General features: G+C 43.1%; 7 protein-coding genes, 1 long non-coding RNA gene, 1 other non-coding gene and 1 pseudogene across 16 annotated transcripts in view; 6 read left to right on the top strand and 4 right to left on the bottom strand.

Annotated features, from left to right (window-relative positions):
• LOC129814357 (volume-regulated anion channel subunit LRRC8D-like) overlaps window positions 1–2835 on the top strand; it is a 6103-nt gene extending 3268 nt beyond the window's left edge. Inside the window, exon 2 of the mRNA XM_055867446.1 lies at window positions 1–2835. This exon is cut by the window's left edge and continues 1062 nt beyond it. Coding sequence (XP_055723421.1) covers window positions 1–1496 — 1496 coding nt within the window. The 3' untranslated portion in view covers window positions 1497–2835.
• Window positions 2836–24622: 21787 nt separating this feature from the next.
• On the bottom strand, window positions 24623–41129 carry LOC129814354 (zinc finger protein 644-like). The gene is made up of 7 exons (XM_055867443.1): window positions 40862–41129; window positions 40072–40173; window positions 30231–32826; window positions 26535–27104; window positions 26232–26357; window positions 25934–26039; window positions 24623–25663 (listed from the first exon to the last, which is right to left on the bottom strand). The coding sequence occupies exons 3-7, from the start codon at window positions 32809–32811 to the stop codon at window positions 25468–25470; spliced, it is 3579 nt and encodes a 1192-aa protein (XP_055723418.1). The 5' UTR covers window positions 32812–32826; window positions 40072–40173; window positions 40862–41129; the 3' UTR covers window positions 24623–25467.
• Window positions 41130–41235: 106 nt separating this feature from the next.
• On the top strand, window positions 41236–67446 carry LOC129813517 (probable ATP-dependent DNA helicase HFM1). The gene is made up of 29 exons (XM_055865809.1): window positions 41236–41673; window positions 43248–43361; window positions 43566–43670; window positions 43796–43908; window positions 44158–44443; window positions 44701–44969; window positions 45286–45327; window positions 45476–45546; window positions 45636–45768; window positions 46035–46186; window positions 46779–46856; window positions 46985–47013; window positions 47132–47168; window positions 54115–54315; window positions 54433–54521; window positions 54628–54671; window positions 54807–54908; window positions 56144–56289; window positions 56482–56576; window positions 60059–60192; window positions 60636–60683; window positions 60800–60880; window positions 61313–61404; window positions 61554–61660; window positions 61747–61794; window positions 62022–62119; window positions 62242–62376; window positions 67072–67155; window positions 67358–67446. Exons 3-28 carry the CDS (start codon window positions 43600–43602, stop codon window positions 67137–67139), a joined length of 2769 nt encoding a protein of 922 aa, XP_055721784.1. The 5' UTR covers window positions 41236–41673; window positions 43248–43361; window positions 43566–43599; the 3' UTR covers window positions 67140–67155; window positions 67358–67446.
• Window positions 67447–67711: 265 nt separating this feature from the next.
• On the top strand, window positions 67712–97854 carry LOC129814355 (putative RNA polymerase II subunit B1 CTD phosphatase rpap2). Of its 2 annotated transcripts, XM_055867444.1 has the most exons (17): window positions 67712–67934; window positions 68109–68318; window positions 68464–68526; window positions 71642–71766; window positions 71976–72043; window positions 72160–72266; window positions 87758–87806; window positions 91858–91972; window positions 92223–92321; window positions 92425–92490; window positions 92603–92691; window positions 92830–92865; window positions 93139–94243; window positions 94678–94763; window positions 94989–95069; window positions 95865–95933; window positions 97173–97854. In XM_055867444.1, the coding sequence occupies exons 1-17, from the start codon at window positions 67712–67714 to the stop codon at window positions 97354–97356; spliced, it is 2775 nt and encodes a 924-aa protein (XP_055723419.1). In that variant the 3' UTR covers window positions 97357–97854. The 2 variants fall into 2 exon arrangements, with proteins under 2 accessions (XP_055723419.1, XP_055723420.1); XM_055867445.1 differs by lacking the exons at window positions 67712–67934; window positions 68109–68318; window positions 68464–68526; ... (1 more) ...; window positions 71976–72043; window positions 72160–72266 and adding an exon at window positions 87423–87492.
• Window positions 72889–87003, bottom strand: LOC129814356 (uncharacterized). 2 transcript variants are annotated; one of them, XR_008753250.1, is made up of 5 exons: window positions 86819–87003; window positions 86249–86379; window positions 78860–79048; window positions 78695–78773; window positions 72889–73067 (listed from the first exon to the last, which is right to left on the bottom strand). It is a non-coding gene; the product is annotated as an uncharacterized LOC129814356 (long non-coding RNA). The 2 variants fall into 2 exon arrangements; XR_008753249.1 differs by having other exon boundaries at window positions 78695–79048.
• A 733-nt stretch (window positions 97855–98587) lies between the features above and the next one.
• LOC129813516 (zinc finger protein Gfi-1-like) lies at window positions 98588–100844 on the bottom strand (annotated as a pseudogene).
• Window positions 100845–125330: 24486 nt separating this feature from the next.
• On the top strand, window positions 125331–130370 carry LOC129814353 (60S ribosomal protein L5-like). 3 transcript variants are annotated; one of them, XM_055867440.1, is made up of 8 exons: window positions 125425–125514; window positions 126760–126829; window positions 127802–127917; window positions 128022–128156; window positions 128816–129018; window positions 129373–129550; window positions 129873–129961; window positions 130233–130370. In XM_055867440.1, exons 1-8 carry the CDS (start codon window positions 125512–125514, stop codon window positions 130333–130335), a joined length of 897 nt encoding a protein of 298 aa, XP_055723415.1. In that variant the 5' UTR covers window positions 125425–125511; the 3' UTR covers window positions 130336–130370. The 3 variants fall into 3 exon arrangements, with proteins under 3 accessions (XP_055723414.1, XP_055723415.1, XP_055723416.1); XM_055867439.1 differs by lacking the exon at window positions 126760–126829 and having other exon boundaries at window positions 125331–125514; XM_055867441.1 differs by lacking the exon at window positions 126760–126829 and having other exon boundaries at window positions 125462–125514; window positions 127768–127917.
• Window positions 129061–129184, top strand: LOC129814628 (small nucleolar RNA SNORA26). The gene has a single exon (XR_008753338.1). It is a non-coding gene; the product is annotated as a small nucleolar RNA SNORA26 (small nucleolar RNA).
• A 252-nt stretch (window positions 130371–130622) lies between the features above and the next one.
• dipk1aa (divergent protein kinase domain 1Aa) lies at window positions 130623–138949 on the bottom strand. Its single transcript, XM_055867438.1, has 5 exons — window positions 138594–138949; window positions 134114–134248; window positions 133644–133751; window positions 133109–133285; window positions 130623–132874 (listed from the first exon to the last, which is right to left on the bottom strand). Exons 1-5 carry the CDS (start codon window positions 138645–138647, stop codon window positions 132062–132064), a joined length of 1287 nt encoding a protein of 428 aa, XP_055723413.1. The 5' UTR covers window positions 138648–138949; the 3' UTR covers window positions 130623–132061.
• A 2491-nt stretch (window positions 138950–141440) lies between these two features.
• mtf2 (metal response element binding transcription factor 2) overlaps window positions 141441–143411 on the top strand; it is a 10254-nt gene continuing 8283 nt past the window's right edge. For 2 of the 4 annotated variants that reach the window (XM_055867433.1, XM_055867437.1), the window contains exons 1-2: window positions 141441–141664; window positions 143376–143411. The exon at window positions 143376–143411 is cut by the window's right edge and continues 178 nt beyond it. In XM_055867433.1, the coding sequence (XP_055723408.1) occupies window positions 141660–141664; window positions 143376–143411 (41 nt within the window). In that variant the 5' untranslated portion in view covers window positions 141441–141659. Of the gene's footprint in view, window positions 141665–143254; window positions 143268–143375 lie in introns of all 4 variants that reach the window. The other 2 variants (XM_055867435.1, XM_055867434.1) reach the window with 2 other exon arrangements.

Genomic DNA, 143411 nt, shown 5'->3' with positions numbered 1-143411 from the left:
TGCTGAGAAAGCTCCTCCTCAGCTACATGGCCCTCATATTGATCTATGGGATGGTGTGCTTGTATTCCCTCCACTGGCTTTTCAGGCGCCCCCTTAAAGAGTACTCATTTGAGAAAGTCAGAGAGGAGAGTAGCTTCAGTGACATTCCTGATGTGAAGAACGATTTTGCGTTCCTCCTGCACATGGTCGATCAGTACGACCAGCTGTATTCCAAACGATTTGGTGTATTCCTCTCAGAGGTCAGCGAGAACAAGCTGAGGGAGATCAGTCTGAACCACGAGTGGACATTTGAGAAGCTCAGACAGCTTGTGATCCGAAATGCCCAAGACCAGCAGGAGCTCCACCTCTTCATGCTCTCTGGTCTCCCCAATGCAGTGTTTGATCTCACCGACCTGGAAATACTTAAACTAGAACTAATTCCTGAGGTCAGGTTTTCGGCAAAGATTTCCCAAATGACCAGTATGCATGAGCTGCACCTCTGCCACTGCCCTGCCAAAGTTGAGCAGACAGCCTTTGTCTTTCTCCGTGACCACCTCCGCTGCCTTCACGTCAAGTTCACAGACGTCGCTGAGATCCCCACATGGGTTTATTTGTTGAGAAATTTGAGGGAGCTTAACTTGGTAGGGAATTTAAGCTCAGAACACAACAAAATGATAGGACTAGAGTCCATGCGAGATTTGAAACATCTAAAGACATTGTATCTGAAGAGCAACCTCACCAAGATGCCTTCAAGCCTAACTGAGCTGTCCCCACACCTGATCAAACTGGTGGTGCACAATGATGGTACTAAACTACTGGTACTGAACAGCCTTAAGAAGATGACAAACCTCACCGATCTGGAGTTGCACAACTGTGAGCTGGAGAGGATCCCCCATGCTATTTTCAGCTTAACCAACCTTCAAGAGCTGGACCTGAAATCCAACAACATTCGCACCATCGAGGAGATCATCAGCTTTCAGCACCTCAAGAGGTTGACCTGCCTCAAACTGTGGCACAACAAAATCATCACCATTCCAGCCTCCATAGGCCAGGTCAAGTGTTTGGAGTCACTTTACCTTTCGCACAACAAACTGGAGACGCTCCCGCCGGCGCTGTTCCACCTCCCCAAGCTGAGGCACCTGGACGTCAGTCAGAACTCCATCACAGTGATCCCGCCGGACGTGGGTCTCCTGCAGAACCTCCAGCACTTCGCCATCAATGCAAACAAGGTGGAGGTGCTGCCCAAGCAGCTGTTCAGGTGCACCAAGCTGAAGGTCCTGTGTCTGAGCAACAATGGCCTCACCAACCTGCCTGAGACAGTGGGTCAGTTGGTGCAGCTCGCTCAGCTGGAGCTGAGGGGGAACAGTCTGGACCGCCTTCCCTCGCTACTGGGGAACTGTCGCCTTCTACGTAAAAACTGCCTCATTGTCGAGGACCACCTTTTTGACACTTTACCCGTAGAAGTAAAGGAGAGCATCAGTCGGGAGACCAATGTGTCCTTTGCGAGTGGTTTATAGCTTATAATCTCTGATATCTTAAACCCTTACGGGACAGTGATTAACTGAAATGTATATTATAACACACTGAAGCAATACGCCATGAAATTAAGATGTTATTCACCAGGAAGTAGCCTTGTAGTTTTTTAACTTTTGGGCAAAAACGTGGCACAATGGTCTTCAAGCCAAATACTTCATAAAAGGCATCTGGCAGAAGTAAATTCATCGATAACATGAATATGATTTGGTGTACTTCTTAAAGGACCCTGTTTTTACGAATTTGATTATATAACTTCAAGCCCATTGAAAAGATATGGGGACATGACCCGGAAGTAAAGCGGAAGTGGTGGTTACTTTCACAGGGTATTGAACCACATTTTATTGATTATAAATTGCACTATATAGTTTGTTTCTTGACACTTTTAACTTAATAAAGTGAGAGAGAATGCTTCTCCTCAACGCAGACTGCAAAGCACTATAATCACGTAATGACATTTTTTGCATTTATCGTTTTAAAGTAGTATATTTTTCAAATATTTAAGACTGTTCAGGATAAAAAAACGCTTTCAGTTGCTTCCTAGGGTATTTATCGCATAATATTGTAAACGGAATTGAATTTTTGACTTATTAATATATATTGTATTAGCTACTCAGGTATAATGTTAACCATGGGCAATAGCTTTTCATCCTTAACTGCTGCTATTTCTCAGTGAGGGCTTTAATAAGAAAGGCCCAAACAGCATGTTTGTCTAAACATTCACTGTCATTATTCACATCACCATTCAATGAGAGAACAAATGCTCTCTTTTCCGTAGTAAATCACTTTTGTTTAAATAACGTTTCATTCATTTGCTTCAATGACGTCCTGCAGCCAAGACATGGTCTGTCAGCAGAGTGACAGTTGTTGTGTGTTGATAAGAGGGGGATCCTCACTCTACTGGGAACTGTTTAGAACCACTTCGTCACAGTCTTGCCTATGTGATGTCATACTAAGTTCACTGGGGGAATAGAAGATACAGTCTGAACTTTTACCCCCTCTTGGGGATTACGCTTGAAATTGGGAGTACTTTGCACAACCAATATTTGCTTTTCTCATAGATTGTTGAATGTTTTCTATGGACTACACTCGCCTATCACAGACCATACTAAACCTAATTTATTTTTGAAAGATGTGTGATTGAAAAGGGATGAGGTTTGACAAAAGGGAGAGAACAATGGGACAAAGATTGTTATTGCTTTTTTTTTTCTATGCATTTCTGTACTGTACATGAACTGTTCACATTTGACACCAGACCAAATTACTGATCATACGCTCAAAGTCCATTAATTTATGGCACAATAAAACTAGATTTTAGATAAACTTTTCCAATTCTTGTCACTCTCTGTTTCAATGCATTTCTCAATGGTAATTGGACATTATTTATGGCACCCAGGTCTCACAGCCCACCAACACAACCAACTTGAGAAGATCCAACGATGTGCAACCTGGCCTTGCAGTCCCTGGAGTCCTGCCATACCTACCTCTGCAGATCCTTTGCACAGAAGCTTGCAAAATCCCAGGATTACAACAAATGTCTGCCTCAGATGAGAGGCCATGTCAGTGGCATATCTACCCAATTCGTCTCGGACTGACAGATTCTACAACAGCCATATGCCTTACTTTGTGAGACTGCTTAATGCTGCTTAACTGTGAAATTGTACACCACTTCTAATATTTATATATATATATATATATATTAAATTAACTACATTTCCTTGATCAAGCAAAGGTACAATGTACACTACATCTTTAAGGATGATGCCAAAACAATAGGGAAATTTGAATAAAAAATAAGAATTAGCATCTTTTGAAATACAATCTGGAAGTTAATGCCTGTAACTCTGACAACAGGGCAGATGAGATCAATTCAGGCTTTGCAGAGAACACTATCTTGCCAGTACTTTGGTAATTCAATATCATAGTCAAGTTGAGTTTCGTGTGTGACTTTCTTTATCTCCTTTCAAGGATGATGGCAAAAATCCCTGCACTTTGTTGGACATTTGCTTGCTGCTGCCCCTGGTTACACTTTATTGTAGCTAATAATGGCATTAAAAGCAAGCCACAGATAGCCTGGCATATGGAGATCTCTTGTCATTTTAATTCATAGTCTACATACCTTTTACCAGGGCCATTGCGACTAACAAGTTGAATCATCAATAAAAAGCTGTTGTTTGGAAATTTGGAACTGGAATAGAAATCACTGGTTTCATTACAGAGTAGTCTAAATAGTCCAGCATGATAGGTGGCAGTAATCATTCATAGTTTAGAGCCTAGAAGCAGCATCTTCGTTGACTAGCTACTATCACGGAGTAGGAAAATGCTGCTCCCATCCACCCATAGAGACTGATAGAGGCCTCTAGTGGCCATAAGGCCATTTTAACATGTGCAGCACTATTGAGGGCTTCCACCATTTTAATGTAGTCAGCTGGGTGGGACTTCCAACTTCACTGGCTGATCCCTCCTGGTGACCCTGTTGGAGTCATGTCCAATTGGGTCATAAGGAGGGATCAGCCAATCGTGAAAAAGAAAATGGACTACTTTAAAATGGAGATTGCCTCAATTCGCTTAATTCACACGACGTGACACGTCACTTCCGGCTGAATGAAAATGAGGACCAGGGTGGGAAACAGAGGCCAGAAACCTAGGCAACATAGTCAAAAGTCATACTGCTGTGTCCCTGGATGTAACTCATACAAAAGGAGGGAGTCATGCAGATAATTAACTTTTCACAGTTTCCCCAAAGACTGGGCAATCTGACGCCAATGAGTGGTGAAAATAAGGAGAGTTGTCAGGCCACATTATAAGGTAGCTTAGCTAGTTAGCTAGCAATCTACTGGCCAGCCAGGCTAACAACACAGCCACCAGTTAGTTGAGAATAAATGCTAAATGCTAACATTGGTTAACTTAGATTTTTTTTTGCATCTCTAACCAATATAGCAAGTTATAATGCTTGACAACTAAACTGGATCAATATTTCCCTACAGAGTTAACTGACAACAACCAAAGTGTGTTCAAAACACTGTTGTGGACTACTAACTACTAGTTTATTAAACAACTTGTTAGGTAGAATCATTAATCAACTGTAATGTAATTTTCTGTGTTACAATGAGGTTGCCCGTCATGGAAAGGATGCACCTGCTGAGGAGCCAGATGAGTTAAGGTAGTTGTTTATTATTACATATGTATCTTTTCTGTAATTTTCAATAGTTCATAGCAGGTATATGTAACCGACTATTGTATCTACAGTGACTCACTGGATCAGGACCCTCAAGCTGAGAACATGGCTTGCCAAATAATGTTTAGGTATAGACTTGCTATCTGAACTTCAGTCACTTTAGTGTTTTTGTGAGTTTACAATATTTGGTTTAACCTCGGTCACTAGCTCCCATTTACAATCATTCACAATGAATACATCAGTATCTGCCCTTCTACTCTACATAAAGGCCATGCAAGTTAACTTTGAGTTGTTTTTCTGTAAGCGTTCTACTAACAGAAAAGGAACATGTATTAATTTGCATGGCCTGTATTTGGAATAGAAGATGTAGAGCTGATAGTATTCATTTTAAGAGCATGTAGTTGGGCTTTTAAAGCAGCTTGAAGAGGCACGCAACGAGGTCGCTCGTCAAGCCGAGGAAATTGTGAAGCTTCAGGCAAACCAGTTCCTCCTTCAATGCTTCCTGTGTGACAAGAATAACAACATGTTTTACATGGGATTTAGGGACTACAGTACTCTAAAAGGTGTTTTTCTGGCATTACAGCCAACAACAGAGACCATGGTTAGATGGAGTCAGGTACAGCGCTTAAACAAAACAGATGAACACACACTTAGAGTTGGCTTTAAAGGAATGAGAAGCTTCCTTATTTTCCCACCCTCGTTTTCGTTGTCGACGTCATTCAATATGGCTGCATTAAGCTAATGGCGCTGCCAGTGCTTTCACAGATGTTATAAATGGCAGAGATATAAACATGTGTTCTCTATCTGTCTCTATGCTGCTTAGACCTCTGGTCCACACTCCAGTCATGTTGGTGGCGGTAATGCACTTTAAAGTTGGTTGCCAACTGCCTTAAAAGTACACAGAAGAAGAAAAATAATCTCTATACTGCCACCTCCGTGCTCCTGCAGGGAGAAATTGAAAGTGGTGTTGTCTAATGTAGTTCATTTGTAGCATGAGGAAAGCTTGCTAGACTTTTAGCCACCTGCAGCCACGTAAACGAGACAGTAATAGAATAGAAATATGAATATCCGTAATGCTTCGGACCGCGACTAGGACGTTGAAGGGACATTGGTGTCACGACTTCCGCCTTGTTCGGGCGGTGTTCGGCGGTCGATGTCACCGGCGATCCACTTGTCATTTTCCATTTGTTTTGTCTTTGTTTTACACACCTGGTTTCAATCCCACAATTACTTGTTCATTATTTAACCCTATGTTCCCCCCTTTGGTTTTTGTGAGTGATTGTTTGTATGTATACGGTCTGTTATTGTGGGCTAGTTTATTTGTGTTGTATTTATTGATTCCTTGAGTAAATTACATTCCTTACTCATATCTGCTGTCCTGCGCCTGACTCCTCCACACCAGCTACACACAGGCTGATTACAATTGGGCACATAATATGTTGTTAGCTAGTTAATCAAAAATTCTTAAAAGCCATGTAGTTGATGATAAAGATGTCGATAGTTTTTTGTTTTTTTTTCGTTGAAAATGCAAATATGCCAGCAAAAATAATTCATGCAATAACATTAACTGTTAGCTAGCTAGTTATCCTGTTTGGGCTGCAAGCTGAATATTGAAAAAACTGGAAAATGTGTGCACATTTTCAAACGGCCTCCTAAGAAACTTTTTATTTTCCAATATGCATATATTTACTACTGTTGGATAGATAACAGTCTATAGTTTCTAAAAAGGTTTGAATTGTTTCTCTAAGTCGAACAGAAATATTTTTTACAGCCATTTTCCCAGCCGAATTGAGATTTCCAAAATGCGATGTGTCTCTTTAAGACCTTCTCTATAAAAGGCCCTTTGACTTGGGACCATAGGAACACGTCACACGCCTTCGTCAGGCTGTAATGCGGAAGTGAGAATTGAAAGGAGTCGAATATCTCGTCCATGGACTGAATAACACACCTTCTTGTGAGACCTGCGCAGTTAAAAAAAAATTCCGGGCGCGGAGCAGAATTTGGTCTCGGCTTCTGGAACAAGGTAGATAACGGTGAATATGATGTCTGACTACGATATTATTTGATACATGTCACAAAATCATCCTAAAGTATGTTTTTTCAATATACTTTAATTATATTATTGCAATTTATTCTGGACTTTAGATGTGATACGACGGAAGAATTTTTTGAAGAAACGCTGTGTAGCGCCGCAATGCTATTGTGCTTGCTAACCAAAGAGGGAAATAATTCGTTCTGGAACCCAACTAAAGACTCTACTGGACATTGGACCCCGTTACAACATTCTGATGGAATATCAACAAAGATAAGACCCAATTTGGGATGCTTTTTCATATATCTGTTGAGCTGTGCTGGGCTAACTGTGCTAGGCTAGCGCTTGACCAATGCTAGTGCTGACTTATGCTAGCTTATGTTGTTAGCTAATATAACGATATATTGTGTTTTCGCTGTAAAACACTTCAAAAATCTGAAATGTTGGCTTTATTCACACGATATCTGTCTTTCATTAGCTATCCACCATATGTTTTTCTGAAATGTTTTATGAGGTGTAATTAGTAGCCGACGTTGGTGTATGTATTTTCTCTGGCTACTCCCGTCTGGATTCAGACTCTAGCTATGTGTTAGCATTTTTGGGTAGCATCAATGTAAAACTGATTTATAGCTAAAATATGCACTTTTTATGAACAAAACATAGATTTATTGTGTAACATGTTATATGACTGTCATCTGAGGTAGTTTTTTCTGGGCTCTTTAGGTTGGTTTTAGTTTATTTCGGTTGGCTTGTGCATGCTACTTGAATCATAATTCATACTTCATAATCATATCCATACGTGTCTGTCCACTTTTGTATTTGGTGGTGAGCTTTCTGAGTTTTCTCTGTAAAACATTTAAAAAATCGGACATGTTGGCTGGATTGACAAGATGTTTATCTTTCAAATGCTGTATTGGACTTGTTAATGTGTAAAAGTTAAATATTTTTAAAAAATAGATTTTGAATTTCGCGCCCTGCAGCTGTTGTCATTTTCGTCCGATTTTGGGCTTGCAGCCCAAACAGGTTATTATTATGAATGGCCAGCTAGCTAACAAACTATAATCAGCACCGGCCTGTACCCATCTGCACTAAGCTCTCTCCTGGCCCCTTAAACTAAATCTGAATTTGTCCTGCTAGGTGACCTAAACTGGGACATGCTTAAACCACCTTAACAAGTCCTAAAGCAATGGGACTCAATCAATCTTTCTCAGATTATTACCAATCCCACAAGGTATGACCCCAAAACCCCAGAAAAGGCTACTCTCCTCGATGTTATCCTCACAAATAATCTTGATAGGTATCAGTCTGGTGTTTTCTGTAATGACCTTAGTGATCACTGTTTTACAGCCTGTGTTCGTAATGGCTCCTCAGTGAAACGACCTGTCCTGATTTGTCATAGACGCTTTCTAAAAAAACTTTAATGAGCAAGCCTTTCTTCATGACCTGGCTTCTGTAAGTTGGTATAGAATCAGTTTGATCCCCTCTGTCGAGGAGGCTTGCACCTTCTTTTTGATATTTTCAGTGATATTGTTAACAAACACACCCCCATAAAGAAAATGAGAATTAAAAACAGGTTCAGCCCCTGGTTCGACCATGGTCTTGCAGAGTTACTCCACCTCAAGAATTGCATTTGGCGAAAGGCTCGGCACACACATACTCAGGCTGACTGGCTCTCGTTCAGACAAATGACAAATAAGTGCACTCGGGCTATCCGGAAGGCCAAAGTTAGTTACTTTAAGGAGCAGTTCTCTCTCTGTGGGTCTAACTCCAAGAAGTTCTGGAAAACGGTTAAAGACCTGGAGAATAAACCCTCCTCACAGCTGCCCATGTCCCTTAAAGTTGATGATGTGGTTGTTACTGACAAGAAGCACATGGCTGAGCTTTATAATCACCACTTCATAAAGTCAGAATTCCTATTTGACTCAGCCATGCCTCCTTGCCGATCCAAAGTTTCCTCATCTTCCACCCCTTCTAATGCGACTAGCCCCGATGCTCCTCTCTCTTTTTCCCCCACTACAAAGTTTTCTCCCTGCAGGCGGTCATTGAGTCCGAAGTGCTAAAGGAGCTCCTTAAACTTGACACAAAAAAAACATCTGGATCAGATGGTTTAGACCCTTTCTTCTTTAAGGTTGCTGCCCCTCTAATCGCCAAGTCTATCTGTTTCTCCTCTTTGGGGAGGTTCCCATTGCTTGGAAGGCAGCCACGGTTTGTCCATTATTTAAAGGGGGAGATCAAGCTGATCCTAACTGTTATAGGCCTATTTCTATTTTGCCCTGTTTATCAAAAGTGTTGGAAAAACTGAATTAACTGACTGGCTTTCTTGATGTCTATAGTATTCTCTCTGGTATGCAATCTGGTTTCCGCTCAGCTTATGGATGTGTCACTGCAACCTTAAAGGTCCTAAATGATGTCACCATTGCCCTTGATTCTAAGCAATGTTGTGCTGCTATTTTTATGGACTTGGCCAAAGCTTTTGATACGGTAGACCATTCCATTCTTGTGAGTATTGGTGTCTCTGAGGGGTCTTTGAGTATTGGTGTCTCTGAGGGGTCTTTGGCCTGGTTTGCTAATTACCTTTCTCAAAGAGTGCAGTGTATAAAATCAGAACATCTGCTGTCTCAGCCACTGCCTGTCACCAAGGGTGTACCCCATGGCTCGATCCTAGGCCCCACGTTCTTCTCAATTTACATCAACAACCTATATCAGGTAGTAGAAGGCTCTCTCATCCATTTATGTGCAGATGATACAGTCTTATACTCAGCTGGCCTCTCTCCAGATTTTGTGTAAAATGCTCTACAACCAAGCTTTCTTAGTGTCCAACAAACTTTCTCTGCCCTTAATCTTGTTCTGAACACCTCCAAAACAGATGTCATGTGGTTTTGTAAGAAGAATGCCCCTCTCCCCACAGGTGTGATTACTACCGCTGAGGGTTTAGAGCTTGAGGTATTCACCTCATACAAGTACTTGGGAGTATGGCTAGATGGTCCTTCTGTCAGCACATATCAAAGCTGCAGGCTAACGTTAAATGTAGACTTGGTTTCCTCTGTCATAATCACTCCTTTTTCACCCCAGCTGCCAAACTAACCCTGATTCAGATGACCATCCTACCCATGCTAGATTACGGAGAAGTAATTTATAGATCGGCAGGTAAGGTTCCACTCGAGCGGCTAGATGTTCTTTACCATTCGGCCATCAGATTTTCCACCAATACTCCTTATAGGACATCACTGCACTCTATACTCCTCTGTAAACTGGTCATCTCTGTATACCCGTCGCAAGACCCACTGATTGATGCTTATTTATAAAACCCTCTTAGTCCTCACTCCCCCCTATCTGAGATATCTACTGCAGCCCTCATCCTCCACATACTACACCAGTTCTGCCAGTCACATTCTGTAAAAGGTCCCAAAAGCACAAGCAACCCTGTGTCACTCCTCTTTTCCGTTCGCTGCAGCTAGCGACAAACATACAAACGGGACAGTTTTATCTCAATCTCTTCATTCAAAGACTCAATCATGGACACTCTTACTGACAGTTGTGGCTGCTTTGCGTGATGTATTGTTGTCTCTACCTACTTGCCCTTTGTGCTGTTGTCTGTGCCCAAGAATGTTTGTACCCTGTTTTGTGCTGCTACCATGTTATGCTGCTGCAATGTTGTGTTGATACCATGTTGTTGTCATGTTGTGTTGCTACCATGCTGTGTTGTCATGTGTTGCTTCCATGCTATGTTGACCTCTTTATGTCGTGTTGTGTTGTCTCTCTTGTCGTGATGTGTGTTTTGTCCTATATTTTTATAAAGGTTAAATAAAAAAATGACGTGTTGTGTTTGAGAGGATTCACTTGGCTCATATTATTTCTTTATTCGAATACAGCATTACAACAACCCAGAAAAGTGGAAGTAGGCCTACCTAGCTTTGGTCCAATATTGGCAATACATTGACAATACCTGTCTGATATGGACAAGAAACCTGATTACTTAATGATTGACTACATTGTGTTATTGTTAATCTCTTCAATGAGCAAAGCGCATTTTACTCCACACAGAAACAACCCAAGGTTATACCCACCACACAAGACATTCGACTGTAAGCCCAGCATCTTACAACTCTCAGTAAACAAGCAACTCAGAAAAGTAAGATATTCACTTTTGCTTTGGATGTATCCATTCTGTATGTACCAAGCAGAGGATTTCCTGCAAAATGTGATTTAGACTTGTTTGGAAAATCACTTGGTATGTTAAATGGCTATTGAAGACACGGCCTAGTTCTAGGGTAAGGCCTCCTTAAAAGTGGTACCGTATACTGTAGAAATGTGAAGACCTGAAAATCGTGAAATACTTGTTTTCTCCATCGCTGAGCTCTATGACCTGTATGATCCTGGCTCATCATCAGACTCTGAAGTGGCTCCACTCCACTCCGTCATTGGACAGAGCAGCTGCCTGAGTACTGGATATCAAGGCTCTGCTTCAGTAGCTGGGCATCATGACGACCTCATCTGGGACTTGTCATACTCTTGTTTTGGCACCAGACATGAGCAGTCGATCCATGGCACCAGACATGAGCAGTTGATCCATGGCACCAGACATGAGCAGTTGATCCATGGCACCAGACATGAGCAGTCGAGCCATGGCACCAGACATGACCAGTCAAGCCATGACCACCCAGCCTGGCCGTTGCCCACAACAGAAACGACACTATTCCCCCTCAATGCATATGGGGTGCGGGAGAAAAATGGGAGAGAAATGTCCACAACCACAGTACCTGACAAAGAGGTAAGAGGTTCAGAGGTTCCCTGCAGTCAGGTTATTATTTGGGGAAAAGGATCAAAACATGTTGCTGAGGCTTGCGTCGGTGCTGCGTTGTGAGGTACAGTCAAAGTCGGAAGTTTACATACACCTTAGCCAAATACATTTAAACTCAGATTTTCACAATTTCTGACATTGAATCCAAGTAAAAATGACCTGTTTTAGGTCAGCTAGGATCACCACTTTATTTTAAGAATGTGAAATGTCAGAATAATATTAGAGAGAAGGATTTATTTCAGCTTTTATTTCTTTCATCACATTCCCAGTGGGTCAGAAGTTTGCATACACTCAATTAGTATTTGGTAGCATTGCCTTTAAATTGTTTAACTTGGGTCAAACGTTTTGGGTAGCCTTCCACAAGCTTCCCACAATAAGTTGGGTGAATTTTGGCCCATTCCTGTCACGGTGTAACGGTCCTGACCTGTTTTATGTTGTTTTTGTATGTGTTTAGGTCAGGGCATGTGTTTTGGGTGGGCAGTCTATGTTATCTGTTTCTATGTTGGTTTTGGTTGCCTGGTATGGCTCTTAATTAGAGGCAGGTGTTTTGCGTTCTCCTCTAATTAAGAGTCATATTTAGGTAGGGTGTTCTCACTGTTTGTTTGTGGGTGATTGTCTCCTGTGTCTGTGTCGATGTTACACCATACGGGATTGTTTCGGTTTGTTCGTGCGTTTTTGTAGTAAGTACTTGTTCGTTCGTTCTGCGTGTGTTATGTCAGTTCGTCGTACTAAGTCTGTCTATTTTCGTTTTGTTATTTTGTTAGTTTATTCAAGTATAGTTTGTTTCGTTTTTGTATTGTAAATAAAATTCATCATGTATTCTCAACCCGCTGCGCCTTGGCTCAATCACTACTCCTCCTCTTCTTATGAAGAGAGAGAGGAACGCCGTTACACACGGCCGTTGTAAGGTGGAGACCAAGGCGCAGCGTGGTAAGCGTACATTCTTCTATATTATAAGAACGAACAATGAACAAACGAACAAAATAACAAAATGAACCGTGAAGCTAATATGAGTATTGCATACAGGCAACTAAACATAGAACAAGAACCCACGAACACCAAAGGGAAAATGGCTACCTAAATATGATCCCCAATCAGAGACAACGATAAACAGCTGCCTCTGATTGGGAACCATATCAGGCCACCATAGACATACAAATCACCTAGACCTACAAAAACCCTAGTCATACAAAAAACCCTAGACAATACAAAAACTAACGTACCCACCCTAGTCACACCCTGACCTAACCAAAATATAAAGAAAACAGAGATAACTCAGGTCAGGGCGTGACAATTCCTCTTGACAGAGCTGGTGTAACTGAGTCAGGTTTGTAAGCCTCCATGCTCGAACACGCTTTTTCAGTTCTGCCCACACATTTTCTGTGGGATTGAGGTCAGGGCTTTGTGATGGCCACTCCAATACATAATTTTCCTCCCTCATGCCATCTATCTTGTGAAGTGCACCAGTCCCTCCTGCAGCAAAGCACCCCCACAACATGATGTTTGCCACCCCCGTGCTTCACATTTGGGATGGTGTTCTTTGGCTTGCAAGCCTCCCCCATTTTCCTCCAAACATAACGATAGTCATTATGGCCAAACAGTTCTATTTTTTTTTTCATCAGACCAGAGGACATTTCTCCAAAAAGTACGATCTTTGTCCCCATGTGCAGTTGCAAACCGTAGTCTGGCTTTTTTATGGCGGTTTTGAAGCAGTGGCTTCTTCCTTGCTGAGCGGCCTTTCAGGTTATGTCGATATAGGACTCGTTTTTACTGTGGATATAGATACTTTTGTACCTGTTTCCTGCAGCATCTTCACAAGGTCCTTTGCTGTTGTTCTGGGATTGATTTACACTTTTCGCACAAAAGTACGTTCATCTCTAGGAGACAGAACGCGTCTCCTTCCTGAGCGGTATGATGGCTGCGTGGTCCCATGGTGTTTATACTTGCATACTATTGTTTGTACAGATTGCTCCCAAGGATGAACCAGACTTGGGGAGGTCTACAATAATTTGTTTGAGGTCTTGGCTGATTTCTTGTGATTTTCCCATGATGTCAAGCAAAGAGGGCACTGAGTTTGAAGGTAGGCCTTGAAATACATCCACAGGTACACCTCCAATGGACTCAAATAATGTAAATTAGCCTATAAGAAGCTTCTAAATCCATGACATCATTTTCTGGAATTTATCAAGCTGTTTAAAGGCACAGTCAACTTAGTGTATGTAAACTTCTGACCCACTGGAATTGTGATACAGTGAGTTATAAGTGAAATAATCTGCCTGTAAACAATTGTTGGAAAAATGACTTGTGTCATGTACAAAGTAGACCTTCTAACCGACTTGCCAAAACTATAGTTTGTTAACAAAAAATGTGTGGAGTGGTTGAAAAATGAGTTTTAATGACTCCAACCTAAGTGTATGTAAACTTCCCACTTCAACTGTATCTGTCCTCAGCAGACAAGTAGTCCACCTGGTTGTATCCAGTCCAACTGGAATACCAACCCCAATCATCACCAATCAGAATCTAGTGGAAGAGGTAGAATTGTCAAGCATCTGTTATTTTGATAATGGTCTGAGCGAGTTGTGAAGGGATAGAGTGTATGTGTGTGATTGTTAGATGTTCCTTTTAGTAGGGGACCAAATCAAGTCTCCCCCAGAAGTCACAAAGAAGATAAGTAGAAGCCAAAATGAGGACTTAGCCAGGTAAAGAACAAACATGATTGGAGGAACCATCATTTGAATAATAGTGAAGACATCAAAACTATGAAATAACACATATGGAAGCATGTAGTAGCCAAAAAGGTGTTAAACAAATCTAAATATATTTTAACAGTCTTTAAGGAGTATGCTGAGCACTTGTTGGCTGCTTTTCCTTTACTCTGTGGTCCAACTCATCCCAAACTATCTCAATTGGGTTGAGGTCGGGTGATTGTGGAGGCCAGGTCATCTGATGCAGCACTCCATCACTCTCCTTCTTGGTCAAATAGCCCTTACACAGCTTGGAGGTGTGTTAGGTCATTGTCCTGTTGAAAAACAAATGATAGTCCCACTAAGCGGAAACCAGATTGGATGCTGTAGTAGCCATGCTGGTTAAGTGTGCCTTGAATTCTAAATAAAACCGACAGTGTCACCAGCAAAGCACCCCTACACCATCACACCTCCTCCTCCATGCTTCACGGTGGGAACCACACATGCGGAGATCATCCGTTCACCTACTCTGCGTCTCACAAAGACACGATGGTTGGAACCAAAAATCTCACATTTGGACTCATCAGACCCAAGGACAAGTTTCCACTGGTCTAATGTCCATTGCTTATGTTTCTTGGCCCAAGCTAGTCTCTTCTTCTTATTGGTGTCCTTTAGTAGTGGTTTCTTTGCAGCAATTCGACCATGAAGGCCTGATTTACGCAGTCTCCTCTGAACAGTTGATGTTGAGATGTGTCTGTGAAGCATTTATTTGGGCTGCAGACTGAGGTGCAGTTAATTGCCGATTTCTGAGGCTGGTAACTCTAATGAACTTATCCTCTGCAGCAGAGGTAACTCCGGGTCTTCCTTTCCTGTGGCGGTACTCATGAGAGCCAGTTTCATTATAGCGCTTGATGGTTTTTGCGACTCCACTTGAAGAAACTTTCAAAGTTCTTGAAATTTTCTAGATTGACTGACCATGTCTTAATGTAATGATGGACTGTCATTTCTCTTTGCTTATTTGAGCTGTTCTTGCCAGGATATGGACTTGGTCTTTTACCAAATAGGGCTATCTTCTGTATTACAACCCTACCTTGTCACAACACAACTACAAAGCCTGAAAGTATGACGCCGAAAGAGAGGCCATTCTCGCTTCTAGTCCTTAGGAAACTGCAGTATTTCGTTTCTTTCTGTATTGTTTCTTACATTGTTAGCCCTGAATATCTTAAGTGTTATTACTTACAGCCGGGAAGAACTATTGGATATCAGAGCGATGTCAACTTACCAGCACTACGACCAGGAATATGACTTTCCCGAAGCGGATCCTTTGTCTTAACTACCCAGGGCATTTTAACTGATTCCAGAAGCTGACCCAAAACAACGCCGCTGGAAAAGAGAAAGACAGAGGCGCGCATACCACCCACTGCTTCCGAGTATATTACTCACTAATGTCCAGTCTCTAGAGAACAAGGTCGACGAAATCAGGGCAAGGGTTGCTTTGCAGAGAGACATCAAGGATTGTAACATACTCTGTTTCACAGAAACATGACACTCTCAGGATATGCTTTCATAGTCGATACAGCCACCTGGTTTCTTTTTGCGTCTCGCCGACAGGAATAAACATATCTCCGGGAAGAAGAAGGGCGTTTTTTTTTTTTTCATGATTAACAACTCATGGTGTAATTGTAACAACATACAGGAACTGAAGTCCTTTTGCTCACCTGAACTAGAATTCCTCACAATCAAATGCCGGCCATATTATCTCCCAAGGGAATTCTCTTGGGTTATTGTCACTGCCGTGTATATCCCCCCTCAAGCCGATACCACGACTGGCCTCAAGGAACTTCATTGGACTTTATGCAAACTGGAAACCATATTGTCAGGACCCGGTGCGAGAAACAGTCACTAATAAATCGGCAGAACCCAGAAGATGAGGCAGACACAGCAATACTAGAGATGGTGGTTTAATTGAAGAACAAAATCTTCAGGCAAAGAATCTAAATCCACAATGTCCAAAATAAAGCAAAGCGGCAAAAAATGGATATCTTCCAAAATACAAAGAAAATCCACAAAGTGGTAAGAAACAGCAAGGGAAAAAACAAACCTCAAAAGACTAATCCAAAAAACACAAGAACAAAACCAGAGAACCTCTGGAAAATCCAACAAGAGAAAACATATATTCAGAACAAGGCTTGGGCTGGGGCTGGGTGCTAACATACAAACACTGAGCAAAGAACTGAGGAACACACAGGGTTTAAATACTAACAAGGGAACGACACACAGGTGCAAACACTAATTAGAGCAAGGAAAAAACAAAAGGTACAAAAAAGGTGCAATGGGGACATCTAGTGACCAAAACCTGAACAGTCCTGGCCAAAACCTGACAGAATCCCCCTCCTAGGAACGGCTCCTGATGTTCCTACCAGCCTTCTCAGGGTGGAGGGCCCTGAACTGACGAATGAGGTCAGGGTCCAGTATGTCCTTGGCAGGAACCCAGGAGCGCTCCTCGGGACCGTAGCCTTCCCAGTCCACCAGATACTGCCAGGACCGCTGCACCCGGCGGGAATCCAGTATCCGGTGGACGGTATAAGCCGACTGGCCTCCGATGACACGGGGCGGAGGGGGAGGTCTTCCTGCCGGGATAAGGGGAGAAAAAACAACAGGTTTTAATAAAGAAATGTGAAATGTTGGATTGATCTTAAGGGATCTGGGTAAGTGCAGGCGAAAAGTAACGGGATTGACTCTCCTGGCAATCTTAAAGGGACCGATGAATCTCTGGGACAGCTTGCGAGACTCCACCCGTAGCGTTAAGTTTTTTGTTGAGAGCCATACTCTCTGGCCGGGGTACAGGGTAGGACCGGGACGGCGACGTCTGTTGGCTTGTCGTTGGTACTGCTGTGAGGAACGCAGAAGATTAAGACGTGCCTTCTTCCACGTAAGCCGACAGCGTCTGATGAACCTCGAGGCTGAAGGCACTCTGACTTCTGCCTCCTGGTCCGGGAACAATAGAGGAGCATAGCCAAACTGACACTCGTGCGGGGATATACCAGTGGAGGAGGAGCACAAGGTGTTGTGCGCGTACTCGGCCCAAACAATGAAGGATGACCATGTGGACGGGTTGTTGGAAACCATACATCTGAGGGTGGTTTCCAGCTCCTGATTCATCCTCTCAGTTTGGCCGTTGGACTCCGGATGGTACCCTGAAGATAAACTGGCCGTGGCCCCTATGAGTTGGCAGAAGGCCTTCCAAAACCTTGAGGCGAACTGGGGACCTCTGTCGGAAACCATATCTTGCGGGATGCCAAAGACTCGGAACACATGGTTAAATCACCAACTCAGCTGTTTCCTTGGCAGAAGGTAATTTGGTCAAGGGAACAAACATGGCCGCCTTAGAAAACCTGTCGATGATGACTAGGATAGTAGTATTACCATGGGACGGAGGAAGGCCAGTAATAAAGTCCAACGAGATATGGGACCAGGGTCGGTGGGGAATAGATAAAGGGTGAAGGAGTCCTTGAGGGCGGAGGTGAGAAGATTTGCCCTGGCAGCACACGGAACAGGCCTTGACGAAAGTGGCAACGTCTTCTTTTATGGTGGGCCACCAGAACTTACGCTGGATGAACTCCAAGGTGCGACCTACGCCCGGGTGACAGGTGAGGCGAGAGGAGTGCCCCCACAGAAGGACTTGGGACCTTGCTGCCTTGGGAACAAACAACCGATTGGCAGGACCTCCTCCAGGGCCCGGTTCGATGGCTTGAGCTTGTTTCACGGTATCCTCCACTTGCCACGAGATCGGAGCCACGATCTTAGCGGCAGGAAGGACAGTCATGTCAGTATCTTCTCGAATGGCAGGAGAGTAGATTCGTGACAAGGCGTCCGGTTTGAGATTCTTCGACCCGGGTCTATAGGTGAGGATAAACTGGAATCGGCTGAAGAAAAGAGACCATCGAGCTTGTCTGGAGTTCAACCGCTTCGCCTGCTGGATATACTCCAGATTTTTGTGGCCCGTAAGCACTTGAAACGGTTGAGAAGCCCCCTCGAGCCAGTGTCTCCATTCCTTCAATGCCATCTTAACCGCTAGGAGTTCACGATCCCCCACATCGTAATTCCTCTCGGCCGGGGTAAGCCGGTGAGAGAAGAAGGCGCAAGGATGAAGCCTCTTGTCTTCACCCCTCTGAGACAGGACAGCTCCAACACCAACCTCTGATGCGTCTACCTCCACCACAAAAGGTTCATCCGCCGTCGGTAGTGTCAGGATGGGAGCAGAGAGGATGCGCTGCTTGAGTCCTTGGAAGGCCGTCTCAGCTTCTCTTCCCCACAGAAACCTTGTGTTGCCCCCCTTGGTTAAAGCTGAGAGAGGGGCTGCCACCGAGCTGAAGTTCTTGATGAACTTGCGGTAAAAGTTAGTGAAGCCCAGGAAACGCTGAACTTCCTTAACGGACTTGGGGGTGGGCCAATCCGCTACCGCCCCTACCTTTCTGGGATCCATCTGGACTCGACCAGGTTCCACTACAAATCCCAGGAATTGTACTCGAGAGGAGTGGAATTCACACTTTTCCGGCTTAACGTACAAATGGCTGTCTAGGAGGCGTTTGAGCACTTGTCTGACATGCTTAGTGTGTTCTTGAAGGGAGCTTGAAAAGATGAGGATGTCATCCAAGTAAACAAACACGAAAATGTTAAGCATATCCCTAAGCACATCGTTTATGAGCGCTTGGAACACAGCCGGGGCGTTGGTCAGGTTGGTCAGGGCATCACCGAGTATTCGTAGTGACCAGTAGGCGTGTTGAAAGCGGTCTTCCACTCGTCCCCGGGTTTGATCCGCACAAGATGGTATGCGTTCCGAAGGTCAAGCTTAGTGAAGACAACTGCTTCCTGGAGCAGCTCAAAGGCTGTGGCCATAAGGGGTAACGGGTAGCGGTTACGGACGGTTATGACATTGAGTCCCCGGTATTCGATGCAAGGTCGTAATCCACCGTCTTTCTTGGCCCCAAAGAAAAAACCTGCTCCCACCGGCGAGGTGGATGGACGCACGAGGCCTGCTGCCAGAGCGTCCTTGATGTAGGTATCCATAGCAGCTCGTTCGGTAGGAGAAAGGGAAAAGATCCGACCCCTGGGAGGGCAGGTCCCCGGAAACAGGTCGATGGTGCAATCGTAAGGTCTATGGGGTGGTAGTTTGGTGGCCCTCTGTTTGCTAAATACCGGTTTGAGGTCATGGTAACACTCGGGAACTCGGGACAGGTCGATGGATTCTAGAGACTCGGGAGGGGAACTTGGGGAACTCGGGAAGATACAAGTGGTTGATAGTGCCCACAGACCAGTCGATGTGAGGGTTATGGCTGTGAAGCCAGGGGTATCCAAGGACGAGAGGGAACTCGGAACAGGAGATCAGATGAAAGTTCATCACTTCCTGGTGTTGGGAAACTGAAAGTCGCAAGGGGGTAGTGGCACGAGTGACAAGTCCAGATCCCAAAGGACTTCTATCCAACGTAGTAACCCTTATGGGGTCACTTAGAGGTTCAGAGGGAACGCCATTCTCCTTCGCCCAGACCCCATCCATGAAGTTACCTGCGGCTCCAGAGTCTACCAAGGCTTGAAGAGGAAACTCGTGGTCGTCCCAGGAAAGGGTAACTGGAATGAGCAGGCGGGAGTTGGATGGATGGGAGGAGGTTATGTTTCCCGTTACAGTCCTCCCAGGCCTGCACGGGAGAGTGCGTTTCCCTGGAGCCCGGGACACGTGGAGCGGAAATGGCCCGGTTTGCCGCAATATAGACAGCATCGCTCCCTCATCCGGCGGTCTCTCTCAGCCTGGGAGATGCGTCCAACCTGCATGGGTTCTGGTGGAGCCAGCGAGGATAAAGGTGGAGACTCGGAGCTGGAACCGATAGGAGCTAGGGTGAGAGGTCTACGGTTGAGTTCTCTCTCTCTCAGACGCTGGTCTATGCGCGAAGCCAACTTGATAAGGGACTCGAGGTTGTCCGGTGGTTCCCGAGTGGCCAGTTCATCTTGGATGGTGTCGGAAAGACCCTTCAAATAACACACAGTGAGCGCCTCGTCGTTCCAGCCACTTGCTGCTGCCACAGTGCGAAACTGGATGGCATAGTCCGTCACGCTGCGCCGACCTTGGCGGAGAGTCAGGAGCTGTTTGGCTGAGTCAGGGCCATTGGTAGGACCTTGAAACACTCGCTTGAATTCTTCAGCAAAGGTAGAGTAGCTGGCACAGCAGGGACTTTGGGCATCCCACACAGCAGTAGCCCAGGCTAGGGCTTTTTCCGACAGCAGGGTCATGATATATGCTGTCTTGGACCGGTCGGTGGGAAACGACGATGGTTGCAGCTCGAAGGAGAGAGAACATTGGGTGAAAAACCCCTCACAAACACTCGGATCACCTGAGAACCGTTGGGGAGGCGGCAGACGAGGTTCAGCCAGGGGGTTAACTGCCAGGGGCACTTGAATCTGATGTACTGGAGCAGAAGCGGTTGCCGGAGAAAGTCGATCAGAAATCTGCTTTATGGAAGTCATCATCTCCGACAGAAGTTGAGAATGTCTAGCCATTAAGGCCTCTTGCTGAACGAGAGCAGCTTTGTGGCGTTGGACAGTCCCCTCGTGGTCGGACAGCATGGGAAAAAAATCCTGGGTACTGGCTGCCTCTGGGTTCATTATATTGGCTCAGTGTTTCTGTCAGGACCCGGTGCGAGAAACAGTCACTAATAAATCGGCAGAACCCAGAAGATGAGGCAGACACAGCAGTACTAGAGATGGTGGTTTAATTAAAGAACAAAATCTTCAGGCAAAGAATCTAAATCCACAATGTCCAAAATAAAGCAAAGAGGCAAAAAATGGATATCTTCCAAAATACAAAGAAAATCCACAAAGTGGTAAGAACAGCAAGGGAAAAAACAAACCTCAAAAGACTAATCCAAAAAACACAAGAACAAAACCAGAGAACCTCTGGAAAATCCAACAAGAGAAAACATATGTTCAGAACAAGGCTTGGACTGGGGCTGGGTGCTAACATACAAACACTGAGCAAAGAACTGAGGAACACACAGGGTTTAAATACTAACAAGGGAACGACACACAGGTGCAAACACTAATTAGAGCAAGGAAAAAACAAAAGGTACAAAAAAGGTGCAATGGGGACATCTAGTGACCAAAACCTGAACAGTCCTGGCCAAAACCTGACACATATATCCTGAGCCTGCATTTATTGTAGCTGTGGATTTTAACAAAGCAAATTTGAGAACAAGGTCATTGCTCTAAATTCTATCAGCATATTGACTGTAGCACTCGTGTTGGAAAAACACTGGATCACTGCTACTCTAACTTCCGCGATGCATACAAGGCTGCCCTCCTTTTGTAAAATCTGATCATGACTCAATTTTGCTCCTCCCTTCCTATAGGGAGAAACTCAAACAGGAAGTACCCGTGCTCAGGACTATTCAACGCTGGTATGACCAATCGGAATCCACGCTTCAAGATTGATTTGATCACACGGACCGAGATATGTTCCCGGTAGCCTCAGAGAATAATGTTGACGTATACGCTGATTCTGTGAGTGAATTTATAAGGAAGTGTATAGGAGATGTTGTACCCACTGTGACTATTAAAACCTACCCTAACCAGAAACTGTGGATAGATGGTGGCATTCGCGCAAAATTGAAAGCATGAACCACCGCATTTAACCATGGAAAGGTGACTGGGAATATGGCTGAATACAAACAGTGTAGTTATTCCCTCTGCAAGGCAATCAAACAAGCAAAATGTCCGTATAGAGACACAGTGGCGTCGTAATTCAACGACTCAGACACGAGACGTATGTGGCAGGGTCTACACACAATCACAGACTACAAAAGGAAAACCAGCCACGTCACGGACACCGACGTCTTGCTTGCTTTTCAATCTCTCCCTATCCCAGTCTGCTGTCTCCACATGCTTCAAGATGGCCACCATTGTTCCTGTACCCAAGAATGCAAATGTAACTGAACTAAATGTCTATCGCCCCGTAACACTCACTTCTGTCATCATGAAGTGCTAAGTGAGACTAGTCAAGGATCATATCACCTCCACCTTACCTGTCACTCTAGACCAGGGGTGTCAAACTCATTCCACGGAGGGCCTTGTGTCTGCAGGTTTTTGGTCTTTCCTTTCAATAAAGCCCTAGACAACCAGGTGTGGGGAGTTCCTAACTAATTAGTGATGTTAATTCATCAATCAAGTACAAGGGTGGAGCGAAAACCCGCAGACACTCGGCCCTCCGTGGAATGAGTTTGACACCTGTGCTCTAGACCTACTTCAATTTGTTTACCTCCCCAATAGGTCCACAGATGATGCAATCGCCATCACACTGCCCTATCCCATCTGGACAAGAGGAATACCTATGTAAGAATGCTGTTCATTGACTACAGCTCAGCATTCAATACCATCGTACCCTCCAAGCTTATCATTAAGCTTAATAAGTCCCTGGTCTCAACCCCGCCCTGTGCAATTGGGTCCTGGACTTCCTGACGGGCCTCCCCAGGTGGTGAAGGTAGGAAACAACATCTCCACTTCGCTTATCCTAAACTAATACAGAATACCTGTTTTACTTGAGTGTGAGAGATCCATTAGATATCAAGTAGTTGGGAACTTGTAGTCATTTTGTTATATGTGGAAAATTTCATGCATGAACACCCATATTTAACTGTGTACTTTTATTTTTCAGTTGGAAATGATTTCAATAGATATTATTGAATGCAGAGTAGCGCAAATCTTCAGCGCTACGGATTGAATCAAGCCCCTAGTTAATGGATGACAGCAATCTTTCCATCAATGGCTGCGTTTACACAGGCAGCGTAATACTGATCCTTTTGCCGCTAATTCAGGGTTTCCCTAACTCGGTCCTTGGTTTTTGCCCTAGCACTACACAGCTGATTCAAATAATCAACTAATCATCAAAATTTGATCCTTTCAATCAGCTGTGTAGTGTTAGGGCTAAAACCAAAACTTGTGCACCTTATGGTCCTGGGGACCGAGTTTGAGAGATGCTGCACTAATTGGTATTTTGACCAATCAGATAGTTATCCAATAATTGGGCAAAAGAATAGGGCTGCCAGTGTTAAATGTAGACAGCGAAATTGCCACGAGTAGCATCGCAGCTATTGAGATGATTGAGATGCAAGACTTCTGTGCATGGGACCAAAACAGCTGAGAAGTTGAGCCTCAACTCTCTTACCTGTTGCAGAAATCGACCCACTATGCTGTTTACTTTCTGCATCTATGTCATATAGCCAAGTCTACCTGTAACGCAGCCATAGACAAACTATACTGAACAAACATTTAAACGCAACATGCAACAATTTCAAAGATTTTGCTGAATTACAGTTCATATAGGGAAATCAGTCAATTTAAATAAATAAATTAGGCCCTAATCTATGGATTTCACATGACTGGGCAGGGGCGCAGCCATGGGTGAGCCTGGGAGGGCATAGGCCCACCCACTGGGGAGACGGGTCCAGCCAATCAGAAGGAGTTTTCCCAACAAAAGGGCTTTATTACAGACAGAAATAGTCCTCAGCACCCCCTGCCCCCTCAGACGATCCAGCAGGGGAAGAAGCCAGATGTGGAGGTCCTGGGCTGGCGTGGTTACACGTGGTCTGTGGTTGTGAGGCCGGTTGGACGTACTGTCAAATTCTCTAAAACAACATTGGAGGTGGCTTATGGTAGAGAAATTAACATTAAATTATCTGGCAACAGCTCTGGTGGACATTCCTGCAGTCAACATGCCAATTGCATTCTCCCTCAAAACTCGTGGCATTGTGTTGTGTTAAAAAACTGCAGTGGCCTTTTAGGTGCACCTGTATAATGATGTTTAATCAGGTGGATGGATTATCTTGACATAGGATAAAATGCTATGTCATTTGTCCATAATTTGAGAGAAAAAAACTTTTTTTGTGTATGGCAGTGGTGGAAAAAGTACCCAATTGTCATACTTCAGTTAAAGTAAAGATACCATAATAGAAAATGATTCAAGTGAAAGTCAACCAGTAAAATACAACTCCAGTAAAAGTCAAAGTATTGGGTTTTAAAAATACTTACAGTAAGTATCAAAAGTAAATGTAATTGCTAAAATATACTTAAGTACCAAAAGAAGTATAAATAATTTCACATTCTTTATATTAAGCAAACCGGACAGCACGATTTTCTTGTTTTATTCATTTACTTATAGCCAGAGGCACACTCCAATTTACAAACAAAGCATTTGTGTTTAGAGAGTCTGCTTAAGTAGTACTTTAAAGTAGTTTTACTTAAGCACTTTACACCACTGGTGTATGGAACATTTCTGGGGTCTTTTATTCAGCTCATGAAACATGGGACCAACACTTTACATGTTGCGTTTATATTTTTGTTCAGTACTAAAGAAAACACCAACAGGTCAATCCAGATGACAAAACCATAGTTTATTTAGAACATCAAAAAATTGTTTCAGCATAATATCCGTATGATATACATTTAAACAAATTATTTAAAAACATTAAATACATGTGACAGTTATTCATGAAAGGCAGCAACAATCCACGCTGTGACTGCATCATCGAGAACACAAACTGTGACTGATAAACCCTATTAATTTAGGAGTCTGAGTTCTTATGCAGATTACTGCCGTTTGTGACACTCTCTCACACCCCCCAAAAAATGTCATCCGTGTTTTGATCCTTAAATTCTGTGATTAACTCACACGCCATACTTACCAATATTGATAGTCATCAACTAATCCTCAGGCAGATTTCCTATCAAATTTTTTCCCCCAGAACCCCCTCCACGCATAAACAAATGGTAGCAACATGATCATGATTTTAATACAGAAGAAGATTGTATTTGTCCCATTTTCATGTGTAGCATAAATGTAAATATATTATTATACAGATAAAGGGTGCCCCCAAACTGGACCAAATGGACAGAGAATTGAGTAATCTGAGGTAAGAGTTGTCTCTATTGGAAATGGCTTCCACACAACATTACTGCATAAACACAATAAAACAGTCAGCCCACAGGGAATCATATTCCTAACATGGGACATTTAAAATGCTAATAAAATGTAACAATATACCAAAAATAAAAATGTGTTTTAAGAGATTAGGTAGTCAAACTCCTGAAATTGTGTGTTGTAATAGTGGCCATTTTTTTTTCTTCAATTATGACTGTATAAAACTGAAGGAACATCCGATGTACAAACACATACACTCAGGTGAACCAAAATATATACTTTTTAAAAAACCTTGGCTTAGGAGGCAGTGTGAGTTGCCAGTGATGGGGTCTGTCTGTCAGAGGTGGGGTAGGACGGGTCCCTGGGCAGTGAGGTGACCTCCCTCATGCCTGCTCCTGTGTGGGGGACACTGGCGTTCATAATGTGCCTTTGTAGATGCTTTATCCAGTCCTCCTGGACTGACAAGGGGCCCTGGAAGACCAGGTCACAGAATCTGCAGAGGATCCAAACAAAGTAAGACCCCCCCATTCAGAAGTGGGCCTCAAAGACAGTAGAAGCTTCAACCAACTCTTTGAAAGCAAATATCTTTGGTCAACTTAACATTCCTTTTAAAGCATCACTACAAATAATGCATTGAACAGAGCTTCGCCCCAACTTAAAATCTGAGTAGTAAAAATGTAAATGAATAATACAATAATTTACACCAATGACATAGACAGTATGGGGTCAAACTTTGTGGCATATAAGATGAGGTACAGAGTACCTGCAGGTTAGTCTATACATTTCCTCTGGTGCGTGTGGCATAGTGGGGGACATCTTCTTCTTGGAACCAGGCCTTGATCTCTGCCTCCTTTGTTTACAGTCATACGCTGAAACATTAAGAACAAGGCAAGAGCAATAGGCTCAGGTAAGTTCAGTCGTGACTGGTGACCATGTGTGCACTTAGGCAGGGAGTCTGTGTGAGGCAGTGACGTTAAGGAAATCATTGTGTTCGCATAAGAAATGTGCAGTAGTGATGTTACTTTGTGAACATGTGCCGCTGACGATGCGAAGGCACTTACTTGTTCCCTCCAGCAAGGCAGTGCTCTTTCGTTTTGCGTATGCCCGCAAGTGATTGGACAGACTAACACCGCTGTGGAAGGTTGCATTGCAATGGACACACACCTTCCTGTTGAATTCACCTTTCTCTGTGAAACAATATTGAATTATGAATGAATGAAAATCAGTCACATTTTTGACCACATCGGCAATGGTTTTACACGCAAACATAATCCATTTGGCATTCACATCTTTCATGCTAACATTTTGTCTTTGGTTAACTAACAGCCCTTTATCCCAAACAATACATTTAGCCTTGGTCTCACCTGATGTAGAGTTTGAGAGTGTTGAGTTGACTTGTGCTCCTCTACTGTACTCGCTGGCGGAGGAAACTGCCAGGGCGCTTCTTGCCGTTTGAGATGAAGTCCTCAACTTTGAGTCCTCCTGACACTTCCTCTTCTTCAGAATTCCTATCAAGGCACTCGAGAGTGAACCCTTTACCTCCAACTTCGTCTCTGCCTGTTTCTTATCCAATGTTTCCCCTGACAGAGAATACATGGGCACCAGTGGTTTGGCATTGTTGTAGAGGTTCTGAATGGGATTCCGTTTAGGGGGTGTCAGGTGATTAGAGGTGACCTGCTTTGAGGCGATTCTGGAATGGGAGGGGATCCGTTTCTTGCCCAGAATCTGCAGAGCTCTCTGGAACTCTCTCTTGTCACGCATCAGCTCCCGGAGCAACAACATTGGGGACTTGGACTTAGTGGCAATGGTTTTTCCAAGCCGTTTCAGATGGCCCCGAACATGGTTAGATAGCCCAGTCTTATTATCAAAAGAGTCCCCACATAGTGGACAGGAGTGCCCTCGGACAGGAGCGCCCTCAGACCCAAACTTGGGTTCTGAAAACATAGCAACACAGCAGAAATAATTGGTCAAAACATTCTTTGTATGCCAAGGAAATTAGTTCCCATCAACCATTCAAAATTAAAGACTAAAAAAACGAATTATTGAGTAATGTTTTCCACAAGTACATAGAGTAGCTAGGCAAATATGATAAGTAACCAGCCAGGTTCCCTGGGCCTGGAGGGCGAGGAGTTTTTGGTGGCCTCTGGTACATTCTAATGTCTTGATTCCAACCGAAATACACAGCGAAATTAATGAATAGTTTGAGTTTACCTCATATTGGAAAAATGTGTTGTGGTAATGTGTATTAAGACTTTACAATTTAAATGACTGAAAATGTATTTATTCAGTGTATTGTAGGGTGTCCAATCAAAAACGCATCTTTTGAACAATGGTTCAAATAACATGTTAATTGTGTAGATAATCCTCTAAGAAAACAAAAAGGTCCAAACCTCATGTCTCTTATCATAATCCGTTAAGAACTTATTGGAGTTTTTACCATTATAGAAGGGTCAAAATTAGGGTGCTTAAATGAATGGAGAACAGAGAAAAAAAAGTGGTCATAAATCAGGAAAATAGCTCGTCATCTTTCTTCTCAAATCCGGAGGACATAAAACCAATATATAAAAAGGTAAGCTAGATGATGATTTTGAAACAAGATGTAGTATTTTCATATTTTAGTATACGCTGTTCATATTAATACGATGTTCCTGTTATTTTTCAAAGACTTCTCACAAAAACAAGCGTATCTCTGTGAAATGTTAACGTGTGTACCCCACGCTTTATAATTTAATTCAGCTTGTGTCATGCTAATTTTTCTATTTGCGACCCGCGGAAACAACTTGGAAGACACGACTACAAAATGTAAAATCCTCAAAAAATCTCTTTAATGTCACTTATTTACAGTTTTACTGCAATATATGCATTGCAGCAATGTTGGTTCTTCAAATTATGTATTTTATTAAAACTGAAATATGAAGTAAATAGCCCACATTATCTTAAATGTATTAAAGGTTAAATTGAACAAATAAAAGGGTTATATCAGTCTTAAGTATTATCTTTCTGATTTAACATAGCCTAAATGTATTTAAAATTATTATTAGGTAGGGCCCTTTAAAATCTGTTTTATTTTTTGTCCGATTCCATTTTCTCTCGTCTTTCCAGGTTTATGTTTTCACACTAACAGCTTACAGATGGTAGGCAATTAAGGCCACAGTTATTAAAACTTAGGACACTAAAGAGGCCTTTCTACTGACTCTGAAAAACATCAAAAGAAAGATGCCCAGGGTCCCTGCTCATCTGCGTGAATGTGCCTTAGGCATGCTGCAAGGAGGCATGAGGACTGCAGATGTGGCCAGGGCAATAAATTGCAATGTCTCTACTGTGAGACGCCTAAGACAGCACTACAGGGAGACAGGACGGGCAGCTGATCGTCCTCGCAGTGGCAGACCACGTGTAACAACACCTGCACAGAATCGGTACATCCGAACATTACACCTGCGGTACAGGTACAGGATGGCAACAACAACTGCCCGAGTTACACCAGGAACGCACAATCCCTCCATCAGTGCTCAGACTGTCCGAAATAGGCTGAGAGAGGCTGGCCTGAGGGCTTGTAGGCCTGTTGTAAGGCAGGTCCTCACCAGACATCACCGGCAACAACGTCGCCTATGGGCACAAACCCACCGTCGCTGGACCAGGCAGGACTGGCCAAAAGTGCTCTTCACTGACGAGTCGCGGTTTTGTCTCACCAGGGGTGATGGTCGGAGTCGCATTTATCGTCGAAGGAATGAGCGTTATACCGAGGCCTGTACTCTGGAGCGGGATCGATTTGGAGGTGGAGGGTCCGTCATGGTCTGGGGCGATGTGTCACAGCATCATCGGACTGAGCTTGTTGTCATAGCAGGCACTCAACTCTGCGTTACAGGGAAGACATCCTTCTCCCTCATGTGGTACCCTTCCTGCAGGTTCATCCTGACATGACAATGCCACCAGCCATACTGCTTGTTCTGTGCGTGATTTCCTGCAAGACAGGAATGTCACTGTTCTGCCATGGCCAGCAAAGAGCCCGGATCTCAATCCCATTGAGCACGTCTGGGACCTGTTGGATCGGAGGGTGAGAGCTAGGGCCATTCCCCCCCAGAAATGTCTGGGAACTTGCAGGTGCCTTGGTGGAAGAGTGGGATAACATCTCACAGCAAGAACTGGCAAATCTGGTGCAGTCCATGAGGAGATGCACTGCAGTACTTAATGCAGCTGGTGGCTGCACCAGATACTGACTGTTACTTTTGATTTTGACCCCCCCCTTTGTTCAGGGACACATTATTCTATTTCTGTTAGTCACATGTCTGTGGAACTTGTTCAGTTTGTTTCAGTTGTTGAATCTTGTTGTGTTCATACAAATATTTACACATGTTAAGTTTGCTTAAAATAAACACAGTTGACAGTGAGGACGTTTCTTTTATTGCGTCCAGGTTAAACGTGAGACGTCCCTCATTATAAACAGTCGGTTAAATTCATGGTTATTGCATAATTTTCAGATCTATTAGAAGTGATTAATAGACTGAACAAAAATTTCATTTTACCAATTGACTGCCCAGAGATCAGGGCATTCATCAGCAAAGACACAGTGCAAGCTGATAGTATTTTGAACAACCAAATTGAAGTCAAATGTTATTGATGAAATCGAAGTGTGTCAGCTGTACATTGATTTGCGATTCATAACTTACATTTTACCGGTACTACCAGTAGTAGTAGGCCAACCGATAACACCATGACAGAATGCCTTTGAAGTGATGATGCGCCACCGAGAACACCTAGCATGTCCAGCAAAGTACATCGCTAGTGGCACGCACACACTTCGTGCAGATCAGCAGGTGGGGGCTTTTCGTGGCAGCCGAGACGAGACAATCGAAGGAGGATGCGGTGAGCAAAGTTACTGGGCTCGAATTTAGTCACGCTTGATCTATATATATATTGATGCTTCTAATTGTGTATGTTATAAACCACTTTTTTTGATGATAGGTTATTCTCTATGGCTGGATTTATGGATTTTTTTTCTCCCAATGCTACATTAATTTAAATCAAGGAAAATAAAGGAAAAAGATAATGGAAAATAGTACCTTTTTTCAGTCGTATTGCACCCATCTTTCGACGGATGCGAGGTTTCCTGTCTTGAGAAGCCACCTGCTCTCGTGATACCACATGGCGTGCATTGTAATTCAGTCCAACTCTATGCAGATGCCCTCTCACGTGATTGGATAATCCCACACCTGACTCGAACTCTGCAGGACAGTAAGGACAGGTCTTCCGCTCCCCACCCCCTTCTGAATCAGCATCTAAAAAGGATTCACTTAGTGGCACCGAGTTGGGCGCAAGGTTCTCTCCAAAAACCTGTGTTTCTATGCACTCTTCCTTGACAACAGGCTTCTGCTGAGAATTCCTGTTTTGACATTTCTCAAACAGGTCTTCAGAGGTTCCAAGGACTCCTTTCATAGACATTCTTCTGCTAAAGGAATTACCAATGTACGGTTTCTCTTGCTTGATTTCACTTTTAGCGGGAACTTTATTGTTGGCATTTGTGGTGTCATCACTATACTGAAAGACATCCTTATTATCACTGTCTTCCATCTCCTCCACCATATTTTGCATTTTCTGACTTTGCAAATGTTTCGGTAAAATTAAGTAAGAGTCCTGGTCAACGGTATTGCGATAAGGGGTGGACATTTTTCTTTTGGAAGGTGATTTTTTCATAACTGGCATTTCTACGACAAGTTTAGAGACATGTTTGCTGTTGAGGTCTACACTATTACCTTCACTTAAACTGGAATCACAGCCAGAATTTAAGATATTATTCTCCAACTTAGATGCCAATAAATGTTTGTGGCCATTTGAAGAAGAATTTGGACTTTCTGAAATTCCTGACAATGTTTGTCCAAAATCATGATCATGGTCACCATTTGTGCCCTCGACAAAAAAACAACCTGTGGTGACATTTTTTTCATCCCTCTGCTTGTCACGTCTTTGTCGAGACAATAGATTATTTATTGACTTGTCAAGTTTTGACTCTGTGGTTTGAGACTTGAAGCCTCTTTGCGCTCTGTGAACTACCTTATCCTTTTTGAAAAGATCAGAAATGTCATTTGAATCCCAAGGCAAATCTGTTCTTTTTCTGAAAGCCATTTTTTTCACAGATAATTTTGATGTCAGCTCTGAAGAAAATGAATTTACTACTGTGGGTTTCCTAATGGGGAAGTGCTTCTCAGAAGGTGATTGTGCATCCTCATTTCTTTCTCTGCTCTGGAAAACGTCATATTCCTCGTATGTCTGATTATGACGAATCTCAAGATGATTTTTAAAGATGTTTTTGCTTGAGGTGCCATAAGAACAATGGTTACAGGAGTAGGAATGAGGTGTTTTATCATCTTCCTTTGACCTAAACACTCTGGGTTTATCTGGCTTGTCCAGGTTTTTACAGAGACTGTGTTCTTTGTTCATGTGTCTCTCAAGTTCCAACACAGTCACAGCCATATAGTTACAATTCTTACAGTCGTAGTACCGCTTGTCCTTCTCATGAGTCTTGGCATGTTGAACAAATGTATTTGGACAATTTGTTCCAAAAGTGCACTGGGGGCACTGTAGCCTTGCATCTGTGCCCTCATCCTTCAATTCATTCATGCCCTTGATCTCCTCCATGAGTCTCTCTCTTCTCTCCTGGTGAATGGTCATGTGACGAAGGAGAGAATTCCGAAAGCGGAACGACTGTCCACACTCCCTGCATATAAAAGGCTTTGGAATGTTGATCAGACTGGGCGGATCTGTGTGAGTCCTCATGTGCCGGTGCAAATGGTTCTTCTCCTTGAAATTGATGTTGCACTTTGTGCAAGGAAAAAACAATGGCTCCTCCTCTGAACAAGAGTCAGTCAGCGGATTCCCTTTCAGCGTTTTAAGCCTGTGAGCCACGCTTTTCTCATGTGGATTTCTTGCAGGCGTGTTGAAAATAAGTTGCTTGATAGCCTCTACAGTTCCATTGGGATACGGTGCTTTCTTCCTCGTCAGTGATTGAGGTTTGCAGCGTTTTCTCAAGGATTGGACCTTGTTGATGGGAACAGGGTCTTCTAGATCCTCCTCATCAAATACGTCCTTTGTTGACTTGAGGCTCAAATCAGAGAACAGTTCCTCTGAGGGATCTACCATGACCACCATGTCCATTTTGCGTTTCCTCCTCCTTTGGCTGTTTGGGGGAGGATCTGCCATTGGTGGCTCCTCCATGGGAGAATCATCGTGGTCGTCCCACAGAAACTGCATGAATTCTCTCTGAGGGTCCCAGCTCAGGGGACCCTCATAATTATCCATCGAGTTCTCTGAAGATTCTGCATCAAAACCCCATATCCCTGTAGTGTCAATGTCCTGCACAGTCTTCAACTGAGTTATACTCTTCTCCTCCTCCTTTTCTGTTGACAAGCTGTTGAGTTCATCTGATTCGAAGGCCTGGTGTAAAGGTCCATTCACAGACAACACATTTGTGTTTGAGAGAACATCAAGGACACTGCTATTTTCTCTCAGAGGAGAGGTCTGAGGTCTGTCCACTGTTTCTATAAACAAGGGTGTCTGATTTCTCATTAGATCTTGAAAGAGATCTAAAGGGTCAATCACAGGATCTGCATCTTTCTCTTCTTCATCAATACCGGTCAGATCAGACATTTCTGCAGCTGAACTCTAGGGAAAAAAAACAAAAAACAGAACAGAAAGTTGTTTACTTTGCCCATCAATCATCTAGCTGGCTACACTTGCCAAATATGGTACCTCTCCTTTAAGAACTCTCTACCACCACCAGTGGTGCCTGCTAATGGTGCACAGCAAAAAAAACATGACTTCTGAGAGCTGCTGCAAAATATGATCTCAATTGTATTTATGCACAGTACCAGTCAACATCTTGGACACACCAACTCATTCAAGGGTTTTTCTTTATTTTTACTATTTTCTACATTGTAGAATGATAGTGAAGACATCAAAACTATGAAATAACACATATGGAATCATGTAGTAACCAAAAACAGCATTAAACAATCTAAATATATTTGAGATTCTTCAAAGTAGCCACCCTTTGCCTTGATGACAGCTTTGCACACTTTGCATTCTCTCAACCAGCTTCTTCCCTATATACATCACTGGCTACTCTAGTAATGGAACACTAGTCACTTTAATAGTGTTTACATATTTTTGCTTTACTCATCTCATATGTATATAGTATATTCTACTGTATTTTAGTCTATGCCACTCCGACATTGCTCATCCTAATATTTATATATTCCTTAATTCCATTGTTTTACTTTTAGGTTTGTGTGTATTGTTGTGAATTGTTAGATATTACTGCACTTTTGGAGCTAGAAACACAAGCATTTCGCTACACCTGCAATACCATCTACGAAACATGTGTATGTGACCAATAAATACATTTGATTTGATGAGGAAGTCACCTGGAATGCATTTCAATTTACAGGTGTGCCTTGTTAAAGGTTAATTTGTGGAATTTCTTTCCTTTTTAATGCGTTTGAACCAATCAGTTGTGTTGTGACAAGGTAGAGGTGGTATACAAAAGATAGCCCTATTTGGTAAAAGACCAAGTCCATATTATGGCAAGAACAGCTCAAATAAGCAAAGAGAAATTACAGTCCGTCATTACTAAGACATGAAGGTCAGTCAATCCAGAAAATTTAGCAAAAACCATCAAGTGCTATGACGAAACTGGCTCTCATGAGGACCGCCACAGGAAAGGGAGACCCAGAGATCACTCTGCTGCAGAGGATAAGTTCATTAGAGTTACCTACACCTCACAGGCTGACCACACCGCTCGCGTCGCGTGCGGGAGCATTGCAAAATACATTTAGAAATCCATGTTATTCAATTATGCACCCACACTGCTCGCAAGCGTCTGCGTTGCCAAGGTCTAAAATAGAAATCAGTTCTATTTCTGACGCAGATCGCGCTGCAAGTCCTGCCTCTCCCATCTCCTCATTGGTTTATAGAAGCAGGTACCCACGTGCCATCTCCTCATTGGTTATACCCACGTGGGTGACTGAAAGACGAACAAGGTCGGTGGCGGTAATGCACCTAATTTATGAAAGTTGCCAATCGCAATATAAAGTCAAAAGAAGAAAAGGCCTGGAAGGCAACGATTCGGTTGACCGTTTGGTGTGGATTACTTGGCGGAGTAGAGGACCTTGTGCATTTCAGGTAAAATAACAACTCAATGTTTATATCCCAGGACAAATTAGCTAGCAACAGCAAGCTAGCTAAATAGGACAAATTAGCTAGCAAGTGCAGGCTAACTAGCTAAATTGCCATAAATGTTTAATGCATTCCAACCTGTCCACAAATTAATATAATTGGTTCAGAGTTTGTTTTGATATTTTAAACTGCGTGTCGTGATCGCGTTTGGTGTGGGGGGGACAAAATAAATGTATCCATGATGGGGCACGCGCGCAGCCGGTTTGGGTTCCGTGTCAGATTGCAGCCCCAATAAATGCTTCACAGAGTTCAAATAACAGACACATCTCAACATCAACTGTTCAGAGGAGACTGCGTGAATCAGGCCTTCATCAAATCAAATTGTCACATGCGCCGAATACAACAGGTGAAATGCTTACTTACAAGCCGTTAACCAACAATGCAGTTAAGAAAAATACCCCAAAAAGATAAATATTAAAACAAATAATTAAAGAGCAGCAGTAAAATAACAAGTGAGGCTATATACAGGGGGTACCGGTACAGAGTCAATGTGCGGGGGCAGCGGTTAGTCGAGGTAATTGAGGTGATATATACATGTAGGTAGAGTTATTAAAGTGACTATAAATAGCTAATAAACAGAGTGGCAGCAGCGTAAAATAGGGGGGGGGGGGGGCAACGCAAATAGTCTGGGTAGCCATTTGATTAGATGTTCAAGAGTCTTATGGCTTGGGGGTAGAAGCTGTTTAAAAGCCTCTTAAGACCATGGTCGAATTGCTGCAAAGCCACTACTAAAGGACACCGTGAAGCATGAGGGGGTAGTGTGATGGTGCTTGGCTGGTGACACTGTCTGTGATTTATTTAGAATTCATGGCACACTTAACCAGCATGGCTACCACAGCATTCTGCAGCAATACACCATCCCAACTGGTTTGCACTTAATGGGACTATCATTTGTTTTTCAATAGGAAAATGACCCAAAACACACCTCCAGGCAGTGTAAGGGCTATTTGACCAAGAAGGAGAGTGATGGAGTGCTGCATCAGATGACATGGCCTCCACAATCACCCGACCTCAACCCAATTTAGATGGTTTGGGATGAATTAGACCGCAGAGTGAAGGAAAAGCAGCCAACAAGTGCTAAGCATATGTGGGAACTCCTTCAAGACTGTTGGAAAAGCATTCCTCATGAAGCTGGTTGAGAGACCAGCTTCATTGAGATAGTGTGCAAAGCTATCATCAAGACAAAGGGTGGCAACTTTGAAGAATCAAAAATATATTTTGATTTGTTTAAAACTTTTTTGGTTACTACATGATTTCATGTGTTATTTCATATTTGAAAATTGTAGAAAACTGTAAAAATAACGAAAAACCCTTGAATGAGTAGGTGTCCAAACTTTTGACTTGTACTGTATACTGAACAAAAATGTAAAATGTAACATGTAAAGTGTTGGTCCCTTGTTTCATGAGCTGAAATAAAATATCCCAGAAATTTTCCATATACACAAACAGCTTATTTCTCTAAAATGTTGTGCACAAATTTGTTTACATCCCTGTTAGTGAGCAATTTTCCTTTGCCAAAATAATCCATCCACCTGACAAGTGTGGCATATCAAGAAAATTATTAAACAGCATGATCATTACATAGGTGCACATCATGCTTGGAACAAAAGGCCACAAAACACAATGCCATATATGTCTCAAGCTTTAAAGGAGCGTGGAATTGGCATGCAGACTGCAGGAATGTCCACCAGAGCTGTTGCCAGAGAATTTAATGTTAATTTCTCTACCATAAGCCACCTCCAATGTTGTGTTAGAAAATTTGGCACTACGTCCAACTGGCCTCACAACCGCAGACCTTTCAAGTGTATGGCGTCAGGTAGGTGAGCTGTTTGCTGGTGTCAGAGTGCCCCATGGTGGCAGTGGGGTTACGGTATGGGCAGGCATAAGCTAATGACAACAAACAATTGAATTTTATCTATGGCAATTTAAATGCATAGAGATGCTGTGACAAGATCCTGAGGCCCATTGTCGTGCCATTCATCCGCCTCATGTTTCAGCATGGCCCCAGCTGCTGGAACATTGCTGCAGGGACTTGATCCATTCAGCTGCAGGGACTTGATCCATTCAGCCACAAGAGCATTAGTGAGGTCGGGCACTGATGTTGGACGATTAAGCCTGGCTCGCAATCAGCGTTCCAATTCATCCCAAAGGTATTCAATGGGGGTGAGGTCAGGGCTCTGTGCAGGCCAGTCAAGTTCTTCCACACCTATCGACAAACCATTTCTGTATGGACCTCGCTTTCTGCACGGGGGCATTGTTATGCTGAAACAGGAAATGGCCTTCCCCAAACTGTTGCCACAAAGCTGGAAGCACAGAATAGTCTAGAATGTCATTGTATGCTGTAGCGTTAAGATTTCCCTTCACTGGAGCTAAGGAGCCCAGCACAAACCATGAAAAACAGCCCCAGACCATTATTCCTCCTCCACCAAACTTTACAGTTGGCACTATGTATTGGGGCAGGTAGCATTCTCCTGGCATCTGCCAAACCCAGATTCGTCCATTGGACTGCCACATGGTGAAGCATGATACATCACTCCAGAGAAAGTGTTTCCACTGTTCCGGCGTCCAGTGGCGGCAAGCTTTTGTTCGGTACTGGTACATCGCTGGGTTCTTCTTTTTGTCATGCTATACCCTTGAATGGTGAGGAGGATGTACCTGGTCCCGACGATTGCATACTGCAGGGTAGATTGAAAAATTCAGAAACTGGATGTTTTAGATCGCCTTCTCGCTCATCTACCTGCTGATAGGCAAGACGAATTGGTCGGTCTGATTCTGAGTTTTCCAGTTTTGTTTTCTGATACGCCGACACGTACAAACTTGATAGAACACGATATTGGCGTTGGGGATGCTGACCTCATCCGTCAGCCGTTCTATATTTTCTTCATAGAAACAGAGTTGTCTGGATGCTGAGATCAGGTACAAGCTGGAGAGTGATATTGCAGAGCCTTCTTTCTCCAGCTGGGCTTTTCCCTGTATCTTGGTCAGTAAACCGGATGGGACAAACAGATTTTGTATGGACTATCGTAAGGTAAACAGTGTCACTAAGCCAAATTAATTTCCTCTTCCTCGGATGGAGGACTGCGTTGATCAGGTCGGAGTAGCGAAGTTTGTGAGCAGGTGCCACTGATGCGTAAGGCACGCAAAATATCTGCCCTTATTACACCCTCTGGGCTGTACTCGTATTCGGTTATGAGTTTCGGCCTGCGGAACGCACCTGCCACTTTACAGCGCCTTATGAATAGGGTTGTCTCCGGTCTGGGGCACTGTTTGTCTGGACGATGTATTGGTTTATGCAGATACTTGAGGAGCATTTGTCCCGTATTCAAGCCTTGTTCGACCGCCTGGCTGTGGTTCGCCTCACTATCAACTTGGCAAAGTGGGAGTTTGCTCAGGTGACAGTTAGATACATACCTTCGTAAGGTGGCTGGGCAGGGTGAGGTGCGTCCTGTTCGGGCTAAAGTGGTAGCTATTGGTGCTTTTCCACCGCCAACCACTAAAGAACTGATGCGTTTCTTGGGAACGATTGGTTATTAGCGTCGTTTCAGTAGGAACTTTTCTACCATAGTCGCTCCCCTGACAGATTTGCTGAAAGCTAAGTCGGTTTAAGTCTGGTCTCCTCTCTGTCGCAGGCTTTTGATGACGCAGAGAGGCTGCTTACCTCACCTCCTGTACTGGCTGCTCCTCACGTGGCTCCGTCATTCCTCTGCAAATCAGGTTGTGGTGCAGTCCTGCTGCAAGCAGATGTGTCCGGTGTTAAGAGGCCCGTTAGTTTATCTTCAAAGAAGTTTAACTGTTATAAGTTGAACTACTCTGTGGCGGAAAAAGAAGTGCTAGCACACATTTGGGCGCTACAACACTTTGAGGTGTACATCAGGTCGGGTGTTATACCTAATGTGGTCTACGCCGACCATAACCCTCTCACCTTGAGGTCTATGATGTGTCCTAACCAGAGGTAATGAGATGGTGTTTGTTTTTACGGGATTTCCATCTCGATGTGCGGCACAACAGGGGGTCTGATAATGCCATTGCTGACTCTCTCTCTCTCTCGTGCACCCTGTTCCTGAACGCGTCTGGTCCTATTGATCAGTGGACACGCAATTTCTTATGCATGTGGTCCCAGAGTTGTGACGTATGCGTGTCATTTACGTGACCTGCTTATTTTGTGTTGTCCTGTCCTCGTTTCCCCTCCCCCTCTTAAACGTTGCTTCCTGTGCACAAAGGTTGCTGAGGTCTGGGGAGGACAAGGTTGGCTGTGGCAGATGGGTTAGCGTTAACCAGAGCAGTATTTTGTTGGTGTTATATATATATTTGTTGTTGAATATTTACATTTCTAGTTTTTTGGTTGGTGTGGTGTACCAATGTCCTTGGTACAATGTCCCCAGTTTTGAGGGGTGACAAATTCTTTCTCTCTGATCATTTTTCTTAATAGGATGTCGGTGGGCAGAGCTGGGAGGGTCGTCATCGAAATGGAACACCTCTGGGCTCAGGTGTGTCCCGGGGATAAATACACCTTTCCCCTATACATTGAGGCGACTCTCTCCACGCAGACATGCTTATTTTTGGTTGCAGCATTTTGGGGCTTCTTTGTGTTAGTTTGTTTTGGCACCCCTCATTATCACCATCTATGCACGCATCTACTCACTTACACACACACACCATTGTTACTTGTATATAGTTTTACCTCCGCGTTGTCTCCCTCTTTGTTAAGGGTTACGAGCCAGTTGGTAACAGTAGTAATGAATAAATTGGCAAGATTTCTTTAAACTGACAATTCTGTGAACTGTCTTGTGCAGGTTTAGCAAAGGTTTCAGCGAGAGATGATTCAGCTAGGAGTTTGCAGGGATCTGTAGTCTTGCATGATGTCTTCTTTGATGCTAATGAGCATTTCAAAGTATTTCGAGTAAATAGACCCAAATATATTGATACGTCACCTTGTCCAAGAGAAATTTAGATGGTTATCAAAACGTCACGCCAGTGTAAGCCTACATGAAACACAGACCTTATTTTAAGTGTTTCTAAAATCCCCCATGGGAAAAATGAATGGTGGAAAAACAATTTCCCTCTTTGCCCGCTAGGTTTTATGGGTATTATGACACCTCCACTGTGGGTCTCTATACACCCCTGGTAAGCATCCCATGAGGGTTTGAATACCCACAACACTATATACAGATACATTTTCAATAGAAAAAAATATTATTTTTCATGTACATGACGACAGCAAGGTGAGCGATGAGTGGGCTAAATATGCCCATTTAAGGACACCTGTCAAGCAAGCCATAAATGCATGCATGTCACAACATATATCTTATAATAAAATGCTAATCGATCACCCCTTGCTCAAGACCGATGGGTAACGTTGTTGATGAGCAGTTGACAGTTATGCATTCTATAGTAAACTTTCTAGCTATGCGTTGTAGAACAGCTATGCCAAAACACAGCGCAACCTTTACACTCGAGCACCAACATAGTTCCTCGAGCCCCATAAAGATCCAAAGGTGCTTTACTTCTCTTTAAATTTTCCTGTTGTTGGACGCTTGTAATAGCCTAACGTTACCCAGTCCATAATGTCCATACCAAAACAAAAACCTCCACCAAAACCACACGAAAAACACCGGACATGTTTGAGCAATACCGAGAGGTGACAATATTGTTAGAGAAGACTTGAAACTTTACCTTTGAACGGTGTAAATGCAAACGATATGCACTTTAATCGTTGCATTGAATTATTGCTCACTTTCGTCTTCCATCCATTCTACAGTCGCCATTTTCCTTGGTCTACGTAGGTTAAACCATTTTTTTGAGAGGGAATACAAGAACGACACAAATGCATTAATGAGTGCACTTTTTAATTGCACAACATTTTTCCAGTGTAGAAGTAGGGATATAATATAACATTCACAGTGTAAGTAATCATTTCATTATACTTCCGTGATCTTTCATAAACTTTTTGTCACCGTGATAAGCTTCCCCCGCAAGTGAGAGTGGTTTGTCCCAGATAGGCGGCATGAAAAATCCCGAGTTGATGATCATCTACCTAGTTTATTATAGGTAGAAGATTGGGTGGACGCTACTGATAGCCGGTTTGAAATTGTTATTTTATTAAAATCGAATACATTGACATGTTAGTTGGTCATTTCCATTCAATGTATATATGTCTCCTTTTCTCTCTGTCTGGATCACATTTGGATTTGTGAACACCTTGCGGATACAGTTATAGCTACTCAACAGTCATAGTAGCACATGATTACTGGCAATCAAGACAAATCTTTACTCCCAATGTTTGATTTTTTTGTTTGTTTTACACAATTACAGCCTCTTTGTCCTCGCTGTGTATTAACGTGTCAGCTAGGCTACGGTTGTGAGCTCTTACCTGTTAAACAGTGTAATATTTTTTTCCACTAATTCTACCCCCCCACTCGTCGTCTTACAGGATATTCAAATAACGCATAAAATCTTCATGTACCTTTGTATAGCCAACACTCAATGCATGTTGTTTTGAAACCTGCCAGTCGTTTTGGTGTCAAGGGGCAGCCGCAACGCGCGGCACACCATTCAATCAGCTGGCCTATGGCTTAGATATTTAGCTAGTTGTCAAATAAATAAACGAACGGTCTATCGAGCAGCTTGATTCGAAATATATTTTTACAATACATTAATTATTTTTGTGTTAAAACGAAAAAATGCTAATAATGTTTTGAGTTGCCGATTAATCTGAGCTGGCAAACGTTTCTCCACAGATATAACAATAAGACAGATATTTCACCGGATGTATAAATGTGAAGCGTCCGCTTGGCGTTTCCACTCTTTACCAAATATGGTAGTGAGAGGAAGCCCACTGGCCGGCAGTGGAGAAGATGGAGCGAGATGGATTTTGGCCGACATTCTGCACATTTTCTCATCGATGAAACATTTTATCAACTAGAATATGTTATGAACATGGTGGATTAAGTTTTTTTTAAATCGCGCTGTTTATAAGGGGTGCAAAGGCGAGGTGAATTATTGCACACGCGCACTTGACAGAGGAAGCATCCCTAACGGAAATATGCAGATTAGCTAGAACGCTCCAATAGGATCTCGCTAGCTCGTGCTTGGCTCTGCCCACCTCTTTTCATGTTCTGCCCACAATTACTCATTAGTTCCCGTTGGAAACGACAGGCTGTGGTCTATCTTGGTTTAGTTATTGAAATATGTGCTATCTCCCTCGAGCAAATAGCGGGTATCGTCAGCGTCTAGGCTCGAGACTAGTTAGCTATAGTAGTACACCCACCGAAACAGGTAGGCTAAAAATGATTTTACTTACTTGAATTATCTATTTACACGCCACCCGTCAGTTTGAAATATAATACGAATTAACAGGCGGTCATTATTATGGTCATATAATACACTTTTATATTTTGTCAAATAAGTCGCTTAACGACATGAAAGTGAGCCAACTTACCTGCCTAGTTAGCGAACGTTAGCTTGCTGGGGTTTCCATTAGTTACCACAGCCACAAAGGCAAAATATTGTAGAAATTCATGAAAACAAAAATGTGCTTTTTGGTCTTAATTTAAAGTCAGGGTTAAGCATAAGGTCAGCAGTGTGGTTAGGTTTAAAATCTAATTTTAAGAAGATAAATTGTAGAAATAGGCGGGGTTTCTGACTTTGTGGCTGTGGTAACTAGTGACGATCCTTGCTAGTCCTGACCAAGAGACTGCCAATTTGCGTTGATCTGGTGTAGGGGTTTCAACACCTTAGGCTTTTGCACAAAAAACATTTAGGCTTTACAGTATGTTTATGATATTTTATGAAGTCTAGTGTTGATAAAACGTTTACTGGAGACAGGAGAACAAGAGGAGTCATAGGACGAGGTGGATAATTGTATAATAAGGCAGATTTATTCAAGTGTAAAAATATTAGGCAAAGAGTGCGGCACGGCTCTTTCTGTCTGATTCGTATGGAATCGTCCGGAAAAGAGAGAGTCTAAAAAGTTTGTACAGGTTATATAGACAACAAGCAAAGTAGGTTGAATCTTATAGTCTGGCCTTCCGATTGGTCGATCTGGTTCTTGGGTAGTCCTGATCAGGCCTGGTGTCAACGTTCCATTGGTTCCTGAGATAGTTCTTTGTTTTGTGCTCCAACCTTGAGTTGTGTGTGTCTGTGGTTGTCATGGGGGAGGGGAGTTGTGTGTGTCTGTGGTTGTTGTCTTTTTTTTATTTATTTTTTTTATCCCATTTTCTCCCCAATTTTCGTGGTATCCAATCGCTAGTAATTACTACCTTGTCTCATCGCTACAACTCCCGTACGGGCTCGGGAGAGACGAAGGTCGAAAGCCATGCGTCCTCCGAAGCACAACCCAACCAGCCGTACTGCTTCTTAACACAGCGCGCCTCCAACCCGGAAGCCAGCCGCACCAATGTGTCGGAGGAAACACCGTGTACCTGGCCCCCTTGGTTGGCACGCACTGCGCCCGGCCCGCCACAGGAGTCGCTGGAGCGCGATGAGACAAGGATATCCCTACCGGCCAAACCCTCCCTACCCCGGACGACGCTATGCCAATTGTGCGTCGCCCCACGGACCTCCCGGTCGCGGCCGGCTGCGACAGAGCCTGGGCGCGAACCCAGAGACTCTGGTGGCGCAGTTAGCACTGCGATGCAGTGCCCTAGACCACTGCGCCACCCGGGAGGCCCCTGTGGTTGTTGTCTTAATGAGTCCAGCATATATCCAAGAGAGATGAGGAGTATGTGTATTTTGTATAAAAGATGGCTTATGTTGAAATGTTGTTATTACTAGTTTCCAGTATCTATTACAGTTTCTTACACTAGTCAGGCTACTGACACATTTTTTACATTTCTTACAATTTCTCCCAGTTGCTGCAAACCTAGGCAGTACCTATAAAGACTTTCCTGTTGTGGCAACATTGTCCATCTCCTTGGTGCCCTGAAATGCCTGTCGGTGTCTGCTGCATACAGCGCGTTCGGAAAGTATTCAGACCCCTTGACTTTTTCCACATTTGTTACATTATAGCCTTATTCTAAAACGGAATAAATACCCAATAATGCCAAAGCGAAAACAGATTTTTAGAAAAAACAGAAATACCTTATTCCCATAAATATTCAGACCCTTTGCTCTGAATACTTTCCGAATGCACTGTATACCATGATTACTCTAACTTTGTAATTCTACAGATGACTGTTGCATAGGCCTACATGATCTAACGAGATGTTGGACTCAGAAGACTGCACTTTGTCCCTGGATAACCTGTTCTTTGAGAGGCCAGTTGTCCACAAAGTGTGAGTCGTCAGAAACAACCTGCATCCCACAGTCATGCCCCACTAGATTTGTATTTAGCAAGAGCAAAGTTCCAAGCCATGTTAAGCTTTGCTTAACTCTTTTCCTGCCCTCCTCCCGTCTCCAGAAAGCCACTTTGTCAAGAGCAGAGTTCTTGGCAGTTGGAACCCCCTTTGTCCCTCTCCCAGATCCCAGCCACTCAGGACATCCAGAAAGAGGCAGAGGGTCTTTCATCATTAAGTAAGTGGCATTTGAAGTGATTAAATAATTTTAGTTAATTCAGTCAATAATGTAAGGGCCAGTTTCCCGGACCCGGGCTAAGCGGAGTCCTGGCCTAAAATGCACTTTCAATGAAAATTGTCTTTTGAAAAGGATTTTTAGTTCAAGACTAGGCTTAAACTGGGTCTTGTTTTAAGTCATGTCCCTTCCTGTCAATTATTGCATTATCATGTCGTCTATCAAATCCCTTTCTGACCATCTCCAATGCAGGTTTCTCTCAGAAGTCCAGCAAATTTCTTCCCCCTTTGAAAAGAGCGGTTGACGGTGATGGTTTCACTCCCAAGAATAACAAATTAAATCAGAATACCAGTGATGGAAGAAAAGAACCTGAGGCACAGGGCGGGTGTGCCCTTTGGGCTCGGGAAGACTTCATGAATAAATCCCAGGATACCACAAAGGTTAGAGGTCGAACTAAAACCCCACAGGAGTCTGGTCATGCACTGGAGCAGAAACATTTCCCTCTGGAGTTCAGCCAAAGCCCACCTCTACGGAGAAGGTAAGCCGTTCAAATGAAACTAATGAGTGTGCATACTGTGCGTTCAGAATACATAGTAAATGTCAGTGTCCCCCATCATGTGTCTTCGTCAGATACTATAGTTTTGAAATGTAATGGCGTCTGTCAGAGCCCTTCTGAAATGGCACCTTCTTTATCAAATACATGGCTGTACTAGTTACATCATGATATGTGGGATATCACTGTAAGCACTTATGAGCTCTCTACCTATAAATTAAATAATCTCTTTGTCGTTACAGTTTGTTCAAACCTCCCAGTGGTCAGGTGTTGAACAGCAGCGCAAACTCAAACAGAGGCCTCAACCAGGCAAGACCCGGAGTGCAGCAAACCTTCAACCATGTTTCTATGGCGACAGAGCCTCGGCTGGCAAAGCAGTCGGCAGCAGGCCCCGGCTCCCTCACCGGTCTGTGCCCGCCTACAGCCCGGGGACCACCACAGAAGACACAGGACAAGGGCACCAAGAGGGCTCATGTTCTCCCCATGACACCCCAACCCCTTCACATACAAAGTAGTACCGCACAGACTGAACCCAACACCATGTCTGTGTTTATATATATATATATATAAATCATATACATATTGCTATGATGAGGTGTTGTAGCTGAAGAATGTACTCAGATGTAATGGTCATGGCAGCAGCCTGTCACTGTTCGTTAGAGCTTGATGAGGTGAAACGAGGTGAGCACTACCCAATGCCCTCTTTGCTGTAATGACAGAAAAATACCGCTAGGGGGTGGACAATATCTGCCATTTTGACTGGGGTTGGGTTGCCACTGTCAGTGTGAATGTAAAATGAGATGTCTATGGATTTGTTTTCATATTAGGTACTTCTGGGCCTGGGATACTCCGACCAATCTCTGAAATCCGTATCCTTTCACATCTGTATTATCGGTAATAACGCAAGGAATGAAAAGTTAATGAATGCTTGATTGATGCATGCTTAATGATGACTACGTGAAGTCTAAGGAACAATTGTGGGTTGTTTGTTGGGTGTCCTTAATCAAATGAACACAGCTGCTAAATTTAGATCGGTCTTCAAAGAGTTCCCTTACTTCAACTACGTTCAATCAAATGCCCTAGATGACGTAAGCATTCAGAATTGTCATCCAATTAAGAACCTTTACAGCAAAACAGTATCCTTGAGACATTTTTATGAGCCATGTATGTTTTGCAGGTTCTATACACAGGTAAGAACTTTGTGGCTTGTGCTCCTACGGGCTCTGGTAAGACTGTGCTTTTTGAGTTGGCCATCATCCGCCTACTGATGGAGACCACAGAGCCCTGGAGAAACGTCAAAGCTGTGTACAGTAAGGCCCTCCAATTACAGTACTTAGTATCCTTGTCAAAAGCACTAGGTAAAAAGCACTAAGACATTAAGAGCTGATTCATGCTACATTATAGGTTAGCCTGTATGCAGTCTTGATATCTGGTTTGTTGTTTACATGTTGTAAGTAATTTATGACCTGACTACACCCATACTTTCTACGTGTTCAAAATGTAAATTGATAACATTTTATAAAATGAAAACTGTATGATGAGATGCATTGATTGTGAATGCTTCTGTCGTCTTCAGTGGCCCCCATCAAAGCTCTATGCAGCCAGCGCTTTGAGGACTGGAAGAAGAAATTCGGGCCTCTGGGCCTGAGCTGCAAGGAGCTGACCGGAGACACAGAGATCGACGACTTCTTTGAGATTCAAGACGCCAATATCATCATGACCACACCTGTGAGTGACACCGTATCCCAGTGTACAGTATACTGTATGTGGCATAGCCTGTCACCGGCGGACATTTTTATTTGTGTGTAATATGTAGCGCAATGAGGTGGCTGATCCTGTGACCATAGCAGACGTGATATCCATGTTGCAATAGGGGTTTGTTTGTGATGCGAGGATGGATAAATTCAGTTGTATCGAGACAATTCAGTCAAATGACCGAGTGGCCTCATGGGTGGAATCTTATTAATATTTTTCATAATTTCATAATTAGTCCCCCCAAAAATGAAACCAGACAAAAATCTGGTGTTTCTATGTCAAAAAGTTTTGTTATATTTCAGTCTTCTGTGATGTATATAAAGTGAAATATTGGGATGGGAACTCAAAATGGAATACATTTCAAATCTATATCTGACATGGTACAGGTGTTTGTTTAAGCCCACAACCATGTGTGTAATGTGTATGCTTTTGTTTCAAAGTAGATTTGTTTAAGGCTACCAAGAAACACTCTGTGTGACCCAGATTTAACCCACTGCAGGAAAATGTTAACACTTTATTAACCAGTTCATGATAAAGCACAGACACATTTCTCTGTTTCTCGCAGGAAAAATGGGACAGCATGACGAGGAAGTGGAGGGATAACTGCCTGCTGCAGTTGGTCCGGCTTTTCCTTATTGACGAGGTCAGTGGATACGTTTTTAGTATTTGATGTTCTGTTCAAAATTCCCTAAGGTAGTACTGCAACCATATACAGTACTGGCCAAATAACACTCTGAAACAGCTTGGATAGAGTGAAACATTCTTTCCCAGATTGTGATCTATAGAGGGCTTGCAGATGCGTGATGTTGGAAGACCAAAGTCAGTCTGATGGAAGACCTCCAATCGTCCACATGGCTGGCTGCGTTTTGCTACCACCAGAAACTTTGGGAATATTTCCCATTATTTAGTTTGTCTAAGGACCCAGAAAACGGAGGCAGTGGGAGAACCTATTCAAGTAAGTAAATATATTTTGAAAATGATCGAAAACGATGTATTATTAGCTAGCTTGCACCAGAAATTTAACGAAGTGTGCAGGGTAACTCAAATGAGCTGCTAACGTTATGTTTGCTAGTTAGAAAACATTACATACTGTATAGCTAGCTAAGTGAATTAAATATCACCAGCTTGCGAACTTCATATTAGCTAGTTAGCTAGCTATTGTGATATATTTATTGTTGTAACTCTAAATATATTTGTAGCGAGGTAGCTAGCCAACAGCCATGGAATAGGGTGAAAGGATTAGCTATCAGTTGTTGCTGTCAGAGAATGGAGAGTACGCTACTCTGGATAGGGCAGGTACCTTTGTGGGAGGACATTTTGAAAATATTCTCCAGTTCTAGTCCCCAGCTAAAAAAAACTAAGTACAGAGAGGTATATCTACATAATATTCAGTGCTGTCTAATTTGAGGATAATGCAGCCTGTTATTTTGTAATGTCTTCTGTCCTCAGGTACAGAGAGCTGTGAAACCCTGTCTGCAGATGAAGAGGTCCCAAGAGAATAAGGGGACATTCTTATATACCATGGAATATATGTGTACCTATGTTCGCAAATTTAGTGAACAAAAATACAGTTCAAAAAATACAGTTCAAAGTCACACAATGTATAAACCTATTACAACTGGAGCAGGCCAACCCTGCTGGGTGTGCAGGCTTCTGTTCCAGCCCAGCACTAACACACCTGATTCAAATCACATTTTATTTGTCACATACACATGGTTAGCAGATGTTAATAATTCCCCAACAAGTACCTAATACACACAAATCTAAAAGGGTGAATGAGAATATGTACATGTAAGTATATGGATGAGCGATGGCCTAGCGGCATTGGCAAGGTGCAATAGATGGTATAAAATACAGCATATATACTACCGTTCAAAAGTTTGGGGTCACTTAGAAATGTCCCTGTTTTTGAAAGAAAAGCAAATTTTTTGTTAATTAAAATTGATCAGAAATACTGTGTAGACATTGTTAATGTTGTAAATGACTATTGTAGCTGGAAACGGCAAATTTTTTATTTAAAGAAGGAATAAAACTGGCCTTCTCTAGACTACTTGAGTATCTGGAGCATCAGCATTTGTGGGTTTGATTACAGGCTCAAAATGGCTAGAAACAAATAACTTTCTTCTGTTCTGACATTAACAATGTCTATACTGTATTTCTGATCAAATAGATGTTATTTTAAAGAACAAAAAATTAGCTTTTCTTTCAAAAACAAGGACATTTCAAAGTGACCCCAAACTTTTGAATGGTAGTGTACATGTGATATGAGTAATGTAAGATATGTAAACATTATTAAAGTGCCATTATTTAGAGTGGCATTGTATAAAGTGACTAGTGATCCATTTATTAAAGTGGTCAGTGATGTAGGCAGCAGCCTCTGAGGTAGTGATTGCTGTTTACCAGTCTGATGGCCTTGAGAGAACCTGTTTTTCAGTCTCTCGGTCCCAGCTTTGATGCACCTCTTTTTTCGGGATCTTAGATAATATTAATCAGACTTAGAGTACCTCTCGTTTTACTGTCACTTTCACCTTTGTATGCCCTTATATCTAGACTCACCCAAGCTATAACTTGGTTACGATTTACAGTCTATGTCCGTCGACTAATACTACTTGAATATTAATATAGAGGATATCTGTTACAATAAAATGATTATTCTGTCCAGACCATTATATTGTCTTTAGTGTAGAAACTAGACTTATTTCCCTAGATTTGGGAGTGTCAGGCGTTTTCTCGCATAGGGCTTTAGATCTAGTTTCTACTTTTTATTCAATGTTTGCAATTCACACAGTTGTACACGTTATTACAGTTTCTTTACGTCCTTAATCTATAACATCAAACATAATCAAAACACTTACTACTAATAATGCCTTATATGTATTGCAACAAGCGGCTAATTACCTTAGCATAGGTTGACCTGGTTGATTCCCAGAGAGTATGTTCTTCAACTCACAATTGCTCTACCGGTATAGCCAATTACTTCAGTATCTATTTCTCCTGCTACTAGTTGTACTAGGACCTTTTTTTATTTTTTTGTATATTTTTTCTGATTAGTAACGAGACTGCTATCGTAGATCAAAACCCTTTGTAACACCACTAAGAGTGTACAGGGTAGTTGTCTCAGTAGGTCTCGCCCCAAAAACCAGCGGTCAAAAGATACAATTGTTCTAGAGTATGAAAGTCTGATATGCATCTGTTTCTCCTACTAGAAGTAGCACTATGATTTACTAATTAGTGAAGAGACGGTTCGAGAACAAGACCCTTCACCACTGACGCTATTCATCCACTCCTATTAGGTGGATATATTCAGCGCGAGGAGTGTATAGGGTAGTTGACTCAGTATGTCTCGTTCAGAAGTCAAGAGGTACAATTGTTCTAGAGTATGAAAGTCAGATATTACCTTTTAGGTTGATGATAGTTTGAAGTATCACGAGTTCAGTGATAAGTCAAGTAGCACTACCATGCCCTCTTAATGAAGGTATTCTCCTTATATACTCTTTTCGGGACCAGGTCAGCTTTAGCGCTGAGCCACATTCTAACCTTGTGGCGAGCTATTTCTGTAAAGTGTCAGTTTGGCATGTCACTGCAAGATATTTCATCTAACCAGTCGTTTGTCCCCCACCCAAGTGGCAGAGCCAGTGGTGAAGATGTGGGCGGATCCATTGAGGGAGGTGTCATCAGAGCCTTTTTTTGTGCTCCCGCATCAGCCTTCCGGATGGTAGCGGTGTGAACAGGCAGTGGCTCGGGTGGTTGATTTCCTTGATGATCTTTTTGGCCTTCCTGTAAGTGTCATGGAGGGCAGGTAGTTTGCCCCCAGTGATGCGTTATGCAGACCACACCACCCTCTGGAGAGCATTGTGGTTGAGGGCGGTGCAGTTGTGATACAGCCCGACAGGATGCTCTCGATTGTGCATCTGTCAAAGTTTGTCAGGGTTTTTGGTGACAAGCCAAATTTATTCAGCCTCCTGAGGTTGCAGAAGTGCTGTTGCGCCTTCTTCACCACACTGTGTGGGTGGACCATTTCAGTTTGTCTGTGATGTGTATGCCGAGGAACTTAAAACTTTCTACCTTCTCCACTGCTGTCCCTTCGATGTGGATAAGGGGGTGCTCCCTCTGCTGTTTCCTGAAGTCCACGATCATCTCCTTTGTTTTGTTGACGTTGAGTGAGAGGTTGTTTTCTTGACACCACACTCCGAGTGCCTTCACCTCCTCCCTGTAGGCTGTCTCGTTGTTGGTGATCAAGCCCACTACTGTTGTGTCATCTGCAAACTTGATGATTGAGTTGGAGGCGTGCATGGCCACGCAGTCGTGGGTGAACACGCACTCTTGTGGGGCCCCAGTGTTGAGGGTCAGCGAAGTGGAGATGTTGTTTCCTACCTTCACCACCTGGGGGCGGCCCATCAAAGTCCAGGACCCAATTCACAGGGTTGGGTTGAGACCAGGCCCTCCAGCTTGATGATGAGCTTGGAGGTTACTATGGTGTTGAATGCTGAACTGTAGTCAATGAACAGCATTCTTACATAGGTATTCATTTTGTCCAGATGGGATAGGGCAGTGTGATGGCAATTGCGTCATCTGTGGACCTGTTGGGGCGGTATGCAAACTGAAGTTGGTCTAGGGTGACAGGTAAGGTGGAGGTGATATGGTCCTTGACTAGTCTCTCAAAACACTTCATGATGACAGAAGTGAGTGCTACGGGGCAGTAGTCATTTAGTTCAGTTATCTTTGCCTTCTTTGGTACAGGGACAATGGTAGCCATCTTGAAGCATGTGGGGACAACAGACTGGGATAGGGAGCGATAAACACAGCATCAATGTATCGAACCTAATTAGTTAATAATCAAGTGTGCTATTGCTGGCCTGGAACAGAAGTCTGCTCACCCAGTAGATCAGGGGTCAGTGGAGCGAGGTTAGCCACTTCTGGTATTGACTTTTTTTTGTTCCCTTGAAATTATGCTTTAATAGTAATAGCCTGCTTGTTACTAAAATGTCAAACCTTTACATATGAGTTAGCTTACTTGTACACTTTGACATTTATATGAAATATTGTTGATTCTTTGAAGTGTTTAAAGTTGTTTTACTTGTTAAGTTAACTATTATTCAAGAATAACTAGTGTCGATGTTGATTAATCACAGATCACAATCCTGCAATAAAGAGGGAGGGGACTCTGTCTCTAGTTTGTGTTGTATTCTCAAATTAACAGTACCTTTTTGTTCAGTCATAAGCTCTCCAATTAGTTTTATTTGGTTGTCATAATTTTTTCAGGATATGTGAACCCATTTTTTAGCTGATAATGGCATGCAGTGCCAATGCAGCTATATGCCTACAACAGTGGTTTCCCAACTCCAGTCCTTGAGTACCCCCAACAGCACATATTTTTGCTTTAGTCCTGAACAACCATACCTGATTCAATTCATAGGTCCTGATGATTAGTTGAAATAGGTGTGTTGGTCCGGGGCTACAAAAAACTGTGCTGTTGGGGGTACTCGAGGACCGGAGTTGGGAACCACTGGCCTACAGTATGATGGCATTAGCCTTATGGGCATTTGCAATGCACCCCTTGACATTGTGCATCTGAAGCAGAGAATAGCTTAACTCACACATTGTTTACATATTGTTCAGCTCTTTGTTCTCAATTTAAAAACAATACCAGTAGACAATGTATGAAGCTAATCAGTTATACTAAGTTTTGTACATGCCTTGCGCTGTGCAAATCCAACCCTTGTAATCTCTGTGGAAGCAGATAATGGGATCCTTCGCTTCAAACAGACACAACTACTACCACCAAGTTCAATGCCAGATACTTTTCTCCCAGAAGGTCTGAGTGGCTACCACAGCAATTACATTGTCTCTGTTAAATGTGTTTAAAATGTAAAAGAAAGAAAATAGTTGGGCTATAAGAAATATTTTTTATTCAATGGGACTAGTCAAAGCATTGATGACAACGCTTTTCATTTCACCCATACAACAATACAGCCTATTATTAAAGTACAGTATGTTTATAATATCATAAACAATAGTCTTTCACACGTTCCAAATTACATTTTATATATCCACATGGTCTAAGGATGCACTTTTGTCATGACGTCAAAGAGAAGGCGCTCTACTCAAATGGCATAACAGAATCATTGAAATTGTCCAAAGCACAGCATATGACAACCATCTCGTATAACTGAGGGATGTTTCCTAAAGAAGTAGTAGAAGCTGATGCTGCTGCAGCACCGCTCATACAGTAACCAATTAAAAGCACTCCTGATGTTAGAATAGCACTTATTTAGGTCACCTATACCACCAGGGCTCTTAATTGTTCGGTTGTGTTTAATTCATTCGGGTGTTTTAGTGTCACATAAAGATTAAATCTATTGTTGGGATGGAACAACCAATAGTCAACACGGCAGGTTGTCCTATCCCATTGAGGCGTCTGTCCTATGCGCTAATGTCCATATATTTTCCCTCTTATGAATAAAGTTATCAACAAAATATAATTGGGTTATCATATGAATATATAATAACTACTGGAGTTATTTTGGTCAATAATTGTCCTCAAGGCTATATGGACGTCATATGTTGCATCTCCCCTTTTCATGGTCATGGCTAGAAGGGATCAAGCTTTTGTCAAATTAGTGTCATATTTTAGATTACATGGTTGCATTCGAGACAAGGTCGTTTTTCTTGATCTGTTGTCAGTAGAGTAGGCCATCGTATCAAATAATATTCTGCTAATGTCTCCAGTCATATAAAGTGTAGAAGAATTGCATCAAATGTTTAACAAAGGCCACATTTTCTCCGGTGCTAAGCGTTTGTTTATAGCCTAAATTATCACTATCCAATCTACTAATCACATTAGGAATAGTATACTTACAATGGTCTGCAAATGCAATGATAGAGGCATGCAATCCCTTGTTATAAAGGTGCCTTTTTATGGTGGAACAATTTTAATGGCTTTCCCAAAACTTGAAACTCACTCTACACATGCTAATAGCTAGACTATAAGATATCTAGTTAGCTACTTTTGGCTAACTTAGTGTTGTTAACACCTGGATAGCATAACAGCTAAACTAAATTCGAAATTGATCAGACTTGATTTACCAGTGATGAAATGATCGTAGCAGAACCTGTACTGAGAGCTGTCTGGATTCAGGTATTGACGGGCAAAAAGGTTTCTTCGCATTTTTAACAGTTCTTGAGTCTTATCTCATTGGCGTAACCAATTGTGTTTCATGATTGCGGGGAATCTGCGAACATATTTCCCCCCCGTTGAAACAACTAGTTTTAGGCACTGTTATCGTGCAGTTTGGGGTAGCAACTCGGCTGTTGACGGAATTAATTCGGTGGTCTTCCAATATGGCCGCCAGGAGGCATCGTATGTCAACTGCAAGCCCTCTAGTGTGGCTTGTGTTGTCCAGCGGTTAAAACCACGGACCCCAGCACACATTTACAGCCTGCATAACCAGATGTTCCACTGCCCTTTTGACTCGCAATCTCTCCTACCTTTACTGTCTCCTCTTCACTGTCCTATAGAACATTTTTAAATAAAAAATTGTGATCTATTGTTTCTTGATTTGTCATTGTACTGAGCATATCTGTCTATTATTGTGTTATACATGTGTTACATTGACAACTAAATATAATCCATTCTGGCTGTGTTTTAAAGGTGCACGTCCTTCACTATAGTCATTCTTTCCCTTTCTGTTCATCATTTGCCATTCCGACACATGCATCTCCGTGTCTTGTTATGTATTGTTATTATGTCCGCAGTCCTGTCTTATTCAGAAAGAGTAAGGGAATAGGAAATAGGGAAGGTGGGAGCTCGATAGTATTGCTAGTTACTGATTATCATTAAACTGAGCATTTATTTGAAGAAATTACTTCTCCTTACTGTGTTCAATGGTTTGGCATGGCAGATAGCAGACTGGCTGTGTGACGACAGAGACCCTGCTACTTGTCTGGAGATGGATGAGAGTCACAGACCGGTGAAACTAAGGAAAGTAGTGCTGGGTTTCCCCTGCAGCAGCAACCAGACTGAGTTCAAGTTCGACCTGTCACTCAACTACAAGATGGCCAACATCATCCAGACCTACTCGGACCAGAAACCAACACTTGTTGTGAGGAACTCTCTTTGGGTCTCTGAAATGTAGACTTGACCAGTACCATATTTATACGTTTCAGTAAGTATTGCCATTGTTAATATTTCACACATAGGATTTATTTTTTATTTTCAGTTTTGTTCAACAAGGAAAGGAGTCCAGCAGTCGGCCACTGTTCTGGCCAAGGATGCCAGGTTCATCATGAGTATTGAGCACAAACAAAGGTTGAGCTACTTTCCTTTTCATTATTTTCAGATGTACAGGTATTCAATACAAATGTCCTGCTGTTTAGTTTGATCTGATTGAATTGATGCAATCCTCTGTTTGCAGGTTGGTGAATTATGCAAACTCTCTCCTGGACTCAAAACTCAGAGGTCGGTGGAGAATTTATAATAATTTATATTTCTTCTCTTCTGTACCATGTAGGCAAACATTGCTCATTAATTTGAATATAACTACTTTTGCGTTAGAAGTGTGAAATTACTAGCCCAGTGTTTTCTCTTTTCCAGACTTGGTGTTGTTTGGGGTTGGTTTCCACCACGCCGGAGTTGATGTGTCAGACAGGAAGCGGATCGAGGAGGCCTTCAACATGGGAGACCTGCCTGTGCTGTGTGAGTATCTGGGTCGTTCCATGAATAGAGTACATGCTAAAACAGTTATAGAGTTGAATTGCTGTTCGCCAGACACTGGGAGATTCATTCACCTTTCAGCAGGACAATAACCTACAACACAAGGCCAAATCTACAGTGGAGTTGCTTACCAAGAAGACAGTGAATGTTCCCGAGTGGCCGAGTTACAGTTTTGACATAAATCTGCTTGACAATCTATGTCAAGACTTGAAAATGGTTGTCTAGGAATTATCAACAACCAATTTGAAGAATTTGGGAAAAAACGATTGCCAAATATTGAACAATCCACGTGTGGTCTTATAAGAGACTTACCCAGATTGAGTCACAGGTGTAATTGCTGCTAAAGGTGATTCTAACATGTATTGACTCAGGGCTGTGCATACTGATGTAAGTGAGATATTTATGTATGTAATTTTCAATACATTTCAAAAACGTTTTACTTTCTCATTATGGGGCATTGTGTGTAGATGGGTGAGGAAAAAACATATATTTAATCCATTTTGAATTCAGGCTTTAACACAGGAAAATGTGGAATAAGTCAAAGCTGGTTCTACTCTTTTTGGCAATTTTCTGGTGGTGGAAAACTGAGCGCGTCGACAATAACACTTCCAATAGATAGATAGGCTAGAAATGTTTAAACATTAAATCTTTCTTTGTTGTTGTTAAGCTCTTACACGCAACAAGCTTCACAAGGGGATTATGGCTGGTTTAAGATGAAAACTGTAACCCTGTTACGCTCAACCCAGTTAGTTTCATGGCACTTGCTGAAGTAATTTTATTTAACCCCTTGAGACGGGAAAGCATGTTTTTATGAAGTTGAACATCTGCTCTTTATGAGAGAATGTTAAAATGAGATTAAATGAATAGTTATGTTTTTTTTGTATGAAGTTCCACTACCTAAAATGTACTCTATTCGTGGAACGACCCTTCTATCCTCCATTACAGGCCAACCATATGTGTTACCAGTCACAGTCATGCCAGTATAGAGGGTTTAATAAAGATTAGTGTCTATACTAGTGTCTATAATATACTGTGGATGTGGCTAAATATAGAAAAGCTTTTCGTTATCTCAGCCTATATTTAGTGATCCTTTACCGACAATCTTCCTCCATACTTCAGGATCAGAAACATTATTGACCTTAACATTGTCATGGCACATGTTTATGTAATATGAAATACCAAAGAAACATTGTGAAGTTATTGGGGAAATGTCTCAGTTACAACTAGTACTCTGGCGATGGGGGTGAACCTGCCAGCCCACCTGGTGGTAATCAAGTCCACCATGCACTACATCGGGGGCGCCTGTGAGGAGTACAGCGAGGCCGACATGCTGCAGATGATTGGCCGAGCAGGCCGGCCACAGGTACGGAGCACAGACAAACCCTCAAGTAGTCCCAGACTCCCAGCATGCTTAGCTCATCAGTGTACTGTACAAGTGCCCAGTCTTAAAACAGCCCTTTTTGCACCTTTTCAGTTGCTTTGTGAACTGTTTGTGTACCGCTCGCAAAAAGCATAACCTCTATCTACAGCTTTGCCTTCGATGTCTCCTCTCTAGTTTGATACATCAGCGACCGCAGTGATCATGACCAAGACTCAAACCAAAGACAAGTACATGCAGTTCATGAATGGAGCGGAAATCATCGAAAGCAGGTATGGGGACATTTACATTTTCCAAGACCACCAAAACCTAATTCGACTTAATTTTGTGTTACATGAATTTACAGTTGAAGTCGGAAGTTTACATACACTTAGGTTGGAGTCATTAAACCTTGTTTTTCAACCACTCCACAGATTTCTTGTTAAGAAACTATAGTTTTGGCAAGTCGGTTAGGACATCTACTTTGTGCATGACACAAGTCATTTTTCCAACAATTGTTTACAGACAGATTATTTCACTTATAATTCACTGTATCACAATTCCAGTGGGTCAGAAGTTTACATACACTAAGTTGACTGTGCCTTTAAACATTTTGGAAAATTCCAGAAAATGATGTCATGGCTTTAGAAGCTTCTGATAAGCTAATTGACATTATTTGAGTCAATTGGAGGTTTACCTGTGGATGTATTTCAAGGCCTGCCTTCAAACTCAGTGCCTCTTTGCTTGACGTCATGGGAAAATCAAAAGAAATCAGCCGAGACCTCAGGAAAAAAATTGTAGACCTCCACATGTCTGGTTCATCATAGGGAGCAATTTCCAAACGCCTGAAGGTACCACATTCATCTGTACAAACAATAGTACGCAAGTATAAACACCATGGACCACGCAGCCGTCATACCGCTCAGGAAGGAGACGCATTCTGTCTCCTAGAGATTAATGTACTTTGGTGCAAAAAGTGCAAATCAATCCCAGAACAACAGCAAAGGACCTTGTGAAGATGCTGGAGGAAACAGGTGCAAAAATATCTGTATCCACAGTAAAACGAGTCCTATATCGACCTAACCTGAAAGGCCACTCAGCAAGGAAGAAGCCACTGCTCCAAAACCGCCATAAAAGAGCCAGACTAGGGTTTGCAACTGCACATGGGGACAAAGATCATACTTTTTGGAGAAATGTCCTCTGGTCTGATGAAACAAAAATAGAACTGTTTTGCCATAATGACCATCGTTATGTTTGGAGGAAAAAGGGGTGGCTTGCAAGCCGAAGAACACCATCCCATCCGTGAAGCACGGGTGTGGCAGCATCATGTTGTGAGGGTGCTTTGCTGCAGGAGGGACTGGTGCACTTCACAAAATAGATGGCATCATGAGGGAGGAAAATGATGTGGATATTTTGAAGCAACATCTCAAGACATCAGACAGGAAGTTAAAGCTTGGTCGCAAATGGGTCTTCCAAATGGACAATGACCCCAAGCATACTTCCAAAGTTATGGCTTAAGGACAACAAAGTCAAGGTATTGGAGTGGCCATCACAAAGCCCTGACCTCAATCCTATAGAAAATGTGTGTGCAGAACTGAAAAAGCGTGTGCAGCAAGGAGGCCTACAAACCTGACTCAGTTACACCAGCTCTGTCAGGAAGAATGGGCCACAATTCACCCAATTTATTGTGAGAAGCTTGTGTAAGGCTACCCAAAATGTTTGACCCAAGTTAAGCAATTTAAAGGCAATGCTACCAAACACTAATTGAGTGCATGTAAACTTCTGACCCACTGGGAATGTGATAAAATAAATAAAAGCTGAAAAAAATAATTCTCTCTACTATTATTTCTAAGGTCTTCGAAAGCCAAGTCAACAAACAGATTACCGACCATCTCGAATCCCACCATACCTTCTCCGCTATGCAATCTGGTTTCAGAGCTGGTCATGGGTGCACCTCAGCCACGCTCAAGGTCATAAACGATATCTTAACCGCTATCGATAGGAAACAGTACTGTGCAGCCATATTCATTGACCTGGCCAAGGCTTTTGACTCTGTCAATCACCACATCCTCATCGGCAGACTCGACAGCCTTGGTTTCTCTAATGATTGCCTCGCCTGGTTCACCAACTACTTCTCTGATCGAGTTCAGTGTGTCAAATCGGAGGGTCTGTTGTCCGGACCTCTGGCAGTCTCAATGGGGGTGCCACAGGGTTCAATTCTTGGACCAACTCTTTTCTCTGTATACATCAATGATGTCGCTCTTGCTGCTGGTGAGTCTCTGATCCACCTCTACGCAGACGACACTATTCTGTATACTTCTGGCCCTTCTTTTGACACTGTGTTAACAACCCTCCAGGCGAGCTTCAATGCCATACAACTCTCCTTCCGTGGCCTCCAATTGCTCTTAAATACAAGTAAAACTAAATGCATGCTCTTCAACCGATCGCTGCCTGCACCTGCCCGCCTGTCCAACATCACTACTCTGGACGGCTCTGACTTAGAATATGTGGACAACTACAAATACCTAGGTGTCTGGTTAGACTGTAAACTCTCCTTCCAGACTCACATCAAGCATCTCCAATCCAAAGTTAAATCTAGAATCGGCTTCCTATTCCGCAACAAAGCATCCTTCACTCATGCTGCCAAACATACCCTTGTAAAACTGACCATCCTACCAATCCTCGACTTCGGTGATGTCATTTACAAAATAGCCTCCAAAACCCTACTCAATAAATTGGATGCAGTCTATCACAGTGCCATCCGTTTTGTCACCAAAGCCCCATATACTACCCACCACTGCGACCTGTACGCTCTCGTTGGCTGGCCCTCGCTTCACACTCGTCGCCAAACCCACTGGCTCCAGGTCATCTACAAGAACCTGCTAGGTAAAGTCCCCCCTTATCTCAGCTCGCTGGTCACCATAGCAACACCCACCCGTAGCACGCGCTCCAGCAGGTATATCTCTCTGGTCACCCCCAAAACCAATTCTTCCTTTGGCCGCCTCTCCTTCCAGTTCTCTGCTGCCAATGACTGGAACGAACTACAAAAATCTCTGAAACTGGAAACACTTATCTCCCTCACTAGCTTTAAGCACCAGCTGTCAGAGCAGCTCATAGATTACTGCACCTGTACATAGCCCATCTATAATTTAGCCCAAACAACTACCTCTTTACCTACTGTATTTATTTATTTTGCTCCTTTGCACCCCATTATTTCTATCTCTACTTTGCACCTTCTTCCACTGCAAACCAACCATTCCAGTGTTTTTTTTACTTGCTATATTGTATTTACTTCGCCACCATGGCCTTTTATATTTTTATTTATTTATATAAATATTTTGTTTGCCTTCACCTCCCTTATCTCACCTCACTTGCCCATATTGTATATAGACTTATTTTTCACTGTATTATTGACTGTATGTTTGTTTTACTCCATGTGTAACTATGTGTTGTTGTATGTGTCGAACTGCTTTGCTTTATCTTGGCCAGGTCGCAATTGTAAATGAGAACGTGTTCTCAATTTGCCTACCTGGTTAAATAAAGGTGAAATAAAATAAATAAATAAAAATTATTCTGACATTTCACATTCTTAAAATAAAGTGGTGATCCTAACTAACCTAAGGCAGGGAATTCTTACTAGGATTAAATGTCAGGAATTGTGAAAAACTGAGTTTAAATGTATTTGGCTAAGGTGTATCTACACTTCCGACTTCAACTGTATATGCTACTTGTGTAGATGATGGTGATGGTGATGTCCTATTGTTTGACCACTCAGCTTGCATACCCACCTGGTGGAGCACCTGAACGCTGAGATTGTCCTCCACACCATCTCAGACGTCAACATGGCCCTGGACTGGATCCGCTCCAGCTTCCTCTACATCCGAGCTCTGAAGAACCCCAGACACTATGGTCAGGGAAAAGGAGACACTGGACAGACCCCGGTCTCTATTAGTATTAGCCAGCAAATGTACAGCATTAGCATGGATGCTAGTCTATTACATTACAGTTATTAGCCTGTGCTTACATCTCACAACATAGTGTCAAACAGTTGCTCAAAAGACCTGAGGACATACAGTACCAGTCAAAAGTTTGGACACACCTACTCATTCAAGGGGTTTTCTTTATTTTTTACTATTTTCCACATTGTAGAATAATAGTGAAGACATCAACACTATGAAATAACACAAATGGCGTCATGTAGTAACCAAAAAATGTGTTAAACAAATGAAAATATTTTTTATATTTGAGATTCTTCAAAGTAGCCACCCTTTGCTTTGATGACAGCTTTGCGCTCTCTTGACTGGTACTGTACATGAGGAGAAAACAACTTACTGTCCGTGTGTTTTATGCAGGCTTTTCCACTGACTTGGACCGGTGTGGAATCGAAGCCAAATTGCAAGGTGTGGCATTGCTGTTTTTTTCTTTGTTATATGGACTTCTTATCTGAGAAGACAGAATATCTCCATCACGATAGCATTTGTGTGACTGAAGAATCTCTCTCCCCATCCTGCTTCAGAGCTCTGTCTGAAGAACTTGCATTCCCTGGCCTCCATTGGTCTGATCTCCATGGATGAGGATGTTAACATCAAAGCTACAGGTTGAGAGAGGCTCACCATTTTGGTTCAAGAGGCTACTATGGCCATTTACTGTTTGTTACATTTTGTATCATCAGAAGTGTAAAACAACTTACAAACCCTGTACATGTTTGGTGTTATTCAATGATACAGATGGATGTCTCCTTAATCTCTCGTGGACAGACTAGGTAAACTTAAATGGCACCGTAGACCTGTCATGATACAACAGGATGCGTGAGATCGAGCTGCATTTGTTCCGGGGCTTGGGTTTTTCATCACTGGTTATTTGGACAAATCACGATTTCGCAGGTGTTGGCATATTTCAAATTTCGTCAGGGGAAGGGGACATATGACCCATAGACTTTCCCGAAACTTCCATGTGCTTTCCAGCATCCCAAAGCCGTTAATTGAAATCTGTTATTTTCTTGACGTGTAACTGTGTTCATCCCGTACAGAGGCAGGCAGGCTGATGGCAAGGTACTGTGTTGCGTTTGACACCATGAAGCAGTTCAGCAAGGTGACTGGCACTGAGACCTTACCTGAGCTGGTAGGTATACAGTAACACTGTAGCGTCTCATTATACACTGTTTATATTGAGTTTCTGTATTGTGTTGTTTGTTACACAGGAAATTTGAATAGATGAGTTGAGTAGATTCTGTATTCCACTCAAATGGAAGCTGGGTCTTCTTCACACAGATAGAATTGATGGTGAAGGGCAGAGAGTTCACTGACGTGCAGCTGAGAGTGAACGAGAAGAGAACCCTGAACACGTTGAACAAGGACAAGAACAGGATCACTATCAGGTTATAGTGGAATTCAAGAAATGATATTCCAATAAAATGCCCTGAAAATGGTGTAAATGCTGATATCTGGGCTTTTGTTTGTCCAGGTATCCCATGGAGGGAAAGATCAAAAACAAAGAGATGAAGGTGAACTGGTAGGTCAAGCAGAGACCCCTACAGTGTACCAGCATGAGAAAATGGAGGGTGACATTGGAGAAGGCCATGTATTCTCTTTGGGTGAATCGCAAAAGTCTTTCCTTGAACCTTAGGTCTTTTCCTCCCTTGCGTTTTGAGGCGGAGACGAGGAATTAGGCACATGAGGAATCAAGGAAAGACCTTTGAGATTCATCCCTTCTGTCTCTCTACCGGTCTTCCCCCTCAGTTTGATTCAAGCCCAGTTTGGCTCTATTCCAATCCAAGAGTTTGGACTTGCACAGGACACAGGGAGAATCTTCAGAAATGGAGTCCGAATCAGCAGGTGTAAGTCATCAATCACTTCACGTTAACAGTAGATGATTAGCAGTGAGCCTCATTTGATAGACAACCTTCGCTTGAAAACACACTTCAGTTAGATATTGTCTATGTGTTTTGAACTACATTAGGCTTGGCAGAGTTCCTAAACCAGCGCTCCAAGAAAGGCTTCTCTGCTCTACTCAACTCCCTGATACTGGCCAAGTGCTTCAGGGCCAAGCTGTGGGAGGACTCTCCTTACGTCTCAAAGCAGCTGGAGAAAATAGGTAAGAAGACATAGAATACTGTCAATGAATACAGAACGTGTGTGCAAAATACTGTCAATGCTTGTAGAACAGTAGTAGGTTATCCTACTGTTGCTATGAGACCACAGGAGGTTGGTGACACCTTAATTGCGGAGAACGGGCTCGTGGTAATGGCTGGACGCGGATTAATGGAATGGTATCAAATACAGCAAACGCATAGTTTCCACGTGTTTAATGCCAATCCTTTCGCTGCGCTCCAGATATTATTGTGAGTTTTCCTCCCCTTACCAGCCTCCACTGTCAGACACCCCTTTTACAAACGGAGTGGCTGCGGATCCAACTTTTTTTTCTCCTGCACATTTATATATTCTCTACGTTACGCACAGAGAACAGGCTACTCAGGCGAAAGGGGCTTGTTTAGTCAAGCTAGATCAAAGCTGAATCGATGTCTGCAAGGTCACATAAAGATAGTATTCTACATAACAGAACCCAACATAATAGCATAGTGTAACATTACTGGAAGACTGTAAGCATTTTCTCTCTTGTGGCCAATACTCAACAGCCAATAATGACACCATCTGCTCCGGAATTCGCTCACTGTACATCATTCGCAAAGACACTGCTACTTCGAAGCAACACTGTGTATCTCAAGAAGATCTAAATGCGTATCGCCATCAAACTGATTGAGATCAAATGGTCGGTATGCAGATGCCGGATCCGCAGCCAAGGCCTTTTAAAAACCCATTGACCAACTGATTTTATTCCCAGACAAATGAAAATCATGAAAATTGCTGTAACCAAATCAAATCAAATCAAATTTTATTAGTCACATACACATGGTTAGCAGATGTTAATGCGAGTGTAGCGAAATGCTTGTGCTTCTAGTTCCGACAATGCAGTAATAACCAACAAGTAATCGAACCTAACAATTCCACAACTACTACCTTATACACACACAAGTGTAAAGGGATAAAGAATATGTACATAAAGATATATGAATGAGTGGTGGTACAGAACGGCATAGGCAAGATGCAGTAGATGGTATAGAGTACGGTATATACATATGAGATGAGTACTGTAGGGTATGCAAACATAAAGTGGCATAGTTTAAAGTGGCTAGTGGTACATGTATTACATAAAGATGGCAAGATGCAGTAGATGATATAGAGTACAGTATATACATATGAGATGGGTAATGTAGGGTATGTAAACATTATATTAAGTGGCATTGTTTAAAGTGGCTAGTGGTACATTTTTACATAATTTCCATCAATTCCCATTTTTAAAGTGGCTGGAGTTGAGTCAGTATGTTGGCAGCGGCCGCTAAATGTTAGTGGTGGCTGTTTAACAGTCTGATGGCCTTGAGATAGAAGCTGTTTTTCAGTCTCTCGGTCCCTGCTTTGATGCACCTGTACTGACCTCGCCTTCTGGATAATAGCGGGGTGAACAGGCAGTGGCTTGGGTGGTTGTTGTCCTTGATGATCTTTATGGCCTTCCTGTGACATCGGGTGGTGTAGGTGTCCTGGAGGGCAGGTAGTTTGCCCCCGGTGATGCGTTCTGCAGACCTCACTACCCTCTGGAGAGCCTTACGGTTGTGGGCGGAGCAGTTGCCGTACCAGGCGGTGATACAGCCCGACAGGATGCTCTCGATTGTGCATCTGTAGAAGTTTGTGAGTGCTTTTGGTGACAAGCCGAATTTCTTCAGCCTCCTGAGGTTGAAGAGGCGCTGCTGCGCCTTCTTCACGACGCTGTCTGTGTGGGTGGACCAATTCAGTTTGTCCGTGATGTGTACACCGAGGAACTTAAAACTTTCCACCTTCTCCACTACTGACCCGTCGATGTGGATAGGGGGGTGCTCCCTCTGCTGTTTCCTGAAGTCCACAATCATCTCCTTTGTTTTGTTGACGTTGAGTGTGAGGTTATTTTCCTGACACCACACTCCGAGGGCCCTCACCTCCTTCCTGTAGGCCATCTCGTCGTTGTTGGTAATCAAGCCTACCACTGTAGTGTCATCCGCAAACTTGATGATTGAGTTGGAGGCGTGCATGGCCACGCAGTCGTGGGTGAACAGGGAGTACAGGAGAGGGCTCAGAACGCACCCTTGTGGGGCCCCAGTGTTGAGGATCAGCGGGGTGGAGATGTTGTTACCTACCCTCACCACCTGGTTGCGGCCCGTCAGGAAGTCCAGGACCCAGTTGCACAGGGCGGGGTCGAGACCCAGGGTCTCGAGCTTGATGACGAGTTTGGAGGGTACTATGGTGTTAAATGCTGAGCTGTAATCGATGAACAGCATTCTCACATGGGTATTCCTCTTGTCCAGATGGGTTAGGGCAGTGTGCAGTGTGGTTGCGATTGCGTCGTCTGTGGACCTATTGGGTCGGTAAGCAAATTGGAGTGGGTCTAGGGTGTCCGGTAGGGTGGAGGTGATATGGTCCTTGACTAGTCTCTCAAAGCACTTCATGATGACGGAAGTGAGTGCTACGGGGCGGTAGTCGTTTAGCTCAGTTACCTTAGCTTTCTTGGGAACAGGAACAATGGTGGCCCTCTTGAAGCATGTGGGAACAGCAGACTGGGATAAGGATTGATTGAATATGTCCGTAAACACACCAGCCAGCTGGTCTGCGCATGCTCTGAGGACGCGGCTGGGAATGCCGTCTGGGCCTGCAGCCTTGCGAGGGTTAACACGTTTAAATGTTTTACTCACCTCGGCTGCAGTGAAGGAGAGCCCGCAGGTTTTGGTAGGGGGCCGTGTCAGTGGCACTGTATTGTCCTCAAAGCGGGCAAAAAAGTTGTTTAGCCTGTCTGGGAGCAAGACATCCTGGTCCGCGACGGGGCTGGTTTTCTTTTTGTAATCCGTGATTGACTGTAGACCCTGCCACATACCTCTTGTGTCTGAGCTGTTGAATTGCGACTCGATTTTGTCTCTGTACTGGGACTTAGCCTGTTTGATTGCCTTGCGGAGAGAATAACTACACTGTTTGTATTCAGTCATGCTTCCGGTCACCTTGCACTGGTTAAAAGCAGTGGTTCGCGCTTTCAGTTTCACGCGAATGCTGCCGTCAATCCACGGTTTCTGGTTTGGGAATGTTTTAATCGTTGCTGTGGGTACGACATCGTCAATGCACTTCCTAATGAACTCGCTCACCGAATCAGCATATTCGTCAATATTGTTGTTGGACGCAATGCGGAACATATTCCAATCCGCGTGATCGAAGTAGTCTTGAAGCGTGGAATCAGATTGGTTTGACCAGCGTTGAACAGACCTGAGCGCGGGAGCTTGTTGTTTTAGTTTCTGTTTGTAGGCTGGAATCAACAAAATGGAGTCGTGGTCAGCTTTTCCGAAAGGGGGGCGGGGGAGGGCCTTATATGCGTCGCGGAAATTAGTATAACAATGATCTAGGGTTTTTCCAGCCCTGGTAGCACAATCGATATGCTGATAGAATTTAGGGAGTTTTGTTTTTAGATTAGCCTTGTTAAAATCCCCAGCTACGATGAATGCAGCCTCAGGGTGTGTGGTTTCCAGTTTACAAAGAGTCAGATAAAGTTCGTTCAGGGCCATCGATGTGTCTGCTTGGGGGGGAATATATACGGCTGTGATTATGATCGAAGAGAATTCCCTTGGTAGATAATGCGGTCGACATTTGATTGTGAGGAGTTCTAGATCAGGTGAACAGAATGACTTGAGTTCCTGTGTGTTGTTATGATGATCACACCACGTCTCGTTAATCATAAGGCATACCCCCCCGCCCCTCTTCTTACCAGAAAGATGTTTGTTTCTGTCGGCGCGATGCATGAAGAAACCAGCTGGCTGCACCGACTCCGTTAGCGTCTCTTGAGTTAGCCATGTTTCCGTGAAGCAGAGCACGTTGCAATCCCTGATGTCTCTCTGGAATGCTACCCGTGCTCGGATTTCATCAACCTTATTGTCAAGAGACTGGACATTGGCGAGTAGTATGCTAGGGAGTGGAGCGCGATGTGCCCGTCTCCGAAGCCTGACCAAGAGACCGCTACGTTTGCCCCTTTTACGGCGTCGCATAGGGTCCCCGGCTGGGATCAGATCCATTGTATTGGGTGGAAGGCAAAACACTGGATCCGTTTCGGGAAAGTCATATTCCTGGTTATAACGATGGTGAGTTGACGTTAATCGTATATTCAGTAGTTCCTCCCGACTGTATGTAATGAAACCTAAGATTACCTGGGGTACCGATGTAGGAAATAACACATAAAAAAACAAAATACTGCATATTTTCCAAGGAACGCGAAGCGAGGCGGCCATCTCGGTCGGCGCCATTATGATGACACTGAGATTGAGATGCTAAAAAAATAGATTTTATTTATAATATAATTTTATATATATGGCTGTAACAACACAGATAACACATATCTGATCCAGGGTTGTCTCTGTCGACGGCCATGGTGAATGCTGGGCTCACCACCTTCAACAAGATAGAGCAGACCAACGCCAGGGAACTGGAGCTGGTGAGAATAGCATCAACTGAGAATGACTGTAACTACAAAGTCATTAAACACCACTGTTGTCTCGATACCTCCAAATGGTTTATTGACATTTCCCCTGAGACCAACATGCAGTGTCACGGCTTTCGATCAAATCATTCAGTTAAATGTTTTGCTTAAAGACCTTTTTACATCGACAGTTGTCACAATGTGCTTTCACGTACAATTAAAGCAAATATTTGTTGTCTGTTTGTTTTCTAGATTGTCAACAGACATCCTCCGTTTGGAAACCAAATCAGAGACGCTGTCATCAATCTACCCAAGTATGAAGTTAGTTTGGAGCAGGTAAAAATGTTTGCTTTGGTGGAATTGTAGTTTGAACGGAAATGGTCATCAAGGTGAATCGTTATAGAAATATTTGGTAGCAGGACATAGCAGAATATTTTCCATACTTATATCATTTAACATCACCGGAGCTTTCAATTACTGATAAAGGAATACATCTCCCCAACAAGCTTTCATTTCATTTTTATTTTTCACTTTTTAGCTTCCAAGATACAACATCGCCACCGCAGAGATTGCCGTGACCGTGAATGTGAAAAACCACGAACAGCTACTGTCAAAGAGAACCACTCATGACCACCACTATGTCACAATGATCATCGGGGACTGTGACAACAACGTGGTCTTCCTGCAAAAACTCACGTAAAGATTAGGACTGGCATTTCCAGAAATGTCGTCACACACAGACACAACCTGATCCACACATGCATAGAGACACACTTTACCTAAAGCTTGTAGGTAGAGACAGAACATATTAAAAGTGTATTATAAAATATTTAAAAGGTCATACATGCTTATAACAAGTTAGAAAGCATTGTACCTGCAGGCTTTAAGTAAAATGTTACCGTCATACACTCATACAAGGAAAACAGTGAAGGAAAGAGAGCAGAAGAGAGGGAGAACAAGAAAGGAAAAGAAATATGTAAGGGAGAGTGACTGTATTGTGTGTTCATCCAGAGACTTGATGCTGTTGAAGTCGGGAAACTGGTCAAAGAAGATCGAAGTGGCGAAAGCCTTCAAAGGAGAGGAGATCAGCGTGAATCTAATCAGCTCAGAATACGGTCAGGCAGTTAACTATCAGGATTTTACATTTGTTATTGTTCAAAATAAACTTGTACAAACTACATAAAACTTCTAAAAGGCAGTTTAAGTCGAATTAAATTGTTTCAGTCAGAATTGTAAAAAGTAAGAATATACACCTTCTATTAACTACGTTGAGATCTTCCTCTCTGCAGTGGGGTTGGACATTCAGCAGAAGTTTAGTGCCTTCTACTCTGGACCAAAGAGGTACGAAGGTGAATCACTCACACCTGAGCAACATGACACGATGCAAATAGCACAGGCTAATGCTCAGAGATCACAGGGTGCAACACAGAGAATACAGCCAACAGGTCAGCAAACACAGGTTACGGCACAGAAGAGAACCTCCACATCCACAGAAAAGGGTAGGCTGGTTTGACACCAAACATTAGAATGCTTTGAGCTATTACTAAGTTGTACTTGCAGACTCACAGGACTGTTTTTGTTGTTTTGAAACAAAATGTGCTATATCTTTTTTTTCCTGATGACATTCCGGTTCCTCACAACCAGTTCCAGGCAAAAGACAATGTAACCACTTCTGCAAAAACAAGGATCAGTGTGGCCACGACTGCTGTGAGTCAAGTTTTTAGTCCTCAAAAACTGTCCATTCCATTGCTCAATTGACACTTAAAATAATTAAAATGTTTGATTAAAGTATTATAGTGTACAGTGCCTTCAGAAACTATTCATACCCTATGACTTTTTCCACATTTTGTTGTTTTACAGCCTGAATTCAAAATTGATTACATTCATTTTTTTCTCATCAATTTACACACACTACCCCATAATGACAGTGAACATATGTTTTTAGGCATTTTTGCAAATGTATTGAAAGTTAAATACAGAAGTGTTCACACCCCTGAGTTAATACTTTGTAGAAGCACATTTGGTACCGATTACAGCTGTGGGTCTTTCTGGGTGAGTTCTAAGTGCTTTCCACACCTGGATTGTGCAACATTTACCCATGTATTATTTTCAAAATTCTTCAAGCTCTGTCAAATTGCCATAGATTTTCAACTCGCCCACTCAGGAACATTCACTGTCTTCCTGGTAAGCAGCTCCAGTGTAGATTTTTGTGTTGTTGTCACGCCCTGACCTGAGATATCTCTGTTTTGTTTATATTTTGGTTAGGTCAGGGTGTGACTAGGGTGGATACGCTAGTCTTTGTATTGTCTAGGGGTTTTGTATTGTCTAGGGTTTTTGTATGTCTAGGGTTTTGTAGGTCTAGGTATTTGTATGTTTATGGTGGCCTGATATGGTTCCCAATCAGAGGCAGCTGTTTGTCATTGTCTCTGATTGGGGATCATAATTTAGGTAGCCATTTCCCTTTGGTGTTTGTGGGTTCTTGTCTATGTGTAGTTGCCTGTCTGCACTATTTCATATAGCTTCACGTTTCGTTCGTTTTGTTGTTTTGTTAGTTTGTTCAGTGTTCTGGAGCATTCGGCGGAGCCGAGGAGCGAACCAGAGCCAGTCAGGGAGTCGGATGAGGAGTTCGATGCAAGATTCCGGAGAGAGGTGCTAGCATTGAGAGCGCTGCAGAGTGGGCGTGCTGGGGAGCGTGTGACTGGTCAGACACCGTGTTACGCACGGTGTCTCCAGTTTGCATTCATAGCCCGGTGCGCTCTATTCCAGCTCTTCGCACTTGCCGGGCTCAAGTGAGCATCCAGCCAGGACGCATTGTGCCAGCTCTTCGCTCCAGATCTCCAGTGCGCCTCCACAGTTCAGTACATCCTGTGCCTCATCTCCGCACTCGCCCTGAGGTGCGTGTCCCCAGCCCGGTACCACCAGTGGGGGCACCACGCATCAGGCCTCCAGTGCGCCTCCACAGTCCAGTACGTCCTGTGCCTCCTCTCCGCACTCACCCTGAGATGAGTGTCATCAGCCCGGTACCACCAGTTCCGGCACCACGCATCAGGCCTCCAGTGCGCTTCCACAGTCCAGTACGGCCTGTGCCTCTACCCCGCACTCGCCCTGAGGTGCGTGTCCTCAGCCCGGTGCCACCAGTTCCGGAACCACGCATCAGGCTTCCAGTGCGCTTCCACAGACCAGAGCTTCCGGCGACAGTTTCCAGTCCAGAGCTTCCGGCGACAGTTCCCAGTCCAGAGCTTCCGGCGACAGTTCCCAGTCCAGAGCTTCCGGCGACAGTTCCCAGTCCAGAGCTTCCGGCGACAGTTCCCAGTCCAGAGCTTCCGGCGACAGTACCCAGTCCAGAGCTTCCGGCGACAGTACCCAGTCCAGAGCTTCCGGCGACAGTACCCAGTCCAGAGCTTCCGGCGACAGTACCCAGTCCAGAGCTTCCGGCGACGTTTCACGGTCCGGAACCTCCAACGACGGGCCACGGTCCGGAACCTCCAACGACGGGCCACGGTCCGGAACCTCCAACGACGGGCCACGGTCCGGAACCTCCAACGACGATCCCCGGGCCGGAACCTCCACCGACGATCCCCGGTCCGGGGTCTCCTGCGACGGTCCCCGGTCCGGGGCCTCCGGCGACGATCTGCGGTCCAGAGCCTCCGGCGATTATCCACGGTCCGGTTCTACAAAGGCGGAGTGATCAGCGTAAAGAGGGGGGGCGGCGGCCAGAACCAGAGCCGCCACCAAAGGCAGATGCCCACCCAGACCCTCCCCTATAGGTTCAGGTTTGTGGCCGGGTGTCCGCACCTTTGGGGGGGGGGGTACTGTCACGCCCTGACCTGAGATATCCCTGTTTTCTTTATATTTTGGTTAGGTCAGGGTGAGATTAGGGTGGATACGCTCGTTTTTGTATTGTCTAGGGGTTTTGTATTGTCTATGGTTTTTGTATGTCTAGGGTTTTGTAGGTCTAGGTATTTGTATGTTTATGGTGGCCTGATATGGTTCCCAATCAGAGGCAGCTGTTTGTCGTTGTCTCTGATTGTGGATCATACTTAAGTAGCCATTTCCCTTTGGTGTTTGTGGGTTCTTGTCTATGTGTAGTTGCCTGTCTGCACTATTTCATATAGCTTCACGTTTCGTTCGTTTTGTTAGTTTGTTCAGTGTTCTTTCTTTAATAAAGAAGAATGTACGTATACCACGCTGCGCCTTGTTCCGATTCATATGACGAACGTGACAGTTGTAGGTTATTGTCCTGCTGAAAGTTAAATTCATCTCCCAGTGTCTGGTGGAATGCAGACTGAACCAGGTTTCCCTCTAGGATTTTGCCTGTGCTTAGTCCTTAACGATTACAAGCATACCCTTCTCTCTTATCACAGCCATTAAACTCTGTAGCTGTTTTAAAGTCACCTTTGGCCTCATGGTGAAATCCCTGAGCGGTTTCCTTCCTCTCCGGCAACTGAGTTAGGAAGGACACCTGTATCTTTGTAGTGACTAGGTGTATTGATACACCATCCAAAGTGTAATTAATAACTTCACCATGTTCAAAGGGATATTCAATGTATGCTTGTTACGCACATTTTTACACCTGAACTTATTTAGGCTTGCCGTAACAAAGGGGCTTAATACTTATTGACATATTGTGTAAACTTTTCTAAAAACACACAGTCATGCCACTTTGATATAACGGGCTATTATTGTGTGTAGGCCAGTGAAAAAAATATTAAAATGAATTCATTTTTTATTCATGCTGTAACACAACAAAATGTAGAAAAGGTCAAGGGGTCAACTTCCTGAAGGTGCTGTATTTTCAGATCCTCCTAATTATGTTTCCCAGGTCAAAATGGAGTGCCAGTGGTTCTGAAGAGGCCTATGAATCAGCATTCGAGTTTCTCTTCCTACCTCCAAGACCTGAAGACCAGGAGTGACACACTGACGGAGACTCCAGTCAAACGCCTCAAAGTGAGAGAACAACTGACAAGAACTGCAGCAGTCCTTTAAAATATAACCCCTTTGGGCTGAATTCTAACTTAAGAGACTCGCACAAGACTCATTTGTACTTTGGCATAAATCATGCATTGAAATCAAAGGCGTAACATGTTTTAGCTTTTTTAAATGGTTTATATGTCAACTGAATTTGTGTTTTGTCTGCCTGTTACTTGTTCCTTTAGATGAGAATGAGTGGTGGGACTGGGGCTACGAACATTCAGCAATTTTCTTATACGCCTGCTGCTTGCAGGTACATACACTCTTTTTCCACATCCAAAACATACAGTTCATCAGGTTGGAGTTAATTGATTACCGATGCAAACTGTATCTGACACTGTCCTCATCTTTTCTTAAAATGTTTTGAAGGTATGTAGGTAATCATTATGGAGCTTCATCAATACAACAGAGTGTGGAATCAGCTGAGGACTTTGCAACGCCCCAAGAGATGGCATATCTTGAGAACTATGACCATGGTAGGTTTAGTATCAGAATGCTTCTAGAGCAGAGATGAGCAACTTTGATGGGGGTGGGGGCCACAAAAAATCTGAACTCATCATGAGGGGACGCAGTGGCTCGTGGGTCTGCGTACCCTCATCCATACCCGCACATGCAGTCAGAGCTGGCCCTAGCCTTTTGGGGTCCCCAAGCAACATTTTGTCGTGTGGTCCCTCACCATACCTTGCTAGCAAAACATTTTAGTGGCCCCCCTCTTGACAGTGAGATAAAAAATTGAAGTTTTAGAGTTCATTTCCTGCAATCCTACACATTTTGCCATGGGCGTAGAGAAATATTTGGAGTTTTTAAATACGATATCTGAGTGAAAGTAACTAGCAACATCAATTGGGGTCCCCCAGTGGGTAATTTGACCATGATTACTACAAGTTTAGATAGCTTTCCACTAACTTACCAATCTATACTGAACGAAAATATAAACACAACCTGAAACAAGTTCAACGATTTTAGTGAGTTACAGTTCATATAAGGAAATCAGTCAATTGAAATAAATTCATTAGGCCCTAATCTATGGATTTCACATGATTGGGCAGGGGCGCAACCATGCCCACCCACTAGGGAGCCAGGACCAGCCAGTCAGAATTATTTTTTCCCCACAAAAGGGCTTTATTACAGACAGAAATACTCCTCAGTTTCATCAGCTGTCTGGGTGACTGGTCTCATACGATCCCGCAGGTGAAGAAGCCGGATGTGGAGGTCCTGGGCTGGTGTGGTTACAGGTGGTCTGTGGTTGTGAGGCCAGTTGGACGTATTGACGAATTCTGTAAAACACCATTGGAGGTGGAATTTAATGTTAATTTCTCTACCAACAGCTCTGGTGGACATTCCTGCAGTCAGCATGCCAATTGCACACTCCCTCAAAACTTGAGACATCTGTGGCATAGTGTTGTGACAAAACTGCACATTTTAGTGGCCTTTCATTGTCCCCAGCACAAGTTGCACCTGTGTAATGATCATGCCGTTTAATCAGCTTGTTGATATGTCACAAGTGTCAGGTGGATGGATTATCTTGGCAAAGGAGAAATGCTCACTAACAGGGATGTAAAAAAAAAATAATAATAATTGTGCACAAAATGTGAGAAACATTTCTGGGATCTTTTATTTCAGCTCACGAAAGATGCGACCAACAATTTACATGTTGCGTTTATTTTTTTCTTCAGTATACATTTTTTTGCTTTCAGTGACTGGCATAACAAGAGAAAATCTGCTGATGCACAACCACATTTCAAAAATTGTACCTTGTGTATTCTACTATTGTAACTCTTTACTATTTATATTTTTGACTACTTTTACTTCACTACATACCTCATGAAAATAATGTACTTTTTACTCCATACAATTTCCCTGACACCCAAAAGTACTCACTCATTACATTATGAATGCTTAGCTGGACAGGAGGAAAATGGTCCAATTCACACACTTATCAAGAGAACATCCCTGGTCATCACTACTGCCTCTGATCTGGTGAACTCACTAAACTTTGTTTGTAATTTATGCCTGCGTGTTGTATTGTGCCCCTGGCTATCCGTAAATTAAAAAAAAAAAAAAAAAAACTAGATAATCGTGCCAGCTGGTTTGCTTAATATAAGCAATTTGAAATGATTTATACTTGTACTTAAGTATCAAAAGCAAATGTATATTAAACCAAATACTTTTAGACTTTTACTCAAGTAGTATTTTACTGGGTGACTTTCACTTAATTTAGTTATTTTCTTTTAAGAAATCTTTACTTTTACTCAAGTATGACAATTGGGTGCTTTTTCCACCACTAGTATTCTAATCCTTAACATATTTCTATGAATTATTCATTTTTGGAGGGAAATTGATCGTCAAAAGGGGGGCCATGCGGGCTGCCAGTTTCCCATCCCTGTTAGAGACTCGTACCTTCCATACAGCATTGTGGAAAAGTAATGGTAGTTAATGGACACTTGAGAGGAGTAACTCAAAAGATATCTCTACAGAGTATAATGACTACCTGGAAGACATATATCAGACAATGGGAGAAGAGGAACCACCACCTATTCAAACCCCTACAGAGTCACAAAGTAGGACTTCTCAGTTACTAAAACTTTTTTTACAATCATATCCCATGATTCCAAGTCGTACTCCCTTGTAGATTCAATACTGTTTGCACATATTATTTTCCAGTAGACTACTTACTTCAAACACTGCAAACAGATACATTTTACATCAACATCTCATCTCTCAACATTAATCAACATCTATGTTTTCAGGCACTTCAATGTGGAGGAAACCCAGTGCCTACAACGGAGGGTCACTCAGCCACAGCACCCCCCAAAGCCAGGGCATGGGTTACTCCCAAAGCCACAGCACTACTCAAAGCCAGAGCACTGGTTACCCACGGAGCCACAGCACCCACCAAACCCATAGCATGGGTTACCCCCAAAGTCATTTCCCCCTTCAAAACCAGAGTAGGGAGGAAACCCAGAGTCACAATACCCCCCAAAGCCAGACTAGCGGTTACAGCACTCCCCAAAGCCAGAGCAGGAGTTACTCTCCGAGTCCCATCGTAGACTTGACCGATGACAGTGGCTTCCTCTCGTCGTCACACACCCCCAGCGTGACCTTTGACCTGGGAGACGAATGGGATGATTTTGACGACGACAACTTAGTTCACGCCAGTGAGACATCATGCACCACTGTAACTAAAACTCAGGGGATGGACCGTGACAGGCTGAAAGGTATTCTACTACAGATCATCCAGGGTTGGAGTCAATTTCATTTCAATTCAGTAAGTAACATTCACTCCAATTCTTCCTCATTGAAAATAAAGAAAAATTGGAATTGAAATCAGAATTTCACTTTCCTTCCTGAACTGACTGAATTGAAATATAATTGACACCAACCCTCTGTTCATCAATTACAGTTTGATTGGTAATTTTGATCTGATCTTCAATTAATTATGAAATGATGGACACGTGTTTTCAGGTCACTCAACACCACTACCATCCACTTATGTACAACCCAAACCCCGCTTCACTGTGTCCAGTGCCCCACTCAGGTGAGTTCAACTTGTGTCACAAGATGTCAAACCACTGTCATTACACTGAATTAAATATCTATTATCTTTGCCAGCAGGCTAAATTTGGCATGGGACGTGATAGTGATGTTTCAAAGTGGAAATTACTAACTTCAGAAGCCTTTTTAATCCTAAAATACACTACTAGTTTTACATTTCCTGCATTGCAGGAAAGTTCTCCTGCAACACAGCGATCAAATTAAGATCCTATATCTGTAAATACTTGATAAATGTGTCCTAAACCAAATGATTATCAATGTTAAATGTCATGTTTGATTTGTGTGTCCCAGGTCAACCTCCCCAGTTCCTCAGATAGTAGTTACTAGTCTCTCAGTCAGACCACATAACCTCCAGGCTTCTGCTCCCTGGAGCCACTCTGACAACAAGGCCACAGTAAGTTACTAACTACCCCTAGCAACTCAGTTGACTTCATCTCAATGCTGAATCTGACATCTAAATTAAACTGACGACAGACAAAGCCAATGTTTTTGTTATGATATAGAATGAAAAGTACTTTTTTTTGTTTTTTTTTACACAAATCACATGATTTTAAATGTGTTAGCCCATTTGTTTCCAAACACATTTGAAACGTAATATTTTCCCTCTGCAGAGGACATTCATTGAACCCTCTGTGAAAACACCCTCCTTCCCAAAACAGACTGATACACGCATGGCTCCGCTGGGAGGACAGTTTGATTTCTTCTCAAAGACGACTACCCCAAAAAATGACAATGCGACTGGCAAAAGGTAAGGAGGAACTATAGAGAAAGAATACTTAATTTCCTTTACTTTTTATCAATACAACTTGTAAGCAGATTATGCATTAACTTGATATCATTGATAGATAGCATGATTCCTCATCATTGCAGGCTCCAGGGAGAGGACAACAGCAAGGAAGTGGAGGCATTCATGGGTATATTTGATGGACTATTTTAGAAGTGTTTATAGTTGTATGGACGGGTTCCATGACGATGTTTCATGTTACTGTGTATGTTATACTTTATTTATGCTGTTTGTTGTTTGAGGTGAACTGTTAGATTTACTGTTGATCCTATTTGAAAATGTTTCTATGATTTAGGAGTAGGAACATTCGATCATCATTAGCAGGTGGTCTAAAAAGGATTACAAAAAAGTATTATATCTATGTACTTAATTTAATAAACACAATATTTATTCAGAGGAAGTCTGAGGGGATTATGTCTGAATATTATCATTTTTATATTGATATCTAGAAAAGTATCAAACCTGAAAAATGTGTGTGCGTGAACAATCCTAAGGGTGAAGTGTTTCAGCACGATATAGGTAAAGTTTAATGTGGTAGGGGGGCTGGCGAGTGGTATTTTTTGGGGGGGGGGGGGGCAGTAGAAGTTAGTAAGGAATTATTTGGTTTAGAATTTTATTTTCATGGTTGTATAGAATTGGGCAGATCATGATTGTTCGTACACAGTGGCGATTTTAGCTTATAAGTCTTGGTGGGGAAAACTCCAATTTTATTTGTTGTTGTTGCAGCAAAGCCACAAAACAACACTAAACAATACATTTATTGCGCTATGACGGTGACACACGGTGCCCACAAACTGTTAGGGCCTACGTAAAGCTGTCCCAACAGTAAAGCTTTCTTTTCAGCACCAAGGGGTGAATCCTTACCACCGCTACACCTGGCAATCAGCGGAGCCTTGTCTGGCAGCAAAACAGTTAATTCAGCCTCATTTACTGCCTTTTAAAAAAAACATAGCTGATATGGCTGACTTGCAACAAGTGTGGTTTCTACGGACAATTGAGATGTACAAACTATGGCATAAGGGAACGATAAGACGCAATACGTAATTTCGATGAAGACATTAATGAGCGAGCTAAGACGGACGTTGTCAATATAACTTCGTTCAGCACTTTTGAAATATACAGTGACAAAATTCAGAACATGGGGCGTTCTTACAGTACCGTAGGATAAGTAAAGGGGGCATATAAGAAGACAGTGAAAGCTCTTACAATATTCGATGATGACATTTCTCTAAAACAGGCTATATGATACATGTGCACCACCAAGTCAGAACAGTAGGCTAAGTTATGAGGGGGAAAGGGACCAAATTATTCGGGTGAGGCACATGGGCTACTAACAGCTTACTACACAACATACACTTAGTATTACTTTCTTAACTACAGTATACATATCCCCTTCGCATATTACATAATTTCTGCAGCAGCATATAAGACATTTTTGGACTCACCTTGTTGTGCACTTGAACAGGACAGTGGCGCGGCAGTCATTCTTGTGGTCAAATTTTGTAATCAAAGTCTGGCATTCTATGGATTTATGGTGCTTTCATGACAACTGGGAACTCGGGAAAAGGTTGCTCTAAAAAGAGGCCCAAGTCCCCTTGGAATTCCGAGTTGGATGACCGTTCAAAACGTATTTTCCCAGTCAGAGCTTTTTTCTGGGTTCCCAGTTGTCTTGAACTCACTGAAGTCTGAGATTTTCCTGTTCCTAGTTTTTCAGTTGTTTTGAACATGGCAGAAGTCATGCAGGATTGACAGCATGGCCAATGTATTTAACATTTTCTGACCCATGGTGTTGCATGTAAATGTTTATCCTTTTAAGCTTGGAAAAGAGACCCTTAAACCCAGACTTGGACCACACACCCTCTTCACTGAATAGCAGGCTAGTGATTGCTTTGCAACGCTTGCAGTTATCCACTGATTCCTTCCAAACCACTCATTGTTGAATTTATGATTTCCAACTTGTTGTGTAATGTTTATGGCCGATGAGCACCGACACGGGGCGGCAGGTAGCCTAGTGGTTAGAGCGTTGGGCCAGTAACTGAAAGGTTGCTAGATCGAATACCCGAGCTGACAAAGTAAAAATCTGTCATTCTGCCCCTGAACAAGGCAGTTAACCCACTGTTCCTAGGCCGTCATTGTAAATAAGAATTAATTCTTAACCGGCTTGCCTATTTAAATAAAAGGTTAAATAAATAAAAATGCGCAAACCAGATGGGATGGCGTATCGCTGCAGAATGCTGTGGTAGCCATGCTAGTTAAGTGTGCCTTGAATTGTAAATAAATCACAGTGTCACCAGCAAAAGCACCCCCTCCTCCATGCTTCACAGTGAGAATCATTAAAAGTTCTTGAAATTTTCCAGATTGACTGACCTTCATGTCTTAAAGTAATGATGGACTGTCATTTCTCTTTGCTTATTTGAGCTGTTCTTGCCATAATATGGACTTGGTCTTTTACCAAATAGGGCTATCTTCTGTATACCAACCCTACCTTGTCACAACACAACTGATTGGCTCAAACGCATTAAGAAGGAAAGAAATTCCCCAAAATTAACATTTAACAAGGCACACCTGTTAATTGAAATGCATTCCATGTGACTACCTCCTGAAACTGGTCAGGGAGGGACTCCCCGATGCCCGACAGGATGCCCTGCAGAACACACACACACACAATTACAGGAGAAGTAGGGTTGGCCCTATATTAGTTATGCCTACCCCTATACAGGGTGAAGTTACCTCTAGTTGAATGATCTTTGTCAATGGCCGTAGGATTTGGATATACCATATGTCAAATGCGACACAAACAGATCAGGAACCAGGCTATGAGAGGAGCCTGGTTCCTGCAGCAGGAGGATGACCTGTCTCGGCGACGGAGTCGGGGTCTTCTCCACCTGCTCAAGCAAGCCAACCAGCAGCTCCTTGGGACTGTAAATCACAGACAATAATGAAGCAGTTATTCAAATCTTAAGCCATGTATCCCAGATCTGTTTGTACCGTCTTGCCAACTCCTATGGTGGGAATAGATCACAAATACAGTAGATCTGGGGCCAGGCTAGCAAACATTTACATTTTATATCCCAAAAAACAATATTAGACCAGTGTTTGGAGTAATAACTTATGGTTATAACATGTAGACAGATTTCCAGTAGGTGTGTGAGGATGGCGAGACAACGATTAAGAGTCTTGTCCTCTTTCTTCAACAGAATCTTAAAACAAAGGACCCAGCAGGTTCCAGTGCATACCATAATTATGGCCCAGAGTTTTCCCTGGTCAAATCATGTGGTGAGGAAAACCTCAGGGCCCAAACTAAAAGCTGTTCCGCAACCAGAGAAGCGGCACACTACATCCAAATAAATACAGCTGATTGAGCTTGTGTACACCTGGTATGGATGTCTGGTTCAATCTTCAGCTCACCTTATTTTCCTCATCTATGGCAATACTCAGAACTTGGAAAACAGAACGGAAAACGTTGCACACTGCTGCTCATGCTCCCAGGTGATATTTATTTATAACAACGTTTCGACCCTTAGGTCTTCATCAGGCATCCTGTCACGTTCCTGACCTATTTCTGTTAGTTTGTTGTATGTGTTAGTTGGTCAGGACGTGAGTTTGGGTGGGCATTCTATGTTTTCTGTTTCTATGTTGGTTTATGGGTTGCCTGGTATTGCTCTTAATTAGAGGCAGGTGTTTGGCGTTCCTCTAATTAAGAGTCATATTTAGGTAGGTGTTTTCACAGTGTTCGTTGATGGGTGGTTGTCTCCTGTGTCTGTGTATGTTGTTGCGCCACACGGGACTGTTTTCGGTTTGTTTGTTTTTCGGTTTATGTAGTCTGTTCCTGTTTCATGCGTTCTTCGTTTTATGTAAGTTCTTATGTTCAGGTGCGTCTACGTCGTTTGTTGTTTTGTTAGTGTATAGTCGAGTTCGTGTTTTCTTTAATAAATAATGTCTTCAAACTCCGCTGCATATTGGTTCAATCCCTGCTCCTCCTCTTCTGATGAAGAGGAAGAGGAAAGCCGTTACAGAACCACCCACCTATCCAGAACCAAGCGGCGGGAATTCGAGCAGTGGAACACCAAACAGGAATGGACATGGGAGGAAATATTGGACGGGAGAGGTCCATGGGCACAGCCGGGAGAATATCGCCGTCCCAAAGCTGAGCTGGAGGCAGCGAAAGCAGAGAGGCGGCGATATGAGGAGGTAGCACGGAAACAAGGCTGGAAGCCGGAGAATCAAGATCAAGACCAGAGATATGTAGGAACGCGCACGGAAGCCCGAAAAGCCCGTGAGTACCACCCAAAAATTTCTTGGGGGGGGGGCTAAGAGGTAGTGGGCCAAGGGCAGGTAGGAGACCTGCGCCCACTTCCCAGGCTAACCGTGGAGAGCGGGAGTACGGGCAGACACCGTGTTACGCAGTAGAGCGCACGGTGTCTCCTGTAGTGTGCATAGCCCAGTGCGGGTTATTCCACCTCCCCGCACTGGTAGGGCTAGATTGGGCATTGAGCCAAATGTCATGAAGCCGGCCCTACATATCTGGCCACCAGTACGTCTCCTTGGGCCGGCTTACATGGCACCAGCCTTACGCATGGTGTCCCCGGTTCGCCTACATAGGCCGGTGCGGGTTATTCCATCTCCCCGTACTGGTCTGGCGACGGGGAGCATTCAACCAGGTAAGGTTGGGCAGGCTCGGTGCTCAAGAGAGCCAGTACGCTTGCACGGTCCGGTATTTCCGGCACTACCTCCCCGCCCCAGCCCAGTACCACCAGTGCCTACATTACGCACCAGGCTTCCAGTGCATTTTCAGAGCCCTGTTCCTCCTCCACGCACTCTCCCTATGGTGCGTGTCTTCAGCCCAGTGCCTCCAGTTCCGGCACCGCGCACTAAGCCACCTGTGCGTCTCCTAAGTCCTGTGCACACTGTTTCTCCCCGCACTCGTCCTGAGGTGCGTGCCCTCAGTCCGGTACCACGCACCAGGCATATAGTGCGCTTCGAGAGGTCAGTGTGCCCTGTCCCTGCTCCCCGCACTAGGCTTGAAGTGCGTGTCCTCAGTCAGGTGCCTCCAGTTCCGGCACCACGCACCAAGCCTACAGTGCGTCTCAGCCGGCCAGAGTCTGCCGTCTGCCCAACGGCGCATGAACTGCCCGTCTGCCATGAGCCTGCAAAGCTGCCCGTCTGCCATGAGTCTACAGAGCCTTCCGCCAGACAGGAGCAGCCAGAGCCTTCCGCCAGACAGGAGCAGTCTGAGCCATCCGTCTCCGCAGCGCCATCTGAGCCATCCGTCTCCCCAGCGCCGTCTGAGCCATCCGTCTCCCCAGCGCCGTCTGAGCCATCCGTCTGTCCCGAGCCATTAGAGCCGCCCGTCTGTCCCGAGCCGTCAGAGCCGATAGTCAGTCAGGAGCCGCTAGAGCCAGTCGTCAGTCAGGATCTGCCAGAGCCGCCAACCAGACAGGATCTGCCAGAGCCGCCAACCAGACAGGATCTGCCAGAGCCGCCAACCAGACAGGATCTGCCAGAGCCGCCAACCAGACAGGATCTGCCAGAGCCGCCAACCAGACAGGATCTGCCAGAGCCGCCAACCAGACAGGATCTGCCAGAGCCGTCAGTGAGCCATGAGCGTCCAGAGCCTTCAGCCAGCCAGGAGCGTCCAGAGCCTTCAGCCAGCCATGAGCGTCCAGAGCCTTCAGTCAGCCCAGAGCGGCTATTTATTCAGAACTGCCCCTCAGTCCAGAGCTGTCTCTCTGTCCGGAGCTGCCTTTCAGTCCGGAGTTGCCCCTCTATCCTGAGCTACCTCTCTATCCTGAGCTACCCCTCTATCCTGATCTATCCCTCTGTCCCGGTGCTGCCCCTGTTGTCGATGTTACCAAAAGGATTTAGTGGGGGTAAGATGAGGGTGGACATTCATAGGGGGAAATGGAAGCTGGGATTGACTATGGTGGGGTGGGGACCTCGCCCGGAGCCTGAGCCACCACCGTGGTCAGATGCCCACCCAGACCCTCCCCTAGACTTTGTGCTGGTGCGCCCGGAGTTCGCACCTTATGGGGGGGGGGGGGGGTTATGTCACGTTCCTGACCTATTTCTGTTAGTTTGTTGTATGTGTTAGTTGGTCAGGACGTGAGTTTGGGTGGGCATTCTATGTTTTCTGTTTCTATGTTGGTTTATGGGTTGCCTGGTATGGCTCTTAATTAGAGGCAGGTGTTTGGCGTTCCTCTAATTAAGAGTCATATTTAGGTAGGTGTTTTCACAGTGTTCGTTGTGGGTGGTTGTCTCCTGTGTCTGTGTATGTCGTTGCGCCACACGGGACTGTTTTCGGTTTTTGTTTTTCGGTTTATGTAGTCTGTTCCTGTTTCATGCGTTCTTCGTTTTATGTAAGTTCTTATGTTCAGGTGCGTCTACGTCGTTTGTTGTTTTGTTAGTGTATAGTCGAGTTCGTGTTTTCTTTAATAAATAATGTCTTCAAACTCCGCTGCATATTGGTTCAATCCCTGCTCCTCCTCTTCTGATGAAGAGGAAGAGGAAAGCCGTTACACATCCACATCCCAGGTGGAAGGTTCTATATATAGGGGCAATACTCGGTGACATCACTTCCTGAAACAGGAGGTAAAAAATGTATAACAGTTTCACAATAATATATATATATATTTTTTTAAATGTATTTAACCTTATTTAACCAGGAGGGGCTCATTGAGATTTAAAATCTATTTTTCAAGAGCGTCCTTGCCAAGATAGGCAGCACCAAGTCATTAAAAAAATTACAGGCAAACAACATGAAAAACTACAAGTAATCTAGTAAAAACCATAGAATTCACAAGAGTATAACAAAATCAAAAACAGCAAATTTAAAACACTGACAGGTCAGGGAATCAGTCTCATCATTCATCAGTAATTTAAAAATACCAATCGGGACAAGTTCAGCCAGTTTAAAACTATTTTGTAAGGCGTTCCAAGACGATGGCGCAGAATACATAAAAGCCCTTTTACCAAATTCAGTTCGGACATTTGGAACAGTTAGCAGGATAAAGTCCAGTGAACTTACGAGAGTACCCAATACATTTCTGAACAATAAAATTGCCCAAATAAAAAAGGTAGTAAACCCAAAATGGCTTTGTAAATAAAAGTATACCAGTGATTGAGCCTACGAGTGACTAGAAAAGGCCAGCCAACCCTGGTATGCAATGTGCAGTGGTGCATAAGGGTTTTGCAGTTTAAAATAAATCTCAAAGTGCCATGGTAAAGGGTGTCAATTGATCTCAAACACTCAGCGGAAGCATTCACATATAAAATATCCCCATAGTCTAGTAAAGGCATAAATGTAGCTGATACTAGCCTCCTTCTGGCTTCAAAAGAAAAACAAACCTTATTCCTAAAATAAAATCCCAATTTCAGCTTCAATTTTTTTGTAAGTTGTTGAATATGCAATTAAAACTCCAAGATATTTATATGAGGTTACAGTCTCAATCTCATTGCCCTGGCAGGTAATAATAGGTGAAAAGTTCAGAGGTCTATTTCTTGCTTTAGAAAACACCATTAGTTTAGTCAGTATTGAGGATAAGCTTCAATTGACACAAGGTATGTTGAACAGTATAAAAAGCAGTTTGCGGCCTCCCAGGTGGCACAGTGGTCTAGGGCACTGCATTGCAGTGCTAACTGCGCCACCAGAGTTTCTGGGTTCGCGCCCAGGCTCTGTCGCAGCCGGCCGCGACCGGGAGGTCCGTGGGGCAACGCACAATTGGCATAGCGTCGTCCGGGTTAGGGAGGGTTTGGCCGGTAGGGATATCCTTGTCTCATCGCGCTCCAGCGACTCCTGTGGCGGGCCGGGCGCAGTGCGCGCTAACCAAGGGGGCCAGGTACACGGTGTTTCCTCCGACACATTGGTGCGGCTGGCTTCCGGATTGGAGGCGCGCTGTGTTAAGAAGCAGTGCGGCTTGGTTGGGTTGTGCTTCGGAGGACGCATGGCTTTCGACCTTCGTCTCTCCCGAGCCCGTACGGGAGTTGTAGCGATGAGACAAGATAGTAATTACTAGCGATTGGATACCACGAAAATTGGGGAGAAAATGGGATAAAATGTAGGTAAAAAAAAATTTGTACAAAAAATAAGCAGTTTGCAAGTTCTGGAAAGCTTTTGTAAGAGACGAGGCACAACAGTAAATAACAGTATCATCAGCATAAAAATGAAGTTGTGCATTTTGGACATTTTTGTCTAAATTATTTATATAAATAGTGAATAAGAGAGGACCAAGTACAGAGCCCTGGGGCACACCATTACAGACAGACAATTTAACAGACATGAGCCCATCAAATTGAGTGCACTGAGTTCTATCAGACAGATAGTTAGCAAACCATGCAACTGCATGCTCCGAAAGACCTACACTCAACAATCTCTGACTTAGTATAGCATGATCAACTGTATCAAAAGCCTTAGAGAGACCAATAAAAAGTGAGACAGTGCTGTTTTTTGTCAAGGACTTCAGTGATATCATTTAAAACCTTCATGGCTGCTGTAATTGTGCTATGCTTCTTCCTGAAGCCCGATTGGTACATTGATAAAATAGAGTTATTAAATAAAAACTATTTTAGCTGTTCACTGACAAGGGTTTCAATTATTTTCAGGGGTGACAGCTTTGAGATTGGCCTATAATTATTTTAAAGAGTTGGATCTCCCCCTTTTAAAAGTGGTAGGACAAATGCTAATTTCCAGATCTTTGGAATTTCATTACATTCCAGGGTTAGATTGAACAGATATGTAAGTGGTTCAGCTATGAAATCAGCTACCAGATTTAAAAAGCAGGAATCAAGAAGATCAGGACCTGCAGGCTTTCTCTGATCTAAGGATTTCAAGGCTTTATACCATTAACATTCAATGTATCAAAATGTATGATCATACACAAGGAATGTGAGCAATATTTACAGTAATACACATACAATATTCAATTAGGATTAAAAAAAAACTATTTAGACTTATTGAAACTATAAAAACGGTTTCAAGTCAAACTCCTCATTAGGGCCAAGAAGAGACAGTGTGTTGAGCCTGTGGGTCTAGAAAGATTCCCTTTGAAGAAGTTTCCTCTCAATGTCCCCTCCCCTGCGTGACATCTTGTCCATTTATATTCCAATGTATCTGGGAGAACTAATAGGATGTCCAACTTGTACAAAATGAACAGCAACCTGATTTTTTTTGTCTCACCTGTCCGTATATTGCTGCGGTGCTCACTTATTTGTGTCTTAAGGCTTCTACGGGTATTCCCTATGTAAGACAGGCCACAAGAACATTAACATATAAACAACATTGGTGGACATGCAGGTAATCAGGCCCTTGATCTTAAATCGTTGTCCTGTGCTGGGGTGAGTAAATGAGTTGCATTTGTAGTGAAGCTGCACTGAACACATTGGCTACATTTGTAATTACCCTCCGGAACCTTGTCCAAGAAAGTTTCCCTTTTCTCTGGAGGGTAATCAGATTTAACCACAATGTCTCTCACATTTAGGGGTCTTCTAAAGACCATATGTGGGGAATATTTAAAAATGGGTTTCAATTGTGAGTCCATTTTTCATTTATAATCATCCTTAAATGCCTTCCCCAATGGTGAGTGTTGGGTGAAGCATGATGGGACATGTTCTGCTTTTTCTTTAACTTTTGGTTGAAAGCTTTCCAACTGTGTTAGTCCTTCAAAACGATCATTGGCATGTTTTACCCAATTGTCTTTGTACCCCCTTTCCTTAAACCTTTGTGTGAGGTCCCTGGTCTGTTTCTGATAAGAAGCATCGGAGCTGCATATTCTTCTGATGCGGACTGAATTTACTTTTATTAAGTGGACGTAGATGAAAGCTGTCACCTCTAAGGAGGGTATTCCTGTCAGTAAGAGATCTGTAGAGGGTGGTTTTGTCCTTAATAACCATCACATCAAGAAAACTGATTTGTGATAGGTCATAGTTAATGGTGAAATGAAGGGGTTCATTTATAGAGTTTAGATAAGCATGGAATTCCAAAAGTTCTTGGAATTCAACGAAGACCTACGGGTCGAAACGTTGTTATAAATAAATATCATCTGGGAGCATGATGCAGCAGTGTGCGGCGTTTTCCGTTCTGTTTTCCATGAGTTTACCTCCAACTCCAGCACCTGCGGAAAGTACCTGGATGTGCGTATGTTCTTCAGCTTTACTACTCAGAACCTGAACATTATCTCCCCTTTCTATACAGGTACGTCCAGCCATCTGGAAAACGTCATAATCCTCAATCGTATAGTGTCATTCTGGATGGCTTGCTATGACAGATGGATAGGGAAAGAGAGAGAGGGAAAAAAGAGCGATGGAACGGGGGTTAGGTTGGTTTGTCCTTTACTAACCTCGTCCCCAAGCTATTGCACACAGCACATAGGCAATACCGAGAATCCGTACCTGGGGAGGAAGTCTGGTGCGTGAGACAAGTCATTTTACACAACGCTCGAGTGGAACTAATTTGCCAGAGGGGGGACTCAAGAGTCATGACTTACACATCTCTGGACAACATCGCTAAACACTCCTGTGAGTGGGGAAAATGCCTGTTGCACTGAGATGCAGTGTCTTAGATCCTAAATTAACAAGGAAGGAATGGTAAAATCCCTCAATTATTGTAATCGTTTCATAAATCTACAAAGGATCTACAGGCTTATTTCCATGGTAAAGTATTAATCGATTTAATTAATTAGGGGAATTGTTACTTACATTTCAATGATCGGAGATTGAATAAATTGCATGTGTTTTTGCTGCGTTGACTCTGATGCTTGCCGTCGATTTAATGTCACAAGTCAGAATTTGCACAAAACCAAATATTTTTATAACTAAACCAAGAAAGACCACAGCTTGTCGTTTCCAATGGGAACAAATGAGTCACAATAGGCAGAACAAGCAAGGAGGTGGGCAGAGCCAAGCACGCGCTAGCGATTTCCTATTGGTGCGTTCTAGTTACATCTGCATATTTCCGTTAGGGAACGCCTACTCTGTGAAGAGCGCGTGTGCAATAACTCACTTCGCCAGCGCGATTTAATTTTAAAAAACTTTTGCAAAGGGTGAAGTCTACAAAATTTTGTCCGTTCTGTTCATAACATATTTTAGTTTCGGGAACAGGAAACTGTATTGAGATCAAATGTTTAGTTAATGAGAAGATTTGCAGAATGTCGGCCAAAATCCATCTCGTTCCATCTTCTCCCACTTGCCCGCCAGTGGACTTCCTCTCACTACCATATTTGGTAGTTAGTAGAAACGCCAACCGGATGCTTCACATTTATACATCCAGAGAAATGTCTGTCTCATTGTTCTATCTATGACAAAACATTTTACCAGCATGGAGAACGAGCCACGAAAAAGAGTCGCTCGCTCTTCAAAACCAGGCAAAAGGGGTTTGTTTTTATAAGATATCATCCGACCGTTATTAACATTGTGTTTAGATATTGTTGGGTCCTCAAAAAGTGATGGAAACGAAGCTATCGTTCTTTCAACTAACGTTACGGTTGTGTTTACGTAGCTCTAGCTAATTTAGCTAGCAAGCTGCAAATGCAACCATAGCATAACGTTAACTGGCTAACGTTACTTTTATGGGTAAATTACAGTATACAGCTATCTTCCTTATATGAGCACTGACACCTAATTTCACTTATTTGACAGATGGGAAGTGTGTCAAAGAAGCACAGGCCACAGCAGAGGAAGCAAGAAGGTATTTAACGTTAGCCTGGGTACCAGTCTCTTATGCTAGTTAGAGTGCCTTTAGAAATTATTCATACCGTTGACTTATTCCACATTTTGTTGTGTTACAGCCTAAATTCAAAATTGATTCAATATTTTTTTCTTCTCAATCATCTACACACAATACTGCATAATGACAAAGTCAAAACATGTTTTTTGACACTTTGTCAATTGTTTGAAAATTAAATACAGAAATAACTGTACATAAGTATTCCCACCCCTGAGTCAATACACGTTAGAATCACATTTGGCAACGATTACAGCTGTGAGTCTTTCTGGGTAAGTCTCTTAAGAGCTTTGCACACCTGGATTGTAAGATATTTGCACATTATTCTTTAAATAATTGTTCAAGCTCTGTCAAGTTGGTTGTTGATAATCGCTAAACAGCCATTTTCAAGCAGATTTATGTCAACTGTAACTAGGCCACTGAAGGACATTCAATGTCATCTTGGTAAGCATTCCAGCGTATATTTGGCCTTGTTTTAGGTTAATGTCCTGCTGGAAGATGAATTTGTCTCCCAGTGTCTGCTAGAAAGCAGACTGAACCAGGATTTCCTTGAGGATTTAGCCTGTGCTTAGCACTATTACGTTTCTCCTTATTGTTTTTATTTTTGTACTTTTTACCCATTTTTCTCCCCAATTTTCGTGATATCCAATTGGTAGTTGGTACAGTCTTGTCCCATCGCTGCAACTCCCCTATGGACTCAGGAGAGGCGAAGGTCGAGAGCCATGCGTCCTCCGCAACATGTCCCCGCCAAGCCGCACTGCTTCTTGACACACTAATCGCTTAACCCAAAAGCCAGCCGCACCAATGTGTTGGAGGAAACACCGTCCAGCTGGTGACCAAAGTCAGCTTGCAGGTGCCCTGCCCGTCTTAGACCACTGCGACACTCGGGGGGGCGTTTGTCCTTATTTTGAATTGAAGCTATACAGAGTTGGTTACAATTCCAATTTTATCCTCCCAGAAGAGGCAGCATCTGTATTACAGTAAATAATATTGCTAAACTCCAATGTACTGATAGAGGATAAACCAATTGTCTTGGAGAGAATGTATAAGAAAGGTATCATGTTTATGAATGACATTGTAAACAACGAGGGTAGAATTATGTCATGCAACCAATTAATTCAGGTGTATGGACATATTGTTGTAACTTTAATGGGTTACAGAGTTACTGTTTAAGTTAATTCATCGAGCTCTATGTAAAGATATTTGTAATTGTATTAGAATTTGTGTGTTGGAGGTTGAGAGAACTACATACATATTTTGTTGTATTGAATTACGCTTTTCACTGCAAGTTCCAGAATGCCTTGCGGCAGGAAGTAGAGAGAGAACGTGCTACTTAAGTGCAATTGACAAGTGATTATCTTGACCTTTTCGCTAGAAACTCATTATTCATTGTTCTGTAGAATCTAAGGTTTGTAAATGTAACGTGCACAAGTATTATTACTAAAAGAAGCTTTCAAATCAAACCCGACGTCCCGAGTCATTACTTTGAAGATAGTTATTCTAAAACATATATGCTCAATACAAAATAATAACCAACTCATCCCAGCCACAAAAATGGAAAAGGCAATTACTTAAAAAAGGAATTAATTAGTTTGTCTGCCACCAATATTTTTTTTAATATAAATCGTAAAATGTATCAGTTTCACTTACGGTCTAGAGGGTTAACAACTATGCCACATAAAATGCAAGATATTTGTCCCAATACCATGGCATCGGGTTTATGAACTGATATACAAAGCAACAACTGATGAATCAATTCACTCTTTTCAATTTAAGCTGTTATATAACATTTTCATTACAAAAATAATGCTCAGTATATGGGGTGTTCAACAGTCAGACCGGTGCAGAGTCTGCCTTGTGGAACCAGAATCAATAGAGCATCTCTTTTGGTACTGTCCATCGCTGTCTTGTTTTTGGAGTCAGGTCCAGGAATGGTTGTTATGCCATTATATCAGGGTGTGGTTGGACCTGCAAACTGAATTGCTGGGGGATTTGAACGACCAGAGTCGGTCAACAAGAAATATCATTGTGCTCTTGGGTAGAATGTTTATTTTTGGGGCAATTTCGGCAGACATGTTGCAGATAGGGAGGTTCAAGTCCCTAATGAGACACCATGGTATAATGGAGGAATGTATTGCAGAAGGAAATGGTAGGATGGGGATTTACTGGGGAAGATGGGTTGACCTGTGGCTGTCTGACGGGTGGAATTGATATATACACGTGTAAAAAATGTTGAGGTCCTCCAATCAGGGGTGAGCATGGGATTATTGTATGTTTTTCTTTTTGTTATTTACAGTGCATTCAGAAAGTATTCAGACCCCTTGACTTTTTAAACATTTTGTTACGTTACAGGCTTATTCTAAAATGTATTAAATAGTTATTTTTTTCTCGTCAATCAATACGCAATACCCCATAATGATGAAGCAAAAACAGGTTTTTAGAAATGTTTGCACATCTGAAATATCACATTTACATACATTTTCAGACACTTTACTCCGTACTTTGTTGAGGCACTTTTGGCAGCGATTACAGCCTCAAGTCTTCTTGGGTATGATGCTAAAAGCTTGGCACAGCTGTATTTGGAGATTATTTATTTATTACCATAAAGGTCTGATTGGCAGAGTGCTGCAGAGATGGTTGTCCTTCTGGAAGGTTCTTCCATCTCCACAGAGGAACTCTGGAGCTCTGTCAGAGTGATCATCGGGTTCTTGGTTAACTCCCTGACCAAGGCCCTTTTCCCCGATTTGCTCAGTTTGGCCGGGCTGCCAGCTCTAGGAAGAGTCTTGGTGGTTCCAAACTTCTTCCATTTAAGAATGATCCTACCCATAACATGATGCAGCCACCACTGTGCTTGAAAATATGAAGTGGTACTCTGTAATGTGTTGTATTGGATTTTCCCCAAACATAACACTTTGTATTCAGGACAAAAAGTGAATTGCTTTGTCACATTTTTTGGAGTATTACTTTAGTGCCTTGTTGCAAACAGGATGCATGTTTTGGAATATTTGTATTCTGTACATGCTTCCTTTTCACTCTGGCAATTAGGCTAGTATTGTGGAGTAACTACAATGTTGTTGATCCATCCTCAGTTTTCTCTTCTCATAGCCATTAAACTCTGTAACTGTTTTAAAGTCACCATTGGCCTCATTGTGAAATCCCTGAGCGGTTTCCTTCCTCTCCGTCAACTGAGTTAGGAAGGACACCTGTATCTTTGTAGTGACTGGGTGTATTGATACACCATCCAAAGTGTAATTAATAACTTCACCATGTTCAAAGGGATATTCAACGTCTGCTTTTTTTATTTTTAACCATCAACCAGTAGGTGCCTTTTTCGTGGATGCGTTGGAAAACCTCCCTGGGCTTTGTGGTTGAATCTGTGTTTGAAATTCACTGCTCTACTGGGGGACCTTACAATAACCTGTATGTGTGGGGTACTGAGCTGAGGTAGTCATTCAAAAATCATGTAAAACACTTATTGTACAGTTAGTCCATATAATTTATTACTCCTGAACTTATTTAAGCTTGCCATAACAAAGGGGTGGAATACTTATTGACTCAAGACATTTTCAGCTTTTCATTTGTAATCAATTTGTAAACAATCCTAAAAACATAATTCCACTTTGACATTGTGTCCTGGCCTACACACAAGGCCCCATAATCTCAGTTGTATTTATTTTACGTTTAGGCTGTAACACAACAAAATGTGGGAAAAGCGTGTGAGTACTTTCTGAAGACACTGAACAACCACGCCTTGTCATGCCAAACAATTTGTCAATATGACACGGAGTACAAGGAGTGGCATGTTAACACAAAACGGGTCTGGATTTCAGGCTAATATGACATCAGTGGATCCCAAACATATGAAGGTTGCTGTTGTCTTCACATTTTTTGGGGTTGAATGCCGTTGCCAATGTTGCTGGACTCCCATTTGTGACCAGTCTTTGTCCCTGATATGGTCATGCGTCTCTCTGACTGTGGCGCTGACTGCGTAGAACCCCTGTCTCCCTAACCCCAGGAGAGAGGCAGTGAGGGACACCCTGAGAGAGAAGCTGGATCTGGAGAAGAGGGCTCTGCAGGTGGTGGAGCGTCTCTTGGAGGACAGCGTAGCAGACGACTTCCTGGTTGACTGTGTGAGTACCTCCTATGGTCAATACTGCAGGGTGATCTGTGGGTAAAACGGTGACTGCGAATGAATGAAGCACTCAGTTGGAGCGGTTCCAGTCTTGTGAATTAGAAGAGGATCTGTGACCTTGTGGAAAGATTCACAGTCACTGTCCATAGATATCAGTTGATGGAGGAGCGCGGCATTGTTATTTTGAGGTGTTGTGGGGGCATCTGCCATGTGTTCATGATGTTTCTTTCAATGTCCTTGATTTGCAGGCAAGGTTGATCACTGCTGCCAATTACAAAGACACAGTTGAGGAGAGGTCCATTGTGAAGCTGTGCGGTTATCCTGTCTGTTCAAACAAACTGGGCAAGGTAAGGTTTTGTGTATTTCTAAAGGGCTTTACCTTTTTATTACCTGTCTTCCAGTTCATGATTGGTCAGAACTAACATATTCGTTTTTTTTTTTTCTTACTAGGTCTCCACTCAACAGTTCAAAATTTCCACCAAAACCAATAAAGTCTATGACATCACGGAACGCAAGGTAAGTGCTCAGTCAGACACGGAGTCAGATACTTTGTTGTGTTGTGCCCAGCACCGCGAAAGAACGTGACTGACGTAAGACCGAAACGCGGCCCTTTCCCCCTCTGACCCAGAGCTTCTGCAGTAACTTCTGCTACAAAGCCTCCAAGTCCTTTGAGCTGCAGATATCAAAGAGCCCTCTGTGGCTGAGGCAGCACGAGAGGTAAGCCTGCACTGTTTTACTTCAGCATATATATATATATATATATATATATATATATCTCTATCAGTGCTGAGGTAGGCAGCCATTTTTATTAGGTCCAAATTTGACCTAAACGTTAACTCCTCTCGTCATTTGCAGCCCCCCAGATGTGAAATTAATGAAGAAAGGAGATGGGTATGTACATAACTTTTTCCCACAATGTCATTCAGTCTGGATGAATTGATACGATGTGAAGCTGTCATTCAACTGATTTAGAAGGTTTGGATGGATGGATAGGTATCGATCCATTTATCAAATCCATTCCTCAATCGTTTACGGCATAAAAATGCAATAATTTGCAGACTGTGAACATCACTTTTTTTTTTAAACTACGGAACCATGGATATATCGATTGAGTGATTTGCTTGAGTGACTGACTTCCCCCGGATTCCCTCTCCCTCTGTTTAGCGGTAGCACCGGAGAGGAGGTGAGGCTGGCTGAGAGGCGTCTCAGAGAGGACGATGTGGAGAACCCCCTTCCCTTGGACTTCATGTCCCCCGAGGCCCCAGAGGACCCCAGGCGCTCCCCTACAGCCGGCCACAGCGACGACAGCGATGCAGAACACGACTTTGTCTCAAGCGTGGTCTCCCAGCGACGGGGACCCAGGGTGCACTGGGGCGATCTGCCCAAGCGCACCGCCGAAAGGCAGGGTAGGGAACCTGGAGAGGGGGAGGACAAGGAGAGAAGGTCGGGAGGGAAGGACACAACGGTGCCCAAGCAAATACAAACAAACGAGGCGGAAGACAAGGAGGAGGAGAATACAGAAGAATCACAGAAAGCACAAAGGAAGCCAAGCAATGGCACAGATGGACACCAACAGCACACCACAGATACGAACCACCAGAGTGAGCAGCAATCTTTCCTGGGAGAGAGAGGCTCGCCAGAGGGCCAGTCTATGGAGGAAGCCGCAGAGCTATTGAGCCAAGTTACAATACAGGATCGAGACCCAGCCACAGCTACGTCTCCTGCACTAACAGCCTGCAGTGTACAGAATCAAGACCCAGCTCCAAACCGCAGTCCACAGGGAGACCCAGCACAGCCCACCCAGCCTGGCATCAACATCACCCAGGTGGGCATGAGCAGGAGGGGAGCCCAGGGGCTCCGGGGGCTCCTCAAATGCCACGAAGCCGGGACTAAACCTGTCTCTGTCCGGCTGAACCTTATAGAAGGCCTAAGGAGGACCTTCACTGAATGGATGACTGAGGAGACTATGAAGTTCCTATATGGCCCAGACCACTTTAGTAAAACACTGATAGAAACAAAGGAGGAGGAGAAGGAGAAGGAAGAGGAGCTAGATGAAGATGACTTGGAGGACATTGTGAAGGATGGTGGGGAGGAACGTGACACTGACTCCCAAGGGGGTCCAGGAAGGCCCTCGGCCCCGGCCCCAGACTACGACACCCTACGCAGGGAGACAGAGGAGATGGGGTTGAGGGTGAGGGAGTTCTACAAAGGGACGAAGGAAGTCCAGCGGGTGTCAGGGAAACAACATACCAGAGACGAAGACTCAGATGTGAGTGGGGGAGGAGTGTATTGCAAGTGTCCAGATGGGGGCACTCTGTATAAGCATTGTAGAGATGTGACATGAAACTATCTCCTGTCTGTCTCTCTGTGTCTCTCTCTCTGTGTCTCTCTCTTTGTCTCTCGCTCTCTCTTCTTCTCTGTCTCTCTGTGTCTCTGTCTCTCTGTGTCTCTCTGTGTCTCTGTGTCTCTCTCTGTGTCTCTGTCTCTCTCTCTGTGTCTCTCTCTGTGTGTCTCTCTCTATCTCTCTCTATCTCTGTGTGTCTCTCTATCTCTGTGTGTCTTTGTCTCTGTCTCTTTCTGTGTCTCTCTCTTTGTCTCTGTATCTTGCTCTCTCTCTCTGTGTCTTTGTCCCTGTGTGTCTCTGTCTCTCTCTCTGTGTCGGTCTGTCTCACTCACTCATTGTATTCCTATCCTCCTCTCCAGAACCAGGGTGGGGCACTCCCGTTGGTTGACTCCCATTCCCAGCACCTCATCCAGAAACGGATTACGGTGGAGAAGCTCACTAAAGGGTGTGTGTGTCTGTATAAAAACACTGCAACGGTTTTCAAAGTGCAAAGAACTGGGTTTCTGCGCTCAATATATGTTCAGCCGATGTGCTGACAATTGACAAACAGCAATATTACAGAAGCATTGAAGAGGACTCAGCCTTAAAGCTGGGTGAATGTAACTTAGCGTCTCCACATATGAAGAAAGTGAACAAAGTTGTTTTGTCTGTTTCTCTTTGCGGTCCGAAGCCTGAGAGACATCGTGGGCCCTCTGCGTCTCACCATGACTGACGTCTCCAGTGACCTCAACAGGCTGGTCAGAACCTTCAGGTCAGCGCCAGTGTGACCTTTTAACACACCTTCTCCAACGTCTGGAACTTTGTAGACTGGAACGTTGTACAGTCAGTATTTTACCTGGGCCTGTATTCATAAACCATAACAAAGTAGAAGTGGTGATCTAGGATCAGTTTTGCTCTTTTATATCATAATGAATAAGATGACATGGACTGGGGGGGGCTGTTCCTAGATCAGCACTCCTAATATGAGACACTGTGAATAGGGGCCCTTGTATTTATGGAGAAGTTATGTGGTATCAAGGCTTCCAAGGACTGCGTGGACTTTCTGGGGTGCCCCAAATGGGCCAGAAGTGAACTCTTCTCCTGTCATGGGCACTAACTGGGCTCTGATTGGCTGATTTTTAGGTGCTGTCAACAGGAAGTGGTGATTGGCTGAGTGCTATTGACTTCCTGTAGCTCTTTTTTTTTATTTTATTGAATAGCGTACCACTTGTCACACCTTTAGTGAGAGGCCTGTTTCCAGGAATTCACCACTAGCTGCTGTGTCCTGCTGGAACGGCCCCCTGAGCTCCAACAACAAACTGTCATATCAATCAACTATAATTGTTTTGTCTGTATGATTTTGTCTCTGACATATGGTTGGACTTCATGGTGATTTGGACTGCCGAGTTGAAGGAAAGGCCAGATATTTTGACTTGTTTTTGTTTTATGGAGAATCATCGTGTTGTCAGGCCTAAAGGCACTACTCATTTCTCTCAGCTTCTCAAAACCTGTGCTGTTTTTTATAGATGATTTATTTTACTGTACTGTCTCTTTATTTCCATGGCAGATTTACAAACACCAACATCATCCACAAAGGCCCAGAGTGGACCCTGATTGCGGTGGTGCTCCTCCATTTGTAAGTGCACCTTCCCTTGTGTGTGTTTGTCCTGTTGCAGGAACAGCTGGAGAGCCTAGGCCTCTGTGGGATCAGTACAGAGGAAACCAGGGAGAGAGAGAGAAATCCCTGGAGGAACACCCTCTCAACAAACCCTACCTAGAGGGATTTATCTGTGTGTGTGTGTGTCCAGGGTGCACGGCAGAGAAGTGTGTGTTCTTTTGGATGTCCTCTTTGATAGATCTCAAACAATGTGGAAGTCAACCTGTTAAAAAGTATAATTTCTTTTATCAACAAATGAATAGAATGTGTACATTATTCTGAAAAACGCATACACAGGCCCTCATAGATGCAGCAACGCAAAGGTTTACGTGTGTGTGCGCATGCATGTTTATGGTGGCCTTTGATATATACACACACAGTGCGGTATACAGTACATGGCACTCTCTGGTTTATGGCATCTCTAATCTACAGTGTTTGCGTGCCCTTGCGTTGTTTGCCCTGTGCCAGGTGGCATGTGTGTGTGTGTGCCACTTCCCCGGGCAGGGGCGTGAGCCTAGCAGGCGCTGTGCGGGACAGTTCCATGCTGCTCCCGTTTGTGTACACACAGACACCTCTCTGCCTTACCTCATCCACCAGATCCGTGATGCAGCAGCCAGGGACGACGACACACACACAGGCAGGCCCTGGGAAACATTCCACCCCACCCCTAGCAGACCCACTGTGTGCACCCCCCTGATTTTATAGATGTCAAAATAAATGGGGGGGGGGGGGGGGTGCTGCTATCTTGACCTAATATTACCCGATCTACTAAAGAGGTCTTGATCCAGTCCTGTAGTCGCTGACTAGTAAAGCAACACGCCCTATCGAGTAAGACGCTGACGAAACTGACGGCTCACAACGATTTGAAAGTGGCGCTGCTCTCAGGCGCAGTTTGGTTTCAACTGACTCACAATGTCTGTTACTTAGCCCTGAGCATTAAGACGCGGCCGTAATAAGACGCCTACGAGAGAGACTCTTATGAACACGTCTTACGTTGCGTGATAAGCTCATCGTAAAGCATTATACCTGTTCACAAGGCAATGCGGTGGATTTCCAGTCGCTCCCAAATCCTGGTCAGTGGTGCCCTGAAATCTTTAAAAACATGTGCATTTCGCTGTTGATGAGATTTCTGAAAATGGTCACGTTATCCCTACTGCCATCTAGAAGTCTTGTACTTCTTCTTCTTCTTTCCCTGACCATGTTGCGTTTGTTTTGCAGGTTATCAGAGGTGTCCCCGGTGGTGCGGGAGGCCCTGGAGAGGCCGGCCTCAGTCGATTACCTCTCTACTCTGATGCAGGAGCTCCTACTGCTGGACCAGGACCTGCAGAGCCTGGTCCAGCTACTCAGAACCGCAGAGCTCTGTCCACACGAGCACACAGAGAAACGGCAGACAAATCAATGAAAGTATTCTTCTTCTGGACAACATTTTCCCCTTTTATAAGAACTGCGGGGAGACGTCAGTCCGGTTATCCTTTTTACTTGTCTTTGTTGCTTTTTCGGTTTTGTTGATTTCTATTTGATTGATTGTGTTCTATTATTGAGAATTAAGAGTCAAATAATGACTTTCGTCTTCTCCCGGGCAATGTACAGTGCTCGATGTGGTTGTAGTTCTCTGAAATGAAGACCGTGTAGGCATACCGTATCACTGAATAGGCTTGTTTTCAAACATAAATTCTTACACTTGTGCGTAGTTGAGTGAATCTGTTGATGCTGTAAATGTTTAAATCAAATCTTTAAAGTGACAAGCCTCTGATGTTTAACCCTGTGCCTCTATACAACCAAATCAAATCACACTCAGGTTTTACACTTTGTCTAAAAACGTCATGTGTTGTGGACTATATTGCCTAACTGTAAGAGGATGGTGCAATAAAAGTGATGCTGTTTCTCCCAACTTCCTTAACATGAAGTTTATGTCATTTCATCTGTTCCAAGTGTGTTAACAAAGTGTGTCTGATAATATTTGCTTTGGACCAGGTAGCTCGCACGAATGGGAAATGAACGTGAATCATTTTATTTGATTCAAACATTTTAGGATCATGCAGACATATCCTAGTAGTTCTGAAGCATTTTGCTTGTAGGCCTTGAGTTAAATATGTTAATTTTGTTGGTGTGATTATTCATTTTTTCCCCCTTGTTTATTTCAAGAATGTGTTGATACAGAAGGTTTTGACAATTCCACTGCACCACCTTCATTCAACTCACTGACAGGCCTATTAAGAATATACATATTTTAGCATGTTTGGTTTAGATTACTGCACTTTTGAACTTAAGCCCTTTTATGTTTTACAAAAGATAAGGGGCCATTAAAATTGTATATTGGATTTTGTTACACACTAAAAATTATAGTGTGACAGTGTTATAATTTAAGCTGGAATAGAATGGGCATTGATTAATATGACATTTTCACAAATAGCCTACTAGGTATTAAATTGCTGAGTAGTATTGCATTTAATCGTTTTTTTCTGCTAGGGAAGAAAACAAGAAAAATTAATAAGCACAACTATAAATAGGCCTAGTTGGGCATCACAACCAACACTTCTAAATCGTGTATTTTATGTTGTGTAAAATGTTAAAGACAATTTGGCCTATTAACAATACTAGTATCCTCCACACAATTTTTGCTGTTCAGTTTATCATTTAAATCAATGTTGTGTATCCTTGTGCCTCCTCAGATCCACTTTCCGTTGGAATCCCTTGACGCAGAGGTCGCAGCAGAACGGTTTATAGCCGGTGTGCTTGCGGCTGTGCGTGATGAGGTTGGAGCTCTGACTGAAGGCCTTCCCGCATACCTGGCACTTGTGCGGTTTCTCACCTGATAATGTAAACAAACACGTTGCATTATGAAAGTGTCCATTTGAGTTCTCCATATTGAAGTGTTGTGACTGTTTTCGTGCGTAATTATACGTGTCCATTTGAGCTCTCAATATTGATGTGCTGTTATTCTCGCAATTGTCCGACTTAGAAACTTAATATGTTAACTTTTTGTTTGGTTGACACTTTTGAATAATAGGCTAATACAAAACGGTGTATATCATTTTTTTTTAAATAATGATCGTATTTTTTGTGGCGGGAGCGTAATCTCTCACCTGTATGGATGAAGGTGTGTTTCTTCATGTCCGACTTCTGATGGAATCTCTTCCCGCAGTACTGACAGGGGTAGGGGCGCGTGTCCGAGTGGATGAGCAGGTGCGTGGACAGCGTGGACGATCGCTTGAAGCTTTTGCAACAGATTTTGCAGTCGAAGCTCCTCTCCTGAGAATCAGGTAAGATGTGAGAAAGTCAAGTATATGAGAGTCTGACTTGTTGCCATCTACAATTTAGGATTTCGTTTTGTTGTTTTTTTACAAATACGGAGGCATTTGAGCCCTAATTACCTGTGAGTGAACGGCTTTATGTTGTTCCAAGCTCACTGCGTGCCCAAATGTTTTCCAACACATTCCACAGGTGAAGGGTCGTGCTCCGCTGTGCGACCGACGGACGTGAACTTCCAACCCGTGCGGTGTCGAGAAGACCTTTTGGAGAAGATGAAAGCAATCATAGTTAAAAACCTACCAGATTGACGCCGAATGTTTTTATTAGTGGAAACCATCTCATTCAAATCGAACAATTTACCTTAGTATGCGTTATGGTGGAGGAGTATGGATAGGCTTACCTTGCAACACTTAATGCATTTGTACGATCTGCTTGGTTCTATACGGGAACAGATGATATCGGACTCAGACTTGATTTTAGAGACCTTGAGGTCCGAGTATAATTGGTCGGCGTCCCACATTTTATAGGTAGGGAACACCGTAGGCCCTAAATCCCGGTGAAATCCTGTGTGCGGGCCCCGCTGTGCGTAAATGGGGGAGTTGGAGGCACCATCCTCGGATCCATCGATACCCATCTGTGTGTCAGGCTCCAGAGTTGTGGAGAGATTGTGTTGGTATGTTCGCTGCACAAGGTGCCTGAGCTTGGAACCAGAGTAGGTAGTCCATGCATAAGGGCGGAATGGAATGGCGAAAGGTTGAGCGTTGTCTACTGACGGAGTGAAACATTGTTCCGAATCTGGAAAACATTTGGACTATATGAGTCACGTTTCCATATACTGTTTACGAAAATAGCCAATAAGGACTCAATAATACACCCTTTTATATGCAGGTAAAACCCCATGGGACAGGATGAAAAGTGATAAATATTAAAAGCTGGGGGACATTCTCAAATAACCATGCCTGGAGATGCATTGCGCATATGCGTAATGGTGATCAAGGACAGAGCAAAGATAGACATCACAACAGACTGTAAACACAGACCTTGTGATGCAGATGGAGATGGAGGGCGCATCCAGTAGTAGTCATAGTCCGGGAAGCGGTCGCACACGTTGCCTTCGCAGCTCAGCGGGAAGGTGGAGAACAGGTCAGCCGTGCGCACTAGATAGGACTCGGGGGAACGCTTGCCATGCTTATGAGCATCCTGTGCGTCACAGCTCCCTTCAACCTGCGGTTTGCGCTCTACAGTCTCAGAGAAAGCAAAGATTAGCACTTAGTTCAAGCTCATAATATCCGTCTCAGATTTATATTGTATTTGTGAATTCTAAAGTGAAACATAATACATTCCACGCGAATTTAGCGAAATGAGAATCGTATCATTACAGGTAGGTTTTTAAAACAAACGTAGGCTAATTATTCCTTGTGTGCGTAAAGGCTAATGGATAACAATTACGCATGACACTTATTCAAAGCACTGCAGCATCATAAATGGACGCACCTGCGCATATAAGGGATACATTAGTATCCAGTCTTATGTACTCATCATCCAGGTATCGGGGTTGGTGGTAGCTATGTGCCCGTTTACTCTTCACCAAAAATGACCTCGGCATGGTTACTGTTCGCTGCGTGACTCTCAAGGTCCCTGGTCACTTGTGATGAAATCCTCTCCGTCCACACCGCCTATTTTATCTCCGGAAAGATTTGAACACCATTGGTTGAAAAGGCACCTGCGCGTTTACAAGGTTTTGTGAGCATGTGAGGCAGGTGGCCAAAGGGACCACTGCCCCCCACGGTCTCCGTTTGTGATTGTAAACCACAACTTATTATATTTTCTAAAAATATAATTTAGAGAACATATAGTTGTTTCCTTTAATGGCAGGTGACATTTGCGTTGGTTCAGATGACATGATTCTATATGGTATATATTTTACCGTGGTTGGCGGGTTAAAATCGTTATAAACTTACTGGAACTTCCCCTTGACTACGCTATAATGTGGAATATTTAGACTATTTGTGACTGTTATGCCCCCAACCCTCCCTTCCACAAGGCCCATGTCGATGTAAGCGGATCCTGCGATACCTTCTCTCCTCAGAGCTCACCTGCGATGATATCCCATTAATGACACACGTGACTGTCCCTCTCCTTGAAGCAGCCTGCAAATGCGGACATGAGGTATCCCTTACAAGAGCATTTGTCAGTTAACGTGCTGGCTCATTCACTCGGATAGATCCAATAACTTCGTCCAAATGTATCATATCAAGAGCTTGGGACTGTAAGATTCCATCTGCAAAAAGATGATTCTGAGATGACTGACTTTAATGTTCCCGATCCCTCATTGGTTTGAATGGTGTGAGCCATTTAAAAAAAATCGTATTATTTTTTAACTTAACATTAAATTGGCGTATTTAGAGTACTGTAATGAAACAGGCAGGGAGCAGGTCTCGAACCCTCGACCTTCTAGCCCGAGGTCCGGCGCGCTATCGACTGTGCCGCAAAAGCATGCTCAAGCGGCAGAGTCGATATCCGCGCTTATAAACCCAGGGTCGTTACAGTACTATATAGGTAGAGAACATTGAACAGAACAAGACTAAGTCAATAACTAAATATTCTCTCAATCTCTCAATATCCAAATGCAAGATTATGATTTCAGTAGGATCTCCCTGATAAAACAATGTCGGAGTGAACTGAGATGTTGTCATTTAGCCTATTTCAGACATCAGAACGCTTCAAATGAAATCATTGCGAGGAATTCCGTGTTCAAAATTGTCTGAAAGCAAAGTGATATCGATTTCTCGGCCATGTAGGAATAACGTTGTTGGTTGTACCTGTAGAACAACTTGAGAAAGGTAAAGTTGGAACACATGCTCGATACCGAACAGCCGAAATTGCTTAACTGCGCTTAGATTTTTTTGTTTCTTTTGAGAGGGCAATTTGAGTTACAAATAACATCTCCCACAGCCTACATTGCAACTTTTATTAATTGATCATCTCTTCTGTGTAGCATATTTCCTCCACAAAAAGTAATTTCATTCTTTACCCTAAAACATTTGACACTCAACCACGTACACAACGAGGCATTAACAGTTATTATATTATTACACTTGTCAAGAAACAAAACGACTTCAGTCACATTTAAAAAATATATAATAATTGTTATTTCATGTCTGATGCATGGAGACCTTACTGTACACAATATCCACATAGACTCAGCTCACAGCGCCCCCCCTCTCTCATCTGAACATAGCGGCTGTCATGACCCTTAATTAACTGAGAACTTCATGAAAGTCCGATTTTTTTCACAACTTTCAGCAGATAGACATTGATTATTTGGCCTTATCGCTAATAGCCATGACATGAAGTCTATTTTAATCATTTGTACACCTATTTCAATTGTCCTACCTTGTTTGAAAATCAAGTCATATGAAATGGCTTTAACCAATTTGATTTAGTGTTAGAGCAAATTTATAAATCCTCTTTCATTACCAACAACACCCAATGAATCATAATTTAAAAATTCCCACAGAGAAACCATGCTCCAAGTCATATCCCAATTTTACTCTGTTTGTCTATTTACAGCTCAAGGTGGGGCTGTGCGTTTGTAATTATGTTTCCAATATTAGACCTAGCCTGGCTAGACTCATCCTTAGCTGTGACAGTGCCACTGCCCACACAGAAGCTGTGTAATTTCAGACAGGTCCTACACATTCCTTTAAATGGATCTCGTATCCATTCATTATCTGTACTATTTGTGTACTTAATTGACCAGGCATCTTTACTGAAATGAATAGCCCATTGTTGTCTTCTCTCCTGGTTTTCACTTTTCCTACAGGTGGCCGTTCACGGGCATGAGGGCTTCCACCGTTAAAGCCAGAAGGACTGTCACTAGTTCCACCCATGCCTACTCTTACACACAGAGCAGGGCAATTGTGGCCTTCATTGTTTCCCTTTATGGATTTGATATCAGACCTAGGTTCAAATAATTTAGTTGGCTTGATTGAGCTTGCCTGGTGAAATGGAACCAATGGAATAGACCCAAGTGCAAACCTCGCCATCTGGCACTCCAGACAGACTTAATCAAACACTCAAAAGACTTGAAAGAAAACATAACAACTACTATTTGAACCCGGGTTTGTGAAATCTGTTTAATCTTCAGAGTTTTTGTTTCCCTGAAGTTTTATCTGCATCCAGAGTATCTGGAGAGAAATATCCCACACCCTTTCCCTTTCCTCAGCGGAGGATTTACCTAAATGTGCCTTTTAGGGTCTTGAGAATGAGACTGATTAGACAAATAGCTTGACATGTACAGTTCTGTGCAGACTTAACATGGTGTGTCTGCATTGCACAAAAAATTCACAAGATCAGAGCATCAAATACAATAAGGCCCACACTCTGGCCTGTACTGACGAGCTCAGTTTCTTTCAACGTGGCACCGTCATAGGATGCCACCATTCCAACAAGTCAGTTTGTCAAATTTCTTCCCTGCGAGAGCTGTCACGGTCAACTGTAAGTGCTGTTATTGTGAAGTGTAAACGTCTAGGAGTAACAACGGCTCAGCCACAAAGTGGTAGGCCACACGGGACTGCCTAGTGCTGAAGCGGGTAAAAATGGTCTGTCCTAGGTTGTTACACTCACTACCAAATTCAGCACAACAATTGTTTGTCGGGAGCTTCATGAAATGGGTTTCCATGGCCGAGGAGCCGCACACAAGCCTATGATCACTATGCGCAAAGTCAAGTGTTGGCTGGAGTGGTGTAAAGCTCGCTGCCATTGGATTCTGGAGCAGTGTAAATGTGTTCTCTGGAGTGATGAATCACGCTTCACCATCTGGCAGTTCGACGGACGAATCTGGGTTTGGTGGATGCCAGTAGAACGCTTCCTGCCTGAATGCATAGTGCTAACTGTAAAGTTTGGTGGAGGAGGAATAATGGTCTGGGGCTGTTTTTCATGGGTTGGGCTATGCTCCTTAGTTCCAGTGAAGGATAATCTTAACGCTACAGCATACAATGACTTTATAGACAATTCTGTGCTTCCAACTTTGTGGCAACAGTTTGGGGAAGGTCCTTTCCTGTTTCAGCATGACAATGCCCCCGTGCACAAAGCAAGGTCCATACAGAAATGGTTTGTCAAGATCGGTGTGGAAGACTGGCCAGCACAGGGCCCTAACCTCAACCCCACCGAACACCTTTGGGATGAATTGTAACGCAGACTGCGAGCCAGGCCTAATCGCTCAACATCGGTTACCAACCTCATTAATGCTCTTGTGGCTGAATGGAAGCAGGTCCCCGCAGCAATGTTCCAACATCTAGTGGAAAGCCTTCCCATAAGAGTGGAGGCTGTTATAGCAGCAATGAAGGGAGCAACTCCACATTAATGGCTTTGATTTTGGAATGAGATGTTCGACGAGCAGGTGTCCACATACCTTTGATGATGTCCTGTATCTATCCGAGGAATTGGAGAGTGTAAACTCTCTGAGACAGAACAGGAAACCAGCAACAGAGCAGAGCAAGCACCATCAGTGCTGCTGTGGCAGGTCAGCCAAGCTCTTTTATTTCTTCACCATACAGAGATCTTGATGGTATACGCTACAGTCTCTTAGCACAAACACATGATTGAAATAGCTGCAAAGAATCGCCGTGATAACAGCTTGTGTTTTTTTTCTTTCAACTTTCTCAAACATGCTATAGAAATAAACGTAGGCTTTGGCTTGCGTCTCTGAACCACCAGTCTATTTCTGCTGCTCAAGCTTAAGTTCTTCAACCCATATATGTGCACAGTGAGAAAGTATGTGACTGCTGTTCCTAGATATTAATATAGAACTTTTCGTGTGCAGGGCGGTCGCTTCAACACCACGTACATGTGAATCTTCAAGAAGACAGTGTTTCAGTTCAAAAGAGCCTATTCAAAAATACTTTACTGTGCAATATGTTAGTTATTTGAGGGTAGGTTTCCCAGACGCAGATTAAGCCTGTTACACCTAGACTAAAAAGCAAGCTAAATGTAGATTCTCCATTGAAAGTGCTGTTAAATCCAGGACTAGGCTTAATCTTGGTCCGGGAATCCGGCCCTGAAAGTTTTCAACAGAATCTTCTTGACTGTGAGCCCCCACAGTCCATTTTGAATCTCATGCAACTTAATTTAAGGAAGTTTGAATTCTTGCCCAATTTACCATAGAATATTTAGCTATATTCAGTATATCAAAATAGTCTCCCTAAATCAAGCAGACAAAAGTAGATCAGGGGGGTTGGAATCATCCAGTGAGCAGAGCCTGTTGTGAAGCCTCCACAGTGTTGAGACATCTCTATAAAAACCACATGACACTATCACAATTTCACAAGTTCCTCCTCTGGCCCACTCACACAAACCACACAAACGTGAATGGCTAAAGAAACACACACACACACATACACACACAATCTGATCTTACTTTAACTTCACCCACAGGCTCCCCTCGTTCAACCACAGCCCAATGGAAACGGCAAGCCAAATCTGACCGAACCCCCAGCTGCCCAAATGGCAGCACGATGCATGACTTACTGTGTTCCAGTCGAAACAAAACAGCAAGACAGTTATTCTTTCAGGGTAAACATCTTGTTTTTCCTTCAAATTTTGTCATCAAAACTATTAAATTAGTGGCTATGAGGAAAAAAATACCCTACAGGCCCCTTCTGTCCACACCTTGTCTAGTTTCATCTCCCACTGTTATTTCTTTGAATCAGTGTGATTATTTGAATCTTTACAGTTTCTCTATAAATCACTCACCCTTCTTCTTTTGTTGAGGTTTCCCCATATTCAATGTTAAGAGACTATGAAGCAAGACAGATTAAGTCAAGAAAGTGGACAAATGTGGCTTTCAAAATATACAACTTGTGTATATTTTCCTTAAGCTGTACAGGTATAAAGCTACAGTAGTCCTATTTGTCTATTTTACGGCAACATTTTTAGTGTTTGAGTTCTTGACAATACAAAAATGCTCTCTCCTGGACTTGTTGAATGCTATAAACAATTTACAAATCATCACCTCAGAAAAGGAGACCCTCGACGATCTTACTGATCAACAAGACCCCTCTTTAGCAAGACGCCAGGACAGCTTCTGGGTGTAAATGATCCAAAATGGGCAAATACTAGGAATCATGGAAGCAGACGTGTGAAAATCTACTCAGAATTTCCTAGTTATTGTGCCCCTGTTTAGGAGCATGCTGGACTTTGTTGCTTAGAGGTCAGGGTTCAACCACACGCTCCGCTTGGTTTTCTGATGCACTTGGCTGTCGTCTTGGTATTGATCATGTTAGCGGTGGTCTCCATCATTAAAAGCATTCTTAACAGAACATCAGGACCTTTTGCTTGTTGTTGACATTGATGAGATGTTTTACTTGTTTGGATAGCAATAAAAAAAAAAAATCTTTACCATACAAACACATGGACATAACACGCACATGCACGAATACACTAATAGGAATACATTCACTGATGCACTCAAATCTTTGTTTTGGCAGAGAGGTTTGCTCTGAGAATAAATTATGTCTCTCCGCTCGTCTTTCTGCAAATAGGTGTAAAAAGTCTGGTCAATGTGTCACAAAGATCTAGGTTTTGCTTGATCGCGACACCGTCTCAGCTATTTCCGATATATTTGGCAAGTCCTAGTTTTTTTTCAAATGTACTTATATTTGTACAGCCATTTATTGTACTTAGGCCCACATAAAACCCTTCTGTTGCAGCACCAGCTGACCATGGACTGCTTGTAACTCAACTACCAATAGGCCTATTACAGCCACTATAAGATGACTGGACTGTACCACTCCCATGGCTGCACTTTCTTGCGAAATCAGTTCTGCAGAACAGAGCTTCGGAACAGTAGCTGATGTTCAGTTACCCAATGTAACTGAACATCAGCACTGATGTTCTCGCTGAGAGTGAGAGAGAAAGGTCTTGTCTGTCATTTTAGCCAGAAAAGGAGAAGACACTGGTTCCTTTTTAGGGTTACGTGATCTATAAACAGGACTTATTTGGACAAACTCATAGTGCGATGAAGAAATCGAGAATGTTTTATCTTTTTATTGTGAGAAAAGGGTTTGAGTAAACCCGGCCAGGCGGTTGTTTGTTATGTACCTTGAATAGACTTATCAAACTCTGGAAAAAGTTATTTAATAGTTGATCCTTCATTGATGTGCTAGTGTTTTGTCATCTACAGTGAGCTCAAAAAGTATACAGTGACACATGTTTTGTTGTTTTGGCTCTAAGGGTGCAACTAAATATTAGGAAGGTGTTTCTAATGTTTGGTGTACTCAGTGTATACCATACAAATGAGAAACAATGTAATGTTTGCCTTTATTGTGCCAAGAGAACATAATTTGGCTAATCAAGGTTTCAGGCAGAACAGTTGAAACTGGAGCAGCAGCACGACCAGGTGGACTGGGGACAGCAAGGAGTCATCAGGCCAGGTAGTCCTGAGGCATGATCCTAGGGCTCAGGTCCTCCGAGAGAAAGAAAGAAAGAGAAAAAGAAAGAGAGAAAGAGAGAGAATTAGAGAGAGCATACTTAAATTGACACAGGACACCGGATAAGACAGGAGAAATACTCCAGATATAACAGACTGACCCTAGCCCCCCGACACATAAACTACTGCAGCATAAATACTGGAGGCTGAGACAGGAGGGGTCGAGAGACACTGTGGCTCCGTCCGACGATACCCCCGGATAAGGGCAAACAGGCAGGATATAACCCCATCCACTTTCCCAAAGCACAGCCCCCACACCACTAGAAGGATATCTTCAACCACCAATTTACCATCCTGAGACAAGGCCGAGTATAGATCACGAAGATCTCCCTCACGGCACAACCCAAGAGGTGGCGCCAACCCGGACAGGAAGATCACGTCAGTGACTCAGCCCACTCAAGTGACGCACCCCTCCTAGGGACGGCATGGAAGAGCACCAGTAAGCCAGTGACTCAGCCCCTGTAATAGGGTTAGAGGCAGGGAATCCCAGTGGAGAGAGGGGAACCAGCCAGGCAGAGACAGCAAGGGCGGTTTGTTGCTCCAGTGCCTTTCTGTTCACCTTCACACTCCTGGGCCAGACTACACTCAATCATATGACCTACTGAAGAGATAAGTCTTCAGTAAAGACTTAAAGGTTGAGACCGAGTCTGCGTCTCTCACATGGATAGGCAGACCATTCCATAAAAATTTACCTCTATAGGAGAAAGCCCTGCCTCCAGCTGTTTGCTTAGAAATTCTAGGGACAGTAAAGAGTCCTGCGTCTTGTGACCGTAGCGTATGTGTAGGTGTGTACGGCAGGACAAATTGAGAAGATAGGTAGGAGCAAGCCCATGTAATGCTTTGTAGGTTAGCAGTAAAGCCTTGAAATCAGCCCTTGCCTTGGAGAGGCTAGCACTGGAGTAATATGATAACATTTTTGGTTCTAGTCAAGATTCTGCACCCGTGTTTAGCACTAACTTGTGACGTTCGTCTTCCTCCTCGTCTGAGGAGGAGCAAGGATCGGACCAAAGCGCAGCGTGGTTTGAATACATGCTATCGTTTATTAAATGAAGACGAAAAAAACACTTGAACAAACTACAAAACAATAAACGACGTGAACAGACCTGAACTTGAGAACATATAAAACATGAACGCACGAACAGGAACAAACGAACGAAACAGTACAGTGTGGCGAACAAACACAGACACAGCAACAATCACCCACAAACAACCAGTGAAAACAGCCTACCCTAATATGGCTCCCAATCAGAGACAATGACAAACACCTGTCTCTGATTGAGAACCATATTAGGCCAAACAAACAAACCTAAACATAGAAACGTATAACATAGACTGCCCACCCCAACTCACGCCCTGACCATACTAAATAAATACAAAACGAGGGAAATAAGGTCAGGAACGTGACATAACTGAAGTTTATTTAGTGCTTTATCTGGGTAGCCGGAAAGTAGAGCATTGCAGTAGTGTAACCTAGAAGTGACAAAAGCATGGATTAATTTTTATGCATCATTTTTGGACAGAAAGTTTCAGATTTTTGCAATGTTACGTAGATGGAAAAAAGCTGTCCTTGAAACAGTCTTGATATGTTTGTCAAAAGAGAGATCAGGGTCCAGAGTAACGCCGAGGTCCTTCACAGTTTTATTTGAGACGACTGTACAACCAAGATTAATTGTCAGATTCAACAGAAGTTCTCTTTGTTTCTTGGGATCTAGAACAAGCATTTCTGTTTTGTCCGAGTTTAAAAGTAGAACATTTGCCGCCATCCACTTCCTCATGTCTGAAGCACAGGATTCCAGGGAGGGCAATTTTGGGGCTTCACCATGTTTCATCGAAATGTGCAGCTATGTGTCGTCCGCATAGCAGTGAAAGTTAACATTATGTTTACGAATGACATCACCAAGAGGTAAAATATATAGTGAAAACAATAGTGGTCCTAAAACGGAGCCTTGAGGAACACCGAAATTTACAGTTGATTTATCAGAGGACAAACCATCCACAGAGACAAACTGATATCTTTCCGACAGATAAGATATATACCAGGCCAGAACTTGTCCGTGTAGACCAATTTGGGTTTCCAATCTCTCCAAAAGAATGTGGTGATTGATGGTATCAAAAGCAGCACTAAGGTCTAGGAGCACAAGGACAGATGCAGAGCCTTGGTCTGACGCCATAAATGGGAATTTATCACCTTCACAAGTGCAGTCTCAGTGCTATGATGGGGTCTAAAACCAGACTGAAGCGTTTCGTATACATTGTTTGCCTTCAGGAGGGCAGTGAGTTGCTGCGCAACAGCTTTTTCTAAAATTTTAGAGACATTTTTACAAAATCCTTAATGTTCCAAAATGTTTGAATGTTCTTCAACTGAACTGTTGACCTTTTGCATCTCATCTCAAAAGCCTTTTCACAAACATGACAAGGAGGTGGAAAATGTTTACTTATTGTGGATGGCCGGGTAATGGGATTTGAATATAAAGAAAACGTCAAAATGTCTGGTAATACCTTTTTTTGTTTTGTTTTTATTATCAAATAGATATCAATGTTAGGTACACCAGGGCCTGCGCCAGAACGAATCAGTTGGATGGGCCTTTGATATCCATAGGCAGGGACGTTTTTTCACTTGGACCTCTTATGAGCGCATATAACTCAAATATAGCCTATAGGCCAATGCAACAGTAGGCATATCAAATCAAATCAAGTTTATTTTATATAGCCCTTCGTACATCAGCTAATATCTCGAAGTGCTGTACAGAAACCCAGCCTAAAACCCCAAACAACAAGCAATGTAGGTGTAGAAGCACAGTGGCTAGGAAAAACTCCCTAGAAAGGCCAAAACCTAGGAAGAAACCTAGAGGAACCAGGCTATGAGGGGTGGCCAGTCCTCTTCTGGCTGTGCCGGGTGGAGATTATAACAGAACATGGCCAAGATGTTCAAAATGTTCATAAGTGACAAGCATGGTCAAATAATAATCAGGAATAAATGTCAGTTGGCTTTTCATAGCCGATCATTAAGAGTTGAAAACAGCAGGTCTGGGACAGGTAGGGGTTCCATAACCGCAGGCAGAACAGTTGAATTTGGAATAGCAGCAAGGCCAGGTGGACTGGGGACAGCAAGGAGTCATCATGTCCGGTAGTCCTGACGTATGGTCCTAGGGCTCAGGTCCTCCGAGAGAGAGAAAGAAAGAGAGAAGGAGAGAATTAGAGAGAGCCAAGATTTTCAAAATGTTCATAAATGACAAGCATGGTCAAATAATAATCAGGAATAAATGTCAGTTGGCTTTTCATAGCTGATCATTAAGAGTTGAAAGCAGCAGGTCTGGGACAGGTAGGGGTTCCATAACCGCAGGCAGAACAGTTGAAACTGGAACAGCAGCAAGGCCAGGTGGACTGGGGACAGCAAGGATATAACTTCCATCGTCAACTAAGTAAAATACATAAAGCCGACAAATAAAAACAGTTGAGAATTTCCTGATGAAAATTCTGGTTCTTTCAGTCTAATTCATCTCTCCTGTCTCTTCCTTTGAGTTATTGCTAGTGAAGTGCAACGTCGTATCAAATCATCAACTGGATCCAGCTCCAAACTGTCTCTAGCGAACTTGCAACATTTTATCAACTAGCCTATTCCAGGCCCTCATTTTCCTGTGCCAGTAAGCTTGGGACAGACAGCTGTTTTTGTGTTTCCACTGGGTATATGGGATCATTAGATTATAATAGTTTGCTCTTTCATACTGAGGCTTGGTGATTATTGAGGCCCCGAGTTTTTGAAAAAAAAAAATTTAAATACTGAGGAACTATCATTTGCAATGGATGTTAAAAAAAAAACAGACTTCGTTAGCAATGTGTGAGGTGAAGGAAAAAATTACTGGGAAGCTCACTTTATTAGTGGTGGATGTGGTGAGTTAAAACAATCAGACATTTCCAAATGGTCACTTTCTCACATTTGCATGCAGGAGGCCAGGTAGGTCTACTTCTATGCATGCTCAGACCGCTTGGTCCCTCAATGTTATCAGGACAGAGAAACCAGAAGCATGCTCATTGATCATGGAGCACTCCAAACAAAAGACACCGAAAAGATTGACAAAACTCTTAATGGTTATGAAATTAACTAAAACTTGTTTCTCACAAGTGTAGCAGGTTGTGAATTCTGCAAACAACGTTTCCACTATGAAAATGAGAATGGTATAGGACGGTAAATAATACATTCATTAACACAAATGTATGTAACCAAATGAAAAAGGATTAATGGTACATTTACTTGGCCTACTGGTGACATATATAATAGGGAATTGATACAAAAGAAACCATCAAAGGGCAAACAATTCACACAATGAAACAATGAATGGGCAAGAATTGGCGGGAGACAAACGAGCGCATTCTGGAGGGCTGAGTGCGTGCATTCTTGAGAGAGACACAATTTCTTCGCCACACAGCCTTCCTCTTCTTGATGCTCATTTTTAATAATACTCAAGACACATTATCTTCACATATATTTTAGATGCTTTTCACTCCCAGCCGCAACTCAATCAACTAGACATATTGCCACGCTCGCTGCCCAAATTGCGGGATTCACCAATAGGCATATGCATACGCTTGTAATTTGAAAGAATCCACAGCAATTAAAAAAAAAAAAAAACGAATGATCCTCTGTGTCTAAGTCATGCTCTCTGGTGAAGTATTTTGAATGTTTTTATTTAGACAAGAGTAAATATAATCTTGGCAAAAAAAGTCAATTTACTTTAGGGCAAGCCAGCATCTGCCAACTTCCTTTCCAATTCGCGAGGCTGAAACCAGAGATCAGATTTTGCTGAGAGTGAACCGTCTCACTTCGCCTCTTGCTCTCTGCTGAAACTACTGTATGTCACCGTGAGAAAGCATCCGAGTGAGCAAAACAGCGCCCCTCTATATTTAGCCCATGTATCTGATGCTGTCTGGTCAGAAATACTATGACATGCCATACTCTTTTGGTCCAGACAGCATTAGATACATGGTCTACACATACAGAAACAGAGGGGCGCTGTTTCGCTCGCTCAGAAGCTTTATCTGAGATTGATGCATCTTCCTTTGGGCGTGCGTCTCGATCAAATAAATGATCAATATTTTAATATATTTTATTTCGAGGGTAAGGCCGGCCCTGAGGTACACACACAGTAGTGATTTCTTTTAAATCAACGTTTCAAGCACCCTGTCCTATAGTTGACCCCTGGGACACGTGGAGCAAGGCCTCCTGGAGGCTTGACTGCAGTATGACACTGCTCTGATTAATCACAGTAGAGTGCTCATTGGTGAGTCTTCACATATAGGTCAATGATCTCTACTCATCACCAACTGGCCCTGCCAGGGAGGAGCTGGATCAGCAGAGCGGACACTTCACTGGGCATGGCTGCTTCAACAACAAGGGAGTCATTGGCTCTGATTCAAGAAATTCACACTAGCGTACCATTCATTATGAAGCAATGAATTGAGCATGTATTCTAAATGCTATACTTAGTAATGGTATTGGAACGTGGCCGTTTTTTTCTTAAGAACCCGATTCCAACAGTGAACACATTTTGGACAAACAAATTTCTGATGTTAGGTTCTTAAAATATACTCACGTTAGCTGAACTGGGTGTGGCTGTCCCTGCCATCACTGCAGGACTTTGAAGCCACAGAGTAGCAAATATACATGGACAACCAAGTGGAACATTGGTTCAGTAGCCAGGGTGTGTACATCCAGCAGGGTGTGTACATCCAAAATGCATAAGAAATTTTATATTGACACATCCCCTTATGATGACGCAGCTCAACATATTCACAATGCCTCACACTCTGATCAGTGGAAATAGACTCATGTTGACTCAGACCTGTGGGCAGAAGTTACTTTCAAATTCACTCATAATAGGTGGCTGCTGTAAAAAAAAAAAAAGAAAGTCAAATAGAGTTCACAGATTTGTTGCAATTCTGTCTCCATCCACCAATGACGAACTGACTGATTATTTGGACATTGAGCGTTCTTAAATTCAACCCAACATTCTCATGAGTCAGACGATATTTCACAATGCAGTTTGTGAGATGGTGATTTCTTTAAAAAAAAACATATAGTGGGGAGAACAAGTATTTGATACACTGCCGATTTTGCAGGTTTTCCTACTTACAAAGCATGTAGAGGTCTGTAATTTTTATCATAGGTACACTTCAACTGTGAGAGATGGAATCTAAAACCAAAATCCAGAAAATCACATTGTATGATTTTTAAGTCATTCATTTGCATTTTATTGCATGACATAAGTATTTGATACATCAGAAAAGCAGAACTTAATATTTGGTACCGAAACCTTTGTTTGCAATTACAGAGATCCTACGTTTCCTGTAGTTCTTGATCAGGTTTGCACACACTGCAGCAGGGATTTTGGCCCACTCCTCCATACAGACCTTCTCCAGATCCTTCAGGTTTCGGGGCTGTCGCTGGGCAATACGGACTTTCAGCTCCCTCCAAAGATTTTCTATTGGGTAGGCCACTCCAGGACCTTGAGATGCTTCTTACGGAGCCACTCCTTAGTTGCCCTGGCTGTGTGTTTCGGGTCGTTGTCATGCTGGAAGACCCAGCCACAACCCATCTTCAATGCTCTTACTGAGGGAAGGAGGTTGTTGGCCAAGATCTCGCGATACCTCAATACGGTGCAGTCGTCCTGTCCCCTTTGCAGAAAAGCATCCCCAAAGAATGATGTTTCCACCTCCATGCTTCACGGTTGGGATGGTGTTCTGGGGGTTGTACTCATCCTTCTTCTTCCTCCAGTCACGGCGAGTGGAGTTTAGACCAAAAAGCTCTATTTTTGTCTCATCAGACCACACGACCTTCTCCCATTCCTCCTCTGGATCATCCAGATGGTCATTGGCAAACTTCAGACGGGCCTGGACATGCGCTGGCTTGAGCAGGGAGACATTGCGTGCGCTGCAAGATTTTAATCCATGACGGCGTAGTGTGTTACTAATGGTTTTCTTTGAGATTGTGGTCCCAGCTCTCTTCAGGTTATTGACCAGGTCCTGCCGTGTAGTTCTGGGCTGATTCCTCACCTTCCTCATGATCATTGATGCCCCACGAGGTGAGATCTTGCACGGAGCCCCAGACCGAGGGTGATTGACCATCATCTTGAACTTCCATTTTCTAATAATTGCGCCAACAGTTGTTGCCTTCTCACCAAGCTGCTTGTCTATTGTCCTGTAGCCCATCCCAGCCTTGTGCAGGTCTACAATTTTATCCCTGATGTCCTTACACAGCTCCCTGGTCTTGACCATTGTGGAGAGGTTGGAGTCTGTTTGATTGAGTGTGTGGACAGGTGTCTTTTATACAGGTAACGAGTTCAAACAGGTGCAGTTAATACAGGTAACGAGTGGAGAACAGGAGGACTTCTTAAAGAAAAACTAACAGGTCTGTGAGAGCTGGAATTCTTACTGGTTGGTAGGTGATCAAATACTTATGTCATGCAATAAAATGCTAATGAATTACTTAAAAATCATACAATGGGATTTTCTGGATTTTGGTTTTGGATTCCGTCTCTCACAGGTGTGTACCTATGATAAGTGTACCTATGATAAGAATTACACACCTCTACATGCTTTGTAAGTAGGAAAACCTGCAAAATCGGCAGTGTATCAAATACTTGTTCTCCCCACTGTATATAAAGTACCAGTCAGAAGTTTGGACACACCTAGTCATTCAAGGGGTTTCTTTATTTGTACTATTTTCTACATTGTAGAATAATAGTGAAGACATCAAAACAATGAAATGACACATATGGAATCATGTAGTAACCAAAAAAGTGTTAAAAAAATCAAAATATATTTTGGATTTTAGATTCTTCAAAGTAGCCACCCTTTCCTTGATGACAGTTTTACACAATCTTGGCATTCTCTCAACCAGCTTCATGAGGAATGCTTTTCCAACAGTCTTGAAGGAGTTCCCACATGTGCTGAGCACTTATTGGCTGCTTTTCCTTCACTCTGCGGTCCAACTCATTCCAAACCATCTCAATTGGGTTGAGGTCGGGGGATTGTGGAGGCCAGGTCATCTGATAAAGCAGTCCATCACTCTCCTTCTTTGTCAAATAGCCCTTACACAGCCTGGATGTCTGTTGGGTCATTGTCCTGTTGAAAAACAAATGATAGTCCCACTAAGCGCAAACCAGATGGGATGGTGTATCGCTGCAGAATGCTGTGGTAGCCATGCTGGTTAAGAGTGCCTTGAATTCTAAATAAATCACAGACAGTGTCACCAGCAAAGCACCCCCACACCATCACACCTCCTCCTCCATGCTTCACGGTGGGAACCACACATGCGGAGGTCATCCATTCACCTACTTTGCGTCTCAGAAAGACATGGCGGTTGGAGCCAAAAATGTCAAATGTTGACTTATCAGACCAAAGAACTGATTTCCACCAGTCTAATGTCCATTGCTCGTGTTTATTGGCCCAATCAAGTCTCTTCTTATTATTGGTGTCTTTTAGTAGTGTTTTTTTTGCAGCAATTCGACCATGAAGGCCTGATTCACACAGTCTCCTCTGAACAGTTGATGTTGAGATGTGTCTGTTACTTGAACTCTGTGAAGCACTTATTTGGGCTGCAATTTCTGAGGCTGGTAACTATAGTGAACTTCTCCTCTGCAGCAGAGGTATCTCTGGGTCTTCCATTCCTGTGGTGTTCCTCATGAGAGCCAGTTTCGTCATAGCTTTTGATGGTTTTTGCAACTGCACTTGAAGAAACTTTCAAAGTTCTTGAAATGTTCCGTATTGACTGATCTTCATGTCTTAAAGTAATGATGGACTGTCATTTGTCTTTGCTTATTTGAGCTGTTCTTCACATAATATGGACTTGGTATTTTACCAAATAGTGCTATCTTCTGTATACCCCCCTACCTTGTCAAAACACAACTGATTGGCTCAAACGCATTAAGGAAAGAAATTCCGAAAATAAACTTTTAAGGTGCGCTTGTTAATTGAAACGCATTCCAGGTGACTACCTCATGAAGCTGGTTGAGAGAATGCCAAGCGTGTGCAAAGCTGTCATCAAGGCAAAGGGTGGCTATTTGAAAAATCTAAAATATATTTGGATTTGTTTAACACTTTTTTGGTTACTACATGATTCCATATGTGTTATTTCATAGTTTTGATGTCTTCACAATTACTCTACAATGTAGAAAATAGTAAAAATAAAGAAAAGCCCTTAAAGGAGTAGGCGTTCTAAAACGTTTGACCGGTAGTGTATATACCAAATCTGCAGTCAATCTGGATTATGGTTAACATTTTTAATACTTTTACATTAGAATATGCTAACGTGCATTTATAGGTACAGTGCGGACATTTTTGAATGCAGCTACTTTTTTTCTCTCAAAACCATTAAAGACTGATGTTATGTCTAAACACAACATCTGGAGTGAATCTCATGTGGGGTTCATGAGGTGAAGATGATTGCAGATGATTTTGAGCATTTCTTGTTTGTATTATCAATACAAATTCGGTGTTGTTCATCTTAGGCCCATCCATGATAGCGATGACAAGTTTGATAGGCCGCTGTGGAGTGGATTTCCAGTGGTTTAAATTGACACTTAATAACTGATTTTTGATTTGTCAATAACTCAGCCAACTTTTGACCAATAACTTAGTTTCCCTCAAACTAAATTAAGACATGTACCATGGGCATACATTCCAAATTTGATCCTATGGTTCATGAGAAGAAGATTTTTTGCATAATGTAGTATATTAGCGTGTGTGCTAATATGCATCTACTGGTAAAGTGTGGCCATCTTTGAATGCATCAACGTTATTTTCTCAACTCTTTAAGGACTATTGTGAAGACTATTGTGAAGACCAAATTTGAAGTGAATCTGACTTTTAGTCAATGAGAAGAAGATCTTTTATGGATTATGTTACATAGTCAAAATGTGAAATGTGAATTTAAGATATCAATGCCAAACTTAACATGATTCATTATGGTAATGTCTGTGATGACCCTAAACTTTTCAAGTTGATAGGCCATTGTGGAGTGGATTTACAAAGGATTTAAATGATTTCCTGATTTATCAATAACTCAGCCATCTCTTAACCAATCCCTTAGTTTTTCTAAAACTTTGTTAATACCAAAGTTGGTGTCATTTGGACTTATTGTTCATGAGAGGAAAGGTTTTCCAAATTGTCCAAGATGGAGGAAAATCTATGCTGATGGACCTTATGCGTCCTTGAGGCACATTTTTTCACCATGAGGAAAACCACCTACATACAAAGTTTCAAGTCTAGATAAAAACGGGGTGATGGTGTAAAGGTTGTCGTAGTCGTTCTCCTCCTCAGACGAGGAGGAGCATGGATCGGACCAAGATGCGGATTGGTAAGTATTCATGATTTAATGGCAAACCAACAAAACACTACAAATTAACAAAACAACAAACGTGACTAACCTGCAACAGTCCTGTGTAGCCCAAACGCTGACACAAGAACAAACACCCACAAAACACCAGTGAAACCCTGGCTGCCTTAGTATGACTCCCAATCAGAGACAAACGATACACACCTGTCTCTGATTGAGAATCATACCAGGCCGAACACAAAAACCCCACATAGAAATAGAAACCTAGACCAACCCACCCAACTCACGCCCTGACCAACTAAAACAAATACATAACAAAGGAAAACAGGTCAGGAACGTGACAGATGGATATGAGGGTTTAAGTGAGACTGCTTAGAACAGAACCCCCTATTGGCCAATTAGTGGCATTCTTTTTGGCCAGTTTCTGTATGTCGAAATTAGAAAAAGTTACCAATCTATGCTTGAGTTATTTGACTATGTAAAGAAAAAACCTGTAATAATTAAGGCAATATACAGCTTAGCTGTGAACCCCTAAAAAGTAAAAGAGTACAAAGTATGGGCTATAGGTTGAAAGCTAGTTCACTATGCATAGCTACATGTTTAGCATGTAGCCTAGGGAGTGGAGTGGCTCAAATGCCTTCTTCTGAGATCACAAACTGTAGGGCTACTTAATGTACATTCAAATGGGTTGCTGCTGCTCTCTGCTGGTGTCTTGGTAAATGTAAGCCGGTACAATTACATTTACCAAGACATATAATGGTACCAATTTACCTGACACTTAGTGTCATGAAACGTTATGATACAGCAGTGGTTGGAAAAGTACATAATTGTCATACTTGAGTGAAAGAAAAGATACTCTATGATAGAATTCCCAATCATGTTCATATAAGACATAAGACATAAATTACTGCAGATGAGACCATAGAACGTACTATATGCCAGTGAAACTGAATATCCTGCACTCAGACATTGTATTATTCTGCTGGAAGTGTAAAACACATGGGACATATTTGTATGTTATGATCTTGTGAAGGCTGGCTGAATTCTGGCAAAGAGTATGTTCTTTTATCTCAGCATGTTTACAGATTCTCCCGGTTTTCGTTTGCTTGGAAATGTTGATGCTGGAGACTGTTATCAGAAGAAACTGTGTAACATAGCATTTATAGCAGCTAAGAAATGCTTTGCCATTAACTGGAAGGTTGGTTATCCTCCCACAATGGACGGCATAAATGTCAAGGGGGAAAGGGGAAAGGGGGATAACTAGTCAGTTGTACAACTGAATGCATTCAACTGAAATGTGTCTTCCGCATTTAATCCAACTCCTCTGAATCAGAGAGGTGCGGAGGGCCGACTTTATCGACATCCACGTCTTCGGCGCCCGGGGAACAGTGGGTTAACTGCCTTGCTCAGGGGCAGAACGACAAATTTTGACCTTGTCAGCTCGGGAATTCGATCCAGCAACCTTTCGGTTACTGGCACAATGCTCCTACCCGCCAAGTTATGTATCACTAGATTTGATTTATTACAAGATTATGGGTATACTGGCAACTTTCATACGGTCTGGAGGCCTTATATGGAATACAGTACGACAAAAGGAGTCTGTATTGGAAACATGCCCACATCAGGGGCGATACCTATTTAGGCAATCCCTTGCTGCTGGGCTGCTCAGTCCTGGCCCTGGGGGTCTGCCGTACTGTTGGTTGTCACTCTGGCCTTGGCCTAACACACCAATATCCTAAAGTTGAGTGGGGTGTGTTGGGTTGTGGTGCTGCAGGGCCGCCGAGAATGTACTGTTTTTGTGTGTTTTTAAGCTATGGACAACGAACACAATTGCATTTTATCGACGGAAATTTGAATGCACAGAGATATTGTGATGAGATCCTGAGGCCCATTGTCATGCCATTCATCCGCCGCCATCACCTCATGTTTCAGCATGATAATGCACGGCCCCATGTAGCAAGGATCTGTACACAATTCCTGGAAGCTGAAAATGTCCCAGTTCTTCCATGGCCTGCATACTCAGACATGTCACCCATTGAGCATGTTTGGGATGCTCTGGATCGACGTGTACGAACGTGTGTTCCAGTGCTGGACAATATCCATCAACTTCGCACAGCCTGATCAACTCTATGCAAAGAAGAAGTGTCGCGCTGCATGAGACAAATGGTGGTCACACCAGATACTGACCGTTTTTCTGATCCACACCTCAACCTTTTTTTTAGAAAGGTATCTGTGACCAACAGATGCATATCTGTATTCCCAGTCGGCACTCAGCCAAGGATCATGTAGAGTGAATATTATGTAGGCCTACCTGGTACATTCAGCCCCGGTCTCCACTACGCATTCAACGCCATTGGCACCATTGCTGCTGCTATATACTCTGGTTCTATACAGTTTACTACCCATACAGTAGGTGGCGGAATGCACATTCAATGTGTGTGAACGCCATTATACCAGAGAAGAAGAACACTGATTCTAAAATGGTGCAGTTCGCATATTTTGGGAATTTGAGAAATAAGTGTAGTAACACTAAATAGCTCTGTGATCCTCCTCTTTTCAGAGGTGTGTTTTCCTGCAACTGCATTAAGAATGTTGTACAATGACTGGGCATGATTTCTGTTCTGTCTGGCACTCGCAATTTGAAAGCGCTTTGAGAGGATATTATTTTCTCTCATAGAATGCGACGATCTGACCTATTGAATAGATAAACAATTATACTATGGGATTGTCGGATTTCGCTGTTGCTTTCTCGTGACGTTGACTGAGGAAAATTAAACGTGGGCAACAATGTTTCATTAGATAATTTAAAAATCGCATAACCAAAGATACTGGGTCTCAGCTCTGCCTGGCTCTCATTTGGATCATAAGTACCGGGACCCGGCCCACTTTATAAATGATCAATCAATCCAATGTATTCATAGAGCCCTTTTTACAACAGCAGTTGTCACAAAGTGCTTATACAGAAACTGAGCCTAAAACCCCAGATGTAGAGGCACATTGGGTAGGAAAAAGCCGGGTGGAGATTATAACAGTACATGGCCATAGAGGCCAGATCGTTCTTCAAGATGTTCAAACGTTTATAGATGACCAGCAGGGTCAAATAACAATCACAGTGGTTGTAGAGGGTGCAAAAGGTCAGCACCTCGGGAGTTAATGTCAGTTGGCTTTACATAGTGTTTAGAGGTCGAGACAGCATGTGCGGGGGGGAGGGTCTGGTGAACAGGTCAGGGTTGCATGGCGTAGGCAGAACAGCAGAAACTGTGTCAGCAGCACAACCAGGTGGACTAGGGACAGCCAGTTGTTGTCATGCCAGGTAGTCTTGAGGCATGGTCCTAGGGCTCCGGTCCTCCAGGAGGGAGGGAGCGAGAGAGAGGGAGAGAGTGAGAGAGAGAGAATTTGAGGGAGCATGTCTAAGATCACACAGGAAACCAGATAAGACAGGAGAATTACACCAGATATAACAGACTAACCCTAGCCCCCATCCCATAGACTATTGCAGCAAAGATATAGGAGACTGAATAAATACACAATGAGTAATGATAACTTGGCTATATACATGGTGTATCAGTACCAAGTTGATGTGCTTGAGTACGAGGTAATTGAGGTAGATATGTACATATAGGTAAGAGCAAAGTGACTAGGCAACAGGATATATAATAAACAGTAGCAGTAGCGTATGTGATAAGTCAAAAGAGTTAGTGCAAAAATGGCCAATGCAGATAGTCTGGGTAGATATTTGGTTAACTATTTAGCAGTCTTATGGCTTGAGGGTAGCTGTTCATGGTCCTGTTGGTTCCAGACTTGGTGCATCGGTACCTCTTGCCATGTGGTAGCAGAGAGAACAGTCCATGACTTGGGTGGCTGGAGTCTTTGACAATTTTTTTGGGCCTTCCTCTGACATGTCAGTGAAGACACTTGTCAGCTGGTCAACACATGTTCTGAGTACACATCCTGGTAATCAGTCTGGTCCCGTGGCCTTGTAAATGTTAACCTTTTTAAAGGTCTTACTCACACCGGCTACGGAGAGCGAGATCACACAGTTGTCCGCAACAGCTGGTGCTCTCATGCATGGTTCAGTGTTGCTTGCCTAAAATGCAGCATAGAAAGCATTCAGCTTGTCTGGTAGGCTTGCGAACTGGGCATTTTGTGGCTGGGTTTCCCTTTGTAATCCGTGATAGTTTGCAAGCCCTGCCACATACGACGAGCATCAGAGCCGACATAGTAGGATTCAATCTTATTCCTGTATTGACGCTTTGCCTGTTTGATGACTCGTTGTAGGTAGATGCAAGATTTCTTATAAGCGTGCAGATTAGTATCCCGCTCCTTGAAGGCGGCAGATATAGCCTTTAGCTCAGTGCGGATGTTGCTTGTAATCCATTGCTTCTGGTTGGGATATGTACGTATGGTCACTGTGGGGATGACTTCGTCGATGCACTTATTAATGACGCCAGTGACTGATATGATAAAATCTTCAATGCCATCGGAATAATCCCGGAACATATTCTAATCCATGTCCTTGTTTGTCTACGACTTCAAGAGACATGGAATATTACAGTTTTTCAGGTCCCGGCGATATTATAGTCTCGAACGGAGCTCGTCCAGTTTGTTCTCTTGTGACTGTATGTTCGGCAATAGAATGGAGGGTAGAGGCATCTTATTTACTCGCTAACGTGGTCTCGTTAGGATGCCGGCTCATCTGCCTCTCTTGCGCCATCGCTTCCTCTTTCGAGTCCCGGGGATTAGTGCCTGGTCCGAGTAAGCAGAACGTCTATAGCTGCCAACTCGTTGAAGTAGAAATGCTCATCCAAATCGAGGTTGGTGATCACTTTTCTGATGACCAGAAGCTGTTTTCAGTCATAGGAAATGATGGCAGAGACATTATGTAAAATACAAAGGCGAACGCTACACACTGCTTCTCATGATCCCAGGTGTTTATTATAACAAGTGTGCAGCTTTTTCCTTTTTATTTTTCATAAATTCACCTACAGGTCCTGTAAAAAAGGCAGCCGTGCTCCTCTCCTCTCTACTTAACTTCCCCTCACAGTGCCTTCAGTTTTCAGTTTTCAGAAGTCCTGTTAGCTTGGCTGCTCAGCCTACCTAAGTTATCCCTCACGCATCATAGCCCTGCCATTCCCAATCAATCAGAGCACTTGGAAATGTGCATCTGGACACTGCACCCTCCCACTCAGGTCAGAGTGTTATCGTCATCCGAAGGGAGAAGACACAAGTTTCTGAGGACATTTTATTGTCGGCAGTAACACAAATGTCTGAATGTTGCGCGTGCATCGAAATGTAAGTTGCAGGGTGGTTTATTGGGGGTTTTACATGCTGTGTAATAATAGGTCATTACCACCAATTACTTCCTGTTACTTTGATAGCTTTCAGAAATATGTTCTACTGTATGGCTGTTACTATTCTTCAATGTTAGAGTTGCCAATACTGATTTGCTTATTGTTTATCGCATATAGTATTATTCCGTACTCCCATAAGTGTTATTGCATTGGTTGCACAAGGAGTTTTGCCGAAAGGATTTAATTGATGTATTGGTAAACATAGTATTTTGCATGCACACGCTAACACAGTGTTTTCCATAGTGGCCTTTATTAAGGTGTTTTATTACGCTGTCATGGGGAGCTTCAGAGTCATCCCAGACAGTTCTTGGAGCTTGCTCATGCGCAGAGTGTTTTACGACTCGGTGGCGCCAGGGCAGATCTGATAAGGTTTCAGTCTGGCAGATTCTCACACAAAGCTGGAGAGAAAGTTTGACAAAGGCTTCAAGATTTTTGTCACCCTAAGTAATTGTCTTCTCTTTCTCTCTAAGAGGTGACTGTTTATGTTTATATTGGTGCTGTGTTTATAGCCCTTTATAGACATGTTGTAAGTGTAATGCCATTTGCCATTTATTCATGTACATATATGCATATTGTAAAGTTATAACCCTTAACCTTAACTAATACTGCTTAAATGTATTCATATCTTTGTCTTATAGAGCCACAACAAAAAGATTCCAAGTCATTCGGATGACCAAAATCATATGAACATCTTCAAATGGAAACAGCTGTGTCTGCGAGTGTGAGGTGGTGACTACCAAGAGTACAGTGATGGGCCTCAACATCATGTTCTAACAGGACAGCACTATAGAGGACAGAACCAAACCAATCAGTTATAAGTATAGAGCGGGTGAGGGCGTGGTCCTTCTAGCCGGATTTAGAGGCCAACAGTTTTTCACGTGGTCCGTCCTTTCTCCGGGTTTGGCGACCAATAGTTTTTACAACTCCAGCCCCTGCAAAAAGTACCTGGATGTATGTTCTTCAGCTTTTTTATTTTTGTATTTGACTAGGCATGCCAGTTAAGAACACAATCTTATTTACAATGACACAATGGAGACATTATGTAAAAAAAAAAGAAAAGTTACCATCAGCATAAAAAAAGCACAAAATAGCAGAACTGGTCAAGAGCCCGTAAAATGGCTGCTATCCACTGCAGCGCCATCTGGTGCGAGGGTACACAAATAAAGAGCTAGTTTTACCACACACTGTTTGAAATGTTCATGTAGAAGTACAAGGACGCTTTGCTTACTGTGAATTTGTTTTGAGTGTAGTTTAAAAGGGTGGTCGTTTTATTTCCTGTGTTGTGTGTATAGTGGTTTTGCATTCATTATGGTGAAGTTAATAATTGAGAGACCAAAATAGGTTATTCTTGTAAAAGACTCACTTTTTGCAACCTTGCTTGCACAGGTAGGAGAGACATCAGAGACTGTAATATTCTACCCTGTGCCCAGGCTTTTATCTGGGGGCCGAGGCTAGTAGTCTCCCTAGTCCCCAGGCAGACAGGTTGCCTCCCACATGAACAATGTTCTGTTGCCCTATACAGCTGCGTTTAGACAAAGAATATCTATATATTGACAAGATAGCCAAGTGACTGCTCTAATGGAAATACATGTTCTCAATGATTGAAGGGAGGAGAGAGCAGGTGGGACCACTCTAGCCAATGAGAGGGCAGATAAACGTGTGAACAACAGGCACAATTAAGTTGTTTTTCTAAAAGTTGCAGGAATGCCCCGTGCATCATCCACCTATAAAAGTACATTTGTAACAGCCTAAGCATTATTATCACATCAGGGCGGGATGAACAAGTGACGAATTTTCAGGCAAGGGCGGTCCATTTAAAACCCATTCCTTCCTCCCTCGCCCTGCATACTCGTCAGACGCCATGTAACGTCATCAGAAGTGTCCACTTAATTTGAGGATTGAGGGAATGGGGTGTCTTTTAAAGTGTTTGGAATGCATTAGGTCTGGGATTTCCCGAGACTACGATGAATAAAATAATATTCAGAAATTTTTTCCTCCCATCCAGTAGGTGGCGTGCTTTACCGTTTCTATTCATAGAAAGCGGTATCCTGTCTGCGACGTCAGCATATTTGACCAACTCTGCAGCTACTTGGGAAGACTTTCAACTGAGAAGTTGGAAAAATTGCAAAAATGGTCAGTATTTTGTCATCATATGTTGACAATCCAAAACATGTTCTGCGTATACTTGTAATATGCATTGTCATGTTGGATAGACGTTTCTTTGGAAATGGATGAGGGTGGATTTGTGCAGCATACTTTGGCCGGTCAGCTGTATGTTAGTTGCAGGCTAGGTTCCAGCGTGGCGATATGGCGCTCAAAGGCCTAGCTCAACATTTCCAATTTCATAAAAACATGCTTGTTGTAGATGTCAGCCTAAATGCTGTGTTTAGATGGTACGAGGTCGACGGCAAACCAGATGTCATTGTTTTCAACGAGAACACGATGGTAAATGCCGTCTGCCTCGGTGAACCGGACTAAAATATTTCAACATTTGCCTTAGCGTTTTCTGCCTGATTTGTACTGTGTACTGAAATCACCATAGTAATGCATACCGTCGTGCTGGCTTACTTTGCCCTCAACCAAAAAAGAAAAGGAACAAGAAAAAAAGTTTCTGCCGAGGTGCACTTTGATGATGTTAAAAACTGTCCACACTTTTTGCAAGCAAAACTAGTAATGCATAGAAAGCCAGACTAGCCCAAAGTAGAATAGTCTATATTTTTACCTAGTGGGCGCGTTGTGTTCTCAGATAAATAATTTACAGATGCATTCAAGTTATGAGTGCCATAGGGAGGGAAACATGTATTCGTACAAGCAGTCAATGCACACTATTCGTTACTGTCGCAGTTTTAATTACGTTTGTTAGATGGTTATCCCCGTTTTCCATTCCTAATGGACGTTACCCCCCCCCCCCCCAAAAAAAAAAATCGAATACCCGCGCGAGCTGTACCATGTTAAACCCGGAAGTTTTGGCGGCAGCATGTTAAATACATTATGCGTAGCAATTTGCATTGATTGCATGGGGGAGAGTGGCGCTAAACTTAACACGGGTCAATTGTAGACCAACTTGGGGTAAAACGCCACCCTACCGCAGTCATTTTGGAGTGACATAAATTGTGATGAGACGGATTACATTTTTTGTTGAGCAAGAGTAGTGGCATCCAGGGAAAGTGTTAGGGAGGGAAGGTGACATTACCTGGTTTCTGTAAGAAGCACAGGCGTGTTATCCTCGGTGGCGTTTGGCTTACATTATATTCATTGTGCTTATGCACTTTATTTAGGGCCCAGACTGCAGAAATATGTATTACATGTTAGCTGACACGCCTGACCCATTCGACAGAAGTCTGCAATGGCAGCTGTCTCACCTCTTTCTTTCTACAGGGCTTTGTGAAAGTCGTTAAAAGTAAGGCCTACTTCAAGAGATACCAGGTGAAATTCAGGAGAAGGCGAGGTACATTTTTCTTGATATGTAATGCACATTCACGCACCCTTTATATCATATTTTCGCCAACTTCTGGATGCGATTCAAACTCATAAAAGACACACCACACCCTATTTGTCGTTGGTACAAATTATTAGCCAAGCAAGGGAAGTTTGCAACGTAAGCCCCTCAGCCCTAGTTTTTAATGGAGTTTGCAAGTGTACAATTATGTACACTTCGGGCCTGAAACGCCCCATAATTCAATTTGCGATGATTGTACATCCGCTAAGAAATGTCCGGGCAAAACGTAAAACCTCAACAGGGAGTCAACATACAAGTGTAAGTAAGAACGAAAGTTAGAAATCGGGCTACTCATGCACAAACACGTCTCGTAAAAGTAACAATGTTTTTGTTGGGTTAGCTTTTGGAAATTGTAGAAATAAAACATTTTCCTTCAGAAGTTCCAGCTAGGCAGGCTAATGTTAGTTAGCTAATTAATTTGCTAGCTATCATACAGTAGGCGTATATTAATAATGATATAGTTAATATAAGTAGACATGTAATCATAATTGACCGTAGCGCATATAAAGCACCCATAAGTAAACGATAGCTCAAAACACAATTGGCGGGGGGTGAATTTCCGGGCAAGGGTTGCCATTTATAATTCGCTTGCCCTGAGGGGAGAGGGTGTGTCTGTTAAGTGTTTGGAATGCAGAATGAAGAGAATAAACCATTTTTTATTTTTATGACAAATGCTGGCATACTAACCAGTTGTGTGAATTTGTGATAAATTCACTGCTGCTTGATGATGATTCCAAGATCTCTGAGCAAATTGTAGTTGGTCCTTCATTTGCGACGGCTGATGTTTTTTTGTTCTTTCAAGACGGGGCTGAGAGAAGCGAGATGAATGAACTACTAGAAGTGCTGAAGATAAACAGTCAAGTGATTGGCTAATTCTGGCATACTAGCCAGTTGTGTGTTTGGTGTGATTGTCTTTGACAGAGGGGAAGACTGACTACTTTGCCCGGAAGCGCCTGGTCATACAAGACAAGAACAAGTACAACACTCCCAAGTACAGGATGATCGTGAGGTTCTCCAACAGAGATATCTGCTGTCAGGTGAGTGCATTGTGCAGGCTTTTGTCCCTGCCCAGCTCTAAGAATCTTGATTTTAAAACATTTTTACCACATCCAGACCCTCACCACTTCTATCTCTGTTTCAGATCGCTTACGCCAAGATTGAGGGTGACCAGATTGTCAGTGCCGCCTACTCCCATGAACTGCCAAAGTACGGCATCACAGTGGGACTGACAAACTACGCTGCAGCCTACTGCACAGGCCTACTGCTGGCTCGCAGGGTAAGGGACACACACACACACCCTAATGCTGGCTTACAAACACATACTGTATGCATACACACTCCTCACGCTCATACACATAGAAGAATGCATAGCTACATGCGCATACCATTGTGCAATCCCATACAGATACACATACAATAGGGTGCAAAAATGTGCTCGCATTTTCTCATAGTTAATTTCTCTGTTTTCATGAGGAAGCTGGTTGACGTCGCTGTAATTATACTGGGATGACTTCACGCTGAGTAAAGCTGTTTGTCAGGGTGTTGATGGCACCTGTGGAGCCATTCATCTGCACTGGCAAATTAATTGTTGATTAAAAAAAGTATTAAAACCTGACACCGCATCCTGTACCAGTATCATTACGCTGACAAAGGAAGACAGACCTGTGTGTACAGTTTTCTGAAGCTTATCATTTTCTCTAATATACTTTTTATAACATTTTTCGTGGTAACCTGTGACGCTGGTATGGGGATATTCTTGAACTGCTTTTAGTCGTGTGGCCTCCGTCTATCAGTATGCAATTAATTTCACTATAGCAAGCTTTCTAATCATTTGAGGATATACATTTGCAACCGAGATTGCTGCGAAATGTTAGGCTGCATTTCTCTAATGAAACACCGTTCTTTCTCTCGCTCGTTCTTTCTCTCGCTCCTCAGCTGCTGAACAAGTTTGGCCTGGACCAGGTGTACGAGGGCCAGGTGGAGGTGACGGGAGATGAGTTCAACGTGGAGAGTATAGACGGCCAGCCGGGGGCCTTCACGTGTTTTCTAGACGCCGGGCTCGCCAGGACGTCGACGGGCAACAAAGTGTTTGGAGCACTAAAGGGCGCCGTTGACGGTGGCCTCTCAATTCCTCACAGGTTAGTTGAGTGCAGGTTAAAGCTGAATATGGATCCCCTTTTTTGCCCATCTTGGACTTGAAATGTCCTATATGACCAACACAGAGGGGTAAAGTATTATAGTTCTCTCATAAACCTGTAGTGAAGGCTGAACACCTCACTGCGGATCCTGTCGGGAGATACAAAATGTGTCCACGTCTCTTCTTGCATTGGAAAATGTTTGCCCAAGACTAGACTATCAATTCTGTAATAAGACATTGCCTTTTTGTCATTTTAAAATGTGATTATGGAAATCTTTGTTTTTAATTTGACTATTCAAAGTCACTGTACACTAAATCGACCAAAGTAATCGGTGTGGTACCTCTCGCTCCTCAGCACGAAACGTTTCCCAGGCTACGACATGGAGAGCAAAGAGTTCAACGCAGAGATGCATCGCAAACACATCATGGGCATGAACGTGTCGGACTACATGAGCTACCTGATGGGGGAGGACGAAGACGCCTACAAGAAACAGTTCTCCCGCTTCATAAAGAACGGAGTCACTCCAGACACGGTAAGGCCGTTTTACACAGCCCACTGAATCAGACATTAGTGACGGAAAGCCTGTACTCCTGATCCTGTAATGGGAGAGTATCAGTTGGTTTGGCAACTCCTATTTAAATTCGCTGCTTCTTGATGATGATTCCAAGATCTCTGAGCAAAATTGTAGTTGGTCCTTCATTTGCGACGGCTGATGTTTTTTTTGTTCTTTCAAGACGGGGCTGAGAGAAGCGAGATGAATGGCCAGATAATGCTGAGGGGCTGTTTGTTGGTTTTCTTTGACCCTTGTCCTGAACTGTTTACCTTACCTCCGTCTAAACAATGTGTTCTTTCAGGTAGAGCAGATGTACAAGAAAGCACACGCCACCATTAGAGAGAACCCAGTCCACGAAAAGAAACCCAAAAAAGACGTCAAGAAGAAGAGGTGGGTTTGGTACACAGTTGCTGGCTTTACACTTGGGAACATTTGCATATTGTGCGTTGGTGTAGGGCTTCTTTATGATGATACAAAGTATGCTGAGCAAAATGTAGTTGGTCCTTCATTTGCAACAGCTGATGTCCATTGTCCTTTCAAGACGGGGCTGAGAGAAGCGACTGTATATTGTAGATCCACTGGTAGCGTCAACTTTGAGCTATCGGTCTATAATCTCATCCGCTGTGCTGATGGTTAATGGGGGTATTGTTTTCTGTCGCAGGTGGAACCGCGCCAAACTCTCGTTGGCACAGAGAAAGGACCGCGTCGCCCAGAAAAAGGCCAGCTTTCTACGAGCACAGGAAGCAGAGGCGGCGGACGGTTAGACGGACCACTGGCTTAATAAATGTATTGCAAATGACTTTGTTTCACCGTCACTTTGCTCCCTGCGGAAGCACTGTCCTGGCAGTTTGCGAGAATGGCTTCCTGTATACTGCAGTTTCTATATTTGAGGGAAATTCTGGTGTGATTGAATGAGTTGATTTAGCAGGTTCTCCCACACGTGCTGTTTTTAACATCCTTTACTTTAAGCTTTTTTAATCTAGGCATGTTTTTTTCACACTGCACAGACAGTCAGGATAATCTACTTTCAACTCGACTGAGACCACAGGGGTGAGTGGTATGTGGTTTTTATTGTGCAAAATCATGCTGGTTCAAACTTCAAGGTAAACATGGAAACATACATCTACATTGCAATTCATTCCTCAAAACCGAAGGCCACAGCTGCATTTAACTCCTTCAGAATCCACATGAGACTGGGTTTCCTTTTTAAAATATGTACAGTGTGACTAAGTTTGAGCTTGAAAGAATGTAGAAACAGCAAGTCAAATGCAGTTCATGTACACTACCTCCTTACGTGGTAGATAACAAGTCTGGTGTTTTCAGAATATGGCATGTTTGAGAAATGTACATGGTACACAAACTGGCTTTTGTCAGAGGGCTTTGAAGAGCCTTTAATTATTAGTCCAGTTGATGCAGCACTGCTATATGCCAATACAAATCATCAAGTGAGGAAGGGTGGTAAAATGTCCAGCAAAGTGGATGACTCCATGGGGTGTGTCCCAGTATCTTACCTCCTGAAGTATACACTCGTTCCACTACTTCCCATGAATCTAAAAACAATGGATCGGTCAAGGTATGGACTAAATGGTAATACTGGTCATTTCAAATCATGGCAGGAAAGATTATTGGGACAAAGCCATAGACTTCTATACGGTTAGATATATTGGTCACATTGTCTTCATGTAATGTACAAGTACTTAATACTATCACTTCAAAATGCTCCTTCATAAACAGCAAGTATCTCTACAGTTTCCCAGCATCCTGAATTGTAGTAGTCCATTCTTCCAACGACTCATGCCTAGATTAAATCGTATCAAGCGATAGCCGACACCCGGATAGCTAATGTTTGGGCGGTGTCTGAGGTAGAGCTGTCAAATCGGTGAGAGGCTGCTTTTGATTGTCATGAAGCCACTCGCTTTAGAAGTTCCGAACGGGAAATAATGAAGCTCACATTGAAAATCATTCATCAGCCTAATCGAGGTGTAGACTACATCTCACATTAGTGTTTGAACTTGTACAACGTATCTCCAGCACCACACCAACATCAAAATGTGAAAATGGCACATTAAGTAGTAAAAAAAAAAGAGGAAGATTTCCATTGACAACCAATTAGTAGGCAATGCCTACTCATAATTGGTTAAAATCACACGATGCACACCGATGATGTCACTGGGAACACTCATCTTCCTCTGTTTACTACAAAACAAAGTAGTGAAAAAATAGCTTTTCTAAAGGTAGTTCCAGTAATTTCCTTTCAAATAGGTATAATGCCAGGAGCAACTTGTGGATTTGACAGCTCTAATGCGGTCACACCGCCAAAACAACTGCTATGCTGCATGAAACGGGTGGTAGATAAAACAATATAGTACGTCTTGAATGAACAATCCACCAGAGTGGTTGAGTTTTTAGAAATAATTTCCGCAAAGGCTCCTCTTCCCAAGCCACTGTGTCGGTGGCAGACTTGTCAATTACATCTCAATTCTTTGAGCATCATGAGTCTTTAGTATGGGAGATCTGTCTCCACAGCAGAGCTTTGAGGTTGTTCAGGATGAGCGAGTGTTCCATGTCCATCTGGCCCGCTGAGCCCCTGAGGGCCATGCAGGCATACAGCTGCCTCTCTAGCTCCTCCCTCAGCGCCGTTGGCGCTCCCCTCAGGAGGTAGTCCCTCAGCGCCCTGCACGCCTTGGCCAGGTTGGGCTGGGTCACCTCCTCTCTGCATCGTTTCTGAGCCACGTCGCATGATGTCTGGCAGTCCGCCCCCAACAAGCAGTCGTCGTCCTTCTCGCAGTGCAGCGCGCGCATGGTTCGCCTGAACGCGTCCTCGGAGACGATGGCCCTCGGGTCGGTGAGGCGGAGGTCGTGGCGATCCGTGTAGCCGAAGTGGCCGGCGCTCAGGTCGCACATGAGGAAGCTGCCGTAGTTGCCGTGGAAGATGTCCTCCACCAGCTCCAGGAGGCCCATGGAGATCTTGGCTTTGCGGGGCCACGAGGGGGTGAACCACTGGTCCATGCTGCGTCGGGCCCCACTGGGGACCCAGGCCTCCAGGGGCCAGGGGAGGCTGACACCGTAAAGGGGGCCATAGGGTACCCTCTCGGTCACGTACAGGTCTCCACAGAAGCCCATCAGACGAGGGGTGTGGCCCCGTTCCTGGAGGAGCAGGCCCAGCAGCACCTCGTCCAACTGGAGAAGAGCCCAGGCCGAACGGGCCTCTGGGAGCGAGACGTGGCCGTCCTTGTTGCCGTCGGCGACGCTGAGTATTTGGGTCACCAGGCTGGCCAGATTAGCTTGCTCGCCCAGTTTTGACTGGAGATGGGAGTAAGTGGAGAGAGGGGGAGGAAGTGGAGAGAAAGGGGGAGGAAAGACAAGAGAGGTTTAGCTGGTATCCTCTATAAACTGCAGATTTCAGTAAAAATGTTGATGCAATAAATAACCAAAGCCTCAATGGACTTCGATGGAGACAAAAACCCATGTCAAAGCGGTATGCTGATTATTTGCGACAGCATCTGCTGAAGTCAAACGTGGCAATAGTTCCAAGACCTTGAGGTGATTGAAGACCATCTCGCGGAACTTCTCCACAGACGTTCCGCGGGTCGGTTTGTCGAAGACTGCAGCCTCTCTCCGGGGCTCCGGCTCCTCTCCCAGCTCATAGTGCAGCACCTCCCCCACCTGGCAGCGGATCACCCCGTCCACGTCACCCCAGCCACCTGTGTACACCTGAGAGCCCCAGGCGAGGGGGACAACCAGAGAGTGGCATTACATTATTTATACACCTACAGTCGATAAGAAGAACTGATGGTACTGGATTATTATTCTGAACTGACGGTGCATGGAAATACTGTAGTGAACTTCTACTGAAGACACCACACCCTTCAATAAAACCATTGGCCACATACAGGAACTTGCTGAAGTGCCTTCTTGAGTCAACATTAGGGCTGTAGGTCCGGGTCCTAGGAGGATGCACTGATCTAAGGTTGGTTTTTACTGATCCTGGACCTGTACCTGGTACAGACCAAGACACCTTGTACAGTAACCCCTGCAGCTCAGAGGTTGGGTGCACAGTCTGTTACCACACCTGGTTGTTGGGGCTGGTAGAGAGGCACCTGCCCAGGTAGAGCGTGTCTTTGTCACAAAGGCTGCTGCAGGCCGAGCCGTCAATGATGCCTCTCCTGTATTTGTCACACTGGGGGAGCAGTGGACATGGGTTGGTGTTAGTCTCTCTCTCTCCATTGCGTTACTCTACAACAGTACACCAGATTTTACAAAGTGAGATCTAGAGAGGGCGGACCACTTGTGAAGATGGGTGAGATGCTATGGGTGATGCTCTATAGCAGTGCTACTACCACCACTACCTCTTTAGTGCTGCCGCCCCCCCCCCACACAGTGTTGTCATACCAATCTGGCCCCACTGCCTGTTCAAAGCACTCCTCCCGTCTTTCCTGTACCCCCTACCGACTGTCTATCAATAAATACAGCAAAATATGTAAGAGAAGACAACAAAAAAACAAAGTGGATCATGGATATGACCGATGTGTCCGTACTCACTATGGCGTTCTTGCACTCATGTCCTCGGCACAGCTCGGTGTAGTTGGAGTACTGGACGTAGATCACCCAGCCTCCGACAAACACTGTCAGCCAGGTGAGGAACAGGTATTTGACCCGCACAAAGGAGATGCGAGCCTACAGGGGTCAAACAGAGCAAACCGGGTTAGTTGGTTACTTTATTCTTCACCTTCCCTTTAAAAATGCATAAGCATGCACCAATGCATCAATGAGTAGAGCATTAAGTGCACAATGTTTAACCACCATGTTCAATCTACCACATCGTGTTGTAAAATAGTGTGCCGAGTCCCCTACCCAGTAAACATCATTCCATCTAATCCTAAAGTGCAGTTGTCAGTAAGCGTTCGATTTTCAAAGTACCTGAAACGGCGGCTTTTTCATCAATGGCGTGAGGTATTCTGTTAGGATTCTGGACTTTTAACGGGACACATTCACATGCATCTACAAACAAATGGAGTGAGGGAGAGAACAAACACCTAGTTTGCCATGACAGTGAAAAATTAGGCCAGCCTGGTCAATGGCGGTATACTAATTAGCGCTTCCTAATCAACACTGTCATGTGACCAACAGACAACCAGCGGTACTGTAGTTTCCACAGTGACAGTGGGGTCACATAATCAAGCTATTGATCTCACACACCACAGTGGCCCAACAATGGCCCGTTGAGACTAAACAACAGAGTTATGGGGTTAAGTGTTGGTTTGGTCTTAATGTAACAAGACTCTTGACATGGTTCTAAATCAATTGAGTTACGACCTAGGCTATAAGCTGTCACAGGCCTCATATCACATGACAAGATAACGAACGGCCTGTGTGCAGTCGGCAGATGCTTACGTTACAATGTCCATACTAGCATACTACCTAGAATGCATGCCTAATCAGGGATTGATGCCAGGGATCAGAGATTGACTGCCCCACTAATAAATTGTATCATACTATGTGTGGATATTAAAACAGAATCAGAGTATGTCTGAAAGGTAAACTGTGAGCAATAAGATACTTGTGAGGGGAAAGGGACAAATCACCTTTGATTTTCTCTGACTAAGTATTTCTAATCAGGACTCTATGATCAAGCCTGGAGCGGTGTTGTTTTGGGATGAGAAGAATAAGCTTGAACCATGAGGGAGTTATGGCTTAAAGGGGTTAGAGAGAGAGGGGCCTCCAGGGGTAGGACCAAGTCACTGTTGGTCGAGTCACAAGCCAGGCCTCATTCTACAGTGAGCAGGAAAGTATTTTTCTAACAACAACATCTCTTCAGGAGGATGTAATGTTAGAGAACATTCAAATTGAAATGTTGTGTAAAACAGATAGGATTGTCTGTCAGAAAGAACAAAAAAATCATATGAAGCGATTGAATCATATCTGCTCTACTTGTTCTATTTCTATCTGCAAATGTAATCATGTCTGCTCTTCTTGTTCTAGTTCTATCTGCAATGTTCAGAACATTTCACATCACTGAATACATCCCAGGCTGCTTTTCAGATGGTAGAACAACTATTGAGTACAGCAAAACATGGGAACAGAATACAGTTAGAGATGGGGGGATAATCGAAACAGTTACATATTGGGATATTATTTAACAATATATCATATCGTTTTGACAATATTGGAATATTCTTTTTGCACTAGTTGCCTGTATGTTTGCACCAAATGCCAGTATTTTCCCTTAGCTAGTTCTCCATTTTCTTTAAAAAAAAGGGAGCCAATTTGTTTTCATGACTTTTATTTCCATGACTATTCAAAACTTGTTTTCTCAGGCTCTCTCGTCCCTTTGTAGTAGACATATGGTGAGCAATATGTTTGGAACATTGAATCGCAATAAAATCACAGTACTGAATCGCAACACATATAGAATCATGAGAATTGCAATACATATCCTATTGGCACCTAAGTATGGTTATAATATCGTATCATGAGGTCCCTGGCAATTCCAAGCCCTAAATACAATCATGTGCTATTGAATGCCCTCAACAGAAAGTCCTCTAAAATGTATTCTGTGGTTTGAATAAGTTACTTATTATATAAGTCTATTACATATTTACCAAAACATTGGGCTCCCAAGTGGCGCAGCAGTCTAAGGCACTGCATCTCACTACAGACACCCTGGTTCGATTCCAGGCTGTATCACAACCGACCGTGATTGGGAGTCCCATAGGGTAGCGCACAATTGGCCCAGCGTTGTCTGGGTTTGGTAGGTAGTCATTGTAAATAACAATTTGTTCCTAACTGACTTGCCTAGTTAAATAGGTTAAATTAAAACAAAATGATAATAATAAGCAAAGCAAGCATGTCAGACATTACCATAGTGATGGATTGGGAACCATAGTCATAGGCTGTGCATCACTGGCCAGAGTGAACAAGCAACTCTGTCACATCCAAGCTAAATATTATTTTTACATTCTATCCAACCCAAAACAGACATACACACACTAACAGCGCGTGTTCTGTACATCAGTGCATATGGTCCGTCTCGCCCTCTTCCCACTAAGCCTCTTATGGTATAGGGCTAGGTTCCCCATACATACATATATTTTTAAAAATTCATTGTTGGGCATAAAAAACTAAAAACACCAGGAAATCAGCTCCAAGTGATTTTAATTGAGGAAATCTGTACAAGTATTCCAACGCATAATAGAGAGACATGTGATAGTATACAATTGTAAGCAAGGTTTGAAATTACTACGTTTTAGACAGATATTATATCCGTTTGGGCTTCTACGTTCCGGCTCCCCGACCATCCGCTTAAGAAAAAGGCTGAATCTACACTAAACAAAAATATAAACTGAAATAAAAGATACCATAAATGTCCATACGCACAAAAAGCTAATTTCTCTCAAAATGTTCCACAAATTTGTTTACATCCCTGTTAGTGAGAATTTCTCCTTTGCCAAGATAATATATCCACCTGACAGGTGTGGCATATCAAGAAGCTGATTAACAGCATGATCGTTACACAGGTGAACCTTGTGCCGGGGAAAATAAAAGGTCACTCTAAAATGTGCAGTTTTGTCACAACACAATACCACAGATGTCTCATGTTTTAAGGGTGTGTGCAATTGGCATGCTGACTGTAGGAATGTCCACCAGAGCTGTTGCCACAGAATGTAATGTTAATTTCTCTGCCACGTTGTTTTAGAGATTTTGGCAGTATGTCAAACTGGCCTCACAACCGCAGACCACGTGTATGGCGTTGTGAGGGTGAGCGGTTTGCTGACGTCAATGTTGTTGTTGTTAACGGAGTGCCCCAAGGTGGCGGTGGGGTTATGGTATGGGCAGACATAAGCTACGGACAACGAACACAATCTAATTTTATCGATGGCAATTTCAATGCACAGAGATACCGTGACGAGATCCTGAGGCCCATTACCATGCCATTCATCCAACGCCATCACCTCATGTTTTAGCATGATAATGCCCCATGTCGCAAGGATCTTTACACAATTCCTGGAAGCTGAAAATGTTCCAGTTCTTCCATGGCCTGCATACGCACCAGACATGTCACCCATTGAGGATGTTTGGGATGCTCTGGATCGACTTGTACGACAGCGCGTTCCTGTTCCCTCCAACATCCAGAAACTTCGCACAGCCATTGAAGAGGAGTGGGACAACATTCCACAGGCCACAATCAACAGCCTGATCAACTCTATGCGAAGGAGATGTGTCGCGGTGCATAAGACAAATGGTGGTCACACCAGATACTGACTAGTTTTCTGATTCACCCCCCTACTTATTTTTTAAGGCATCTGTGACCAACAGATGCATTACTTTATTCCCAGTCATGTGAAATCGATAGATTAGGGCATAATGAATTTATTTCAATTGACTGATTTCCTTCTATGAACTGTAACTCAGCAAAGTCTTTTAAACTGTTGCATGTTGAGTTTATATTTTTGTTCAGTTTTGTTGATGATCCCTGGTATAGGGGAATTTCAGGCCCCCAGTGCCCAATAGTCTTGGTTCAGCCTTATTATCCAGCACAGCAGATCATTCCTGCTGTGGCACTGGATAAACAAACTGTTGCAGCTGCAGAATTACATATGCCACTGGTGGCCTCAGGCAAGTACAAAGGTGGTAGCCCAAATGAATTTGAGTACATTCAATAAGAGTGTATTAAGCTATATGCAATAAAGTGTAGCCTAGTGCCCTAGTCCCATAACATAATAATAGGCCTAATTTATTTCTGCCAGTTCTTAGTGGTAGGCAGACTATTTTTCCAAACCAAATTGACGCACCTCATGGTAGCATCAACCATTTCAGCATGCAAGAATACTACCTCCACGAACTGCTGTGTAGGCTACTATTAAATGAACATTTTAGCCCCATCAGAATTTTAAGAGTCTGCACGACAAAATGCATACACTAGCTACAACAATCAATGACAATAACCACACGGTGTCAATCTTATTGACCGCAAGCTCTGTCAATATAAAATGTGTACAACGCTTTAGAATAGCACTGTTACCTGGAAAAATAATGATTTCTTTATCCAGGCCCGTGGAAACAGACCTCTCGCCATCACAAAAATAGATCATCTCAATACGTGGAACTGCGAAAGAGAATCCAAATAAATGGAGTGAAGCTGGAGTTCATGAAGAGACTGTCCGTGTTCGTAGACTACACAATTTTCAGTTTCCAATGCGTTCGAAACACATTCTAGATTTCACAAAAAATATTCTACCATCGAAATTCTTAGTTCTCCATTTGTGTAGATAACCTACAGCCAAAGACCGGCTCTTTACGCAGTTCACGGGTCGGGCAGCGCTGCTGTCTTGCTCGTGCAGCTGACTAGTATTCTGCCAGCAGCACAACGGATGACGTCACGCTCATAATGTAATGAGAAAACCTTCAAAATAAAACTACACATTTCAAAATATTGCAAAATGGATAACTCAATCAAAAAATTTAAAATATGGTTTTAAAAAACATTTTTAAGAAACAATGAAAAAACACTATCGTTGATGCTGGTATGTTGAGAATATTGGGCTGCAGAGAACTTTTCTACCGTTCTCAGAAAAAAGTTGGGTGAAAAATACTCAGTAGGGTCTCTACTAACCAAATATGTGTAGTTTTGGAGGGGGGACTGTGCCATACATATCCTGTAATAAACTGTACATGGGATACATATTGGCTTGTAGAGAGAATTTTTCTAAGTTTTGCAGACTCAACTGAGTAATCCAATAACATGCATTTGTGTATTTCTTTAAATGTAGTCTACACAATAGCTTTCAACATACGAGTATGTGTGTGTAAAGTTTCAAAATAAATGGTGTGAATAAAACAATATAAAAAAGAAAATGTTATTATTCACAGGTCTTCCTCTGACACGCCTGGTATTGAGGTCCTGGATGGCAGGGAGCTCGGCCCCAGTGATGCACTGGGCTGTACGCACTATCCTCTGTAGCGCAGCTAGCTCCTTGTGGTCAGATGCCAAGCAGTTACCATAACAAGCGGTGATGAAGCCAGTCAAAGATGCTCTCAATGCTGCAGCTGTAGAACTTCCTGAGGATCTGAGGGCCCATGCCAAATCTTTTCAGCCTCCTGAGGGGGAGAAGATGTGTTGTTGTGCTCTCTTCATGACTGTGTTGGTGTGTGTGGTCCATCATCGTCCTCTGTAATCAGGCCTACCACTGTCATGTCGTCGGCAAACGTAATAAAGGTTTTGGAGCTGTGCGCGGCCATGCAGTTGTGGGTGAACAGGCACTACAGGAGGGGACTAAGCATACATCTGTGTTGAGGGTCAGCGTGGCGGATGTGTTGTTGCCTACCCTGGCTACCTGGGGGCGGCCCGTCAGGAAGACATTTCACTGTACTTGTGCATGAGACATTAAAACTTGAAACAGTTTCAGAGGGAGGTGTTCAGTCCCAGGGTCCTTAGATTAGTGATGAGCTTGGAGGGCACTATGATGTTGAACGGTGAGCGGTAGTCAGTGAATGGCATTCTCAAATAGGTGTTCCTCAGTGTATATTGTCCATGTCCTTGTTCAGCCACGACTCCGTGAAACATAGGATATCACAGATCTTCAGGTCTAGTTGATAGGATAGTCTCGAATGGAGCTTTCCAGTTTGTTCTGCAGTGATTTTACTTTCACCAATAGAACGTAGGATAGGGGCGCCTTTTAAGTACCTCGCTGACGTAGTTCCGTCAGGGTACTGGCACGTCGGTCTCTCTTACGCCACCTTTTTCTTTTCCATGTTTTGAGGATTGGGCCCTGGTCCAGGGTGAGCAGTATGTCCTGCGCCTCCGACTCGTTGAAGTAGGAATCTTCATCCTAATCAAGGTTAGTGATCGTTGTTCTGATGTCCACAAGCTCCTTTCGGTCATAGGAAAAGATGACGGAAACATTTTCACAAACACAGTTTTACTGCACTAGAGTGGAGAAGAAAAAAAATCGATATTCACAAAGTTTAGCAGGGGGACTCTTATTTTGAGAAAAAAAATAATCCGCGATCGTGCTGCCAGCATAATATCCTGCTGCAAAGAGAAAGGATTTTACCACTAGCAGTCAGCCACATATTGTATCTCACAAGGACTGCAGAAAATAAAGAGAGGGATGATTTTTTTTGCCGACGCAAAAGCTTTGATCCCCTCTGTGCAAAGCAATGCATAGCTATCATTTCCTGTATGAAATCTATCATATTAAATCAGTATAATTACTAGGAAATAATCATACATTAATAAATTATAACTATTTTTCTCTGTCACTCATTCAGAATTTCATGAATGCTGGAATTTGCCATAAAATGTAAATGTTTGAAAAGGGATAGCCTACAGCAGCTTGCAGTTATAAAAAGCAACAATGTCGCAGCTATTAATTTGAACAAATATGGAATTTAGAATATATGAATGTTACTACTTTGTTACATTGTAACGCCGCGGTGAAAATGGTCCAGTTTTTGGTTCTCAAGCGCCGACAAGTGGACGGTTGATGCATCCATATCTTTGATGGGAAGTAATATTATTTTTTAATTCCCATCAAAGATATGGATGAATCAACCGTATTATTAATAATAATAATGATAGGCTAGTCTACTACAGCTCTACATTTCCCATAACTCCCCCCCCCCCCCCAAATTCCAGAAAAGTAGGTTGCATGTGCACTATGCACATTAGAATGAAGTTGTGGGCTCACGACCTGGATATGCAGTCAAGGTGAGACTATAAAATGAATGTAGATAATAAACATTGGATTGGTCCTCCGACTCTAGTCTAAATCATAAAAAAAGGTTCAAGTGGGTCGTGGAGGAAAAAGAGTCCTGCCTACATTTTCAAATGTATGAAAAAAAAGTGGTTAGTGGCTGGTGGAGCGAACGACTCCCACAATGCACTCCCAGATCAGCGGGAAACCAAAATGGCGAATGTATTAGGGGAAAATGACCCGTTTGTTATTTTCTAAAAAACCTTGGTAGTGTGTCATATTAAGAGAGGTGCATTTTAAAGAGATTTACCGCTACTCGGAAACGAGGCCAAACACCGATTACGACCAAGTATTTCAATATATGTGGCATTTTGACCCTCCGAACTGACCGAATGAGGTACCTTATCAACATTACGATGTTTTTATATTGGGGGTGTGGGTGCGCTCCAGAATCATTCCGTCTGTGATAGCTCGAGACCTGTCTGTCACTTGTTTTTAGCCTAGACAACCAATAAGACTAATTGCATGCATGCTGCATCAAACTTACTCGTTGAACTGAGAACGTATGTGCAGGTAAATGTATTCATTCATTATTTCATCCTGGATGCAATGTCCTGACAGCTAGCCCACGAACAAAAGGAAACGGTGACGGTGCACAGAGGGATAGGGTTCGATTCGAACACCCCATTTTAAAACCAATTAATGCTTTTTATTGAAGGGCATCATGCACCAAGACTCAGTACATTTTTCTCACAACTTGTTAGTCTGATTAATCAGGCTATTATACACAATTAATTGGTATATACAGCCTGAAACTAATACCTGAAAAATCGTGTAAATGTTCTTTACAAGCCAGAATATTGAATACAATTACATTTTAAAGTTACTAGACTGGTTGTCTGTGCGGTTTCCTCTTCAACAATACATTCTATATTCTGAATCAGGGGAGGATGCAGAACAATTGACACTTGTTTTGTGTGATTTAAAATGTTAATCTTGTCATGCTTGGTTCAATATCTATTGACGAGAGAACCGAATATCCAGTATAAAACGAGTTTTACCTCGGGGTACCAAACTGAACCACATACCTACCGACTGGCTAGCTAAAAAGTAGGGCAAACAATACTTTCCAGTGGATATTTGTCTCAAATTTCGAGCAGCTGAATGACAAACTGCACAGACAACCGGTAGAGTAAGTTTAAAGGTGCAATATGCAGGAATCGCTTCTCCATTTCCTGGTTGCTAAAATTCTAATAGTTCGCCTAATTTCAGTATGTGACAAAAAAAAGCAATGTATAGAAAACCATTGTACCATCTAAACCCCTCTGTGAAAAAAATTATATTTTCAATAACCCAAAATATTGTATTTTCAGCTTGTTTTAAGTTGATGTACACAAACTAAAGTAAAAGACTAAAACTAAACGTAAGAACGAAATGCATAGCAGTAGAACATATTGTAACGACCCTGGGTTTATTAGCGCGGATATCGACTCTGCTGCATGAGCATGCTTTTGGGGCACAGTCGATAGCGCGCTGGACTTCGAGCTGAAGGTCGAGGGTTCGAGACCTGCTCCCTGCCTGTTTCATTACAATATCCACCGCTTCTTAGACTTGCATTCAATGAGAATGACAGATATTTAACTCATATTTCTATGTGCATTTGGTTGGGTTTCCCAAAAAGTTACATATTGCAGCTTTTAAATGTAATTTATTCAACCATCTAGCTTATAAGGAACATTTACATGATTTTGCAGGTATTACTTTCAGGCTGTAAATAGCGATCAATTGTGTATTACAGCCTTATTAATCAGACTAACAGTTAGTATGATGAGTTACTTGGCAGCTGAGTTGACAGCCTGTCAAATTCTATGCAGCTATTCTATTCTGCAACAGTTTCTCAAAAATATGTGATTTAGGCTTTCCAGTGTTTCTGTTGAAATAATCCTCCTTTATTCTGTGTCTCCCTTGAATATTTTGGCAATGTCAGAGATGCTCTCATGGTGAGACTCCACTCGCCTGTAGCTTTAATACAATGACAATGCTTGACAGTGACACCTATTTTTTTTGTAGGAATTAGGCTAATTCACCTCTCTCTTCCAATATGACAGAGACTCAACAGCATTAGAGCATTTGCCGGTCCACCA

This window comes from Salvelinus fontinalis, chromosome 17, assembly GCF_029448725.1.
Source record: "Salvelinus fontinalis isolate EN_2023a chromosome 17, ASM2944872v1, whole genome shotgun sequence".
Taxonomy (NCBI): domain Eukaryota; kingdom Metazoa; phylum Chordata; class Actinopteri; order Salmoniformes; family Salmonidae; genus Salvelinus; species Salvelinus fontinalis.
This window is presented reverse-complemented; position numbering and strand designations above follow the sequence as displayed.

Excerpts from the sequence above, each read along its gene's own strand:
- LOC129814353 (XM_055867439.1), top strand. The coding sequence starts at position 125,346 with ATGAATAAAATAATATTCAGAAATTTTTTCCTCCCATCCAGTAGGTGG. Across the intron at positions 127,918-128,021 it reads ACAGAGATATCTGCTGTCAG|ATCGCTTACGCCAAGATTGA; the intron begins GTGAGTGCATTG and ends TCTCTGTTTCAG. Across the intron at positions 128,157-128,815 it reads GCCTACTGCTGGCTCGCAGG|CTGCTGAACAAGTTTGGCCT; the intron begins GTAAGGGACACA and ends CTCGCTCCTCAG.
- LOC129814355 (XM_055867444.1), top strand. The coding sequence starts at position 67,712 with ATGTTACCGTCATACACTCATACAAGGAAAACAGTGAAGGAAAGAGAG. Across the intron at positions 92,866-93,138 it reads TTAATGAAGAAAGGAGATGG|CGGTAGCACCGGAGAGGAGG; the intron begins GTATGTACATAA and ends CCCTCTGTTTAG. Across the intron at positions 95,070-95,864 it reads AGGCTGGTCAGAACCTTCAG|ATTTACAAACACCAACATCA; the intron begins GTCAGCGCCAGT and ends TTTCCATGGCAG.
- dipk1aa (XM_055867438.1), bottom strand. The coding sequence starts at position 138,647 with ATGGCGAGAGGTCTGTTTCCACGGGCCTGGATAAAGAAATCATTATTT. Across the intron at positions 133,286-133,643 it reads CTACCAGCCCCAACAACCAG|GTGTACACAGGTGGCTGGGG; the intron begins GTGTGGTAACAG and ends TGGGGCTCTCAG. Across the intron at positions 132,875-133,108 it reads TGGTCTTCAATCACCTCAAG|TCAAAACTGGGCGAGCAAGC; the intron begins GTCTTGGAACTA and ends TCCCATCTCCAG.
- LOC129814354 (XM_055867443.1), bottom strand. The coding sequence starts at position 32,811 with ATGTCTGATCTGACCGGTATTGATGAAGAAGAGAAAGATGCAGATCCT. Across the intron at positions 27,105-30,230 it reads TGCAATACGACTGAAAAAAG|AACCCAAGTTTGGGTCTGAG; the intron begins GTACTATTTTCC and ends CTATGTTTTCAG. Across the intron at positions 25,664-25,933 it reads ATGTATAGACTAACCTGCAG|ATTCTGTGACCTGGTCTTCC; the intron begins GTACTCTGTACC and ends GATCCTCTGCAG.
- LOC129813517 (XM_055865809.1), top strand. The coding sequence starts at position 43,600 with ATGTTGGACTCAGAAGACTGCACTTTGTCCCTGGATAACCTGTTCTTT. Across the intron at positions 54,522-54,627 it reads AGTATTGAGCACAAACAAAG|GTTGGTGAATTATGCAAACT; the intron begins GTTGAGCTACTT and ends CTCTGTTTGCAG. Across the intron at positions 61,405-61,553 it reads CTGAGACCTTACCTGAGCTG|ATAGAATTGATGGTGAAGGG; the intron begins GTAGGTATACAG and ends TTCTTCACACAG.